The sequence below is a fragment of the Phycodurus eques genome, chromosome 3 (genome assembly GCF_024500275.1).
Source record: "Phycodurus eques isolate BA_2022a chromosome 3, UOR_Pequ_1.1, whole genome shotgun sequence".
NCBI lineage: Eukaryota > Metazoa > Chordata > Actinopteri > Syngnathiformes > Syngnathidae > Phycodurus > Phycodurus eques.
In genome coordinates this window covers 29821805-29928197 of record NC_084527.1, presented here as the reverse complement: position 1 = coordinate 29928197, position 106393 = coordinate 29821805, and the positions used below count along the sequence as shown (strand labels likewise).

At 41.7% G+C, this 106393-nt stretch overlaps 4 protein-coding genes across 5 annotated transcripts in view; 2 read left to right on the top strand and 2 right to left on the bottom strand.

Moving 5' to 3' along the window:
* klhl22 (kelch-like family member 22) overlaps positions 1–3592 on the top strand; it is an 18410-nt gene extending 14818 nt beyond the window's left edge. Inside the window, 1 exon segment of the mRNA XM_061673061.1 lies at positions 1617–3592. Within this exon segment, the coding sequence (XP_061529045.1) occupies positions 1617–1958 (342 nt within the window). The 3' untranslated portion in view covers positions 1959–3592.
* Positions 3593–15054: 11462 nt separating this feature from the next.
* On the bottom strand, positions 15055–18603 carry tbx16 (T-box transcription factor 16). Its single transcript, XM_061671068.1, has 9 exons — positions 18588–18603; positions 18341–18494; positions 18155–18257; positions 17376–17540; positions 17159–17305; positions 17007–17077; positions 16852–16937; positions 16222–16435; positions 15055–15774 (listed from the first exon to the last, which is right to left on the bottom strand). Exons 1-9 carry the CDS (start codon positions 18601–18603, stop codon positions 15339–15341), a joined length of 1392 nt encoding a protein of 463 aa, XP_061527052.1. The 3' UTR covers positions 15055–15338.
* A 6824-nt stretch (positions 18604–25427) lies between these two features.
* On the bottom strand, positions 25428–87539 carry cabin1 (calcineurin binding protein 1). Of its 2 annotated transcripts, XM_061673059.1 has the most exons (39): positions 87375–87539; positions 86877–86958; positions 86629–86721; positions 86436–86549; positions 82850–82984; positions 82563–82743; positions 82355–82484; positions 82114–82263; positions 79998–80293; positions 79733–79910; positions 78553–78686; positions 78262–78479; positions 77880–77952; positions 77132–77316; positions 76896–77033; positions 76617–76805; positions 76261–76503; positions 76004–76157; positions 75809–75924; positions 75512–75679; positions 74203–74409; positions 73873–74018; positions 73459–73720; positions 73127–73297; positions 72393–72482; positions 72103–72263; positions 71145–71356; positions 67356–67421; positions 64276–64455; positions 63296–63690; positions 62452–62565; positions 42945–43108; positions 42743–42839; positions 42003–42677; positions 40194–40268; positions 35570–35834; positions 32283–32450; positions 28664–28866; positions 25428–28600 (listed from the first exon to the last, which is right to left on the bottom strand). In XM_061673059.1, exons 2-39 carry the CDS (start codon positions 86877–86879, stop codon positions 28457–28459), a joined length of 6693 nt encoding a protein of 2230 aa, XP_061529043.1. In that variant the 5' UTR covers positions 86880–86958; positions 87375–87539; the 3' UTR covers positions 25428–28456. The 2 variants fall into 2 exon arrangements, with proteins under 2 accessions (XP_061529043.1, XP_061529044.1); XM_061673060.1 differs by lacking the exon at positions 67356–67421.
* Positions 87540–90042: 2503 nt separating this feature from the next.
* On the top strand, positions 90043–92384 carry neflb (neurofilament light chain b). Its single transcript, XM_061671067.1, has 4 exons — positions 90043–91140; positions 91323–91447; positions 91544–91920; positions 91980–92384. Exons 1-4 carry the CDS (start codon positions 90076–90078, stop codon positions 92129–92131), a joined length of 1719 nt encoding a protein of 572 aa, XP_061527051.1. The 5' UTR covers positions 90043–90075; the 3' UTR covers positions 92132–92384.
* The last annotated feature ends 14009 nt before the right edge of the window (positions 92385–106393 follow it).

Here is a 106393-nt window from a genome sequence, read left to right as displayed (position 1 = left end):
CAACCTGGTCACTCCGAGAGTGAACCTCAACATCTTCATTTCCGCCACCCCCAGCTCTGCTTCCTACTGTCTCTTCAGTGCCATTGTCTCTAATCCGTATATCGTGGCTGGCCTCACCACTATTTTATAAACTTTGCCCTTCATCCTAGCAGAGACTCTTCTGTCACATAACACACCTGACACCTTCTTCCACTCGTTCCAACGTGCTTGGACCCGTTTCTTCACTTCCTGACCGCACTCACCATTGCTCTGGACGGTTGACCCCAAGTATTTAAAGTCCTCCACCCTTGCTATCTCTTCTCCCTGTAGCCTCACTCTTCCCCCACCACCCCTCTCAGTCATGCACATATATTCTGTCTTACTTCGGCTAATCTTTCTTCCTCTGCTTTCCAGTGCATGCCTCCATCTTTCTAACTGTTCCTCCACCTGCTCCCTGCTTTCACTGCAGATCACAATGTCATCTGAAAACATCATGGTCCAGAGGGATTCCAGTCTAACCTCATCTGTCAGCCTATCCATCACCACTGCAAACAGGAAGGGGCTCAAAGCTGATCCCTGATGCAGTCCCACCTCCACCTTAAATTCGTCTGTATCACCTACAGCACACCTCACCACTGTTTTGCTCGTACATGTCCTGTATTATTCTAACATACTTCTGCCACTCCAGACTTCTGCATGCAGTACCACAGTTTCTCTCTTGGTCCTCTGTCATTGACTTTCTCTAGCTTTACAAAGACACAATGTAGCTCCTACTGACCTTCTCTGTACTTTTCCATCAACATCCTCAAGGCAAATAATGCATCTGTGGTACTCCTTCTAGGCATGAAACCATACTGTTGCTAGCAAATACTCACTTCTGTCATGAGTCTAGCCTCCACTACTCTTTCCCATAACTTCATTGTGTGGCTCTGTAATTGCCAAATTTACTTCAAATATTTGGTGATAAACCTCCTCATCGTTGTTCCATAGCTTGTCTCCACAAATGCTATGGTCATGTGCAAAATACTGACATTTGAACGATACCATGTTTTTTTTTTTTTTAAATATCGTAATTTCCACATTTACACCTATGCAGGTGTGATTTGGGGGGGAAAAAACAACAAAATAAGTTATATATATACTCACTGGTATATATATATATATATATATATATATATATATATATATATATATATATATATATATATATATACATTTTTTAAAAATTATTTATTTATATATACATTTTTTATAAAGATCACTGGTGATCTATTTTTAGAGGGCTATTGATGTGGTCCTTGGGGGCTACCTAGTGCATTGTTGACCCCGGTCTAGAACGTCTACTTTTATAGGTAGACTTAGATCTATTCTTGTCATTCAAAGGATTTTATTACATTTGTTAATTTCTAATGTAATTCCGTGGGATACAGGCCTGTGTTTAAAACATAAAATACTAACATGAAAAATATGTAAACAGAACAATGTTACAGATCCAAAGCAATACACATTTCACACTATTAACAATATCAAATTGTCAAAAATTGAGATTAAGAATTTTCATGAGGTAAAAAGTAATTGTTTTTAATGAATTTGACTGATTTTTATAGATTTTACCACAAATATACTGTGTTTTTCAGACAGCATGCTTTGAGCCCTCAGACAACTCCTGGACTTTACTAAGCCCACTCCCTGCTGGCCATGGGGAACCCGGCATCGCAGTATTGGACGGTCGTATCCACGTGCTGGGAGGGCGCTCTCATAACAAAGGCAACCGGGTGAAATATGTTCACGTGTTCAACACTGACACTGACGAGTGGGAGAGCGAGACGCCGTTCACAGAGCGCATCTCTGGCCTGGCCGCCTGCGTGGTCCTCATGCCACCAGCTATGTTGGCTCTCGCCAAGAGCTCAGAGCCACAACTGAAGGCATCATGGGAAGATGTCTTTTTCAGCTCACACACAAGCACGGATGAAGACTAATGAGTATGTGACTGAGCACTAGAGACTTTAAGGCACAGGTGTCAAACTCAAGGCCCGAGGGTCAAATCTGCCACATTATTTTATGTGGCCCACGAAAGCAAATTATGTGTCATCTTGCGTGATTCTTGCTAACATTTCAAATTGTCATATATAATAAATAATAACGTTGCGATATATTGCAAGCATTTTTTGTTAACAGTTCTTGAACAGAAAAATTATCCTTGACTTCGATTTAAAAACAACTTATCCATCCGTTTGTTGTATATATGAGTCACAGTCGTAACAGCCCTCTGACAGACACCGGAACTACAGTATTTGACACCCCTGCTTTAAGGTATCTTTCATCATGTTGCTTTAGTTAAGCATTTATGGCAACATTATGTCATGCTTATGGCCCTTTTTTAGTGCCTCTGAAAACACCACTTAATACATTCGCACACTAAACATTGCTTCTCCGATTAGCGATGGTCATAATGGTGATGTCTGTGGAACAGATTGTTTTTGAGCCCATTTTCTCAAGCTGATTTTGGCCAAGTTACTGTATACCTACTACCACTATCACCCGAGTTAATGCACCTGCTATTTATACCACTTTATCACGTTGCAATAGTTGAAAGTAGAAACCATCAATACTACCACACTGACACATTCATCATCTGGAGCAGTTCAGAATCAATAGTTATTCAATACATGACAAAACATGATGTAATACATCATGCTCACTAGAGCTACTGATTAATAAACGTATATAATAATATATTGGCAATAAATTATACTATAATAATAATATATACGGCTTCCTCCCACATCCCAAAACATGCATATTAGGTTCATTGAACTCTCTAAAGTGTCCTTATGTCTGAATGTAATTGTGACTGGTTGTTTGTTAATATGGTTGTTAATATGTGCCCTGTGTTTGTTAATATGTGCCCTGTGAATATGTGCCCGGCTGTCTCTTAAAGTCAGAACCTGCAACCCTACTGAGAACAAGTGAGATACAAAATGGATGGATGGATGTTTCTTCTGATAGTGTTGGGCCCGCAGAGGAGGCCACTACGCCACACCTGTGGACAGTTTAGAGTCTTCAATAAACCTGACGTGGATGTCTTTGGAATGTGAGAGGAAGGAGGAGAGCTCAGAGGAAAAAGAAAAAGCAGATATTGTCCCATCCCTTTTGAAAACAACAAAACAAATATTGTTCTCCTATAGTTGATCAAGGAAACTGAGTCACACGCCCATCCCTATCTCCATCCTATTTCAAGAGCAAGAGCCATAATCAAAGCTAAGGTATGACTTTTTATTTATGGCCTGCCAGGGTGTCCTCAAGAATCCTCTCGTCTTTATGCAATTATCTGTGATTTCTCCTGACTATGCAATATGTAGAGGAACCAGCTAAACACTATGTAAATCATAAGCTATTACAAAAATGTGTTCCAAACATTTAGTTTTGTTGCTGTTAATCCCAATGTATTTGTCAGCTGCACTATCCGTTTCAAAGAATGTTCTTTGTTCTTCATGCCATTTCAACTGGGTAGCTAACCCAAAAGCATAATCAGGTGCACTTTAACATAGTGCCTTTTTGTCCTGCACTTGTGAAAGCTTATACAATACAGTGGAGATTTAAAAAAAAAAAAAAAAAAAAAAAAAAAAAAAAAAGGTCTACACACCCCTGTTCAAATGCCAGGTTTTGTGATGTATACATACATACAGTGGGCACGGAAAGTGTTCAGACCTCCTTAAATTTTTCACTCTTTGTTATATTGCAGCCATTTGCTAAAATATTTTTTTTAATATATATATGTATATGTATATATATGTGTGTGTGTGTATATATATATATATATATATATATATATATATATACCAAGATATATCAGTTCAACACTTTTTCCACCATTAATGTGACCTATAACCTAAACAATTGAGAGGGGAAATAAAAATAGACAACTAAGATTTTGTTGTTGCTCAAGTGTGCACACCTGCTGCGTATGACTGGGGATGTGGCTATGTTCAGAATTAACCAATCACATTCAAAGTCATGGTAAATGGGGAGATAGCACATACCTGCCACAATTTACAATGCGTCTGATTAACCCCATATGAAACTGTTCTAGTAGGCTTTTCCTGAGATTTGTCTGGGTTCTTGTAGAAGCCTGAAGAATTTGTGCTCGTTCTCTCCCAATTGTGTAATTGGTTAATTTTGAACACAGCCACAGCCCCACTTCTAAGCCCCACATGTACAACCACAAAGTCTCGGTTATTTATTTTCCACTTCGCATCGCAAAGAGATTTTTTTATTTCCCCCCCCCCCCCCCAATTGAGTTGTACAGGTCATAGATCTGGAGAAACGTTTAAACTGATTTGCTTGGTCTCATTTTTTATATCATGAAAACCTGCCATTTGATTAGAGGTGCATAGACTTTTTATATTCACTGTATATTTATGTAGACGTGGACAAAAGGTTTGATACCCTTCTGTCGATGAAAGAAAAACCCACAGTGTTCACAGAAATAACTTGAATCTGACAAAAGAAATAATACATGAAAAAAAATTACCAATGAAAATCAGACATTGCTTTTGGTTTGGTTCAAGAGAATTATTTTTTAAAAAAACATACATGAAACAGGCACAGGCAAAATGATGGTACCCTTAACTTAATATTTTGTTCCACAACCTTTTGAGGCAGTCACTGCAATGAAGCGATTTTTGTAACTTTCAATGAGACTTCTGCACCTCTCAGTAGGTTTTTTGGCCCACTCTTCATGAGCAAACTGCTCCAGTTGTCTCAGGTTTGAAGGGTGCTTTCTCCAGACAGCATGTTTCAGCTCATTTCACAGATGTTCAAAAGAATTTAGGGCAGAGCTCATAGAAGGTCACTTAAGAGTAGTGCAGTGTTTTGCTCTTAGCCAGTCTTGGGTGTTTTTAGCTGTGTGTTTGGGTCATTATCCTGTTACAAGACCAATGACCTGCGACTGAGACCAAGCTTTCTGACACTGGGCAGCATATTTCTCTCTAGAATACTTTGACAGTCTTGAGATTTCATTGTACCCTGCGCAGATTCAAGACACCCTGTGCCAGATGCAGCAAAGTAGCTCCCTGAACATAACAGAGCGTCCTCCATGTTTCACAGTAGGGACACTTCTTGGTATGCTTCATTTTTGCATCTGTGAACATAGAGCTGATGTGCCTTGCCAAAAATTTCTTTTGCAAAATTCCAATCTAGCTTTTTTTTACGATTCATTTTCAACAGTGGTGTCTTCCTTGGTGATCTCCCAGGAATTCCACTTTGGCTCAAACGACGACGGATAGTGCGATCTGACACTGATGGAGTTAACCTTTAATTTATTTGGAGGTTGTGCTGGGCTCTTTTGATACCATTTGTATAATCCTTCTATTCAATTTGTTATAGATTTTCCTCCTGCGGCCACGTCCATTTTCCTCCTGCGGCCACGTCCAGGGAAGTTGGTCCTGTGGATCTTAAATTTCTGAATAATATGTGCAACTGTAGTCACAGGAAGATCAAGCTACTCGGTCTTATGGCCTTTACCTTTACTTTTACCTCTAATCTCCTGACAGAACTCTCTCCTTCGCTTCCTTGGTCCATGTTCAGTTCAGCCGACTGACTGATTACAAGTTTAGACACCTGTGATGCTAATTAGGCGACACACCTTGTCCAACACATGTCCAATATACATACAAATTATTTATTACATTTTCTTTTCTAGGGGTACCATCATTTTTGTCCAGGCCTGTTTCATTTAAAAGTATCCTGTTGAACCACAATTCAAAAGCAATGTCAGATTTTCATTGGTTAATTTTCATTATACAGTATTTACCTTTGTTAGATTCAAGTTATTTTTGTGACCACTGTGGGTTTTTCTTGCATTAACAGAGGGCTACCAACAATTTTTATCCACGAGTGTTATGTATTTAAGTTAAGCCTTTAGTGACTGTGCCTCGAGTATCACAATACAGTTGCACTGATTCGTAATGGAGGCAGCAGTGCTGTAAGAAAAGATCTCAACCTAAAATATTTATGTTCCAGTTGTTTTAGTGTGATGAAAACTTGACTTTACACCGATTTTATTGGCCTGATCGGTATCGGCTGATAATTAGCATTTTAGGCTGATCGGCTTTGTCATAATTCGCCGATCCGATCAATGACGTTATTGATCGGCTCCGCAAAAGACATTTACTCCGCGTCGCCATCGTGCACAGCATATTTTAATCCAAAATGTGTTTATTTTTAGCCTTGTCGCGTGTCTTTTGACATAGTACTGTAAATATCTGACGGCCAATAAAGTTATGAGAAAAAAAGAAACATGTCGGTAATGTGGGACAGACAACATGTCTGAGACAACACGTAATGTCAGACCACTGCGATAAAATATTGTATACCACCGCATCCCATTTTTTTACGATCACTGGGCTCAAATGCGACCGGATACGCTCGTTACCGTGGCGAAGACATCAAGAGTGGATCGCGCCGACTGTATTGTAAGAACAGAATGGGGGAAAAACACGCGTTGCTGGTCACCGGTGCTCAGGACAGGGGAGGACGTTCGTTTAAGGCTTGCTTGAGGTATGTTCACGTACTTTTAGTATGCTACGGCTCGCAAGCAGGCGGCAAAAATGTTATGTATCCGAGCAAGTTACTGCTATCACAAACGGTTGTACCTGGCGTTCTGTCGAATCATACTCGAAAGTTTCGGTGTGGGTGAAGTAATTTCATTACAATAAAGTAATTTATTACAGTAAGTATGCACCCATTATTTCTGTCATGTTGTAATGTTGGTTTGACCTGACTAGAGCAGTGATTTCCAACCTTTATGGAGCCAAGGAACATATTTTACAAATGAAAAATCTCACGGCCCACCAACAAACAAAAATGTCACAAAAAGTGGATACATTAATTACTGTATGTACTTCCTGCCATCTAATAGAAGACCATTCATTTGTTCTGTCTGTCACTATGCCTCGCTGGCATAAATAGATTAACAAAAATACATTATTTATTGTAAATATATATATATATATATTTGGAGCAATTAAGTACACATGTATATACAGTAAATGAACGGGTCATTTAAATAGAGACATTGCTCCATCTTGTGATCGGCCCCAAAAATCCTGATTGTGTAAAGCCTAATGAAAACCCAATCACTACTGTCACTACTATCGCTTAGGTGTTCCTTCACTCAATTATGGCTTTCTGTGCACATTGTGTAATGACAGAAGCCACAGAGAGTACTAGAATCATCTGTTATCAAGATGATCACACAATCCTGAGCCCATTTTGTTCTGTCAATTACTTTGCTTTTGTTTGTTACCTAACTTTAATGATTAAGATAAGCTCAAAGTTTTTTGGGGGTTTTTTTTTGTACTGCTTCACATTCTTTTTTTTTTTTTGTAATTTTCTCTCCCATTTAACAGGTTAAGCCTGTTACCCAAGCTATGCAAATGTATTCCTGAGGTAAAGAAGAATACAAAATGTAATATATACCTTCTACTATGTTTCGGTCTAATCATGCAGCAACAGGGGTTTATGATACATTTAATTCAATTTAAAAATTAAATGAAACATTACATGTATTTCACAATTACAATTATTTCGAGCAATATTTCCTCACCAATTAAGGTTGTTCGTTTATTGATAAAATATTGAAGCTCATTAAAATACTTATAAATTAAAAATTTTATCCACCAGGCAATATGTATACTGTGTGTATATACGATACGCTAACGATACTGTATCGAAACCGAAAATCCCAGTCTTCAAATACATGAACCTGTGTCGTCTTGAAATTGCAAAACCGCGACACGCCCTTTCAACTGTGTTCCTTCGTTCTACATACATCCTCATGAGCTCACTGTAGTGCTACCAAACTTAATATAATTAATATTTTTTTAAAGTTAATTTAATAAAAGGTAAGTCTAGGTTGAAGATGCATTTCTTCATCAAGCATCCTCCAACTGCTTGTCATGGGACTACTTTTTCCAGTTTGCCCGTGTTACCGTCACTGCCTGAAAGTCCATCCATCCATCCATTTTCCTCCGCTTATCCGAGGTCGGGTCGCGGGGCAACTGCCTCAGTAGGGAAGCCCAGACTTCACTCTCCCAGCCACTTCCTCCAGCTCTTCCGAGGGGATCCCGAGGCTCCCAGGCCAGCCGAGAGACATAGTCTCTCCAGCGTGTCCTGGGTCGTCCCCGGGGTCTCCTCCCGGTGGGAACGTGCCCGGAACACCTCACCAGGGAGGCGTCCGGGAGGCATCCGAATCAGATGCCCCAGCCACCTCATCTTTACTCTGCCACCTCATCTTTACTCTGAGCCCCTCCCAGATGACAGAGCTCCTTACCCTATCTCTAAGGGAGAGCCCGGACACCCTGCGGAGGAAACTGATTTTGGCCGCTTTTATCCGGGATCTGGTTCTTTCGGTCACGACCCACAGCTCGTGATCATAGGTGAGGGTAGGAACGTAGATCGACCGGTAAATTGAGAGCTTCCCTTTTTGGCTTAGATCGTTCTTCAACACAACGGACCGATACAAAGTCCGCATGACTGCAGACGCTGCACTGATCCACCTGTCGATCTCCCCTTCCATTCTTTCCTCACTCATTGAACAAGACCCCGAAATATTTGAACTCCTCCACTTGGGGCAGGAGCTCATCCATGACCAGGAGAGGGCACGCCACCCTTTTCCGACTGAGGACCATGGTCTTAGATTTGGAAGTGCGGATTCTCATCCCAGCCGCTTCACACTCGGCTGCGAACCGCTCCAAAGAGAGTTGGAGATCACGGCTTGATGAAGCCAACAGAACCACATCATCTGCAAAAAGCAGAGATGCAATACTGGGGCCACCAAACCAGATCCCCTCTACGCCTCGGCTGCGCCTAGAAATTATGTCCATAAAGGTTAGGAAGAGAATCGGTGACAAAGGGCAGCCTTGGCGGAGTCCAACCCTCACCGGAAATGAATCTGACTTACTGTCGGCAGTGCGGACAAAACTCTCAAACTGGTCGTACAGGGACCGAAAGCCCGTATTAGGGGGTTCAGCACCCCATAGTCCCGAAGCACAGAACTCCCCGAGGGACACGGTCGAACGCCTTCTTCAAGTCCAGAAAACACATCTAGACTGGTTGGGCGAACTCCCATGCACCCTCGAGGACCCTGCCGAGGGTGTAGATCTGGTCCACTGCTCCACGGCCACCACGAAAACCACACTGCTCCTCTTTAATCTGAGATTCAACTTCACGAAAGACCCTCCTCTCCAGCACCCCTGAATAGGCCTTACCAGGAAGGCTGTGAAGTGTGATCCCCCTGGAGTTGGAACACACCCTCCGGTCCCCCTTTTTCAAAAACACCCCAGTCTGCCAATCCAGAGGCACTGTCCCCGATGTCCATGCAATGTTGCAGAGACCTGTCAACCAGGACAGCCCCACAACATCCAGAGCCTTTAGTAACTCCAGGCGAATCTCATCCACCCCCGGGGCCTTGCCACCGAGGAGCTTTTTAACCACCTCGGTGACCTCAACAGGTCCTCAACAGGTCACCGAGGTGGTTAAGGAGAGGAGAGCCCGCCTCAGAGAACCCAGACTCTGCTCCCTCATGGGAAGGCGTGTCTGTGGAATTGAGGAGGTCTTCGAAGTATTCTCCCCACCGACTCACAACGTCCCGAGTCGAGGTCAGCAGTGCCCCATCCCCACTATACACAGTGTTGATGGTGCACTGCTTCCCCCTCCTGAGACGCCAGATGGTGGACCAGAATTTCCTCAAAGCCGTTCGGAAATCGTTCTCCATGGCCTCACCGAACTCCTCCCACGTTCAAGTTTTTGCCTCAACAACCACCAAAGCTGCATTCCGCTTGCCCAGCCGTTACCTATCAGCTGCCTCAGGATTCCCGCAGGCCAAAAAGGCCTGATTGGACTCCTGCCTCAGCTTGACGGCATTCCTCACCGCTGGTGTCCACCAACGGGTTCGGGGATTGCTGCCACAACAGGCACCTTACGTCCACAGTTCCGGTCGGCCGCCTCAGCAATGGAGGCACGGAACATGGTCCACTCGGACTCAATGTCCCCCGCATCCCCTGAGGCGTGGGTGAAGTTCTGCCAGAGGTGGGAGTTGAAACTCCTTCTGACGGGATTCTGCCAGACGTTCCCAGGAGACCCTCACAATACGTTTGGGCCTGCCAGGTCGGACTGGCATCTTCCCCTACCATCTGAGCCAACTCACCACTCTGTGGTGATCAGTTGACTGTTCCGCCCCTATTTTCACCCGAGTGTCCAATACATGCGGCCGCAAGTCCGATGACTCGACCACAAAGTCGATCATCGAACTGCGATCTAGGCTGTCCTGGTGCCAAGTGCGTCTGTGGACACCCTTATGCTTGAACATAGTCTTCGTTATGGACAATCCGTGGTGAGCACAGAAGTCCAATAACAGGACACCACTTCGGTTCTGATCGGGGGTTCGTTCCTCCCAATCATGCCCCTCCAGGTCTCACTGTCATTGCCCACATGAGCATTGAAGTCCCCCAGCAGAACGATGGAGTCCCCAATGGGAGCGCTCTCTAGCACCCCCTCCAAGGACTCCAGAAAGGGTGGGTACTCTGTACTGCTATTTGGTGCATAGGCACAAACAACAGTCAGGACCCGTCCCCTCAACCGAAGGCGTAGGGAGGCTACCCTCTCACACACAATCATCTGATGGCGTCTATACATGACGAGTGTCAGCTTCCAACAGCCACGCCCCGTGAACGTGTACATTTAATTCGGGTTGCTGCTTATATTGACGTGTTTCTCCAGTGATTTTAGAGGAATGAAACAAGCAGACAATTGGCCAGCTAGCTGTTTCATGCTCTGTAGGCTTACATGAAATCTAACGTGAAGGACGATGGGGAATTATCCTTCGCGTTTTGCCCTTATGTCTCTAAACTGTTGGCATACTGATGTTTGTTTAAAAGCTTCAAAACTGACACCGCTACAGTGTCAAAAGTGTTTTTTTTTTCCCTCTTCTGTGAGACATCTTATTTCATGCATAATGTATTTCGCAACAGGCTAGCTAAAAACACTTTTAAAAGACAAAACTAGTGGAGTGCTTTCAAAGAAAACTTCAGGAGTTGAGGGCGTCACAAAAGTGCTGTTAATGAGCTTCACAAGTGTAACTCGTTTAAAAAGCATAAATTCAAGTTAATTCTGCCTTTATATTTTAGAGTTTGATTTCTGAAATTTCACCAGTATCACCAATTTACCTTGTTTAAAATTCAAGTGAATTCTGCCTTCTTATTTAAGTATTTTGTCTGTTTTATTTTGTTATTTGATTCAATAAGTCTGCCTTTTTCAACTACAAACAAAAGAAGATCAGCCCGTGTCGTATTTGTCGCACTGGTATTTTGTATTTTTGCGTTGAGGTGCTGCGGGTCGTGGCCCTGGTTGCGGTCCCAGCAGAACCACGAAGATACGTAACATCGGCGAGAAGAGTTGATCCGCTGCTACATCTTGTATTCATGAGGAAACGCGCCTACAAATATCTAATTAGTTTATGGCTGTTAATGTTAAATGTATTCAGCGATGGAGCAATGTTAGGGATTATGTCACAAGACAGAATGAAGATTTGAATGACTTCAAAATTCAGAAATGGCCAATAAAACCAGAAAAATATTGTCCTTAATATTTTTCCGGAGAACGCGTTTGGGATTAGCCTTTGAAGTTGGTAATAGTGAAAAATGAAATGAAACAGACAATGATTGAGAGTGCTTAAAGGGGAGGGTGGCACAGCTTGAAGCGGGCATCAGGTGCAGGTGGAGATGGCCAGAACAAAAAAAATCTTAAGAAATGAGGCAAATTAAATTTGAATCTTAAATTTATACATCAACATGTTCTTGAGCGCTGTCAATATATGTTTTTCTTCCCGAAGAAAATGTGTTGATTTTTGCCTTATTGTACTATTCAGTCTTCCAGCTTGCTTAATGTATGTTAAAATACATTTAAAAAATCTCTGCAGGGGGCCCATGGGATCTTCCAGACACCCCCTACAATGTTTTTATCTGTATTTATTTTTCGGTCACTTTTTTCTTTTTCATGCCTTTGGTGTTTGTATGTCTGCTTATTGAACAGCCTTTTACATTTTACAGCATAGTGTATTTTGTCTGAACGCAGTCCATTCATGGTGAATCTCACAATCACCTCTGGTGCCCAGTCTGGTGTCGCGACCTCTATGAGTCTTTTTTTTGTGTGTGTCCCAGTTCCTTGACCGGAAGGGGTAATTTCCTGTGAAAACTTCTATAAATAAAACAGACCCATAGGTGTGTCTAATAAACTCCAATGTTGTTACTAAACCTCAGAAGCTTCCAAACAAATGACTCCATCTGTGTTTTGCCAAGTTGTATCCAGGCATAGTAATCTTATGTAAACGTCAGACTATTGGGACTTTAATAGTTGTTTGGAGTCTTACTGCCTTTATTCCAGCCAGCCAGTCAGTCTCTCGTAGTTCCTCTCCATTTGGCCCTGTACTCCATCAGCTTTATGAAGGTTGAGTGCTGCTTTCCTCTCAAGGGTGTTTCCTCTACATCTGTTACCCCCTCCAACAGCCCCCACTTGCTATCTTTCACACTATTGTGCTGCTCGTCTGGAGGGTCCTGCTGACACTAGTCGAGGACATCCACCATCGACATACGTCAATCTTTCTTTTCTGAAGCTCTAGTACCACCGGGGGATACTTAAAACATATGTCTCGCACTTAACCACACCGGTGGACTTTATAGACATCTTAGTGCAAGTCGATGTGCTGCTCTTTGACCGTTATCGGAGCAATTAAAAGGCCCCAATTACCCCTTAATGTAAAACTATGCAGCGTAGACCCAGTGGAATTATATATATATATATATATATATATATAAAAAGTACTTTTGTTTTTCATAGTTGTTCTGTAGTTAAACTTTCCCCCATATTTGTCATGACTCCTTTGCAACTATTCAATAGACTGCCTCTCAAACAAAACAAAACAAAAAAGAGATGCATCTTCAACATACGAATTCAAGCTTTTAATATACGGTACATTCCGCTACGCAAGCTTGCATTCAAAGAGCCGCTCGGTTTAGCAAAAATATGCCATTTGAGAATTTTACCATTGGCCTCAGCAAGTCACCAAAAAACCAGGCTACAGTGGAAAAGACCCACCAACACCATGGCTAACAGTTTTACAAGAAATATATTTGTACAAATCAGAATTGTTCCAAAGCAAATTTAAAAATAGAAGCCTTGCAATTTGGAAAAATTAACTGAAATCCAATATCCTCAGAGGAAAATGATTTACCCCAGACCTAAATCCAAGTAAGAATTTTTTGTTGTTGGTTTTAATAATGGTCTATTTTTAGATTTTTCTTTCATACTGGTTAAGTTTTCATATCAACTGTTTATTCTCAGGCAAATTTCAATTCTACCTGTAATTTATTTTCCGTCTTCCTAATAATATAGCATGAGATATAAATCCCATGCAGTAAGTGGGATGATTTTTCTCTTAGTTCAGTTGACCTTGAAAATAGTTTCTCTTTCTAAGCCAGAAATGATGGAATTGGCGGTTTGCATTGCACACAGGAGAAGACTGAATATTGTGGCTCCAGCAGCCCCCAAGATAATGAATCGTATGCTAGATGTGTTCCTGGAGGGTGCCCAACCCCCCCCCCCCCGTCCCCGTCCCCGTCCCACCTCCCATTTACAACAGTCATTAGTGGCTCATATCCATCCAGGGTAAAGGCGCGGTGCTCAGCCTGTTTTCCAGTTGTGAAAGGATGGCCAACAACCCCCCCCCCCCCCCCCCACCTCATTGTCATGCTTTTTAGAGCCATTCACATGAAGAACAAGAGTCATGCTTTGCTTTATGATGCTAGTGGGTAAACCTCAGCAGGTGAGCTGCAGTTGCAGTTAGACGGCGTCTTTAATGCATGCTGGGCCTGTCGAAACTACAGAGTGGCGCTCATTAGAGCGACAATGGAGAAATACAAATAAACACCGTTGAAAGATGTGCTGCGTATTAAACATTGCACAAAACAGGCAGATGTTCACCGGCGGACATGCGTAGCTTACACTCGCTGCGCACATCAGTCGATCACAAATAATGCATTTTCAAAGAAAATAATGGAATGTTTTGATTGACACTGCGAGTGAGCTATTCATATAACAGTAAATTCATTATTGTGGTTTTAGTTTGCGGTCGTGTAGAGTTGCACCATATCGTTGAGAGGGTTTTTTTTTCCCCCTCATTGTAGATAGCTAACGTACTATATTATTAAATCATATTTATAGGCTGTCCATACCTATTGATATAGGACATTTATTAACATGTCATGGCGCTGGGTGTCAAACTCATTTTCGTCATGGGCCACGTCATAGTCAGAGTGCTGTTATGACTGAAAACTCGATACTGTAAATGTATGTCATATTATTACGCCTATGCTATTGCCCCCACATTTACTTATTAAATATACTGTGAACAACCAAGTGAATTTGAAATCAGAGCTCATGGAAAATTGGGTCAAGCAAATATTTAGATATACAGTACAACTATTAATGTTAAGAGGGTATTTGGTGAACAAAATGCTTGTAATATCAATTAAAAGTGACCACCAAAAAAAAATGCAATTTTGACACAGGTTTGCTGCCAAAATGAAAACACATTTTTTTTTTTTTTTTTTCGCAAAAAACAGGAAGCAGGCACTTTATTTGCTTTAGTCGGCCACATAAAATGATGTGGCAGGTCAGGTCTGCCCCCCTGTGCCTTATACATTGTATAATACTGTAAATTCCATTGAATTAGTGCCTGTTCACTTCTGGTTGGATGCAATCTTCATTTAGTTTTTTTTTTTTTTTTTGTACTCGTAATGTATAATGACGCTAAAATTGGATCTAATCTCATCTAAAATACAATTGAACCTAATGTTGTGGCAAAATGTATCTGATACGACTAACCTTGACTTTTGATTGAAGACACCAAACAGACCCTTTTAGTCTTTATTATTAGATCACATCACAACTGGGACACAGAAATTAATTGCACACTCTTTTCTGGTTACTTCCATTTCCTTTCATCTTTTTTTGGGGGGTTACTTTTTACAAAAATAATGTTTTCACTAGAAAATGGAATGAAATCCAAAATAAATAGACAACTCAACGATAAAACAATTCTTCAGTATGGCATTGCACACTTTAGTAGGCGTAGCAAGTCTCAGTCCAGCCAGTCGGACGGCTCATTGCTTGAGCATCACCTATTTATTTATTTTTTGTATCGTCATTGCAGGGCCGCGTGTCAACGGGCACTCGCGACACCGTGCCAGCAACATTGTGTCAGCATCGAGAAAGTCACAGAGTCTCCAGCTGAGACGCGCTCACCAGCAAGAATACGAGAACAGCGGGTACTGGCTCCACTCCGTCACGTTGCCATGGGGATAGCCGTGATGCACAGCTTGCGTGGTGTAATCGGCGGTCAGGTGGTGAGGCGGTGGGTACTGGGCCGGACCCGAGCCGCTCCACTGGCCCACGGGCTGCTCGGCGCCGTAGGGGCTGTAGATGTGGTGGCCGAGGACGCCCGGCTTGCCTGCTTGGGCCACAGTCATGTTGAGCACCCCGGGGTAGTCTTGGGAGCTCGGGAGATGCTGGGGGGCGCAGGGGGAGGGGGCCACCTCCTGCGCGCGAGGCTTTGACGAGTCGTGGTCAGGGACGGCGACATCGGGCACGCGCGACTCGAAGCTGCTGCGCCCCGAACCACTCGCGCTGCTGCCGACGCTGGAGGACGGGGAGGGAGACTTTCCGTACTCATGGAACCTGAGGAGCCCAAGCGAGGAGATCAGTATTGTGCTTTCAGTGAGAAGATGCGAGTGGTGGGAAGTAAGGATGGGAGAATGCTTCAGCATACTTAAGTATCGGAAAGAAGTAGAAATACTTCATTGCCAGTGGCGTGCGAAGGTGTGCGTTTCTTTTTTCCCTTACATTTGAATACAGACGTCTGTACTCCCTCCACCTTATTTTGTCCCAAATTTTTTATCAACCTCAGATAGCGACACAATGTGAAAAAACACAAACGGAGAGGAGATCTTGATTGGCTGACTGATTGCGATCTTGGGGACTTTTAAGGCAGAAAAACAGGGACAGCAGCGACTTGGAGTTACGTGAACCAGGGAGCATTAACGGATTTGGAGAAGCAAAATATCGCCCGACCGTTGCCTTATTTAAGAGAACTGTTTGACGTGTGAGTACTTTGCCCGTAGTCACCTGTAAGGCTGGTAGGATGCTGGAGCAGGAACCTGCTGCTCTGTGTTGTAAATGTCCCGTGATTCAGCAGCAGGAGGAGACCCGTTCCTGGCGCTGTGCTCTCTCTCCGCAGACCAAGGGGAGTAGCGCTCCTCCTTGATCTCCTCCGCCTCCTTCCTCTTCCGCAGCTCCGCTTCGTCCCCCTCGTAACCCTCAAAAGACGACCTGCAGACATCTTGTGGCGGAAGAAAAAAAAACTAAACATACTTAACTTCTCACGAGGAAAACATCTAAAAAGAACCAACTTTTTGGAAATGTATTATGAAGTTGCCAATGGAAATCTATGATTTTTTTTTAGGGGCACTATTACAACATTGAGGAAATCCAGTTAATGGGCCTGATTCACCAATATGTCCATAAGAACGTTTTAAAGTGTGTTGTTCAGAAAAAAAAAAAAAAGAAGGTTCTTGAACAACGTAATTATAATGATGTACGGAAGATAGGGTATTATTTTAAATCCATTAAATGTCTTTTATGATTAAGACTTGTCTTTGCTCACACTTAAAATTTGTGATTAGGATTCAGTGAGGTCCACCCCCCCCCCCCAAATAACGAGACATAGGCGAGTCAAGCATCTAAATGATCCAATACCCGATGGACTGTCCTCCTCAGAGTCCCTGTTCATTTGGGAGAGTTTGGCTTTTTTGTCAACGTCGCCCATGTTCTTGTTTGCACGCCTGCGGAGGAGAACCGGTGTCAAAACTGTTTCAACCTATCAAATCCATTTTTATCCATCATATCAGTACCTTTTCTTCGTTGTGCCTTCGTCGCGAAAACCTTTGGCAAACGGATTGTGGTCGATCTTCAGCTTGGTGATCTGTAGGTGAAGGCGTCAAAAGAAGGTTAGAAACTGTTGGGGTCGTCGCACCCGTAAAAGCCCGCGGAGACAGAAAGTGACCTTTGTGTTCTGGTAGGCGGTGACTGCTGTGAAGGACGTCTCCGGGAAGGTGAAAGTTTGGAACACGCTCCAGCGAACACTGAACAGGTCGTCGGCTTGAACGATGTGGAAGCGCGGATGGTAGCGGTGCATCGAGTGCAAGATAATCTACAGGTGGGCAGAAAGCATCTTCAATTCTGGACTTTTATTGGCCGGAATGAATCTGTTTTTGACGAACATGTCCGTGTTGGTCGAGCGTATTGTTGGTGAGCTTGAGCTTGAGGAAGGAGATGGACTGCTTCATCCAGTGGCTCCCCGGGGCGGGCGAGTCGGGGTGCAGGTACGTCCTGCAGGGGGGCTGAGGCTCCGCTTTTCCCGCCACCTCCCATTTCTCTTTATTCCACTGGAGGACGGAGACGGAATGTCATTAAAGGCTAATCTGTCATACAGAGCGAGGTGAGTGACAGAGAGGGAAGTTCATCTCTCCTTCCCACAGTAGGAAGAGAAAGATAGAGGGGAGAGTGACGGCTCGGTGTACCACCCACTGAGATAGGGGGGGTAGTACAGTGGGCTCCAAGCAGGGGATAGAAAAACAGGAAGAGATAGCACCCTTTGATGTTCAATGTTAGCAAAGGGGGGTAAAGGGTGGGGGGGGGGGGGGGGGGGTGACAAACGTGTCTGGGGAGACTGAGAGAAATCAACAGGCGACGCCATACAAATAAGTGAAGAAATCAACTCTTAACACTGCCGGTCAAATCATTCAAAGGTTAAAATGAGCTTCTCGTATGAAAGTTGCGCTTGGCTTAATAGCTGTAATCAAATATACATTGGGAACGGATCATTTCACAAATTTGCAAATCGGGCTCAACAATAAGACAAAACACGATGTTTCTTGGAATTGTTTTGGTTTCGGATAATTGCACAGGAACACAGGAACTCATGTGCAACACAAGCAAGTGAAGGATTGTATTTTTTTATTACTTAAAAAAAAAAAAAAAAAAATTTTTTTTTTTTTACCTTGTATCTGAAGCCATCCTCTGGCACCATATCAACCAGTAAAATGTACTTGGCGCAAGGAATAAGACCGGACAGATTGACTTTGCAGTGTGGAAACATTCTCCTGGAAAACAAGTAAGCATGTGAGGATGCAAGAAGACACGAAGCGATTTGGAACATCATCGCTCATATTTCCGCCCGTCTCACCGTCCCGGCTTTGTGATGATCATCTCTGTTCCGATCCCATGAAAGGTCCTCCACAGTTCGGGGTCCTCCAGAGTCATGCGGATGTTGCCCTGGAGATAAGCATCACCCGAAGCCATGGCGGAGGGAGGAGGGCCGTTGAAGTTGGCCTTCAAGTCTAAGAGACAAGTACGATGCAGCAACTCTTTTTAAAAACAATCCTGATTATCGTGCAAAAAAAAAAAAAAAAAAAAAAGTCAACTTACTGTACCTCTGATGGACTGCATTCTCAAGATTCAGTCACGTATATATATATATATATATATATATATATATATATATATATATATATATAAAGGAAAAGAAATCCTGCGCAGTGGGCCAATAAGGAATCCAAGTAATGATATCCACTCTTCTTTTAGTCTTGTGTTTAAAAAAAAAAAAAAAAAAAAAAAAAAAAAAAGAAATCCAGTCATTCATCCAAGTTGCATCAGTGATGTGTGCATCCTTCGGTCCTTCGCTTTGGGACGACCGTGACTTTTAAGGGGGCTCCTGCAGTGGGTGGGGTCAGCGCGGCCATTCCCAGGCTTTGAAGTGGCACAATGATGAGTCAGTGTCCCGCTGTGATTGGAGGTGCCAAAAATCAAAGAAACTTAACAGAGCCTTGATACCATCCCCACAGGAAGAGGGTCAGAGGAAATGCATCTTTATTAACTGCTAAGAGACTTTTAAACAAATATGGACGTACTTCCCTGCCAGTCGATCGGGGATGCAGGGGCAGCGGCACCAATACCCGTGTGACGATCATTCACACAGACACGACCGCGCACAAACAAAAGTGTGTGTGAAATGTGAAAAGTGATTTTAAAATGAGAACAAGTCAAGTGGAGTCGAGTATGTTCCAAGTACCTGGATATCATATCATTGGCGAGAGGAGTGACACACAAACCAAATGAGCCCTAGTTTGCAGGAATCGGTGTGATTTTCGACGCTAAAACCGAGGAGCGTTTTCATCTTCGTCAGGAGCACCCCAAAATCTCAACTGAATTGAACATTTCAAAAGCAAAGGTAGTCGAGGGATTTCCCAACAACGGAATCTGTCAAGGACAAGGATTACCTTGGGCGAAACTATGAGAAAATGCGATTTCGGTGGACCCAAAAAAATGGAACAAACACGGCGGCCGTTTTTCTGGTTTAACAACATAAATACATTCACAATCAGTTTTTTTTTTTTTTTTCATATTATTGTGCTAAAATAGTGTCTGTATTCTCTATTACTCCCCCCCCCCCCCACCCCCCCCACCCCGACTAAACACATAATCCAAGTAAGGTTTAGATCATGTTTAACCAGCTATCGGTGAGCTAAACTGTGGCGCTAACCGAGCTGACCTGCATCTGTAGGTTTCATCGTGACAGACGAGTTTCGATGTCGTAGTTGTGTGGCTATTATTTTTGAAATTGAAAATCATGCGTGTTGGCATTGTCTTTTTCCCAGCTTTTATCAAAAGCAAATCTCGAATCCAAATGTAATAATTTTACGGATGCCCCTTTATAATACCTGCTTCGTGACTTCCTATCATAGGCGTGCTGATGGTTTTGCTCCGTTCGCACGCATTACGCCCCAGAAAAAAAAAAGTCCTTCCAAAGGCACATTTTTCACGTTAACTGCCATGACTTGTCAAGTCATGTAGTCAACGCGCGGAAATACCACGTCAAAGTCAAGTTGAGTTCCGAATCGGAAAGATTGGCTTCTTAAGTCCGACTCGCAGATAGTCACGTGACTGGAGTCGCGCACCTCTGCTATTTGCTTTTATTAAAACACACGCGCTCGCAAGAGAAAGAACACTGGGAGGGCCGGTCAGTGTAAACCCATAATGGCGTGATGATGACATTGGTATGTTTTACCCGAGGGCGTCCTCTCATGCCTGCAGTGGCTGCGTGTGTATTGGGGGCTGTCTAGACAGGCCCACGCTCTTGACAGATAATCTCATTAGGCTAGTTCCCCTGCGAGGGGCTAGTTTCTTGCATGTGGTGAAAGCCTGTGTATAGGCTGCCAATTAACAACCAGTTAGCACCACGAGCCCAAAGTCAACCCTGAACGGGACAGGAGGCACAGACAATAAAGACCTGCCGCAACTCACCGGACCGTCGTCCATTCCGTCCGCATGCGACCGAATCCATGGGTCTGCTAGTGTCATAGCATGTTAACATAGGCCAGACGATGAAAGACCCTGCAGATATTAGCATATTGTCTTCCTACTGACATCCAAATTTGAATTGAAGTGATTTTTACATCTCAGTCAAGCTTTTTTTTTTTTTTTTTTTTTGAACACTCACACCATTTCCTCTTACCTTTCCCCATTGTTTTCCTATGCTGCATGCATACAGAGGCTTTCCCTAACACCTTTGACACAAAAGCCGCTTCCGTAACTGTATGGAGAATGGTACATTTAATGCACTTAAAACGGGTGCACTTTAGAGGACACTCCGGCGCTGTGCAATCGGCAGTGTCAGGGCGCATAAAGACTCCCCGTGAAAATATTGACGGCTTTGTTTCACACCGCCGCGCCGGGTCGATATGGAATGAAAAGGTAAAAATACCACGCAGCTTGTAATGATGCACTTAAAGGTGCAGAGAGCTTCCGCGCAATCATTTTGCAAGCGTGTGATTTTAAATGCAGGCCTCTCGCAGAACAACACCCCCCCCCCCCCCCCAACTAACCCTCTTCCTCGCCACTGCGGCGCACAGCATTGGCCTTGAAGACGTGCGATGCGTTTTTATCCTCCTTATGTCAAACCAGTTGTTGCCGGGGAGTTATTAATCACAGGTTCCGCGTGGCTCTCCTCACTTAGCATTTAGCACTTAGCGCATTGGCTTGAACCAAGTCAGAGGTCAGCGGTCAATGCCAGTGTTTAAGGGTTAAGATCTTAAATAGACTTTCATTCATCTACACACCTCTTTATATATTGTTTCAAAAGGTAAGGTAATACTTTTTTTTTTACAAAATGATTTTGTTTTTCCTCACTTTTTCATGGTGTTCTTTCCAGCCAGAAGATACTCGTTCAAAAATTTGAAATGAATTTAAACTCTGGTCAAGGTGTGAATCATTTTGGGATGGAATGTACATTCTTTATTTTCACGATTGCATATTATATATACACATTACATATAAGCGGTACAGAAAATGGATGGATTGGAATGCAAATTGATGAACTTAAAAGCTTATTTTACTTTCTCTACTGTTTGACATCGCTACCTATATGTGATGTGCCGTACAGGCCAAAAATAACATTTTGCTCTAGCATCTACCCGGAAAAAAACCCAAAAAACAAAACAAAACCCCTCAAACTCACAGAAAAGCCTCTCACTCTCATGATCTGCGGACTTTTGCAGTTTTGAATGTATTTAGTTTAGTTTCATGTGATGTCTTCCCCCCCCCCTGCGTCTCTAATTCATCGTCTTGTCAAGCCGTGAGGTTTTCGTCCCCACCTGCCCTCGTCAGCCGTGAGCCTTGTGCTAACCAATCAGCTCCCTCCGGCCACTCCTGTCTTGCCCGTCTCTGCGTGTCTTGTGTGTGTGTCTCGTCAGTTTCTTTGCATTTAATTCCCAGCTTTCTTTCAGTCTGTGTCGGATCATTGTTGCTCTAAATCACAGTTCCCTTGTCATGTTTTCTGTTGTGGAGAGTTTATCCTCAGTGCTCCTTTGAACGTCATTTTGTGGGACTTTGTTTTTTTTTAGTATTTCGATTTTTCCTTGTGCCTTGTTCACCTGTATTTTTGAAAATGAATACCTTTGTTGAGATTCATCCTGAGATGGGGTCACCACAAAACCCCTCCAAATTGACCCCAAAAACCCCCCAAAAACTGTCACTCACAACAAAAGCTATGACACTCAGCAAACAACCTTTCATTCACAAGCAAAACAACTCTCCCATGCAACAAATATAATTGCAGCAGCGCCAGTGTCAATTCCATTCCCAACTCGCGTTTACAGATGGGACCGGCGAGGCCTTGGTGTGGCCTTGCAACAAACTGGGCGATTGGACCCGAGTGAAAAGGTCACCTGGAGAAGGCCCGATGTTAAAGACCAAGATGAACTGAACGGGTATCTCCTTGCTTATCTCCCCGTTACCCGTCGCTCCCGCCGAGTGGGACATCCAGGGCACGGATCACCTTCCGCCTCCCCGGTGTCAGTCTTTTGGCCATTTGCTTTAACTGCACGGATCCCCCTGTGCTCCACCGTTAACAGCTGCCAATATACAGCCCGGGCCCAGGATCAGACGGCTCTCTAGCGGCCCAATAAAGAGCCCCTGGAGTGGACTGACGAGAAATCTCACACCTTTCGCTCACATTAGCCATGCAGCATGCCCTTTTGATGCCTAAGTGGCCACTTTGAGGGGTTTGTAGCGATAGGAGCCTCATGGCTGGACGCAACGCTACGATGGCTCAAGCTTAAGTGTGTCTGCATTGGCGCACCTTTTAAATCAAAATATCACGTGTAATTTACGACACCGTTTGAGGATTCCGCACAACTGCAGGCTTAGATGCAGTGCATTTCTAATTAACAGGAAGTCAGTTCATTTCCTCTACAGCTCTCTGCAGTTAAAAGCGCCATCCTCTAAAAACGGAGTTGCAGCGAGCGCTCCGATTTAGCAAGCAGGGGCCGGCTACGTTCACATTTGGTCCCCCACATAAGAAAACAAAACCCACTTCTCACTCGGGCAAAGGGGCAAATGACAAGTCGATGACACTTCATAAGAAACTGCTGGAAGTTGCTAATGAAGACTAATGACTTCCCTCATGACGCATACTTCACACGGGGGTGTACAAGCCCTTTGAGCACCAAAATGGTACGTGGGGGTGGTCTGCTGGCTACAGGACAGGAAAAAAAATGGCATTTCACTGCCAATGTGCGGAATATTTGGTTTTCCTAAAGACGTCACACCTTGAGGAATAAGACAATTCCTTCAGAGAGTGCACCTGAATGCTACAACAAAAAGAAATTAAGTGCTAGGACACTGGAATGTCACATTGCAGCATATCATCGCAACCTTACCTTGCAAATACGCCCCCTAGTGGCTGCGGGCAGCACAGGAGGCTATCGGACCGATATGATCGGATGCTTCATAATTGTTGCTTAGTGGCAATCAATTCCACATTATTGCTCTTCTGCCTTTTATCTTCATGCAGAGAGGTTCCATATTTTCCTATTTATGAAGAAAAGATATGTGATTTGCTGCATGTTCAGGCCTTCCTTCACTAACAAAATGGCTCGACGTTCATTGGTTTTTATATTTGCGTGTCAGTTTCTTCCAAGGATCCGTTAAATTTTGGTGTTACTCTACATCATGGGGTGTCAAACTCAAGCACAAAGTGTAACTTCCTCATGCAGGCACTTGACACAGCTATTCTGCAAATAAAGCCAATGCAGCTCAGGTCGTCATGGCAAGCAATACATGATGTCAAACGTTGTACATGTTATAGCATAATCTTTCAGACTGTTCAAGCTGTTACTGTTGCACTTGTCTGCATCATTCATCTACAAAAAAAAAATAATGTCGCACTTTGCTTAAAAAAGAAAAAAGCTGTTAATGTTTAATTCCAGTAAATGTGTTCCTTTTTATTTAAAAATAGGCAGGATTTTTCATTGTACTGATGTGAACTGAACTGAAACCAAGGTACTGTATGTACCAAACTGATTTTGTTTGTGTATTCAGTTAAATATAGGTTGCACTTATGTGCAACCTATATTTAACACGTGCAACCTATATTTAACTGAATACACTACAAACACAAGTTATTTAATGTTTAAACTGATAAACTTGATTGTTTAATCATTAACTTAGAATTTTATGGCTGCAACACGTTCCAAAAAAGCTGGGACAGGTGGCAAAAAAGTCTGAAAAAGCTGAGGAATGCTCATCAAACACCTGTTTGGAACATCCCACAGGTGAACAGGCTAATTGGGAACAGGTGGGTGCCATGATTGGGTATAAAAGGAGCTTCCCTGAATTGCTCAGTCATTCACAAGCAAAGATGGGGCGAGGTTCACCTCTTCGTGAACAAGTGCGTGAGAAAATAGTTGAACAGTTAAAGGACAATGTTCGTCAATATGCAATTGCAAGGAATTTAGGGATTTCATCATCTATGGTCCGTAATATCATCAAAAGGTTCAGAGAATCTGGAGAAATCACTGCATGTAAGCGGCAAGGCCGAAAACCAACATTGAATGCCCGTGACCTTTGATCCCTCAAGCGGCACTGCATCAAAAACCGACAATGTGTAAAGGATATCACCAAATGGGCTCAGGAACACTTCAGAAAACCAATGTCAGTAAATACAGTTCGGCGCTACATCCGTAAGTGCAACTTGAAACTCTACTATGCAAAGCACAAGCCATTTATCAACAACACCCAGAAATGCCGCTCACTTCTCTGGGCCCGAGCTCATCTAAGATGGACTGATGCAAAGGGGAAAAGTGATCTGTGGTCCGACGAGTCATTTCAAATTGTTTTTGGAAGTTGTGGACGTCGTGTCCTCCGGACCAAAGAGGAAAAGAACCATCCGGATTGTTATGGACGCAAAGTTCAAAAGCCAGCATCTGTGGTGGTATGGGGCTGTGTTAGTGCCAATGGCATGGGTAACTTACACATGTGCGTAGGCACCATTAATGCTGAAAGGTACATACAGGTTTTGGAGAAATATATGCTGCCATCCAAGCAACGTCTTTTTCACGGACATCACTGCTTATTTCAGCAAGATAATGCCAAACCAAAGAGTGCGGGTACTAGACTGGCCTGCCTGCAGTCCAGACCTGTCTCCCATCAAAAATGTGTGGCGCATTATGAAGCGTAAAGTACGACAACGGAGACCCCGGACTGTTGGAACAGCTGAATCTGTACATCAAGCAAGAATGGGAAAGAATTCCACCTAAAAAGCTTCAACAATTAGTGTCCTCAGTTCCCAAACGTTTATTGAATGTTGTTAAAAGAAAAGGTGATGTAACACAGCGGTAAACATGAGCCTGTCCCATCTTTTTTGGAACGTGATGCAGCCATAAAATTCTACGTTAATGATTATTTGCTAAAAACAATAAATATTAAAATTAAATATCTTGTCTTTGTAGTGTATTCAATTAAATATAGGTTGAACATGATTTGCAAATCGTTGTATTCTGTTTTTATTGATGTTTAACACAACGTCCCAACTTCATTGGAATTGGGGTTGTTTCTTATGTTTCTGGTGCACAATATGACCACTGCTATTTTTGTATTGATGCAAGGAGAAAAACTGCTGTAAACTATTTGTCGTTGAGGCTTTATCTTTTATTGAACATGCATTAGAAAAGTTAATGCTTGATTCATAATTTCAGGTTTGAACAATGTAATTCATTCAAGTGTTTGAGTGTAAACATGTCCCAAGGAAGATTTGGCCAAAATCCATAAATCATGAGTTAAGAGCTACCTTAGGCTAAACAGTAGCAATACTTTAATACTGTTGAATGGAAGATATGTTTTTACAAGTGAGCATGTTGAAAATACAAGATCAGAAAAAAAGGAAGTGCTTAGACATGCAGCAAGATGCCTTTTTCGTAGATGTCGATGTCACGTCAGCATGCGTGGCTGTGTGACTGGCGCTCACGATCGGCCTCAAACACACCACAGATAGAAGCATCTGCTGCTGCGTTGATCCATGTACTGTGACAAATCAATGCATTATAAGTATAGCAGGATAAAGTGTAAAAATTTCCAAATATATTTTTGGTTAGACATCCGTAGTAGACTGAGGCTATAGCAGTCACCTCTCAACTGTGGTACATTTCCAAAAGCACAGCATGAGGGTGGGGTGGGGGATGGGGACGGACGGACGTCACACCTCAACGCAACAACCATGTTACGAAATAAAAATACAAAAAGGTTTTTTATATCAAGACATCATTTACAGTTTCACTCACCTTTCAAAAAACTCAGCAGATGCCATTATTTTGATAGAAAACAATCAGTAAAAAAAAAAAAAAAAAACAACAACAAAAAAAAAACATTCTGTTGTCTTCCACTGAGTAACGCGTGGGTTACAACAAATTGACCAATGAAAAGGCGTTGGAATTTTGAGACACCACTTCAGCATGCATGTTGAATTGTAGTGAATTAAGGAAAGTTTGGAATTAAAGCCAGCCTCACATTTCTCACTAACGCACACACGCACACACCTCATTGCTGCTGCCAAAGATATTTGGATTTTGATATGTACAAAATGTCTTCTTTCAACATCATTCACTTGAGTGCTGGTGACGGGCATCTCATTTGTGAGAACCTCACAGCTACAGCTGCACTCCCGAGAAAGAACAAATCTAGTCTCGCAGGAAAGCGGGAAGTACAAAAGCAGCACACCTGAGTGCTCTACTGACCCAAAATGTTGAGTGTAAACATTTCCGATGTGCTACAGGTTACGGCGTTGCGCGGTGACTGTCCTTTTGTCGCCCGTGTGTCCATTGAAATGTATCACAACCCTACCGGCATCGGCCCTCATCTGGAAAAGAAGGACGACGGTGCAGCTGGGAGGGCCATCCTCCCATCCTGTACCGCGGGCGTGCTGGAGCCCATCCCAGCTATCTTTGGGCGAGAGGCGGGGTGCACCCTGAAGCGGTCGCCATCCAATCGCAGGGCACATAGAAACAAACAACCACTCTCTCTCACATTCACACCTACGGGCAATTAAGAGTGTTCAATTAACCTCCCGTGCATGTTTTTGGGATGGGGGAGGAGAAAACCCATGCAGGCACAAGGGGGCGGGGGGTGGGGTATATATGCATAAATGGCACGTTACACACATGCTGAGACGAAAGCTGCGGCGCACAAGCTGGGCAACACGATCGCATTGCCACAGCCAATGAGAATACTGCTTTCTCTCGTTTTGTTTGAGGGGAGGGGAAGAAATTGAACAATTGCATCGATAAAAGACTGAAACTGCAGTGATTATGTACTGCAGCACCAACACCACCCAGTAGAGTGCGGTTTGCTAGCACAGGAGTATGGAAAGCCGTTCGAGGACTTCTTCATTATCCTTGATATTCACCTTAACGTCCTGACACAAGCACACTCTTCGTCCTCACTTGTGAAACAATTCAGAATGACTGTCTTTCTAGAAATGTTTTTTCCACTACTCGTGCCACTTTTTGGCTTGGTGGTATGCAATTAAAAGAGAGGGGCAACAATTAATCGATTAGTCAACAACTACTTGGTTATCAACTTAATCGACAACTTTTTTTTTTTTTTTTTCAGCCATTTTTTTAAATTAAAATGCTGCGAATCCTCTGATTTCAGCCTCTCAACAGAAAAAAATTGTCTGATTTCTGTAGCCCTTCATGAAAGCACACAAATGATCTTTTATGTTTAATCAATATAAGACATTTGCTTTTACGTTGGGGTGGGGGTGAGATTAACATTTTTGCCTGTTTTTTGACATGTTATGGACCAAACCAGGAACTGAATCTTAATGGATTTGTGGAAAAATAATAGTCAGTTAAATCTATTATAAAAATAATCATTATTTTCAGAACATAGTATGAAGAATCTGTAAATGCTGTAGTTGAACCTGAAGAGGCCTCAGAAGTCAAACTAGTAGCCGTTCGCATGAATCAGTACCCAAGATGTCAGTTTCAATGATGTTGGGGCAAACATTGAGAATTGCTCATTTGGTTTTGTTTAATCATTAAACAGTACCAAATAAACAAGAAAAGTCAGTAAACAGTAGTCAGAAAAAAAATATTTCGCGATAAACTTTAAAGCAAAAATAATTTCGTATCCAATTAATCAATGGAATATTCGATAGTATAATAATAATAATAATAATAATAATTGGGACCAAATGGCCAAAACTCAATGCCGTTTTGAGTTTTAACACGTGGAAATTTTAACTGCCTTTACTGATGTTTTTCCCGAGCTAAATTCAGCCATCGACTTTGCACGCCGCTGTTCACTGAACTATAATTGCTTACTGATGGGCCAGAAGTGGCACTAGTAGTGGGGGGGGAAAAAAACAAGTAGACAGTCATTTTACTAGTGCACTTAAGTTGTTCCACGAGGGCGCCCTAATGGATCAATGCTCAAACGGCTTTCCATACAGGAGGCCTTGAGAAGCTCAGATGTCCATGTAATCGTCCTCCTCGTCTGACTCGCTCTCCAGAGACGACTCCTGGCTGGACGTCTCCTGCACCTCCAGCGAGGGCTGGCTCAGGGTGTCCTTCTTGACCGTGGCGGCGGACTGCGACGACAGGATGACATTCTGCGCGGGGAGCAGACAGTTGGGGTCACAGACGTGCACCGAAGCGGCGTTCGCAAATCTTACCTTGAGCCTTTGTTTGGTTTCCTCTGAGATGCTGCCTTTGGGCGAGAGAAGCGTGGGCGTGGGGGGAGTCACTGTGATTTCTGGGGGGAACTTGGTGACGGTGGAGGGGATGAAGAGCTTTGGCATGTTAGGTGGGACGCGTGAGCGCATTCGACTGGAGTCTGGAAGATTTGACAGATCACTGCTGGCATAGTGCTGCTGGTCTGAGGAGAAACATGCACACAAACCATGTCATTATTATACTCTGATAGCCTCCTGTACATTCTTTCCAGTACAGTGGAGCTTCTCAAGTCAAATGAGGGCTGTCAAGTTGTACACAGTTGGATTAAAAAAAAAAAAAAAAAAAATTTTGGAACGTTTCATAAAACGTCGGCGGCAAGGAGACCTCGGCATATATCATGTGACTTCAGCTCATTTAGCATCTAAAGCAGGGTTGTCAAACTCATTTTCGCCACGGGCCACATCGTACTTATGGTTTCCCTCAAAAGGGCCGTTATCAAAACACAAAAATGTATTCAGTGGACCCCTGCTCTTCATGGTGGATAGGGACGGGGCCGGACTAATAGCTAATAGCCAAAATCTGCAGATAATTGACACACACAAGAATGAATAAGCGGGGATAAACCGTCAATAAGTGTTTTTGGGGTTGGTTCCCTCCAAAAAAACAAGAAAAAAAATGTGAAAGAAATTGGAAAAACAGAATCTGAAAATAGGTGAATCTATGGGTGCCAAACCGCAAGAATGCGGGGGTCCACAGTAATCCCCCCCCATTGTATTCCATACCACAGTGGCGACCATATGCCGCATATAGCAGGAATAACGCAAGACAAAAAACATACAAGCACATGAAACAACTGCAAAAGAAAAGCGTTTGCAAGATAAAAACCTGCAATCACAGAAAACAACAGGAAAAGAAAAATGGTTGTAAACACAACAAAACAAACAAAACCCAAAAGAACTGCAAGAGAGAAATGCCGGAAATTCACGCCACACAACGGAAGTCCGCCAAGCCACTAGGGGGTGCGACCAAAGGGTATGTACAGGTAGGTACAACACGTGCGTTATGAGCTCCATGCCGATGGTGACACTAAACTAGGGAGGTCAAAGTCGTCAGGGCATTCCACCATTGGGGACGAGGGGAAAACCAAAAGACCAAGGATGCCGGCACATTGTGCTGCAGACGGTTGAACGCCATAAAATTACGACAAGGGAACTGCGAGTCCGTTTCACATATATTTTCTTGTGTGCTTTTTATCAAATGTTGCATACTGATAGCATACGCTTTGGCGTTGACAAAACAGTAAGCGCTCATGAAAATCGGCTGAGAAATGAGCAAGTTCCGACTAATTTCAGTGTCCATACATTGCCTTCTATGGGAACGACGGCCTCCCCAACATGGCCGCCACTTAGGCACGTTGGTTATACGAGCTGCTACTGGGCGCTGGCGTATCTATGAAATAAAATTTTAATTACAATTTTTTCACAGATTAGGAAGAATATATGCCCATGAGTACTGTTATATTACCCATCTGTATGCGTTACTGCAGCATTTGTATGAGGACATTTGTTATTTGAAGGAAAATCCCTCCTGTGATGTCATGCTAATTTTAGCGAGCTTTTCAATAAGGTTTTCCATTGAGTGTTAGCATTAAGATGGTGATCACTAAAACAATGTGTGTTGTGTGTTTAGTTTTACAGTAAACTCAAACTGGGGTTTATTAAGCTTATTTATCAACTATTTCGTGCCCGAGACTACGACTTGGACATCCGCATTGGGCGCTGTTCGCGCCCATCCAATTTAAGTGCTAGTGACGTTTAAGTCTAGTTCACCAATCAAACGACACAAGAAAGTTACATGACCTCACACAACGTCTTCCATTGTGCTTCCCGGGCATAGGTATTAACACTAGATAAGTCAGCCTGGCTGGATGTGGTGCCTACGTGGCCACCATGTTGGGAAGGTCGTCGTTACCATGAAGGCAAGGGCGCGGGACTCGTGTTTACGTTTAGACGAACAAAAACAACATCTTTCATGTGTTGTAGTATTAAACGTGGATATTCCAGCTGACTTATAACTTGAGAAAACACCGTGCAGCAAATTGCAGATATTTCTTTGTAGTTTGTCAGTGCATACACACAGACACACACATGCGCGCACACACGCAGCAAAATCAGAATTTGCACATTCACATTTTATTTTATATCTTTTTTTATTGCTGTTCATGCTGTGGTTAAAAAAATCTGAAGTTACTACTACTTGAGTAATTATTTCACTGTTGACATTTTACTCTTAAGTCATTTTATGGCGGACTACTTTTTACTTTTACTTGAGTCACATTATTGTCAACTAACAGTACTCTTACTTGAGTACAATATTTGGCTACTCGACCCACCTCTGGAGCGGACATCCTCGATTGCTACCGTTTAAGCAACACGTTTTCCCATCAGATCAGCCCATGTCGTATTTGTTGCACTGGTCTTTTGTATTTTCGCCTTGAGGTGCTGCGGGTCGTGACCCTGGTTGCGGCCCCAGCGGAATCGCGAAGCACATGTAACATCGGGGACAAGAGTTGCTTCGCTAGTACATTTTGTATTAATTAGGAAACGCGCCTACAGTTACCTAATTAGTTTACGAATGTTACTGTTAAATGTATTAAGTGACAGAGCGATGTGAGGGATTATGTCACAACGCAGAATGAAATAGCTTCAAATTCAGCAATGGACAATAAAAACAGAAAAGGTTTGTACTTAATATTTTCCTGGAGGATACATTTGGGATTAGCAGTTGTAATTAGCGGAAATTGATAGTAGTGAAAAATCAAGTGAAACAGACAATGATTTGAGTCAATTCTTTTCCAGAATGAGAGTGCTTAAAGAGCAGGATGCTATTCATGTGGCACAGCTTGAAGCAGGCATCAGGTGCAGGTGGAGATGGGCCTGGTTCAAGTTGGAGGCCAGAACAGAAAAGCAAAGAAACGAGGCAAATTTAATTTTAATCTTAAATTTGTACGTCAACATGTACTTGAACGGTGTGAATAGTTTTTTGTTTGTTTGTTTGTTTGCCTTATTGTACTCTTCAGTGTCTTCCAGATTGCTGAATTTATATTAAAATAAAAAAATCTCTAATTTGGTCTTTCACGATTGCACTATGTCAGACTACTGCCATAAAATCTTGGCATATCTCGGTCAGACACCGGCAACACTACATGACAGTATTCTGATACCACCGTATCCTGTCTTTTATGATCACTGGACTTTATCTACACTGTCGGAGAAGTGGAAGCAGAAAACGTCTGCTTCCACCAAAAATTTTGTCGTTCCCTACAAAATATGTCGGACCCGATCTGGGAAATCGCCCGTGATAGCTAATCGGGCCAATATCGGGGCTAAAATCCTGTAGTCTGATCTAGACATTAGCGACTTCCTCTATGGGGGTCTAAATAGCCAAATACAGGACCTTTAACTTCTTTTCACACTATAACAGTTGCTAAAAAGCATGTCGCATGAAGTTGGATAACATTAATCAGTCTTCGTCCACCTTGCCTAAGCAGCCATCACAAGTAATCGTGAAGGGTAAGTACACTTGCGCTTGTTTTAACCCTGCTGCTATGTTTCCCACCTGGACACTGCTGCGTGCTGCTGCTACATGTGGCCGTTTCCTCCCGGAACCATCCAGCTGCTGCTGCTGCTTCCCGTGCTTGGGACACAGAGGCTAGTTTCATCTGTTGACAGAGGTGTGATTCCTGCTGTCTGTACAAGAGTCCCTCTGTGGGCTCCTCATGCTCCTCTGGAGTGGGGGGTGAGCAACAACAAAAACATGTTATAAATCCACAATCGGATCATCTCTGTTGATTTGTAATAAATGAGAAGATATCATCATAAAAAAACACAATTATATTAAAATGTCACAGCTTTGTCTTCAGCTTTGTCAATATAAGCGACACGCTTTGTTTTTGGTCAAACATTTCCGCCGTCAAGATGGAGTTGACCATTTTATTGATTAGACACAACAAACAAATGTTTCTTGGTCATAGCAAGCACTGACGTCAGTATTCTGAGAATCTTAAAATGCAATTTTACTCTTATCCCCAGCAGCTCGGACGGACCTACAACCCTAATTCCAATGAAGTTGGGACGTTGTGTTAAACATAAATAACACACTACAAAGACATGATATTTAATGTTCAAACTGAAAAACTTTATTGTTTTTAGCAAATAATCATGAACTTAGAATTGTATGGCTGCAACACGTTCCAAAAAAGCTGGGACAGGTGGCAAAAAAGACTGAGAAAGTTGAGGAATGCTCATCAAACATCTGTTTGGAACATCCCACAGGTGAACAGGCTAATTGGGAACAGGTTGGTGTCATGATTGGGTATAAAAGGAACTTCCCTGAATTCCTCAGTCATTCACAACCAAAGATGGGGCGAGGTTCACCTCTTCGTGAACAAGAGCGCGAGAAAATAGTCGAACAGTTTAAGGACATTGTTCCTCAACGTACAATTGCAAGGAATTCCGGGATTTCATCATCTGCGGTCCATATCAGCCAACATTGAATGCCCGTGACCTTCGATCCCTCAGGTGGCACTGCCTCAAAAACTGACATCAATGTGGAAAGGATATCACCACGTGGGCTCAGGAACACTTCAGAAAACCAATGTCAGTAAATAGAGTTCGGCGCTACATCCGTAAGTGCAATTTGAAACTCTACTATGCAAAGCGAAAACCATTTATCAACAACACCCATAAACGCCGCCGGCTTCTCTGGGCCCGAGCTCATCTAAGATGGACTGATGCAAAGTGGAAAAGTGCTCTGTGGTCCGATGAGTCAAAGGGGAACCATCTGGACTGTTATGGACGCAAAGTTCAAAAGCCAACATCTGTGATGGTATGGGGCTGTGTTAGTGCCAATGGCATGGGTAACTTACACATCTGTGAAGGCACCATTATTGCTGAAAGGTACATACAGGTTTTGGAGAAACAAATGCTGCCATCCAAGCAAGGTCTTTTTCATGGACGCCCATGCTTATTTCAGCAAAACAATGCCAAACCACATTCTGCACGTGTTACAACAGTGTGGCTTCGTAGTAAAAGAGTGCGGGTACTAGACTGGCCTGCCTGCAGTTCAGACCTGTATCCCATTGAAAATGTGTGGCGCATTATGGAGCGTAAAATACCCCGGACTGTTGAACAGCTGAAGCTGTACATCAAGCAAGAATGGGAAAGAATTCCACCTACGAAGCTTCAACAATTAGTGTTCTCAGTTCCCAAACGTTTATTGAATGTTGTTAAACGTAAAGGTGATGTAACGCAGTGGTAAACATGACCCTGTCCCAGCTTTTTTGGAACGTGATGCAGCCATAAAATTCTACATTAATGATTATTTGCTAAAAACAATAAATATTAAAATTAAATATCTTGTCTTTGTAGTGTATTCAATTAAATATAGGTTGAACATGATTTGAAAATCATTGTTTTCTGTTTAACACAATGTCCCAACTTCATTGGAATTGGGGTTGTAAATAGAAATGATAGAATACATTTTCAAGCTTCTTTAATCATGGTGTCTGAATGGAGAAAAAAGTACAAAATATATTTTGATGTTTGTGTATGTGCATGCAAAGACTGCATCGCCTGTACAACTTTTGAAGGTCAATTTATGCAAATATGAATGAACTCAGACTCAACTCCATTTCTTGATGACTATAGATAGAAACACTGCTAATAATCGCCCAAATAGGTAAAAATGCATCTGTTACGTCAACGGTTTAATATTAAAGTTGAAGAACAATTTAATTAGTAAAAAAAAAAATTATAATGAATTTTGTAGTCATGCAAGATTTAAAGCCATGACTTGTGCACACCCATTGTCAAATTTCTTAGAGGTTGAAAAGTGTAAAATCATGATAATTGGAAGCTCTATGCAGATACGACAGTAATGAACTTACTGCATAGTACTGTACAGTATCAACTAGCACTATGGTGAAGCGCTTCACTGCCATCTAGTGGAATTTCTGTACTGTAAGTTGACTTTTTCCTAAAAACTAAATGTATTTTTTTGGTTTTATTACAGTTTTTTTTTTTTAATTCCGCAGCACAGTGCTTCAGTGGTTAGCATGACTGCTTTAAAATTCTGAGGTTTGGGGTTTAAATCTCTATTCCGTCCTCCCTGTGTGGTGTTTGCATGTTCCCCTTGTGCTTTCGTAAGTTTCCTCCGGGTACTCCAGCTTTGTCCCAAATTCCAAAAACATGCATAATTGGAGACTCTAAATTGTCCATCGGTGTGAATGCGCATGTGAGTGGTTGTTTGTCTTCTGTATATGTGCCCAGTGATTGACTAGGATGTACCACGCCTCCTCTCACCCAGTCTGCTGGAATAGCCACCACCTCACCCGCCATCCTAATGAGGACGTGCGGGATAGAAAAAATCTGGATGAATTTTGGTAAATATTTTCCACAAAACCATTCTCAAATAAAGATGGATAAAACCTCTGTCCAACTGGCCCCTCATTTACATGTCAACTGTGAGTGAGAATGCAAAACTCTCCAATGAAAAGTAAATTTACTGTGACCATTGGAGACATGACTGACATAAATGAAATTCTGAGCACGAATATAGGGCAAGTGCACTAGAAACTATTATACCAACCTTACTTACGTCTATATATGCTTTGATGAAAATATAAGGAAAAGTGAAATAATTAAGTCAAACGCCTGTGTCACAGTCGAAAATGAATTGTTGGTGTAATGTAGTCTGTCAGGCTATTATGCAACAGAACTGGAGAAGTCGACAGGCGCCCTCTGCTGGTAAACCCAAGCTCCATCGTAGAGTTCCGACTTAAAGACTCCAACCTTTCGAGGATAATTTCAAATGTAGCTGACGAAGTGGATGTCACTATAATGTACCTGTATGTTGAATGAAGGCCAAAGCTGCTGCTGCCGTTGGGTGGCAAGCCATTCTCCTCTGTGGTTGCTGATCATGGAAGCCTGACGTTTGTGGTCTGGGTAACTTGCTCAGGGGCTCAAACCCCACTTTGCCTTGGCCCTCTTGGTTGGACAATGGATGGCACGCGGCGTGGCTGAGTAGGACCGGCGCTGGCAGGGAGGCGGGGAAGAAGAGATCTCTGTGCTCCTTGGTGAATTTAGGTGTGGTAGGTGTGTCGCACATGGGCTACAGGAAACACAGGAAGAGGGGTTGTTATGAGCACCCCTCACTGATTCGGGGTGCACCAGCAAAACTCCGCTAAGGTAGGGTTTTGAGAAATGTGCATACGCTGAACGTGAGGGAGAACTGGACTTAAAAAAAAAAAAAATTTTTTAATTAAAAAGAAATACCTCTCAGAGAAAGAACCCACATGAGTCAAGGTTCTGGGTCTATCTCCAGCTAGACTTTTTCCCGACGCTGCTGTCCAGCTCTGAATCCCTCCCTGCTATGTTCCCAAATGTCTTTTAGAGGACCACTAACAAGACACAAGAGCTGCACAAACAACCTGTGACAACAGTGGGCCTGCTCCCACAGCCGCTGCCATGGCAACAGAGGAGCACAGTTAGCAGGAATAAATACTTTCTCTCATTCTCCTGTTTCAAATGGATAGGAATTTTAAGGATAGTTATCCTTCTTCCGGGATGTCTTTTGTTCTAATTAAAAAATATTGAAGGCCACACCACCATCCTGAAAACGTGTTTTTACATTACATTACATTTACAATTGTAAAAGCACAAAACATGGAGCAATGGGTAAAGCTCTTGTGCCAAGTCTTTCAAATCTCTCGCACGTAAAGTTAAATCTTCAAACCTATTGCAGAGATCAGGCAAATTGAATAGAGAACAGCAACCTTCCCAAACCATGGACAACAACTACACAGAGCTTCAAGCACGCACCAGCTTTGATGATTCACTCATTAATTAAACATCGGCACAATTGACACCAAGGAGATAGCTCATCTTGTATTACAAAATCTCTACCTGAAAAAATTGCAGCACATCACACAGTCTGGGTTCTGCCAGACCAGAGATGGTTAGGGTTGGGTGTGAATAATCAATTCATCCTTTTCTGAACGTAGAATTTGACTTGAATTAAGGCATATGAGATTTCACTATGTGGTGACAGTGGGAAGTTTCAATTGGTGCAGTGTTTCACTATGTTTTGCTCACTATGTGGAATTTAATTATTATAATTATTAATATTGCATAGGTTCATAACAAAATCAACAGGCTAGTGTCACATTGGTTGTCCTGTAGGTATGATTTCTGCACTGAGATTGGCTGGCAACCAGTCGAGGGTGACCTGCCTCTTGCCCAAAGTCATCTGATATACTGTAGTCCCTGACCCTAATGAAGGCCAAGCAGTATATTAAATTGATGGATGAATAGTTTAATTTAGCATTTCAATGTGAAGGTGTTTTGCTTCTACTGTATGTTGTTATAAGGCGACAATTAGAGAATTGGTCAAAAACTTTATTCTTGCTTTATGAATTTTTAACTCAAGCTTTAAAAATTAACCTAATGATTGATCAGTTTTTCCAATCATAGGTGCAGTGCCATGAAAAAGTATTGGCCCCCTTCTCAATTCTTATATTTTTGCATAGTTTCCCCACTTTAAAGTTTAAGATCATCAAAAAATTTAAATATCAGACAAATATAACCCAAGTGAATTTAAAATACTCTTTTTAAATGGTGATTTTATTTTTTTAGAGGAAAAAAAACCCCTGTATGAATAAGTAATGACTCCCTTGTTAAATCACTAATTAATTGTGGCTAATCACAATTTCTGGTTAATTTTCCCTGATCACACCCAAGCGTGACTCCCTCCAGACCTGTTCAATCAAGAAATCACTTAAACAGATTCTGTTCCGACAAAATCAAGTATGACAAAAGAGCTAAAAAAACCTGCAACAAAATGACACGATCCAAAGAAATTCCTCAACAGTCGATAAATAAAGTAACTGACATCAATTAGTCTGGAAAGGGTTTAAAAATCCATTTCTAAAGCTTTAGGATTTCAGCGAACCATAGGGAGAGCCATTATCCTGACATGGAGAAAACATGCAACAGTGGTGAACCTTCCCAGGAGTGGCCAGCCTACAAAGATTACCCCAAAAGAATAGCAATGACTCATCCAGGAGGGCACAAAGGAACTCAGGACAACTTCTAAAGAACTGCAGTCCTCCCTTACCTCAGTTAAGGTCAGTTGTCCATGACACAACAATAAAAGAGACAAGGCAAAAATGGCATCCATGGCAGAGTTCCAAGGCGAAAACCACTGCTAACAAAACAAGAACATAAAGGATTGTCTTACTTTTGCAAAAAAGAACATCTGAATGAGTCTCAAGACTTTTTGGAGAATATTATATGGACTGACAAGATGACAGTTGAGCTTATTGGAAGATGTGTCTCGTTACATCTGGCGTAAATGTAGCACAGCATTCCAGAAAAAGAACATCATACCAAAAGTCAAACGTGGTGATGACAGTGTGACGGTTTTGGGCTGCTTTTCTCCTTCAGGACCTGGGAAACTTGCTGTGATGGATGGCTAAACGAGAATGTTCAGCAATCAGTTTGTGACATCAAGCTGAAGCACACTTGGGTTCTGCAGCAGGATAACGAGCCAAAACACACTCGAAACTCAACTTCCGAATGGATTAAAAAAACAAAATGAAGGTTTTGGAGTGGCCTAGTCAAAGTCCAGACTTGAATCCGATTGAAATGCAGTGCCATGACCTTAAAAAGGCCATTCATGCTCAAAAACCATATTTGCTGCATTCAAACTATTCTGCAAAGAAGAATGAGCCATAATAGCTCCACAGAGATGTGAAAGACTCATTGCCAGTTATATAAAAGGGTTGATTTCAGTTCTTACTGCTGAGGCTGGCCCAACCAGTTATTAGGCTTAAGGGGCCATTACTTCTTCACACAGGGCCTGGTAACTGAAAGTTTTTTTTTTCTTTAATAAATGAAATAACCATTTAAAAACAGCATTTCAAGTTCACTTGGGTTATATTTGTCTGATATTTACATTTGTTTGATGATCTTTAAGATTAAAGTGGGGAAACTATGCAAAAATATAAGAATTTGAGAAGGGGGGGGGGGGCGCAATACTTTTTCATAGCACTGTACAGTGGAGTTTATCCCTGGCTCGAACTGAAAAGAAGTTATTTGCAGATATCGAGAATGGCCTGAATCAAATTGGAGCAGCTGTGGATGCTGTTCTGACGAGGAAATAAAAACCCAGCACAGCCAATGTTCATCCTCAGTGCTACACTGGCACCTTTGCGCACTGTACTTGTGTGGGCTTGAAAAAAATGTGCGGACGTGAAAGAGAAGCAGGGACAGAATTTTCACATTCGGGCCTGGAGCGCAGTGGTGTCTCCTAATATTTTCTACTGCGCGACGTGAGTAAGCGGCACAGTGATTCCACATAGCTAGCTGTTAGGTTAGGCTGCAGAAATAGGAGGCTACCAGATATATACTCTACTCTTTTATTTGGATGTGATGAAAAGAGAGTCCCGGGCAATGGGCAGAACAAATAAGGTACTGAATATAGATGTTATCTTTTTTTTTTTTTTTTTTCCTCATCTAGACTTTAAAAGTGTCTCCTTGAGTAAAGCAATTCCTTTTTTACTTTAAGACATTCATGTAGTGGTGTCTTATTTTCGATTTTGACCAGATTATTTGCATAGTGACAGTGCTTATGTGCAGCCCAGTGACAGGCAAACTGCTGCGATCAATGACATAAAGGGAACTAGCAAGTAAGGAAGAAGTGCCAATGGGGAGGTTCACTGGGTTATATTTAGCGCTGGCATCTACTTAAATAAGTCTGGGAATAACCAAATTATTAATTAGTTTGTCACATTTTACCTCATGATGCACAAAACGAAATACTGATGAATACAGGGAAATATTTTTCGTCTAAACAAGACATTTTGCCATTACACCAAAACTTAAAATAGAAGAAAAATTGTGTTCTCTTGGCACCTAATACAATATTCACAATTCTGGGAAAACCTTTGACAAAATTTTGGAGTGTGTCTGTGGGAATTAGTCAATTGTTAGACCTGGGCCCTTGGCTCACAACCTCCATTCTAGATGTTTGGTGCAGTTCTTCCGCATCGCCTTGATCCAAATCTGCCTTCATGGACCTAGCGGTGAAAGGGTATTTTCTGCTGGCCTTCAACAAATTATTGCTAAAACCATTGTCAAAGTACATGATTATGGTACATGATTTTGGGGGGGAGGCGAAACACTGCACCAATTGAAACCTCCCACTGATATTTCACACTTCTCAGTCATAGATGTGGTAATAGCGTCAGCTCTTAAGAAGATTGTTGTTAGAAATCAGTGTTCATTCACTAAGTAAAATAATGTTGCTGTAACTGCAACTAACAAAAACTTCACGTCACTGGTCATCACAGGGTATGATAACTTTTGGGTGTGAACTCAAGTAGGACTAAAATGACTGTGTGACTGTACGTCTCCGAATAAATGTGGGAGTGCGAAGACATAGTGAGTAAGAGAGATGAGCTGGCTGTACCTGTCGTTGGGCAGAAGTGGCCAACTGTATCTGGCAAAACTTCACAGCGTGGTCCAGAGCCACATCCTCATCAACCTGAAGCAAGAAGAGGAACAACAGCCATATTAGGGCAGCGAGATTCATTTAGGTTCCCTCTTCGGTAATCTCTTCCACTTTACTCTTTGTTGCACGTGTCAAATGGACAAAACACAAAACCACTACGGATTTTCAGTTCTGTATGACAGTCACAATAGTAGCTGGACCGGAGCACCAGTGCAGTGAGGCACCATTTGCAGCGGTTGCCATGAGTGGCCGCTTAGCATGTGGGCGTTATCGAGTTTGGCTACAGCAAAACATGGAGCAATTAGCAGTAATGGTGATCAAACACTATTATGTTACTTTCAGCAGGCTGTTGGATGAAGCAGATGAGCGATCAGCCAAAAAGGTGGGATTTTGTAGGCTTTCTTTTTTTTCAGGCTGCTTGATGATGCCAATTGTTTCCATGTCTTACGGAGGACATTTCAATCATTTCAAACTTGTTCGTTCGTTATGTCATAATTACAGCAATATACTAGCTTACATATAATTAAAAAAAAATTAAATAGCTTGAAAGAAGCCACATTTTATTGTGTATTCAATCACATCAAAAATCATTTGTACTATAATAAAAAAAAAAATGCTTGCAGCAACAACTACTATATACCAACTAATTGTGCTTTTTCAAATATGCAGCAAAGGTCTGACAACTTTGCAGGTTGTATAGAAAATAGACCCCACAAAATGAACACATTAAAAAAAAGCCATACAAGGGAGAACCCTGAAGAAGTCTGTTTTGTAATTATTGTGATTGTGGGGCAATATTACCGTAATTTCTCGTGTATAATGCACATTTCCCCCCCCCGCAAATTTTTTTTAATCAAAAGTCAATAGGGCGTATTATACATTGGTATAAAGAAAATTGTTACATTGTATATATGTATACCAGTACTGAGGGGTTGTGAAAAGGTGTACTTTTGATTCCAATATATGTAATGTCTAATGTTAAAAATTTACAAATACAAATGCCAATGAAGTTGGGTTGTCGTGTAAAAATGTAAATAAAGTGAGTGAGAGGGAGAGTAGCTTGCTGAAGTTAGTTGTTATCGTCCTGTCTCTACTGCCTTACCACTCCAGAGCTACACACACACACAGTAATTTCTGCGGGGCCAACATTGATCTGCAGCTCAATTGGATGGATTCATTTGTGATTAGGGGTAATTTATATTTGTTTTTGTTCATGAAATACGCCATTGCAGTTTCTGTCAATGACTACAACATGCATTTTGACATTCCCACTTCCATCCATCCATTTTCTATCTTGTCCTGAGAGTTGAAGCCGATCCCAATCACCGATCGGAAGGGCACAAACAGTATAGACAATCAACCATACATTCACATTCACAGTCTACAATTAACTCAACATGTACATTTTTGGGATGTGGAAAGAAGCTAGAGTACCCAGAGGAAATCCATTCAGCAACTAGTTGACTAGAACAAACAACAATATTATAGCTATACATTAGTTGCTTGCTTCAACAACAAATCCAAGAGATTTAAATTGGGTAAGAGACAACCATCAGAAATTTTATCTAAATCTGTTACAAATTACAATGTTTAAAAACTGTAGATTGGAAAGTTTTACAGGGGTTCTCTTACTGGAATTTAATCTAAGAGGAGGCCATAAAAGCTTATATGAGTTTGCAGAATCAGAAAGAATTATAGCAGAGGCCATACACTATGAATGTTTGCGCAGTGGGAATGTGTTGTGAGGCCCGACTGAAGGACATTTACCTGTTTTATGAGCATGTATGTCTCTGACATGATCTTTTCAATGCGACCGAGGTCATAGGTCATAACTTTCTGGCCTTGTTGCCACACTCTGTAGGCGTCAAGCAATAGGGTTTTTCCAGACTCTACATCCTCTAAAAGTTTCCTTTTTCTGCTGGGTCTTCGTAGTAAACCTTGATCAGTGCTGCTGGCTGCCAAAGTGACCTTGCCTGCTGAGGACTGGAGTTGCTGCTGTCTGGAACTGATACTTAGCTCCTCGAGAGACAGCTCTGATGTCCGGCTGTTGTCAGTCACTTTCTGCTGTGGCTCTATTACCCCCAGGGAGAGCTGTGTCTCTGTTTCCCTGCCTTGAGTATCTGTGGTTGTTGACGGTCTCCTCCAATGGCTGGATTCCAAATCCATTGGCTCCTCTGGCCCTGTTCTGTGCCCCTCACTTCTAGCAGGTTCTACCTTTCCAGGCTGATTCTCTACCTTGCCCCCTTTATCTGCAAATGGTGTGAGTGGAGGAATTTGTGGTTGGGAGCCATCCTTGCGTCCTGCGTCGGTGGTACAAGTCCCCTCTGTGGGCACTGGTTTCTTGGGAAACCCATGTTTGCTGTCCTCTGAACTTGGCCTGTTGGATGCAGCTGTCGTGGTCATCTCCCCCATGGAGGGGGTCACTGCTTTGGGAAGCTGCACCTGAAAGAGAACTACAGTCACAACCACATGGTTTTAAGGTTATGCAGTAAGGTGTGCTTTCTTACCCCAGTGAGACTGTTCAGATTATCCTCAAGGACTTTAACATTTAGGAAAAATGCTCTCTTGGCCAAAACCTGGCGATCAACATCACGTAGATATTTTCTTGATGGATTAAAGGAAAAGAGAAGTAAGTAAGTTAGAAAGAGATAAGACATGACAAATAGGTCTACAACAAACACAGCATTGCTTCAGGAAATTGGCCCTTACTTTCCCTGGTCAGGGGTTCTCTGCAGCATGAAAGAGACTTTCAGCAAGGTGTCGTGATCTTTAAGCTGTGATAGCACCTCCAGCAAAAGAACAATGGATCGGTTCATATGAGATGCAAAACTTCCTGGGCGATCAATCTCATCTACTGGAATACGCCAGATGCCCTGGGGGTGGAAAGGAAATTAAAAACAAGAAGCAGAAAGAGCAGTAATTTGTGACTGCACTACAAATAACTGTTTTGTATGAAAAACTGCAGCTTTATTTGAAAATAGTGGGCATAAACAAGGAACAAATTATGTTTCCTCTATTCAACTAGTGGCTTTACTAGATGTAAGAAAACCAACAACAACGGTATAGAGTGTAAGGAAACAGCATGGAGAATATTTGAAAAGAAAGATGCAACAGAGCAGAAAGTAACAGAATTAAGTGTGAGTGAAAAACATGGCATTCAAAGAAGAACTAATGAGGGACGGAAAGGCTGCAGGGGAGATCTTGCAGACTGCATGGGTATGTAGGAGGTGGGGAGAGAGGCACAGAGAGCATTCTCTCTGAGCACACATGATAGGAAGCCTCATTAGTTCTCAGTTGTGGTCAAGCAGTGCACCAGCCACAGAATGGCAGCCATTAAACATTGGCCTTTCTCTGCAGAAGGCGGGACGCGTCCCTTGATGGACGAATATACCTTTTCAGCAAGCACATGTCTGTTTGGCAGGTAAAATGGGCCAACTTCTGTCTAATCTACCCTACAATTTATTTATCGATGCAAGTGCAGATGGTGGCCTGGGCTACAGTCAGGAAGCACGCTGGGCAGAGTGCAGCTTCTGGCAGTCGAAAATGTGTGCTAGACAAAACAAAGATGATCTTATCAGGATGGAACACAACAAAGAGATGGCTCTATCAGCTTGTGAAGCATTTGGGAGCCTGGTGGTCCTCTGAACAGACAGCTCCAGATGGTCAGACGGCATTTTCCAAGACTCTGAAGGGAAATGAATCGTGAAAGCACTGAGAGGGAAACCTATCAAACGATAATACGTATCTAAAGAGAAACTTCCCACAAACGGACAAAGCCACCACCAAAAATGCACAATGTATTATTGTATTTTAAACCTTTATCAGATGAAGCAGCCGCCCAGCGGGAGTGAATTTCCTGCTTAATTTAGTCTTCACACATTCCTTGGTGCATCAACTAATAATATAGGACTTAATCTGTGGTGCCAAGAAGGTTTCCAATGGAAAAGAACCCACTCTATATGGCCTTATATAAGGAAGTATGATGGGCATAGTAAGGTTTTCCCTGCTTAGATTACAAGTACACTGAAGAAGAAGCAAGCACGATAAGTATGCTAAGGATACTTTGAAAAGCATCTCTAATGGATGAGAGTTGATCAGACAGCGAGCCATCAAACCACTATCAACGCAAATCTGTTTTGGGGAACGCAAAGCCATGGCTTTACACAGATTATTCTGTCGCACAACAGCTAAAGCAGATTTGTAAAACTGAAATTATTTTAACATATTCACTGCCATTGACGGCTTTAAAAGTCAAATATTCATGTTAACTGGGAAGGCTGGCAGTGAATGAGTTTTAAGCATCTTTTTCCTGAGAAAATATAACCAGTGCCAGTGGAGGGATAGCTCTGATGTAGTCAATATACAGTGGGAGGAAAAAATATATAAACCCTTTGGAATTTCTTAAATTGCCTAAATTGGTAGTAAAATATGGTCTGAGCTTAATATTAAATCACAAAAATAAACAGATAAACTAATACCCAACAAACAATTATGTTTTCATATTTTTATTGAAAATAACATGGAAACAGTCACAGGATATAGAGGAAAAGCAAGTGAACCTCTCAGCTACAGAATCTCCAAAATTTAATCAGAGTGAGGTGTGAGGCAACCCAGAGTCCAATCAATGAGCAAAGTTTTGAGGTGTGGCTGAAAGCTGCTCTGGCTACTAGAAAACACACACCTGTTTTGTATTGTCTCTTTTAAAAAAAAACATTGCCTGATGTGTATCATGCCTCACTCAAAAGCGCTCTCAGGAGACCAACGATTAAGAATTGTTGACTCCTTTAAAGCTGGAAAACTTTACAAAAGTATCTCTTAAAGTCCACGGTTAGACACATTGTCTATAAATTGAGAAAGTTCAGCGCTGTTGTTTTTCTTCCAAGGAGTGGCCACCATGTAAAGAGGACTGCAAGATCACAGTGCAGAATGCTCAATGAGGTATAAAAAAAAAAAAAAGAACCCTGGAGTGTCAGCTGAAGCCTTACAGAAACCACTGGCACATGCCATCATCTGATGACAAATCTTAAGCAGTTGCTATCTGAAAAAAAAAAAAACACATAGCAAGTACTAGCAAAAAAATCTGTGGACAGATGAAACCAAAGTTGAATTGTTTGGGAGGAACACACAATTTCATGTGTGGAAGAAAAACGGAACCACCACACCAACACCAAAACATTTCTTTTATCTCAACTGTGAAGCATGGTGGCGGGAGCATCATGTTATGGGCGTGCTTTTCAACTTCAGGGCCCGGACAGCTTGCTATCATCAATGGAAAAATGAATTCACAAGTTTATCAAGATATTTTACAGAAGAACTTGATGACATCTGTCCAACAGTTGAAGCTCAAAAGAGGAGGTGCTCTAACTGGACAATTATCCAAAACACAGAAGCAAATCAACAACAGAATCGCTTCAGAAGAAGAAAATATGTGTTCTGGAGTGGCTCAGTCAAAGTCCCTAACCCTAACCTCAACCCTCTTGAGATGCTGTGGCATGACCTCGAGAGCTATTCACACCAGACATCCCAGCAATGTTGCTAAACTGCAACAGTTTTGAGACTAGAAATGGTCCAAAAGTCATCTTGATTGTTCTGCACGTCTGATCTGCAACTACAGGAAACGTTTGGTAGAGTTTATTGCTACCAAAGTACGGTCAACCAGTTATTAAATCCATGGGTTCACTTACTTTTTACTCTCTGTCCTGTGAATGTTTACATGATATGCTCTGTAAAAATATGAAAACATAATTGTTTGTGTGGTATTAGTTTAAGCAGACTGTTTATTCTTGTGATTTAAATGAAGATCAGCCTTCATTTTCTGAACAGTTGATGCAGAAATTTAAGAAATTCAAAAGGATTCACATACTGTTTCTTCCCAATGTATCACACAACAATGAGACAGGTAGTCTGAAGAAAATGTAAAATGTCTAAAATTGTTAAGAAAAGTAATTAAGACCAAAACAGTGATAGCTCACTGGCTGAGTGCAAATAAATTGAGATGTAGAGCAAGCAGGCCTTAAGCATTAAACAAAAAACAAACAAACAAAAAAAAAATATATATATATATAATTATACTTTCACAAAGAAACTTTTCACGTGTTGTCATATCTTCTTGGAATGATACATGTCTCATCTCAATGTTAATAACAATAGGAGACTCAAAATATCTAGTACAACAAGAGAAAAGTTGGGTGGTCGTGACTATTAGCAACTATTGGAAATTGCTGCAGTTTAGCAATCACGACATCAGCATTCTGCCAGCCAGCTATGTGCAACTTGAGGAAGGAAATATATTTTTCAACCAAGATGGCTGTTACCTGCGAATTCTACAAACAACTGACAGGTGTATAATACCATTTATCATCTTGAGCCTTACAAGAAGGAAGTAAGATATTCAGACGTATTTGCTCTACATCTACACATTAATCACAACTTGAAAGTCGCACAAAACACCACAACTACTGAGCGTTTCGAAAAGTCTGACAGAAAGCAACTCACCATCACCAAAGAAGGCTATTCCTCGTTTCCTACGGAAGTATTTTTTTGGAAGGATTCTTGCAGGCGGTAGCAGCGACAGCATCCCTGGCAGCGCCTCCACCCTAATAGAAGCTCATGCTCAGAGAGCAAGGGGTGGGCTGCATTTGGGTGTGAGGGCAACAAGAGCTGCAGAGGAGGAAAAGCGGGAAGCTCAGCTGCACACGGCAGAATCGGAACAGAGGAAGGAAGGGAGAATGGTAGCTGCCTCGGCAAGAGGAGAAGCAGCACTGAAGTCTGGGCCTATGAGCGCAGGACACAGCTGACAGACCAGGAGACTCGTTCCTCCCCTGACATGTCAAAACAAAAACACCCACGCACTCCATCTACACTCTCCCCTGACCCCAGCCTGCTGGAGTTCTTACCCCCTCCTCCTCCTGTGCTTTCACTTGCACTATACACAGTGCATAGCCAGCCCTAGTAGGTCTGTGCCAGCCAATCACATATGAGCAGCATAAAGTCCCCGCCTATTAATGCACACCCACACAAACAGAGGAGTGAGAGAGTAATGAGGAAGCTGAACAAGAGCAACACAGAGAGCAGATGAGTGGGGCGAATAACAGCCAGGGGGAGGGGTAGAGCATGATCACGCTGAAGCCAAAGCAACAGGAAAAGAACATGAGAACATAAACTGGCTGAAAAAGGAATTGAATGCTACAACAGCAATGTGCAAGCATACACTGCAAAGCTGGCACACCATGAAAGGCGAAGAACAGGTTTGTATAAACAAACTCCCTATTAACCATGTGAAACAAAGCATAAGGAACTGTTTTGCCAGAAGAGGCAATAATTCATTGCATACATATTTCCTCAGCTAAAAGCCCTCACCTGCTTCCTTTGAACACTGGCTCTCTCTCTCCAGATGGTCACCATAAACATACTACACATGCAGAACCTTGTTTATCCTGTTTCCTGTGTGAGCTGAGTGGGAAAAGTGCTGGAAAAAGTCAAACAGAAACAAACAAAGCCAAGAGAGGCAGCGGAATCCCTGCTGACAGCCAGGGTTAGCCCTCTAACATGCAAATCCAAACATTAGAAAAATGTTTTCACTGTCGAATACCGCTCCCTGAAGGAAAAAACAAAACAAACCATAGTTCTCCTGAGTCGAGCTCCACCTACAAACACCACTGCGCAGCTGAACACAACACAAATGTTTGAGTCATACGTCAAACCGAGGGAAGTAATTCAAGAGTTACTGCTGCGTGGAACACTATCATAATATTTTTTTACAATAAGGACCTCCTATTAGGAAAGTTTAAGTGAAGCTGTCACAATCAAAAACCTGCTCAAAAGGGATGCCATCAGATTGACATTTGTGCTAGAAATGGGGGAGGGCAGGCACATTTTACAGGTATTTGGAGTTTCACAGAGGGCAAAAGCTTACGTGGGTGGAGCATATAAACTGCGCGTCTGTGAGCGTATTGGGTTAGTGGAGATGGGTAAAGACTTGTTACAATTGAATCAAATGTGAGCAGGCAGGGCCGATCGGTCAATGTCACCACACAGCAGTATGATTGTGTGAGTACAACAAACATATTTCAACAATGCTATGAATAACTTACAATACCACACTGATGGTATCATAGAGCCAGTTAAGAGAAGTTAGAGGGCTCACCATCAGGTGATGCACTGTATTTCAAACCACACACATTTTGTCACATTTTGGACAACTATGGGAAGGATCTCGTTTGATGTGCGCCTCGCCTTTGAGACGCACAAAAATTAGCAGGGATGCATAAAGTACTTAGTACTGTGTAGTGGTGTTGGAAATGCGATTTTCTTCCCTTCCTTTGGACGAGACAGGACTATTTGGTCGCATAGGCACCCTAATCTCTGAATGGTGCAGCAGCAGCAAAAAAAAAAAAAAAAAAAAAAGAGGGTGAATACAGATGCCCAGGCATTTGAGGAAGAAATAAAAATTTCCGCGACTTGAACACACACACACAACCAAAAACCAATCCGAGATAGATCTTGAGCTGCACAGTTAATGGAATTAATGGAATTAGTTCCAAAGCCTAACGCCACCGCAACAAAGTGGGGACATTTTGAATGCAAGCCAGATAAATGCAGCCATGTCGCTAACATCAACGAGCTGGTATGTCAAATTTGTATGAAGTCGCAAAAAAATAAAAATAAATAATAACATAAAATAAAACAACAGAACTTAAAACCACCCCATTTCTTCAGCTGGGAACAAAAAACAGTGGGACATTTCCCATTTCCTGTCAGTTTGCAGTTATGGAACACTGCCCAAACAATGCAAATACAAAGTGACAATGTATATGGTGCACATATCCTCACATTATATACAGTATAGCCTTACTCACTATTGTAAGAGATGTAGCCAGTAGTAGTACTATGTACTACTGTATATAGCTTGACTCTACTTGTGTTATTTATGTTGCTACTTGGCACTCTTTCGAAACCAATTGGAAACTTGATTGGCAGCGTATTGCCTGTTAAGGCATTAATGACTGTTTATACCTCTGTGCCTAATGTTTAATATTTGTTTAAGTGCATTTTTTTGTGAACAGAGCATTAGTCTGTTTTACTTATATTATTTCATTCATACATTCATTTTCCGTACCACTTACCCTCACTTAGGTCGCGGGTGTGCTGGAGCCTATCCCAGCTATCTTTGGGCAAGAGGCGGGGTACACCCTGAACTGGTCGCCAGCCAATTGCAGGGCACATCGTAACAAACAACCATTCACACTCATATACACACCTACGGGCAATTTAGAGTCTTCAATTAACCTTCTATGCATGTTTTGGGGATGTGGGAGGAAACCCACGCAGGCAAAGGGAGAACATGCAAACTCCACACAGCCGAGGCCGGATTTGAACCCGGGTCCTCAGAACTGCGAGGCATATGTATATATTTTTGTCCTAGATATTTTATTTATTATTCTACATTACAATGTCAATGTTCATTATTATTATTATTAGAATTGGAATTACAACTGAATTGTTCTTAAAAAATATGTACTTGCATTATTATGCTCTAATATCATTATGTCAGTGGCATATAAAACATCAACGATACTATCGTTTGTTTTGATAGTTTTTGGGAAAATATATCATCCTGATAAATTTGCTATCGTTACAGGCCTAAACACATAATACAGTGGGGCAAAAAAGTATTTAGTCAGCCACCAATTGTGCAAGTTCTCCCACTTAAAAAGATGAGAGGCCTGTAATTTTCATCATAGGTATACCTCACCTACGAGACAAAATTAGGAAAAAAATAAATTAAAAAAATCCAGAAGATCTCATTGTAGGATTTTTTAAAGAATTCATTGGTAAATTCCTCGGTAAAATAAGTATTTGGTCACCTACAAACAAGCGAGATTTCTGGCTCTCACAGACCTGTAACCTCTTCTTTAAGAGGCTCCTCTGTGCTCCACTCATTGCCTGTATGAATGGCACCCGTTTGAACTCGTTATCAGTATAAAACACACCTGTCCACAACCTGAAACAGTCAAACTCCAAACTCCACTATGACCAAGACCAAAGAGCTGTCAAAGGACACCAGAAACGAAATTGTAGACCTGCACCGGGCTGGGAAGACTGAATCTGCAATAGGTGAGCAGCTTGGTGTGATGAAATCAACTGTGGGAGCAATTATTAGAAAATGGAAGACATACAAGACCACTGATAATCTCCCTCAATATGGGGCTCCATGAAAGATCTCACCCCGTGGGGTCAAAATGATTACAAGAATGGTGAGCAAAAATCCCAGAACCACACGGGGGGACCTAGTGAAAGACCTGCAGAGAGATGGGACCAAAGTAGCAAAGGCTACCTACCGTCAGTAACACACTACGCCGCCAGGGACTGAAATGCTGCAGTGCCAGACGTGTCCCCTTGCTTAAGACAGTACATGTCCAGGCCGGTGTGACATTTGCTAGAGAGCATTTGAATGATTCAGAAGAGGATTGGGAGAATGTATATACAGAAGCGTAATATAGCAACCCGGCTAACCAATGAGCCTGTATGGTGGCCATGTTGGAGAGGTTGACGTTCCTATAGAAGGCAATGTATGGACACTGAAATTAAGTTGTAACTTGCTTATTCCTCAACCGATTTTTAAGAGGGTAACTGTTTTGTCAATGATAAAGCGTATGGTATCAATACCAAACTTGCATGAAAAAGGTGACCAAAAAACAACAACATTGTAGAGGCATCTGGGGGGATCCCCCGGGCTCCCGCAGAGAATGATTTTGATTTGAACATCAATGATTTTGATTTGAACATAAATTAAGCAATCTGGAAGACTCTGAAGAGTACAATAAGGCAAAATAATCAAATTTTCTTCACGCAGAAAAACATTTATTTACACCGCTCAAGTACATGCTGATGTACAATTTTAGGATTAAAACAAAATTTTCATCATTTCTTTGATTTTTTTTGTTTTGGCTTCCAACTTGAGCCAGGCCCATCTCCACCTGCACCTGATGCCAGCTTCAAGCTGTGCCACATGAATAGCATCCTCCTCTTTAAGTGCTCTCATTCTAGAAAATAATTGACTACAATCATTGTCTGTTTCACTTCATTTTTCACTATTACCAACTTCAAAGGCTAATCCCAAATGTATCTTCCAGGAAAATATCAAGTAAAATATTTTTCAGTTTTTATTGGCTATTGCTAAATTCGAAATTAGTTCATTCTGTTGTGACATAATCCCTAACATCGCTCCATTGCTTAATACATTTAACCTTAACATCCGTAAACTAATTGGAAAAATGTAGGCGCGTTTCCTAATTAATAAAAGATGCACTAGCGTATCGCTGTTCCGCTGGGACCACAACCAGGGCCACGACCCGCAGCACTTCAACGCAAAATACAAAAGAGCAGTGTAACAAATACGACACTGGCTGATCTGATGAGAAAAAGTGTTGCTTAAACGTTAGAGTAGCAATAGAGGATGTCCGCTCCAGAGGTGGGTAGAGTAGCCAAACATTGTCCACAAGTAAGAGTACTGTTACCTGACAATAATGTGACTCAAGTAAAAGTAGTCCTCCAAAAAATTACTTAAGAGTAAAAAGTACACAGTGAAATAATTACTCAAGTACTGAGTGAATAGTGAATAACTTCTGATTTTCTAAAAAAAAACTTAAAAATAAAAAAAATAAAATGCAAATTCTTATGTTGCTGTGTGTGTGTGGGGGGGGGGGGGGGGGGCGGGGGGGTGTATGCACTGTCAAAACTACAACAAAACATTTTAAATTTACTGCACGGTGTTTTCTCAAGTTATAAGTGAGCTGAAATATTCACATTTGGGCAGACAGTGCCAGACAAATACTACAACACATGAAAGCTGTTGTTTTTGATCGTCTCAATGTAAACACGACGAGTTGCGAGCCGTTGCCTTCATGGTAACGATGACCTTCCCAACATGCCCGCCACGTTGGCACGATGATCAGCTGGGCTGGATTATCTAGTTTTAATACCTATGTCCGGGAAGCCCAATTGAAGACATTGTGTGAGGTCATGTAACTTTCTTGTGTTGTTTGATTGGTGAACTAGACTTAAACGTCACTAGCGCTTAAACTGGATTGGAGAAAACAGCGCCAATGCGGAAGGCGAAGTCGTCGTCTAGCCCACGAAATAGTTGATAAATAAGCAATAATTGATAAATAAAAGTAGCGATCATTGTAATGTCACCACAAAGTACACAGCATGGTTTCTTCAGAAATTTTTTTGCTAAATTGAGTTTGAAATACAGCTGTAGCAATTTAGTGTAATAAATTAAATCAATCATAATCTCAGTTGTTGTTCATTTAACTTTTATAAAGTGGAAACACTTATAGTGTTATGATTTATGGGGGGGGAGTTTTTTTTAATTACCACTCCAATATACAGCGGCTGAAATAAGCATTTAACACATCACAATTTTTCTTAAATATATTTCCAAAGGTGCTATTGACATGGAAATTTCACCAGATATTGGGAACAACAAGTAATCCATACATACAAAGAAAGTAGAACAAATAAGATAAAAAATTAAGTTGTGTGTAATAATGTGAAATGACACAGGGAAAAAGTATTGAACACACCAACTGGTATTTATTTAATACTTTGTACAAAAGCCTTTGTTTGCAATGACAGATGCCTCCTGTATGGATAAACTAGTCACATGCATTGCTCTGGTGTGATTCTGACCCATTCGTCCACACAAGCAGTCTTCAAGTCTTGAAGGTTTTGTGGGCTTCTTTTATGGACCTTGAGTTTCAATAATGTGAAGTTTACCAGTACCATTTGCTGAAAAGCAGCCACACACCATCATGTTTCCTCCGCCAAACTTCACTGCTGGTATGGTGTTTTTAGGGTGATGTGCAGTGCCATTTCTCCTCCAAACCTGGTGTGCATTATGGCATCCAAAGAGTAAAATTTTGCTCTTATCCGACCAGACTATATTCCCCTAGTATTTAACTGGGTTGTCCAAATGTTGTTCAGCAAACTTTAAACGAGCTTTGACATGCTTTTTTTCCCAGCAATAGGGTCTTGCGTAGTGGGCGTGCATACAGGCCATGGTGGCGGAGTGTATTATTCACAGTTTTCCTTGCGACAACAATACCAGCAAATTCCAGGTCTTTTTGAAGCTCTCCACAGGTGGTCCTTGGCTCTTGGACAACTCTTCTGATTATTCTTTGCACTCCTCTGTCACAAATCTTGCGACGAAAACCTGACCGAGGCAAATTTATGGTGCTATTATTGGCTTTCCACTTACGTATTATGGCCCCAACTGTGCTCACTGGAACATTCAGAAGCTTAGATATGCGCCTGTAACCAATGCCATCGTTATATTTTGCAACAATTAGTTTGTGATGGTCTTGAGACAGCTTTCTACACTTACCCATCACGAGATGTGTCTGGACTCATACCTTGACAATGAGACTTTTTTTGTAGACCATCAATTAGGACTGAACCAGCTGATATTAATTTGTATTGATAAGGGGCTGGATTGCTGTTTGATTATTGATAGATCTTAGGTGTTGTCTTGGCTTTCGTGCCTTTTTGCACCTCCCTTTCTTCATGTGTTCAATACTTTTCCCCTCTGTCATTTCACATTTTGACACAATTTCAGAGCTTATTTGTTCTAAGGGTCAGTTCTTGGACCCCTCGTGGTCAACCTGTATATGCTATCCTTGTGTCAAATTCTTCATAACTTTAATTTTGACTATAATAGCTATGCAGATGACACACAGTTACGGTATATCAAGCAGTGTCTCCAGATGACTACGGTTCAATTGAGGTGTGTCACTATCTAGAACAGATCAATAACTGGATGAGCCAAACTTTTCTTCAATTAAACCAGAACAAAACTGAGATAATTGTTTTTGGCAATAAAGAAAATCGGATTGCTGTTCGTAAATTCCTGGAGTCGCTCTCTTTAAAAACCAAAGACCAAGTCCGAAACCTTGGTCTTCTGATAGATTTGGACCTGACTTTCAGCAGTCATATCAAATCAATTACAAAAACTGCTTTCTACCATCTGAAGAACATATCCAGAGTGAAGGCTTGCATGTCCCAAGCAGACCAGGAGAAGCTCACCCATGCTTTTTTTGACTATTGTAATGGTCTTCTGACTGGACTCCCCAATAAGAGCATTAAAAAGCTGCAGCTCATTCAAAATGCTGCAGCTTGGGCTCTGACCTGAACAAAGAGATCAGAGCATATTACTCCAATTCTAAAGTCTTTATACTGGCTCTCAGTCAGCTTTAGAATAGATTTTAAAGTTCTGCTACTGGTGTATAAATTACGAAATCGTTTAGGTCCTGAATACATGAAAGAAATGCTAATGGCATATAAACTCAGTAGGGCTCTGAGATCGACAGACTCAAGTCAAACAGTGGAGCACAGAGTCCAAAGTAAAAATGGTGAAGCAGCATTTAGCTATTATGCTGCACACAAATTGAATAAGTTGCCAACAGAAGTGACCTCAACCCCAAGAGTGAATGTTTTTAAGTCCAGGTAAAAAACTCTTCTTTTCTTTTAGAGCATTTCCACTTTAAAATATTTCTTGCACTGTATGCTGTTTTAATTGCACTTTTATTTTTTTTCCTATTTCTTTAAAATGTTTATATGCTGTTTTTTTTTTTTTTTTTTTTTTTAAATGCTTTTAATCTTGTAAAGCACATTTGGTATGAAATGCGCTATATAAATAAATTTGCTTTGCTTTGCTTACTTTCTTTGTATATATGGATTACTTAGGTTGCTCCCAACATCTGGTGAAATTTTCAGGTCAACAGCATCTTTGGAAGTATATTTAGTGAGAAAAATGGTGACTTGGGACTTGCTTGACACTGACTTGAAGGCTATGATTTGAGACTTGCAAATATGTGACTTGTGGGAGTAAGTCACATTACTCCCACCTCTGATAGCTACCATTACATATCTGTGGTGCTAACTGAAAGATCACGTGAAGTAAAAGGAATTACAAGCGTTTTTCAAATAAAACACAAACACACCTCCATATAAAGCCTGCCGTGCTTAAATCTAATGCGTTATCTCCTAGTATCGATACAATCGATTGACTACCTATGACTACCTATTAAAATGATTTAAATCGATATATTTACATCCGGAAGGCCAACTTGCCGAGCACAGATAGATCCAGTTGGATCGTAGGAACAGAAATCGATACATTGATATAATGTAGGAATCATTACACCACTAGTCCATGTGCTTTTAGTTTTAATACCAAAATCCAGGGACAATTACAACCACACCTATATTTTTCCACGAACATACTTGCTAAACAGAAATACATTTGTTTTTTAGAGTCACATTAATGCAGCCGAGTCAGAGCAAGTGGGAAAAGTGGGGCATTTTGACCTAAATTGGGAACTCTACAAACCATCATGTAACCTGACATTTACAGCGGTATGGAAAGTACTCACTCTTTGTTATATAGCAGCCATTCGTTAAAATCATTTAAGTCCCCCCCCCCCCCTCCCTCATGAATGAACACACAACACCCCATATTTACACAAAAAAACAGAAGTGTTGACATTTTTGCAGATTTATTAAAAAAGAAAAACTATCACACAGCCACAAGTATTCAGACCCTTTGTTGTGAGGCTCATATATTTAACTCGGGTGCTGTCCATTTCTTCTGATCATCCTTGAGACTCCTTCATTGGAGTCCAGCTGTGTTTGATTATACTGATTATACTTGATAAGGAAAGCCACACACCTGTCGATATAAGACCTTACAGCTCACAGTGCATGTCAGAGCAAATGAGAATCATGAGGTAATCTCCTTGGGCTGTCACCTTATTCCGGTGGAGGGGTTTGTGTGTCCCAGTGATCCAAGGAGCTAAGTTGTCGGGGGGTTTATGCCCCTGGCAGGCCTAGAAGTGGGCTCGAAGGCGAGCACCTGGTGGCCGGGCCTGCACCAGTGGGGCCCGGCCGGGCACAGCCCGAAAGGGTAACGTTGGTCCCCCTTCCCATGGCCTCACCACCTGTGGAAGGGGCCATAGGGGCCGGGTAAAATGTGAGCTAGGCGGTGGCTGAATGCAGGGACCTTGGCGAACCGATCCCCGGCTACAGAAGCTGGTTCTAGGGACGTGGAATGTCACCTCTCTGGCAGGGAAGGAGCCCGAGCTGGTGGGTGAGGTTGAGAAGTTTCAACTAGATATAGTCGGGCTCACCTTCACACACGGCTTGGGCTCTGGTACCAGTCCTCTTGAGTGGGGATGGACTCTCTTCTACTCTGGAGTTGCCCACGGTGAGAGGCGCCGAGCCGGGGGGCAATAAGTATTCCCACCCCTGCTCGGCGCCTGTACATTGGGGTTCACCCTGGTGGACGAGAGGGTAGCCTCCCTCCGCCTTCGGGTGGGGGGACGGGTCCTGAGTGTTGTTTGTGCCTATGCAGTAGTTCAGAGTACACACCCTTTTTGGAGTCCTTGGAGGGGTGCTTGAGAGCACTCCCGCTAGGGACTCCATCGTTCTGCTGGGGGACTTCAATGCTCACATGGGCAAAGACAGTGAGACCTGGAAGGGTGTGATTGGGAGGAACGGCCCCCAGGATCAGAACTCGAGTGGTGTTCTGTTATTGGAATTCTGTGCTCAACACGGATTATCCATAACAAACACATTATTCAAGTATAACCGACCGGATATGTGGCCATAAGGTGGTCGGTGCCTGTCATGGCGGCAATCCCCGAATCCGTTGGTGGTCACCAATGGTGAGGGATGCCGTCAAGTTGAAGGAGTCCTATAGACCCTTTTTTGGCCTGTTGGACTCCTGAGACAGTTGATGGGTACCGGGTGGCCAAGCGGAAGGCAGCTTTGGTGGTCACTGAGGCAAAAACGCGTTGGAAGAGTTTGGTGAGGCCAGGGAGAACGACTTCCAGACGGCTGTGAGGAAATTCTGGTCCACCATCCGGCGTCTCAGGTGGGGGAAGCAGTGCACCATCAACACTGTGTATGGTGGGGATGGGGCACTACTAACCTAGACTCCGAATGTTGTCGGTCGGGAGAATACTTTGAAGACCTCCTCGATTCCACCGACACGCTTTCCCATGAGGAAGCAGAATCTGGGGTCTCTGAGGCGGGCTCTCCTATTTCTTGAGTTGAGGTCATCGAGGTGGTTAAAAGGCTCCTTGGTGGCAAGGCCCCGGGGGTGGATGAGATTCGTCCGGAGTTCCTAAAGGCTCTGGATGTTGTGGGGGTGTCCTGATTGACACGTCTCTGCAACATCGCGTGGACATCAGGGACACTGCCTCTGGATTGGCAGACTGGGGTGGTAGTCCCCCTTATTAAGAAGGGGGAGCGGAGGGTGTGTTCTAACTACAGGGGAATCACAGTCCCCAGCCCCCCTCGTCAGGTCTATTCAAGGGTGCTGGAGAGGAGGGTCCGTCGGGAAGTCGAATCTCAGATTCAGGAGGAGCAGTGTGATTTTCGTCCTGGCCGTGGAACAGTGGACCAACTCTACACCCTCAGCAGGGTCCTTGAGGGTACATGGGAGTTCGCCCAACCAGTCTACATTTGTTTTGTGGACTTGGAGAAGACGCTCGACCATGTCCCTCGGGGAGTCCTGTGGGGGGTTCTTTGGGAGTATGGGTTACCGAACCCACTGATACGGGCTGTTTGGTCCCTGTACGCCCAGAGTTTGGCCCGCATTGCTGGCATTATTAAGTAAGACTCGTTTCCAGTGAAGGTTGGACTCAGCCAAGGCTGCCGTTTGTTACCGATTCTGTTCATAACTTTTATGGACACTATTTCTCGCCGCAGCCGAGGCATAGAGGGAGTCCAGTTTGGTGACTTCAGTATTGTATCTGTGCTTTTCACAGATGATGTGATTCTGTTGGCTTCATCAAGCCGTGATCTCCAGCTCTCACTGAAGCGGTTCGCAGCAGAGTGTGAAGCGGCTGGGATGAAAATCAGCACCTCCAAATCTGAGACCATGGTCCTCAGTCGGAAAAGGGTGGATTGCCCTCTCCAGGTTGGGGATGAGATCCTGCCCCAAGTGCAGAAGTTCAAGTATCTTGGGGTCTTGTTCACGAGTGAGGGAATAATGGAACGGGAGATCGACAGGTGGATCGATGCAGCGTCTGCAGTGATGTGGACTTTGTATCAGTTCATTGGATAGGAGCTAAGCCAAACGGCGAAGCTCTCAATTTACCGGTTGATCTATGTTCCTACTGTCACCTATGGTGGAGTTGCGGGTCGTGACTGAAGGAACAAGTTCCCGGATACAAGTGGCCGAAATGAGTTTCCTCCGCATGGTGTCCGGGCTCTCCCTTAGAGATAGGGTAAGAAGCTTGGTCATCTGTGAGGGGCTCAGAGTAGAGCCACTGCTCCTCCATATTGAGAGAAGCCAGATGAGGTGGCTCGGGCATCTGATCAGGATGCCTCTTGGACGAGGGAAGTCTGGGCTTGCTAAAGCTTGCTAAAATGGATGGATGGATGGATGGATGGAAGGTCAAAGCAACTGCCTGAAGAGCTCAGAGACAGAATTGTGGCAAGGCACTGATCTGACTAAGTTAAAAAAAAAAAAAAAATTATGCACCACTTAAGGTTCCTAAGAGCACACTGGCCTCCATAATCCTTATATGGAAGAGGTTTGGGACGACCAGAGCCCTTTCTAGAGCTGGCCATACGACCAAACTGAGCAATCGGGGGAGAAGAGCCTTGGTGAGAGAGGTAAAGAAGAACCCAAAGGTCACTGTGGCTGAGCTCAAGAGATTCAGTCGGGAGGTGGGAGAACGTTTGAGAAAGTCAACCATCACTGCAGCCCTCCAGCAGTCGGGGCTTTATGGCAGAGTGGCCTGACGGAAGCCTCTCCTCAGTGCAAGACACATGAAAGCCCGCATGGAGTTTGCGTAAAAAAAATAAAAATTAAAAAAAAAACACCTGAAGGACTCCAAAGTGGTGAGAAATAAGATTCTCTGGTCTGATGAGACCAAGATAGAACTTTTTGCCCTTAAGACTAAGCGGTATGTGTGCCGAAAACTAGGCGCTGCTCATCACCTGTCCAATACAGTCCCAACAGTGAAGCATGGTGCTGGCAGCATCATGCTGTGGGAGTGTTTTTCAGCTGCAGGGACAGGAAAACTGCTTGCAATCGAAGGAAAGATGAATGTGGCGTAGTACAGGGATATCCAGGATGAAAACCTTCTCCAGAGTGCTCAGGACGTCAGACTGGGCCAAAGGTTCACCTGCCAACAAGACAATGACCCTAAGCACACAGCTAAAATAACAAAGGAGTGGCTTCAGAACAACTCCGTGACTGTTCTTCAATGGCCCAGCCAGAGCCCTGACTTAAACGCAATTTAGCACTTTCAGAGAGACCTGAAAATGGCTGTCCACCAACATTCACCATACAACCTGACAGAACTGGAGGGGATCTGTAAGGAGGAATGGCAGAGGATCCCCAAATCCAGATGTGAAAAACTTGTTGCATCATTCCCAAAAAGACTCATGGCTAAACCTGTCAGGCAATACTGCTCGCTGCTCCACAATTTTGACACTCATATCAACAAAGCAAAAAGTCAGTGCTGGAGAATGGCTTTTATTCCTACTTTTGCACAGATTTCACATCCCTCATGTCAGTGAGGAAACTAAATGCTTTAGAGATAAAGGTTGAGGTTGCTCATACCCAATCAATTCAGGGACTCAAGAAAACACATTTTACATAATTGAGGAAAGGTTATCTCATGATAGTGCTTGCTTTGAAACAAACACTAAAGGTTCGACAATTGGCATACTAGGATCACAGGTTAACTTCCAAAAGGGGCTCTGTGAGAACCCAATGGGAGCTAGCTCATTGCAGGGCTCCTGTTCAGCCGTGGCCCATCTCACCTCTCCAATCTGTTACCAGAAAAGATTTGAGATTGAGATCTGAAGAGCACACAACTATGTCCAGGATAATATAAACCGCTGAAAAAACAGTTGGGTATGAGACGCAGACTCATGAGCTTGCATCATCGGTTCTATGAGAAAAGTAAGCAGGAACAAATCAAAAGTTTTTCTTCTTCAATTTAGTGGAGAAGCTATAAGAACAGATGATAGATGCAAACTCCATGGGAAGCCAACACAAGCCTTGTGAAGACACATCATTCACCAATCACCTAGTGAAAAATTCCATTTACAGCTTATTTATGATCTGTTTTCAGGCCAAAGTTCTGAGCAGCCAATTGAATTTTGTGAGCCACTGGTTTAAAAAAAGGGTAAACCTAATGATATGCCAACACTGTACTCCACTCACAGGAAATACACCGGTACATCATTAGCAACAAATCGTGACGACACACATCAGTGCTTCCCAAGCAAATCCCTTGAGATTGCACCTTCACTATAAACATGAGCGTTACATTACACTCAGCTGATGCTGCATTAGACACCTGGACAACCTAATGAGATCCAATACAAGAGCTGCACGAAGAGAATCTGTCTTAATCTGAACATAACTAGAGTACTCATTCCGCCTGCCTTGTTTGGGGGGGAAGACTGTCTGCTGGGTAGACTACCATAGCTATCTCCATCTGTTCAATCTGCAGGGTCACTGGCCCCACTTGGCAAGTGGGCTGTAATGGTGAAATGTCAGTCAATTAATTGATTCAACGACCATCCAGAATACTCTTTTTCAAAGTTTTACATAAATCAGTTGTGTAGTTTTTTTTGTCACATCTGCTCATTAACATGACAACAAGTAAACCAACAAACAGCAATCAAAAGATAACCTTAAGTGGATATAAAAAGTGTCCATACACCTGTTCAAATGTTTTTGTGTTTTAAAAAAGTAAGCCCAAGATAAATCATTTAACATTTTCCACCAGTAATGTGACCAATGACTTGTACAAATTAAAGGGCGGGATCGGCGGGAACAAACAACTTGTTGTTCAAAGGTACAGTATCAAGACAGGAGAAAGCTAAAAAATTATTTCCATTGCATTAAATATATTTTGGAACACAAAGACAGTAATAATCAAGTGGAGAAAACTTTGCACAGTAATAACATTACGAAGAACTGGACATCTCTTAAAAATCAAATAAAAGACAAGAAGAAAACTGTTCAGGGAGACTGCCAAGAAGCAGACAGCAACACTGAAGGAGCTGGAGGAATTTCTTGTCAGTACAACATGTGACAACAACATCCCGTCTTATTCATACAACTATGTCTGGGGTATGGGTTAGGCAGGATGGAAACTTTAACGTACAAAGAAAAACATCCAAACCCGGCGGCAATTTGAAAAAACACACTTGAAATCTTCCAAAACACATGTACAAATGAGATATGGTCTGAGGACACCAGGGTTGGACTTTTTCGCCGTAACTCCAAAAGCTGTTTGGTGCAAACACAACTCTGCTCATCACCAAAAGAACACCATATCCTAAGTGAAGCATATTGCTGGCAGTATCATGCTTTGCTTTAGGGCTGATTATCTTTAGCTGGAACTGGGGCCAAAGTTAAAGTCTGCTAGAAAGCAAAATATATCAGAAAAAGCATACTAAAACATCTGAACTTTATTTGGGGTTAATTAGAGACATTGTAAACAGTGGCAGGTGTGTGCTGACTCCCATTTAACATGAGTTTGAATGTGATCGCTTAACGCTGAACACAACCACATCCCCAGTTATAAGGGGGGCACATTTGTGCAACAGCAGTATATCAGTTGTTTATTTTTACTTCCCCTCTTAAAAAGATCCCCCCAATTGTGTTGTACAGGTTATAGGCCACAATGTTGGAAAATGTTTAGAAATCGTTTTACTTGGTTTCATTTTTTTCATATCACAAAAACTTGGCATTTGAACAGGGGGGTGACGAATTTATATCCAATGTAGCAATTTCAAACTTGGTAAGTTTGGTAAAGGTAATAACCACTTCTGATTCACCCTGTCAGAGAGGTATTTATTTACTCATACATTTTAAATTTTGGCTGTTACTTGCATCAGATTGACAGGTGTTTGTAATATTTTAAAGTAACCGAAATATTAAAAACATGTCTCATGAAGATTCACTTCAGTTAAATGACTCTCTCTCTGTATCAGTTTAAAGTGAACATGATTATTATTGTCCTGATTGTTTATGACCATATATTAGGCCTGCCATTTATAAAAATGAAGGTTAAATGATACAATTATAATTGGTGTCTTCAAAAAGCTGAAAAGAAATGTGCACTGACTAAGTGACGGGAAAAACAACATCAAAGGAACTGTGAACTGAACTTACATTAAACAGGTTTGTCTTGTTTCTTTCACAGAAGAGTCCTTGTGCAGGCATGTGCTTCTGTTGTTGCCATGGGACACTGCTTCCTAGCAACACATCTCGGGCCCACTGTAGGTTCTGTGGTAATAAATAAATCAAAAACATACACGTCCACATTTAATATACACAACATTAAACTATCATGACGGCCTTCCATGACAATATATTGACAATACATTGACATTATGAAATAAACAGTACATGTACTTGCATGTTTTGTAAACATCTGCTAAAATCCAGACCCTGCTCATTTGCAATCAGGAAAGCCCAGACAACCTTTCACAACTTGAAACCTATGATGCAGAGAGCTAGAATAAGGTAAGACAAAAGGTATATTTCAAAACAAAATAACACTGAAAAAAAAAGCATTAGTTTTAGTGAAGACATAGCCTCCATTACAATGGATCAGAATGCTGACAGAAGGATGTCCCTACAGTATGCACAGTGTCTCTATGCCAAACTGGCTGAGAAAGCATGGTTCTCAACCCACGCATACCTCTACCCACAGAGCCTTGGAGCTCACATGGCATCTTTTAGCAACTAGTATGCAATGAATGGAATCTAAGGCAAACAAGAAAAGCTGAAGGGAAAATGAAGCACCCATTGCAGCAGACATTTTTAGTCATTCTGAGTATACCACTGTAATTGTTAGTAGGACTCACCTGCCAAATCAAACGGTAAAAGTAATGATTAAAAGTTCAACGTAATGATTAGATGGTTGAGGCTTAAGTTTAATGGTTTACTATGCTGGTAGCACACACTGAGTAGCATGTCATTAATTGACATTAGTTAACAGAGGTGGACTGACCTGGTGGGTTTTGCTGTTGCTGTAAAAGAAAGCCAGGCGGTAGAGGCTCTTGTAGTGTTGAGGGAAACGTCCGAGGCAAAGGAAAAGAGAGCGGATGCACATCTCCACCAGCATTTTTCTCTGGTCAGCAGGTTCTGCAGGCAGGGCCTTGGGTACCTCGATCACTTCGGTGGGAGGCTCTGGCTTCTTTTTGCCTTCGCTGGCTGGGGTTTGAGAACCAGCCTGTTGAGAGGAGGGTGCTTTCGGAGGGGTGGCTGGTACAAGCACAGGAGGAAAGCAGAGTTCTGCAGAGATTTTGGGAGTTGAAGCCTCAGGGAGCGTCATCACCACCATTTCCACAATTTCCTCAACCAGATTTTCCTCTGTCCGGGGGACAGTCTGATCTCCATGTGACTCTAAAGAAGAACGCAGCAAAGACATGACTGAGGACTGCCCATAACACCCAAATTCAGGATACCTCCTGTGGTGAAATGGAATGATAACTATTTTGAAAAAAAGATGAGTGCACAAAATGAGTACTCAGATGAATAGTGATACTGTACTGAGAATAAAAATATATTTTTTTATTATATTCTGACATTTCTTCTAGTCTATCGATCCATCCCTTTTCTGAGCCCCTTCTCCTCACTAGGGTCGCGGGCGTGCTGGAGCCTATCCCAGCTATCATCGGGCAGGAGGCGGGGTACACCCTGAACAGGTTGCCAGCCAATCGCATGGCACATACAGACAACCAGTCGCACTCACATTCACACCTACGGGCAATTTAGAGTTGTCAATTAACCTACCATGCATGTTTTGGGGATGTGGGAGGAAACCGGAGTGCCCGGAGAAAACCCACGCAGGGACGGGGAGAACATGCAAACTCCACACAGGCAAACTCCTCAGAACTGTGAGGCAGACTCTAACGAAATCAGCCACCGTGCTGCCTCTTCTAGTCTATGAATAGTGTAATCACTGTCAGTATTTGAGTCCTGGTATACCTATGTCCTCAGACGCAGGCTGTCCTTCCTTCACAGGTGTTGTGCTCTCTGATGATGAAGAACTGACTTTCCCACAGGCAGGTTTGTGGCTACTGTCTTGTGAGCTGGTGGGATCTGTGAAAGCATCCTGGGTGGAGTTGGAGTCAGAAAGCATCACCACCTCACTGTCCTGACTGCGTTCTGTAAAAACAAGAAACAACACATTTCCACAGTTGAATGACTATGGATCTATGGAAAATCGTGAAAATGAATTTCAAGTTAATTTTTAATGCAATGATTTGCAAATCATTTTCAACCTATATTTAATGGAATAAACTACAAAGAGAAGATATTTAATGTTCAAACTGATAAACTTAACTTAATAAACAAACAATCATTAACTTGGAATTTTATGGCTGCAACACATTCCAAAAAAGCTGGGACAAGTGGCAAAAAAGACACAGAAAGTTGAGGAATGCTCATCAAACACCTGTTTGGAACATCCCACAGGCGAACAGGCTAATTGGGAACAGGTGGGTGCCATGATTGGGTATAAATGGAGCTTCCCTAAATTGCTCAGTCATTCACAAGCAAAGATGGGCGAGGTTCAACTCTTTGTGAACAAGTGCATGAGACCATAGTCGAACAGTTTAAGGACAACGTTCCTCAACGTACGAATTCAGGAATTCCATCATCTACGGTCCATAATATCATCAAAAGGTTCAGAGAATCTGGAGAAATCACTGCATGTAAGGGGCAAGGCCGAAAACAAACACTGAATGCCCGTGACCTTCGATCCCTCAGGCGGCACTGCATCAAAAACCGACATCAATGTGGAAAGGATATCACCACATGGGGTCAGGAACACTTCAGAAAAACAATGTCAGTAAATACAGTTCGGCGCCGTAAGTGCAACTATGCAAAGCAAAAGCCATTTATCAACAACACCCAGAAACGCTGCCGGCTTCTCTGGGCCCGAGCTCGTCTAAGATGTGGACTGATGCAAAGTGGAAAAGTGTTCTGTGGTCCGACGAGTCCACATTTCAAATTGTTTTTGGAAATTGTGGACGTCGTGTCCTCCGGGCCAAAGAGGAAACGGACCATCCGGACTGTTATGGACGCAAAGTGTTAGAATAAAAGTACATTGTTATCCCATATTTACTCTTATAGTATTTTCAAAGCATGCATTTAGCAGTATGTTGATTGTATCATAAAAGTTGATGTCTGTGAAGAGGAGTTTACTCTTTCTTGATAAATAGGCTATAACTCTTCTTCTATCTGGACCACAACAAAGAGTGTTATGTGCTGAACACATGAGTTACAACAATCATGTGTGCCCTCATTCCAAAGATGGCGGCTGGAGCATTTTGCAGTCAGAGGTCAAAGGTTGGAGCAATCACACACATCTCCACAAAGAGTCATATATGTGATTGTTTACGATGCTGCTATGTGCTCCCCCAACTTAATAGCAACAACAGCTGTGTAACTAGGATCTGCCCAAAGGAAATAAAAAGAGAGGGGACGGACAGAGTGAATTCAGAGCGGTATAGAGACTGTAACTAAACACACTCTCGTCCGTTTCTCCTTGCAAGTCTGAAAACTGAACTACCTCGGTGTCTGTCTTGTTTTTTTTTTTTTTTTTTTTAACAAGTGTTTTAGGTGTCTTGAACCTGACACAAAGTTCAAAGGCCAGCATCTGTGATGGTATGGGGCTGTATTAGTGCCAATGGCATGGGTAACTTGCACATCTGTGAACGCAGCATTATTGCTGAAAGGTACATACAGGTTTTGGAGAAACATATGCTGCCATCCAAGCAACGTCTTTTTCATGGACGCTGCTTTTTTCAGCAAGACAATGCCAAACCACATTCTGCACGTCTTACAACAGCGTGGCTTCATAGTAAAAGAGTGCGGGTACTAGACTGGCCTGCCTGCAGTCCAGACGTGTCTCCCATTGAAAATGTGTGGCTCATTATGAAGCGTAAAATCGGACAATGGAGACACCGGACTGTTGAACAGCTGAAGCTGTACATCAAGCAAGAATGGGAAAGAATTCCACCTACAAAGCTTCAACAAATAGTGTCCACAGTTCCCAAACGTTTGATGTAACACAGCAGTTAACATGACTCTGTCCCAGCTTTTTTGGAATGTGTTGCAGCCATAAAATACCAAGTTAATGATTATTTGCTAAAAGCAATAACGTTTATCTGTTTGAACATTAAATATCTTGTCTTTGTAGTGCATTAAATTAAATATAGGTTGAACATGACGACACAACACAACGTATATATATACATATATACACACAACGTATATATACATATATATACATATATATATATATACATATATACATGTATACACATATATATACATATACATATATATACATATATATATATATATATATACATATATACATATATATATATATACATATATACATATATATATATATATACATATATATATATATATATATATATATATATATATACATACATATATATATATAGATATATATATATATACATATATACATATATACATATATATACATATAGATATATATATATATGTATATATACATATAGATATATATATATATATACATATATATATAGATATATATATATGTATATATATATACACATATATATATATAGTTCTTAAGTTTAAATGTATTATATTGTACATTTTTCAAGATATTGATGACCTAAAGTTCAAAGTGAGACACATAAACTTTAAGTAATCACAAGACAAAGAGGTTGTTACACAAGGAGAATGGAGGTAGGGTGGGCAGGGTTGGACAGTTTGGAAAAGAGACCAAAACTATGTTCCCTTTAATTGCTTTGATGAGAGATACCGAGAATCATTGGCAGAGAACTGTGGATAACCAAATGAGGAGTGGAGGATAACATACATGGGAATTTTAAAAAGGTTCACAGTCATGAGTAAACAGCAAATACAGCACTAAGTGAGTAATTGAAGTTAAAACTGTACAAATGGGTGCCTCTGTTAAGAATGCACTTCATTACAAAGCTGTTTTCTGACTGAAGACATAGCCTCTGAGAGAGTTTGGTGGGTTTGGAGAGCAGTACCATTCAGGGAAGCCAGCCACATTGAAGACCTGGGCAAGCAGTAATCATGGTCAAACTCTGGTGAGGCTGTTGAAGATATGGGGAGCTGGTTTTACAACAATATCAAAACAGAACTGTACCTCTAAATGCATTTTATACATTACATTTAAAATGCAGGTTGATTACAAAAAAAAGAAAATGAAATCATACATTTTTGACAAATGAGGAGATAAAGAAAATCCCCTCGTAGAACCCAATTCAGACAATTCCTTCAATTTCGTCATACCTGTAACACTGACAATAAAGACATTGTCTATCATTGTGTTAAGACAGATTCAAGAGAGAATAGCTGTGGAAAGAGAAAATACTATCTTCATGATGACTGGATGTCTGAATCAGGCCCTACAGTTTTCTCACCAGAATGCGCTTTAAGATTGGTTAACACGTGCATAGTGCCACATTTCCATAACTTGGGTTTCAGTTCTTTGCCAATAAAAGACCACCCACTGGTTTCTGAGTTTGCTCACCTGCACTAATTGGATAGAATTTCAAAATGTCCCATTAGTGCGATGAACACATGACTCACACAGGACGGGACAGCTCCAGGGAGTCAAGATTTTTAGTCAAGTTAAGCCCACACCAAAATCCAACAAAACATAACCATGTGAAGCACCAGACGATTAAGTGAATTGTGTTAAGGATCTGAGTTTACTCAGTACTGAAGACAGTAACTCCATTGGAACTACATGCATATAAATGGCAAAGCAGGTGGTAAAAGCAAGCAGGCAAAAGAGGTAGCAGGCAGGTAGGTAGGGAGGAAGGAAAAATTCTGGAGAAGGGGGACAAAACTGGCAACATGGGCAATATGGCTGCAATATAAGCACATTCATGCTTAACGTGGAACATGGGATGCGTGGAAAGAGTTTTTGTTGTTAAGTAAAATAGTCATGGTCTTATTTCCCCGCCCCCTCAAAGTTTTCCTCGTGGACAAGATCCTTGCATATTGAAACACTGAGACAACATTTCTTGCTTACCTGTTTAATCTATGTATATATAAGTATAAAATGTGTACAGTGTCGTGAAAAAGTAATGGCCCCCTTCTCAAATTCTAATATTTTTACATAGTTTCCCCACTGTAATGTTTAAGATCAAACAAATGTAAATATCAGACAGATAGAACCCAAGTGAACTTAAAATGCTGTTTTTAAACGATTTCGTCAATTAAGGGGGGGAAAAAACTATTAAAAGTTACCTGGCCCTGTGTAAAAAAGTAATTCCCCCCTCCCGTTAAATCATGAATTAATTGTGGCTAATCACAACTTTTGTTTAATCTTCACTGATCACACCCAAGCCTGATTACCTCCAGATCTGTTCAATAAAAAATTCACTCATACAGAATCTGTCCCAACAACATCAAGTCAGACAAAAGATCTAAAAAAATAAATAAACCATAGGGAGAGCCGTTATCCCCATAGAGAGAAAACATTGAACAGTGGTGAACCTTCCCAAGAGTGGCCGGTTAACAAAGATTACACCAAGAGAAAAGCAATGACAGGAGGTACGAATTGCAAGGAATTTAGGGATTTAATCATCTGCGGTCCATAATATCATCAAAAGGTTCAGAGAATCTGGAGAAATCACTGCATGTAAGCGTCAAGGCCGAAAAACAACATTGAATGCCCATGACCTTCGATCCCTCAAGCGGCACTGCATCAAAAACCGACATCAATGTGTAAAGGATATCACCACATGGGCTCAGGAACACTTCAGAAAATCAATGTCAGTAAATACAGTTTGGCGCTACATCCGTAAGTGCAACTTGAAACTACTATGCAAAGCAAAAGCCATTTATCAACAACACCCAGAAATGCCGCCGGCTTCTCTGGGCCTGAGCTCATCTAAGATGGACTGATGCAAAGTTGAAAGGTGTTCTGTGGGCCGACGAGTCCATATTTCAAATTGTTTTTGGAAATTGTGGACGTCGTGTCCTCCGGGCTAAAGAGGAAAAGAACCATCCGGACTGTAAAAAGCCAGCATCTGTGATGGTATGGGGCTGTGTTAGTGCCAATGGCATGGGTAACTTACACATCTGTGTAGGCACCAGTCATGCTGAAAGGTACATACAGGTTTTGGAGAAACATATGCTCCCATCCAAGCAACATCTTTTTCACGGACACCCCTGCTTATCTCAGCAAGACAATGCCAAACCACATTCTGCACGTGTTACAACAGTGTGGCTTCGTAGTAAAAGAGTGCGGGTACTAGACTGGCCTGCCTGCAGTCCAGACCTGTCACCCATTGAAAGTGTGTGGCGCATTATGAAGCGTAAAATACGACAACGGAGACCCCGGACTGTTGAACAGCTGAAGCTGTACATCAAGTAAGAATGGGAAAGAATTCCACCTACAAAGCTTCAACAATTAGTGTCCTCAGTTCCCAAACGTTTATTGAATGTTGTTAAAAGAAAAGGTGATGTAACACAGTGGTAAACATGAGCCTGTCCCAGCTTTTTTGGAACGTTGCAGCCATAAAATTCTAAATGAATGACTATTTGCTAAAAACAATAACGTTTATCAGTTTGAACATTAAATGTCTTGTCTTTGTAGTGTATTCAATTAAATATAGGTTGAACATGATTTGCAAATCATTGTATTCTGTTTTTATTTATGTTTAACACAACGTCCCAACTTTATTGGAATTGGGGTTGTTTCTTATGTTTCTGGTGCACAATATGACCACTGCTATTTTTGTATTGATGCAAGGAGAAAAACTGCTGTAAACTATTTGTAGTTGAGGCTTTAACTTTCAACTTTTTCAGACTTTTTTGCCACTTGTGCCAGTTTTTTTGGAACGTGTTGCAGCCATAACATTCTAAGTTCATGATTATTTGCTAAAAACAATCAAGTTTATCAGTTTGAACATTAAATATCTTGTCTTTGTAGTGTACTCAATTAAAAATAGGTCGAACATGATTTGCAAATCTGTTTTTATTTATGTTTAACACAACGTCCCAACTTCATTGGAACTGGGGTTGTAGTAATTCTCTCAAAATAACTACTATATAATATCTCTTGATGGATTGGTTTTAGCTTGTATAATAAAGTCAAAGAATGTCAAAGTGGCACTTGCATTCTCAAGATTTTTTCTATGTAGCCCTTGAAGGAAAAGGTTTGGACACCCCAGGTCTAATGAATTGGTGATAAACGTTAAGTAACAATTTATTTCAAATTGTTTTTCATATTTCATTTATTCGAATTATTTATGAATGATCTCCCGAATATCTTTACCAGATTTTGATTTACTAATCTAAGTCGATCGGATTCTCTTTGTTTTGACCATTCACTTAATTTATAGTTATTTTTTTGAACCATATATTTCTGTATTTTTCTGTTTATCTATGGGCTGCTTTAAATCTATTGCCTCTAGGACCGCCAATAATGTTGTTTAAATAAAAATTTTAGTCATAATCATTGATGGGCTACCTGTATTAGGAGAAGCAAACTGACAAACTGGCAAGGAAAGCAAAAAGGGTAAAGCTGTGAAAAGCCACACACACGCATGCACATTCCAGCCTGTGTGCCCTCTGCATAGCTCAATCTGCTGCTGTTTTGATGTTGCACAGTAGTCTAGTAGAACGTAGCCATATTGCCCATTTCACCACATCCCAATCATCCAGTGCAGGGGGAGCATTGTAACTCAAAGCAAGACCACACAACAAGGTGATTATCAATCTGAGCACTCCTCAGTGGACTTCCTGCCCCAGTGCAAAAAAGGCAAGCCCAGAGACAGTGTCTAGGACTGCGACTGTACCATCAGCCTGCTGTTCCTCATGCCGCTGCTGCTGCCACTGCTGCCGTCGGAGAGTTTTGCGTTTGGCGTAATCGTGGTCAAATGGCGTGGCAACGTAGAGAGGGGATGTCACACCTGGAGTGGCAACTGATAGAAGGGAAGAGCTGAGGATGTTGCCTATGCCTACTGAAGAACTATTAAGGTCTTCATCTGTCACAGAGGTAGATTTCTCCCTGAAATAAATAAAGAAACATTATTTTTACAATGAAAGATTATTTTTACTCATTACTGCAGGGTGACCATCTATAGCACTGGTCAGATCTGGCTTGCCACATCGTTTAATGTGTCCCGGGAAAGCAAATCATGTGCATCGACTTCATGTTTCTTGCTAATTTAACAAAATTGCAAATTATCTTCACTTAATAATGTTGAGATATTGCAAGCCTTTTATATATATATGGAGGCAATAATTAATTTACAACTTCAAGTACAACCCCAATTCTAATGAAGTTGGGATGTTGTGTTAAACATAAATAAAAACAGAATACAATGATTTGCATCTATTATACCCAAACATGACACCCACCTGTTCCCAATTAGCCTGTTCACCTGTGGGATGTTCCAAACAGGTGTTTGATGAGCATTCCTCAACTTTCTCAGTCTTTTTTTGCCACCTGTCCCAGCTTTTTTGGAACGTGTTGCAGCCATAAAATTCTAGGTTAATGATTATTTGCTAAAAACAATCAAGTTTATCACTTTGAACATGAAATATCTTGTCCTTGTAGTGTATTCAATTAAATATAGGTTGAACATGATTTGCAAATCATTGTATTCTGTTTTTATTTATGTTTAACACAATGTCCCAACTTCAATGGAATTGAGGTTGTATATGGGTTAACAGTCATAACCCCCTCCGAGTGAAGCCATGTGGCCAGTGACCAAAATGAGTTTGACACCCCTGGTCTATCGGGTTACTTACTTTTCATTAGATCTGGGTATGCTGGGCATACTCTTCTCTTCCCCTATGGCAAAGGGCCCTGTAGCAGCCTCAACCAGCAAACTGAACAAGGCTTCATGGTCCAGATTGGGCTCATTAGCCTGCAGCAGCTTTAGGATGGTGGCGCTGAGACGGAAGTGCAACTGGAAGAAATAAAGTTAACAATGCCTTTAAATGGGAGTGCTTTCACAAAATAAAATAAAAAATGAGTACCTCATAATTTAGACCTAAAGGCACCCAGGTTGAAATATCAGTATATAGGAGTGATTTACCTCCAGGGCCTCCATAGCCAGGTCAGGTGGATTGTGATAATGGATTTTACGAGGGTACCTGGCAGCCTCTTCATGCAGAAAGTGTGCTGCCTTCAAATTCAAACAGATGACACTCAACAAACCAGTAGACAGGCATATGACAATAGACATTAAATGAAATGACAAGAAGGGCTTTCGTATAGAAGAGGAAAGTTATGAGTGCTACAAAAAGAATTCACTGTGCTTGCATAGCCAGCCACCCGGTCCCTCCCCAATCTGCTCATGACCTCCATGACATTGTGTTTGAAATTTCAAAGTTCACCTGCCTCCAACGATTTCATCATAACAGTGCTATGACTAATGCTGTATGTTTTTATCTCTTGGGAAAACACACACGTGCGCGCGCACGCACACACGCACACACACACACACACACACACACACACACAGAGAGAACATCTTGTGAGGGGAGCAAAACAGTAATCTTTGTTTCTATAGGTGGATTATGAAACAATCTCAAGATTACAGCCTAGTTTCAAAGAATAATTTTAACACTTTGATCACACTTTTTTTTTTGTTTTTCCCTTAATAAATTCTCAGAAGTTATACATCTACATATAGGTGCATATCAGACTGGCATATGTTAGTTTTTGGAAATTCATAACCCTGTTGTTATATTATATTCAGAAGTCATTGGATATAAACAGCCAATGTCAAACTCAACAAGTGAGGTTTCCACTTCCAGAGCGGTTTACCTTTTTGTAAAGCTGCAGGTATTCCACAGGTGTCTGTTTGCGTTTCTCTGCTATCTTCCCTAGCATATAGTGAATGAGCCACTCTTCTTCATCACTGTCCCCCTCACACTGGGATGCCCCCTGGAAACACCGAGATGCAGTCTCTAACATGGATTCTCTCCTTTCCTCCATCTGAAAATAAAGACAGAGCAGAGCTTTATTTAATAAGTAAATTAGCTTATTACCACAGATCTCTACAAGGCCTTCACATGAAGAAGCAGAACATACTGTACTTGTGTCACCTCTGTTGTAAAACTAAAAATGACATAAGACCTTGTTAAAATGTGCTTCACCTGTTTTACCACCTCTGGTGGAAGCTCTTCGTGCCACTGCTTTAGCTGTCGCGAAGCAAAGGAGTGCAAAGCATATGATATGGTTCCATACTCAATCCAAAGCGATAGGTTGGAGCTATCTATCTCCAGGGCCCGCTTAAAGCAGTTGAGCACAGCCTGAGAGTGTTTCCATATGGGTACATCACTTTTTAGCTCATTGGAGTTGAGTTTCTCCTGAATGCGACTGGCCCTAGCTAAGGCCATTCCTGCCCAGGAATCAAACCTATCCACAAACACACACTGAACATCAGTGCAAGCAAAATGGAACAAAGGAGCAACTATAAAAGACATCACATTCCGCCTATAAAATTTACAACAAAAGTTCAAATCAATTACAATTAAAAGTTAAAAATTGACATTAGCTACATTACCTACCTGTTCGGACAAACACAGATGTCATGCATGTAAAACTTGATGGCTTTGGACTGCTCCTTGTTCTTGAAGTGATAATCAGCCAGCAAGTAGTAGACCTCATTAATAATTGGAGGGGCTGGAGGACTTCCCTCAGGAAGGCTTGGGGTCTTGGAAAATAACAAATTGAAAATATAATATATAAGAATTAAAAACCTTTTTTCAAAGACATTCTTAGATATGGATTATATTTAGCCAACTGCTTTGCAATTTTAATGAATCAAATTTGACAATAAAACTGTCATAATTGATCGTTTTATTCGCCATAAATTCAGTGACGGCTCATAAACTGACCTTTTTTGTCATGCCTTCAATGTAGGCTGCAACCTCGTCCATAGTGAGGGTGGGAGTTTCACTTGGGGGGGCAATTCCTGTAAACCTTCTCAACAGATTAGCTAAATCTGCAGATACGGTGCTTGTTTTGTAGCTGTCAAACTCAGGGAGGGATTTTGGTTTAAAATACTGGAACATGAAAAGGGCATCATTCCACAGCAACTCAACCTGCAACACATTTACAGGTGCATCTCAATAAATTCAAACTAGAAAACTATGTATTTCTGTAGTTCAATTACAAAATCGTACTACATACTTTAACTACACAAATGTAAACTTATGATTTTGTTGTTTAGCTTACAGCTAACAAGAACCCAAAGTTTACAATCTCCAAGAAATTACAATGTTACATAAGAAACAGTCAAAACGATTTTATGCAAATGAGGTTGGAATTAGCCTTTTGAAAAGTATTTTCTCATGTTGAGTCAAACTGTACAATTTATGACTTTCTCTCTTGGAATTGCAATGGTGAAATACAATGAACTCTCCTACAGAATTCTAATTTATTGAGATGCACCTGTATTAGTTCCAAGGATCACATTAGTGTATGCATTGTTATTAGATTTATTTGATTACAATTGACACTTGCAAAGCCTATTCAATGTACTGCAATGGGAATTCCAAGGAAAACTTGCACATGGGAATAGCATATTACGCACAGTACATGCAAGGATTTCAATGAACACATCGCTAACCGATGGCACCTCCTGATGCCTAAGCATACAAATTACAAAACCAAAACACTCGAAGGACTGCATGATTATAAGCGTCATTGTGATACATATAAATACTATTCAAGCAAGTTTGTTTTGGTTCCATTTATCACAGAATAATTTTATATTTCGATGATGATTTCACTTCACTGTCACAAAAAAAAGCACTTTGTTTTGGTGAAATTGCTCTGGTCATGCAGGTTTACTGATTGGAATACAAAGATTGTTCGATTCTTTTATATATTAATTTTTTTCAGTATTATTTTTTTTTATAAACCCGTCTGTTCAGCTGCATGGCCATGCCAAATGGTGGATCTGTATGCCTTTTTTGCTGGAACAGTTTTGCTGTGCAACGGGAGTTTAGATTATATTAGATTCTAATCTATTTAATATCCATCTGTGTTTTCAGTCAGATGGTGTTCTACTTCACAGAAGTTAAAAAGTTAAGTTTTACAGATGGTATGTAACTGAACTGCGCAATTCACAAATAAATCTGTATGCATTTTGATGTCACACCATACATTTGCATGTCTAGGGTTAGGATTGGAGAATCTGACCTGTGGAGAGGAGTGGTCTTCAAGGAAGCGGGCCTTGCTCTTCTTACTCGGGTAGGCATATAGACAGAAAAAGCACTGTTCCAAAGCCATCTCCAACTCCTCTTTGTAGGGATGACAGATATTGCTGGCAGTGCCAGTGGTTGCAAACTCTTTTTCCAAAACTCGAACCTATGGCAATCATAATATCAAATTGCTTGCAAACCTGTTCAGGTTATACATTCAAATTTATTCACACAGACAATTACGTTAGGTGAAGTCTAGAGGAGTTGTTTGTGGGTACTGTATGGCCAAACTTACGAAAAACTTGAGTAGTGAACCATCTGAACAGCAGCACATGGAGCGACGTCCAAGATACTCATGTGCGATGTTCAAAAGCATAAGGGAGGATGGCAGCATTGGAGAACCAGAGTCATCTAAAAGTCATTGTCATTGTCTTTCAGAGCAACAGCAATGTTAACAAGGCACAAGCATTAAATCAATGAGTCCACAAACCTTCATCATCCCCTACAGACATATGTTGTTGGAGCATAGCGCTGAAAGCAGCTTCTTCGTGTTTGATTATGTGATATAAAATAATCCACGGCAGCACAGAGAAGAAATAAGGCTCTTTGGGGTCTTCAGAAATTGTCATGCTAAGGTCGATCAGCTGAAAAGACAACCACAAAAAACATTAACATCCCATACAAACTAATGCCTCTTTCCATAAGTGGGTCTATAATGGAATAATGAGAGGTCAGCGCTCTTCTAACCTGAATAAGATTGTTTGCCAGTCGAGCCATACTGGAGAAGTGGGTGGTGTTGCTAAGGAGCTCCAAGTCCTTGGTAAAGCAGACATTGATGCCCTCCAACAGCTTTGTAATGGCGCTGACCCATTCTTCCTTTCCAGGTGGAGAGCTGGTTGTAGAAGAGTTGAGCTGCTGCAGAGCTTCATTCAGAGCCAACTCACTTGTCTCCAGACATTGCTGGTAGTCTTGCAGCCTCAACAATGAATTCTGTGGCAAAATTACATACACCAGAATGAGAGGCACAATCATCACTCATCCTATCTCAGCATCCCATGAACACTGGCATTTATGGTGACTCATTAGTTGCAGCATCCTCTGACCTGCAGCAGCAGAAGCTGAGCAGGATGTTCTGGTGCTGACCTAACAAATTCCAAATGTTTATTCCTGCTGCCGTAATTAAGAGTAGGCTGCAACAACCGCACAACTGATTCGAAGTCTGCAGACTCAAAGAGACGCTGGATTTCCTCCAATGACTGACAGCGCTCGAGAGACTTCAGTCTTTTATCAATCTGACCATGGAAATAGAAAAACAAATTTGGAATGAAAGAAACAGGTACTTTATTGATAAATAAAACATATCTCGTGAGTAATACACTGACCTCTTCAACAGAGATTGCTGCATCTACCCTCAAATTGGGCAGTTTGATGGTATAATATCTCCCTTCAGGGGGCTTGGGTTTGCTCTGCAACAGCCCTGTACAGACATCATAGCTCTCTAGAGCCAATTCCATGTCGCCCTGGAAAGGCAGACAAACTTCCTTGTCATATTTAGTTAAGGGTGAGTTGAACTGATTCATACAGTCTAGACGACAACAATAACAACATGTGTACTTACATGAAGCGCAAGGTATCTAGCCTTCAGCCAGTAGACGCGCACTGTTACATCTAACCACTTGTCCTCAAACAGATCTTTTTGGGATGAACCTAAAGCCAGGAGCAAAACATCAGCCTGGAAATGTTGCCCGGGGAATTCATTATCAGCTGTGTCATTGCAGGAACCAGTGCTTCTTCTAGGAGTCACTAAAGGAGAAATAAAACAGCAGTTGAAAACATGAAGTTCCCCTACAACTTTCCATCATGAAATCAATGAGCTATAATACCATCTGGACTCTAAATACAGACATACTCTATATGCCAGAACAATTTTGAGAAATCAGAACAGTGAATATAAAATATATAAAAAATATAAAAATAAGGCGTTACATAATACGGTGGACCTCACTATTTGCATGGGGACATGCATCGAGCCGGATCGCAAAGAGCAAATATCTGTGGATAATTGACACAAATTATAATTCCATTGCGGAAAAAAAAAAAAAAAAAACATTCTTGAATAAGCGGGGATAAACCGCCAATAAGTGTTTTTGGGGTTGGTTTCACCGCAAAAAAATAAATGAAATAAATATATATATATATATTGAGATATATATATGTATTTTTCTTTGATTAAAAAAAAGGAAACATTAAAAAATAAAAATCAGCGAATAGGTTGAACTGCTGTACTGTAAAAAAAAAAAAAAAAATTAAACCGAAAATATTTAAAATGTTACAATGCTTCATTAGAGGGTGCTCACAGTACCCACCAGCCTTGCCTTTGTTATGCAACCATTGCTCCAGTTGCAATTCCATACATGCCAAGCTCATTTCCAACATTTCCTGCACATAAAGCAGCAAAATACTCAATGATTACAATGTATTCATCAGAGTTGAAAGATTCCATGCTCAACCATGTCTACAGGTCATACTAAAGAAATTCTATCAGTGCCTTGGGTCAAATTAGCCTCACTGTGAACACAAATTCAAATTAAATGAAACTATTCCTCAACTACATTTAACAGTGAGGAGAAAGGAAAGAAATATAAGACCAAAACAAAGGAAAACAATGGGAAGTCATAGCTGTGTGTAACAGAGCCTACGTATTGTCTTATTTATTTTGTAGCAAACATTTCCTGTCTTGTCATTTACCCGGATGTGCTGGTTACTGCAGTCTCGAAACAAAGGGTTAGGAAGCCCACAGCTGTGCTTTCTCCAACTCTGGTAGACCTCCAGCACCACAGCAGTCATACCTGGAGGCCACTCCTCCATGAACTTCAGACCCACTGCTTTCAGATAGCCCAACATCAGGTCCAGTATTCCTCCATTGGTCATATTTTTAAGAAGGAAGTGATGAACATCCTGTTGCTCTACAAAAAAAATAAACTGTTAATAGGAAAGATGATGTCATGAACATAAAGACAGATGAAGGACTAGGTGTACCAGACTCCATGTAATCAACTGTGTCAACTTCAGCGCAGCTCCCAAGTAGAGGCTGCATGTCATCCTTTCCATCACACTGTGTCTCAAGATTACTCAGACTTTCATCTTCATTATCAGGATCAAACTTCCTTAGCCTACAAGAAGTTAAATGATTTGATGCATCTACATAACAAAAGTAAACCATCCATCTACCGTAATTTCTTGTGTATAATGCGCACTCATGCATAAAACCAAAGTTGACCTCAAAATTCTGGAAAACCCTTCTACCTATGTATAATGCATTTTTACAAATGAATGATTTTTCTTCCACCCATATGATCAAAAAATGCACTATTATCTGTATTTTGTTAGTTTTTTTCAAATAATTATTCTGAAGTCAAGCACTTTATTTTAACACGTAATTTACTTGCTCTTATTTTGAAATTAACAGCCCTACTTTTATTTAGTAAATGAGAAAACACACAGTTGTGCTCATATGTTTGATTACCCAGGCAGAATTTGTAAGATGGGTAGAATTCTTTAAAGAAAACATCAAGGGCCAGGCGAAACATTTTATTTCAATGGGATTCAAATTAAACAGTCAAGCATTTCAGAAAAGCATTATCATTAAACAAAACATAACCATAAAGAAATGAATGATGGTTGTTGTTCAGTCGTCAGTTGTATTTCAAAGAAAAAAAAATCACTATTGCACAAATTCTGCCAGAGTATGTAAACTTATGAGCACAAGTGTACGTATATGCAGTCATACGTACCCCCGTCATATTGGAATGAAAGTGTAGGCTCCACCTTTTTCATAAACTCTCGGTGGCGGTGGCATATTGGAATGAATTTGTACAGCTTTTTCATACAATTATAAAATGTGAACTTTTTTTTCCATTTTCCCTATACCTATGTATACATACACTATTGACTTGAAATTTTTTTTGGGGGGGAAATGAGCATTATACGAGGATTTACAGTACCAAGCTATCAATTATATCGCTTATTCCCACGAGGGTCACGGGTGTAACTGGAGTCCATCCCAGCTGACTTTGGGCGTGAGGCGGATACACCCTGGACTGGTCGCCATCCAATTGTAGGACACATATAGACAAAAAGCTGCATCAATAAAATGACATGAAATACAACAACAGCACACACAAGTGGTATGAACAGTAACAACACAAATGGAGGTTACCTTGAAGGAAGGTACTTAAACAGCAATTCCTGAAAATCAACCTTCTCTTCTTTTTTGCATTTGGTGTTCCTAACCCGTGCTGAACGCCTCTTGGCGGTCTCAATGTTATCTTCTACTACACGTTTCCTTTTAGGTGCTTTCTTTGCCTTGTCTGTCAGAGAAATGTCCATAGCTGTAACTGTGGATGGGGTGAAAACAATGTTATAAAATAACATTTTACATCATTAAATAGTTGTTTAAAAATGTGTAACTTATTAAAACTGACCGACAGAAGGAGAAGATGTGGGGATTTCCACAATGGTAATTTGGGTTTGGATGGCAGGTTGTGAGAGCGTTGATGTCTCAGGAAGGACAGTCGGCGGTAGAGATGAGCTGGGGCTGCTGCTCAGCACCGTCGCTTGAACTGTGCTGATCGGACTGCTGGGTTCAGGCAAGGTTTGGAGGAAGCTTCGTTCGCAGTATACTGACAAGTCAATTCTGCGTCCAAGACTCAGTCGTGGCGGCCCACATGTAGTTTGATATCTATACATTGCAATAAGGCTTTCACCCACATGCTTCCACCTGTGTTCGGAAAATACACCCATGTCAAATCAATTTGTTCAACAACAAAAATAATAATAATTATGGTATTGTTGACAGTTTCTATATATACGTTGGGTATGAAAAGTATTCAGACCCCCTTAAATTTTTCACTCGTGATAGTGCAGCCATTTGCGAGAATAATTTTTCTTTTCTTTTTTTCCCTCATTAACATTCCCACAGACATCACCCCATATTGACAGAAAAAAACAACAGAATTGTTGAGTTTTTTGCAGATTTATTTAAAAAGAAAAACTGAAATATCACACAGCCATAAGTATTCAGACCCTTTGCTCAGTATTTAGTAGAAGTGCCCTTTTGAGCTAATACGTCCATGAATCTTTTTGGGATTGATGCAACAATTTTTTCACATCTGGATTTGGCATCCTCTGCCATTCCTCCTTGCAGATCCTCTCCAGTTCTGTCAGGTTGGATGGTGAACATTGGTGGACAGACATTTTCAGGTATCTCCAGAGATGCTCAATTGGGTTTAAGTCAGGGCTCTGGCTGAGCCATTCTAGAACAGTCACGGAGTTGTTCTGAAGCCACTCCGTTATTTTAGCCGTGTGCTGAGGGTCGTTGTCTTGTTGGAATTTGAACCTTCGACCCAGTCTGAGGTCCTGAGCACTCTGGACAAGGTTTTCGTCCAGGATATCCCTGTACCTGGCCACAGTCATCTTCCCTTCGATTGCAACCAGTCGTCCTGTCCTTGCAGCTGAAAAACACCCCCACAGCATAATGCTGCCACCACCATGCTTCACTGTTGGGACTGTATTGGACAGGTGATGAGCAGTGCCTGGTTTTCTCCACGCATACCGCTTAGAATTAAAGCCAAAAAGTTTCATTTTGGTCTCATCAGACCAGATAATCTTATTTCTCACCATCTTAGAGTCTTTCAGGTGTTTTTTTTAAAGCAAACTTTCATGTGTCTTGCAATGAGGAGAGGCTTCCGTTGGGCCTCTCTGCCATAAAGCCCCGACTGGTGGAGGGCTGCAGTGATGGTTGACTTTCTCGAACTTTCTCCCACCTCCCGACTGAATCTCTTGAGCTCAGCCACAGTGACCTTTGGGTTCTTCTTTACCTCTCTCGCCAAGGCTCTTCTCCCCCGATTGCTTAGTTTGATCGGACGGCCAGCTCTAGGAAGGGTTCTGGTCGTCCCAAACATCTTCCATTTAAGGATTTTGGAGCCCAGTGTGCTCTTAGCAACCTTAAGGCAGAATTTTTTTTGGTAACCTTGGCCAGATCTGTGCCTTGTCACAATTGTCTCTGAGCTCTTCAGGCAGTCAGTTTGACCTCATGATTCTCCTTTGCTCTGACATGCACTGTGAGCTGTAAGGTCTTATATACACAGGTGTGTGGCTTTGCTAATCAGGTCCAATCAGTATTATGAAACACAGCTGGACTCCAATGAAGGTGTAGAACCATCTCAAGGATGATCAGAAGAAATGGAGAGCACCCGGGTTAAATATATGAGTGTCACAGCAAAGGGTCTAAATATTTATGGCTGTTTGATATTTCAGTTTTTCTTTTTTAATAAATCTGCAAAAAATTAAACAATTCTGTTTTTTTCCTGTCAATATGGGGTGCTGTGTGTACATTAATGAGGAATAAAAATGAACAATGATTTTAGCAAATGGCTGCAATATAACAAAGAGTGAACATTTTAAGACAGACTGAATACTTTCTGTACCCACTGTATGATTGTTGCAAGCGCTTAGTAAACTTTCTGTGTGTGACATATTATAATGAGCCCTTGAAAGGATTTTCAAACAGTTTTCAGAAACACTGTTCAGAGTACCCACGAAAGACACCGGATAGGCTTAATCAAGAGAAGATCAGGGGTTGGTTCCGTGTAAGAGAGAGTCTGTCTACGCTTCCTTAAATCCAGCGCCTCTTCCACAATGGATTTGCATTCCTCTTCCTCCACATCCACATAGTGGACAGACATGTCACTGCAAAGAACCCACAGCACAAAAAAAAGTCAAAAAGTGACATGTTGATGGGGGCTCTTCCTAAAGATTCTATAGAAATAAGTTCAGTCACCATCTCTTGAACATCTCCATTGTCTCTCTTTTAAGACTGGCCTGTTCCTCAAAGATTTTCTCCTTCAGCACCAGGCCTTTGGTGTAACAATGATCCTTTTCAAGAGCTTTACTGATGAAGTACAAACACCCTGGAAATTTGATTTAATTTTAAGGTTTGTATTGTGAAATGATAAATAGCAAACTGATAACGGCTATGTTAAACATACAGGTATAGTCACAGAGCGTGTAGAGAATAGTGATCAGATTGTCCAGGCAGGGCCAGTGGTCTGGGTTACACTGCAACCCCTCCTCAAAAGCATGCCGGGCCAGGGGAATGCGCAGTAGTCGTACAGCCACTTGTCCAATTTTGAACCACATGTTCACATCAGTGGAATCCAACATAACAGCCTACAAAAAAAATGGAGAGGACTATAAAAATGGTTTTTATCCTTTTTCCATAAAGACAACATTTTAGATGTAAAAAGCATTATGTGGTACGGTTTTATTGTTTGACCTCTAAGTAAAACTCCATCGCTGTCTCCAGGTCATCTCGTGAAGCAGCCATACTAGCCAGGTTTTTAAACGTGGAATACTTCAACATCAGTCCGGGATGCTTGAGACCCATGCTCTGATCCTCTGAGGGCATGGCCTTAAATAATAAACAATGAATTAAGGTATGTCAAACTGAGGATTTCATTTTAAATCAATTAAATTGGGATATTTTTTTCTGATCAAAAGCTTACATTTGACCATCAGATAAAAATTTATTGTTTACATAGCTTCTCACATTAGAGCAGTAATATCTGTAATTATATGATGAAAAATTATGGCAGTACCAAAACAACTGCTTAGGTGTAAGCAGACTATCAATCCATCCATCCATTCTCTTTACCACTTATCCTCACTGGTTTCACAGGTGTGCCGGTGCCTATCTCAGCTAACTTCGGACGAGAGGCGGGCTACACCCTGAACTAGTTGCCAGCCAATCGCAGAGCACATACAGACAAACAACCATTTGCACTCACATTCACACCTTAGGGCAATTTAGAGTTCTCAATTAAACTACCAGGCATGTTTTTGGAATATGGGAGGAAACCGGAGAACCCAGAGAAAACCCACGCAGGCACCGTTAGAACATGCAAACTCCACAAAACAGACAAGCAAACACCAAAGGCAGGAAAAAGGTGACCAAAAAAAAAATAATAATAACATTTTAGAGGGGAAGGGGGGGGGGGGGGGAATCCCCCGAGCCCCCACACAAAATTATTTTGATTTTAACATAAATTAAGGAATCTGGAAGATTCCTTAATTAAAAATAAATAAATAAATAAAATAAAAAATAAAGTACAATAAGGCAAAAAAATAATAAATTATTCACGCAGAAAAACGTATTTACACCGCTCAAGTACATGTTGATGTACAAATTTAAGATTAAAATAAAATTTGCCTCATTTCTGTGCTTTATTTTGTTTTGGCCTCCAACTTGAGCCAGGCCCATCTCCACCCGCACATAAGGCCAGCTTCAAGCTGTGCCACATGAATAGAATCCTCCTCTTTAAGCACTCTCATTCTGGAAAGGAATTGACTAAAATCATTGTCTGTTTCACTTCATTTTTCACTATTACCAACTTCAAAGGCTAATCCCAAATGCATCCTACAGGAAAATATGAAGTACAATATTTTTCTGTTTTTATTGGCCATTTCTGAATTTGAAGTTCGTTCATTCTTTGTTGTCACATAATCCTTAACAGCGCTCTGTCGCTTAATACATTTAACATTAACATCCGTAAACTAATTAGATAATTGTAGCGGCGTTTCCTAATTAATACAAAATGTAATAGCGGATCAGATCTTGTCGCCGATGTTATGTGTGCTTCGAAAATACAAAAGACCAGCGCAACAAATACCACACTGGCTGATCTGATGAGCAAAAATGTTGCTTAAACGCAAGAGTAGCAATAGAGGTTGTCCGCTCCAGAGGTGGGTAGAGTCGCCAAACATTGTCCTCAAGTAAGTCAAGTACTGTTACTTGACAATAATGTGACTCAAGTAAACGTAAACAGTAATCCTCCAAAACATTACACAGTGAAATTATTACTCAAGTACTGAGTAAATAGTGAGTAGCTTCTGAGTTCTTTTACCACAGCAGGAACAATAATAAAACATAAAAATTACAAAATAAAATGTGCTTGAACAAATTCTGAAGTTGCTGTGTGTATGCAAGCACAGTCAAAACTACAAAAACAAAAACCTGCAATTTACTGCACGGTGGTTTCTCAAGTTATAAGTGTGCTGAAAATATCCACGTTTGGGCAGACAGTGCCAGACAAATACTAGAATACATGAAAGCTGTTGTTATTGTTGATCTAAATGTAAACAAGAGTAGCGCGCCGTTGCCTTCATAGTAACGACGACCTTCCCAACATGGCCGCCACGGCTTATCTTGTGTGAATGAATACCTATGCCCGGGAAGCCCAATGTGAAGACATCGTGTGAGGTCATGTGACATTTTTGTGTCGTTTGATTGGTAAACTAGACTTAAACGTCAGTAGCGCTTAAATTGGATGACGCAAACAGCGGCCGATGCGGAAATCGAAGACTCGCGCACAAAATAGTTGATAAATAAGCAATAATTGATCAATAAAAGTAGCGAGCGACATTTAGATCATTGTAACGGAGTAAACTGTGACTTATTAAAACACATTCACTGCCATTGACGGCTTTAGAAGTAAAATATCCATGTTAACTGTGAAGGTTGGCAGTGAATGAGTTAACACCAGAAGCGGCGGAAGTTTTTTTCTGGTCTCGTCAACTCCTGTGACTCCGAGTGTACAGGCGGAACCTCAGGCCGCATATTAGTCCACCGCAGAGTAATATTCACAATTACCGTAATTTCTCATGTATAATGCGAATTTGCCCCCTCAAAAAAAATTTCAAAAATCAGTGGTGCGCATGATATATAGGTATAGGGGAAAATGAAAAAGACTTTCCCACTTTATAAATGTATGCCACCATCTAGAGGTTATGAAAAAGCGGTCCACGTTCATTTAAATATGCCACAGCCACCTAGAGGTTATGAGAAAGGTGTACACTTTTATTCTAATATGCCAGCGCCACCGAGAGGCTATGAAAAAGGTGTAGCCTACATTTTCATTCCAATATGACAGGGCTACTACGTATGACTGCATAATATGTACAGGTTACATACCTGGAAGAATTTGTGAAATATTTTTTTTTTTTGTTTTTTTTTTAAATATGACCAATGACTGAACAACAACCATCATTAATTTCTTTATGGTTATGTTTTGTTTGATGATAATGCTTTTCTGAAATGCATGACAGTTTAATTTCAATAACATTAAAACTAAATGTGTTTCGCCTGGTCCTTCATGTTTTCTTTAAATAATTGTATTGTACAAATTCTGCCTGGGTAATCAAACATATGAGCACAACTGTGTGTTGTCTTATTCACTAAATAAAAGTAGGGCTGTAAAATTAAAAATAAGAGCAAGTAAATTACGTGTTCAAATAAAGTGCTTAACTTCAGAATAATTATCTGAAAAAAATTAACAAAGCATAGATAATACGTCATGTTTTGCAAAATCATATATTGTAAAAATGCATTATACACAGGTAGAAGGGTTTTCCAAAATTTGGAGGTCAACTTCGGGGGTGCGTATTATACATGGGTGCACATTATACACGAGACATTTCATTACATCTGTGTGTTGATGATGAATGTGTGGAATGGATCTCGCTGCCAGCGTTCAAGGAGTACGAAACAGCCTATGAAGTCAGTGACAGCGACCCTCCTCCGCAGGAAAAACTCATTTCATTTCATTTCAAATCTACGATTTATGTAAATGGCCTATTTTGAGTTCAAAATGGTGAATTTCGCCGAAAGGTAACTGATTTGGATGTATGACACAAGGAGGCCGGATTTGAACGTGGGACCTCAGAACGGTGATGCAGATGTGCGAACCAGTCGGTCACCGTGCCGCCTGTAGACTAAATTGGAAATATTACTACGGTTATGTGAAAGACCACATTATGGCTACGGACTGTAATAAGTGAAGACAATACGTTGTATACTAGTTTACCTCTTTGAGGAGTGGTGTTTTAAGCAGCTCATGATATGCTTCGGCAGACTCCTCAAACTTGTCATGTTTCTGCAGATCTAAAGCTTTATGATACAAAGCAAAAGCCTCTGCTTCCTAGATAGAGTAAAAACAATAAAGTGTCATCTCGGAAATGTTGGCAGTAGAGAATACACATCGCACAGATTCACTGTACCTGAGCTTCTTTTGTTCTACTTTTTTTACTTTTCAAGGGGTCTTGAGACTCATCTGCAGCTGTCGATGCTGCGTTTAATGCCGCAATTCGAATCTGTAAAAAAATAATAATAATTTAAAAAAAAAACAGAAAAACATACAAGTAAACAGGAGAAGCTCACACATAGGTAAAGCTGTAAATCCAACAACCACTTGATTGCTTGACAAAACATGTTAATAGAGTGCCGCAGCGCAGTTTGACGAGGTTACCATTTTTCTATCACGGATGATGTGCTATTTGATTGCAGGCCATCCACCTTTGGGTTCAGCAGCTCCTGATCGGATCTGTTTACTAGTACAAAATAGAGTAGGGGTGAGAGAGAAAACTTGCAAGGTCAAGTGATGGGTGAGTATATAAATAATAAATAATGTGCGCTGGCAGTAGTGTGATAGCGTCTTTGGGGCTTGGTTTGGTCAAATATGATCGCTCAGCGCGCTGCCGATATGGTTAGCTTAACCTTACTCAGAATGTCAATGAAAGTATAGCATAGTTAGCTTAGCTCAGCCACGGGACTAAGTCGAATGAAGGAAATAACCAGTAAAAATATTAGTGGATCAATAACCTAATGGGCTGTCAATTTTCCGACGTTATAAAGGAGACAAACCTAAAATCTCACTAAGGTGCCTGAGCTAATGGGAGTTGGATGTGCTACTGTTTCATTCACCAGGGGAGCCGATCGATGCAAAGCGACTGAGAATAGGACTTACCATTCAATTCCGTCTCGACAGGAACTGTAACATTAATGTGATTAAATCAAGGCAGTATACTGTGAAAACTCTACAAGAGAGCTACCATACGGAGGACTGTTTCAGTTTGAAACTTCATCAATTCATCAGCCTTTGTTGTTGTTCGTGTAAGAAGCGCCCTCTCAGCCTGACGTAGGCTACTCACTAGTAAACTCGTCGCCCATTGGCCAATGCTGTATTCGCCTGCCCAATCACATTTTTGCATATTAAACACCTGCGTTTTCCTAAATTCTCACGTATGTTACGATCGGTCAAGTAATTTGTGTCAAGGCTTCTTAACATTTAAAAGCTAGGGTTGACAATCTGGAATTAACGTAATTGATATCAACAACGAGTCGGAATTCCATTTTGAGTAGTCATAGTCATAAATCATAATTCCAGTTACAGATATCTACATTTTGATTTCGCCTCATCAAAACTTGATTTCGGATATCCGACAAAGGGACAGATAGCTCTCTTGAATTGAGCTGAATTAGAGATCTCTTGAACTGGAATTATAACCAGTCAGATTCAAATTGTAGATATTTCAAACTGGAGTTGCATATATATCTACAGTTCAATTCCAGATAGCTGTCATTCACATAGCAAATATCTGTAACTGAATTGGAAACATCTGTAATGACGAACTCCGTACACAATGAACGGTAAAAGTGACGTTAATTGTCCTCGATACGTGTTCAAGATATGTGTAATGAGAAGAACATTAGTGATATCCGTAACTTGATTCCTCCTATCCACAATGAGCATTTCAGATATCTGCAACGTCATTTCGCCGAGGGCAAATCAAGTTTTGACGAGGCAAAATCAAAATGTACAGTGGGTACGGAAAGTATTCAGCCCCCCTTAAATTTTTCACTCTTTGTTATATTGTAGCCATTTGTTAAAATCGTTTGTGTTCATTTTTTTCCTCATTAATGTACACACAGCACCTCGTATTGACAGAAAAAAAAACGTAATTGTTGAATTTTTTTTATTTTTTTTTGCTGATTTATTAAAAAAAGAAAAACTGAAATATCACACAGCCATAAATATTCAGACCCTCTGCTGTGACACTCATATATTTAACTCGGGTGCTGTCCATTTCTTCTGATCATCCTTGAGGTGGTTCTACACCTTCATTGGAGTCCAGCTGTGTTTGATTCTACTGATTGGACTATTATCAAACACAGCTGGACTGTACCCACTGTAGATATCTGTAACTGGAATTATGACTAGTCAAAATCAAATTGTAGATTTCTCAAATTGGAGTCATGGACAGTCATAATCTAATTGTAGATATCTGTAATGCACAAGCGGATATCCGGAATTGAATTATAGATATCTGTAATGACGAACCCCATCCACATTAATGGCGAAAGTGACATCATTTGTCCTAGGTGAAATGACGTTGCAGACATCTGAAATGCTCTTTGTGGATAGGAGGAATCAAATTGTAGATATCTCAAAATGGATTTATGGATAGTCATAATCTAATTGTAGATATCTGTAATGCATAAGTGGATATGTGGAATTGAATTGTAGGTATCTGTCATGACGAACATCGTAAACAATGAATGGCAAACTTGACGTCATTTGTCCAAGGCGAAATTTCATTGCAGATATTTGTAATTCAGTTTTGATTCGGTGAAATTAAATTACAGATATCTCTATCTGCTGTTTCGACTAATCACAATTCGGTTTCAGATATCTTAAAAGAAAAGTTCAACAATTCAAAATGTAATTACGATTAGTCAGAATGTCATTGTTGATACCTACAATGTTAATTACGGATAGTCAAATTTTGATTTGGCTTGGCACATCAATGTGGATAGGAGGAATCAAGTTACAGATATCACTAATGTACTTTTTGACTTGGCAAAATTTAATTACAGATATCTTCAACACATATCCAGTCAAGCTATTAAATGTTAAGAAGGCTTGACGTGAAAGATGTCTTTTTACATTGAGAAATGCTGTTTTGCATTTGTTAACGCCTCTTAATTATTTGATTTGAGCTCTTGCCCAAGAGCTATCAATATTCTAAACTGCTGGTTTCGGCTCTATTAAGAAATGTATTCGGTAAAATGTAGTTAAATAAAGATCTAATAAAAACTAATAGTGAATTATGTCTGTCCTTAAAAGGATCCCACCTGCATAGCAATCAATCATCCACTAGAGGGCAAACATTTACTATATTTCAAAGGGGCTTTTAGTGTATACAATACAGCAGTGTACCGATTTGGGATGTACAGGAATGTGGTTTCACTGCAATATGTTGAAGCTTCACCCGCCTCCATTACCAGTGCATTTAGTCACATTTAAGCAGACATACGATGTAAATTATAACTAAGTTTTACTTTCATCTGAACACTCTTTTGTTTGATAACATAACAGACACTGAGATAAAAACCTGCAGGTTTAGAATTGGGGTGGGGTGGTGCACTCAGTCACCCTGCTTGTTGCAGTGCCTCTCCCACTCAACATATTGAACATCCTCACCCCACCTCTCCCGCTTGGCTGAGACTGGCTTGCTGGCTCCATTATCAATTCCTTTTGTCAGCATGTCTGCAAAAAGCAGCTTACGTCATGGTCATTACAGGCTCTATAAAAGCCAGTGTAATGCAGAATCATTGCGCAGTTGACACAGCTACATCCCAAGACACAGAGCAGATTGCCTTAAATCATGAGTTCCACCGGCTTTGACTTTTACTTTCCTTCTACTTACAAGAGGAGAACGGTTATGCGTAGTGCAGGATATGGATCTAGTGGAAGTATTGAACCAAAGGCTGCATATTTGAGCCACTCCGCCGCCACACCTTATGCGTCGTCATACAGAAGTTTTCCTACCCACAGTCGAGCTACCGCCAGCTCTTTCCTGCTTTCCGCTCCAGGGTATACAGCTGCCACCGAGCTACGCCTTGACCAAGCAGCACAGGTCACCTCTGAATTCAAACGATTAAGGACCCAGGAGAAGGCGGAACTACAAGATCTCAATGACCGCTTTGCAAGCTTCATTGATAGGGTCCATGAACTGGAGCAACAAAACAAGTTGCTGGAGACTGAACGCCTGTTGCTCAGGCAGCGCCAAACAGAACCATCAAACCTCCGGGCCCAATATGAGCACGAGATCCGTCAGCTCAATGCTGCAGTGGAGGAGGCCCGTTATGAGAGACAAGCTGCCCACCACCACAGGGCTGAGATTGAGGGCGTGTTGAAGAACCTGCAAAAATGCTATGAGGATGAAGTTCTTGGTAGGGAGGGGGCAGAAGGCAGGCTTATGGATGCCAGAAAGCAGGCAGATGTCGCAGCAATGGAGAGACGTGAGCTTGAGAAAAGAGTTGAAATTCTGTTGGATGAGCTAGCCTTCCTGAAGCGTCTCTGTGAGAGCGAAATTGCAGAACTCCAGGCCCAAATACAATATAGCACGGAGGTGTCCGTGGAGATGAATGTAGTTAAACCTGACCTATCAGTTGCTCTACGTGACATTCGAGTCCAGTATGAGACAATGGCACGATGCAATCGCCAGTCAGCTGAGGAGTGGTTCTGCAACAAGATGAATATGATGTCGGTTGGCACTGCTCGCAATACAGAGAGTGCACGTAATGTCAAAGACGAGGTTGGTGAATACCGCAGGCAGCTCAAAACTAGGACATTGGAGATTGATGCCTGCAGAGAGATAAACCAAGCACTGGAGAACCAATTGCAGGAAGTGGAGGAGAAACAGAGTGCTGAGATTTCTGCTCTGCAGGTGAGCAACTGCATGATATTGTGTGTCTTCATTGTAGGACAAAAATGTCTTCAAATCACTGTAAAATGAGAAAAACAGTTTCTAAATCTGCTGCAAAGTATCTTTCCCAAGATGTTGCTTTGGCACACAAAAATATTATAAGGTGATTTCTGCAAATAATGTCTTTTTATTTTTCTCCACAGGATGCCATAAATCATCTGGAAGAAGAATTAAGGGCAAACAAAAATGAAATGGCGCGCTACCTGAAAGATTATCAAGATCTCTTGAATGTGAAGATGGCCTTGGATATTGAAATTGCAGCCTACAGGTTGTGATCATACACATAGTTCATGTATGTTGCATTGTAATTATGAAACATGCCACAAATGTTTTTCCTTGCTCTCCATGTTTAATACAATCTTAGAAAGCTGCTTGAAGGAGAAGAGAACCGCTTAGACCGGTGTGGCCAGATGTCTTCTGTTGTTCACTCCCAAGCTGTGTTTGCTGGACCTCCTCATGGAAGAACTCTAGTCTCCATGCAATCTCAACTGCATTCGGCTGCTCCGTACCGACTGACCCCTCGATTGTACAGATCAACAGTATCCACTGAGGAGGCAATATCTGCAAGTGAAGCACAGCAAGCTGAGGCAAGGCCTCCTCAGGAAGAGGAGGACAAGGAGGAGGAGGAAGAAGAGGAGGGGGAGGAGAAGGAGGAAGAAGAGGAGGTGGAACTAGATGACAGGGAGAAGGGAGAGGAAGATGAGGAAGAAGAGCATGGCGAAGATGAAGCTGATGGAGAAGGTGAGTGTGTGTGTGTATACTCATTTTCATTTCCTAATTACTCTTGTTTCTCCCTAAAGAGGCCAAGGTAGAAGATCCATTGAAGGAGGATGAAAAGGAAGAAGTTGATGAATCTGAGCAGAAAGAAGAAGGAGAGGACAGGGATGATGAGAAGGAAGAAAGACAAAAAGAAGTGGAAACAGAGGCTGATGAGAAAAATGGAAAAGCTTAGTACGGTTTGTCCTCCACCGTGAGGCTCGGATACGTCTTCAAATTGTAATGGTGAATGTCTCACCTTGTTGCATGGACAGTACAATTTCAATATTATCAAAATTAGGAGAATTTCACAAGCACCAAAACCAATTATACTTTGTGTAAATTTGTTTGCAACGCTTTGTGCTTAAGTGTCACCACAATATAAGAAAGTCTATACTGAATTAGCTAATGTCCTTCCAGTGATTGCTATCCATAATGTGCTGCAATAATTAAAGCCCTAAAGCCTTATAAACCTAGAATCTTGGAGTGGTTTTCATTTGTAGTTCTACACACAGTTGTTGCATCAAATAAAAGGCATTTTTAATGAACACTTATTGCACGCAAATTAAACGGTTACATGGCATGGTAATAGAAGGTAATAGAATAAAGTAAACTTCTCCTGTATCACTAATGCATTATTCATTCATTAATTTTCTGTACTGCTTATCCTCACTGGGGTCGCAGGTGTGCTGGAGCCTATCCCAGTTATCTTCGGGTGAGAGGCGGGGTACACCCTGAACTAGTCGCCAGCCAATCTCAGGGCACATAGAAACAAACAACCATTCACATTCACACCTACGGGCAATTTAGAGTCTTCAATTAACCTACCATACATGGTATGGGACGTGGGAGGAAACCGTAGTATACCCAGAGAAAACCCACACAGGCATGGGGAGAACATGCGAACTCCACACAGGCGGGTTTTGAACCCGGGTCCTCAGAACTGTGAGGTGGATATGCTAACCAGTCGCCCACCGTGCCACCACTGATGCATTAATTAGAATCATTTAAAGGTTCATAGTACTGTATTCCATCAGAGCATTTTCTTAATTGGCAGCTATGCATTTTTTAGATTTTGCATGACTAACTTATATTGCTTTACACTGCTTAGCTGCTAAGGCTAAGCAGTGTAAAGCAATAAAGTTACAGTGGTGCATTTGTGTTTATTTTGAGTGAACATGTCATTGTCCTAATGAAATCTATATTCATTGTGTGATCAGTTCAGCTGATGCCAGTATTTTTCCTGTATGCCTCACCCTCATCCACGTCCCTGTCGATCCACGTCGAAGCCTTTATGACTCAGCTTGTGTGCCGTGACAACGAAATCTGGCCAAGTGTCAGCTCTTGCAAGACAGCCAGGGAAGGGGAATTTCATTATTTCATTAGAGAGGGGGACAGAGATAGAGAGGCTGGGATAGAGGAGGAATGACTAAGGGAGGAGCGCAGAGACATATCTCATTGCATTAAACCTTGACAGAGGACAGACTGTTTTATATCCAGTAAAGAGCTCCCAAGTCTTCCTTTCGGCATCCTCAGAAGCCCAGTCCACATTATATCAGGTAAATGAGTTACACACTCAATATCTTCTCTTATTACACTCAGACACTCCCTGAGGAATGGATACATCGAGAGCTCTATCTGATTAGGTGTAGCACACACTATCAACATGTATAACAGGACATTTTGCTCATACAATAATTATTGAAGAAGCGAGCATACAACAAGGCAATGCGCTCAACTATATGTCTCCTCATTGGCTCCATCCTCCTTGTCCTTGGCTTACTGCCACCTTGAGCGAGACCACATTATCAGCCTCCTTCTGTGCTACAATGCAGCTTGTGTCGCACTCTAAATGCACTCTATTTAATGATCAGAAATACCACACTCAGGGAGTTTGGCTGCACCCACATTTTTGCTACTCAAAGCAATAGCAATATGGTAAATGTTTTCTTATTGATTCAAACAGTCAAGCAGACGAATGGTGATCTTTTGGCTGGATCAAAATACATACGCCACCCAACAGACAGTGCTGGGACAGGGGGCTGAGCTCTTGGCACAGACAAATATACTAATCATATAAAGCCATCACACACTAAACAAAAGTGTTGAGACACACCTATGCATATAGTAAGAATTCAATTCAATCAAATTAATTAATCAGGGGCTGGGCTACATCTCGTATTACAGTTGTCTAAACTATGTTTCTTTATCCTTATAATAGGGTGGTTCTATGATACAATCTTTGTCTGAACAATTTGAGAAAGGCTGTTTTCTGTTCCTGCATGACTGTACCCCATTGCACAAAGCAAGGCCGATAAAGGCATGTTGGGATGAGTTTGGTGGAGAAGAACTTGAGAGTCCTAACCTGAAAACAATTAAGCATTAGGAGCTTTCAGAAATCCGACTGGATATATGGTGAGAAAAGAAACCTATAACACAATATTTACTGTACATTAATTTTCAGCTCCTGTAAGTGTAGTATTCAGCTATGGCAAATCTGCAGCGCATGATGATGTGACATATGGGCAGTGATACACAGATCACTGTAAAACCTGCATATAAGAAAGGTTGTATCAACTTTATCATATTTTTTTTCTTAATACTTCTTCTTTCTTCACACATATGTTCTGTGCAGACTAGTTTAAACATTTTATAACAATTTATCGCTTGTGTGGACAAGCATAATGTCATAAGGTGTACTTGATAGCGAACAAGGAAGTGAAGGTGCTGCACAAAACATTAAACTTAAGTTCATCAGTTTGAACATTAAATATCGTGTCTTTGTAGTGTATTCAATTGAATGTAGTGTTAAATGGATTTGCAAATCATTGTATTATTTGTATTTACATTTTACACAACATTCCAACTTCATTGGAATTGGAGTTCGTAGATGGCAGATGATGTTCATGGACTTCTAATATTATCTTCATCAGCTTTAAATGGAATTATGCAAATTACGAGAAGATTCAGAAGACAGAAATACAATGCATTGAAATGAAGATTGGTAATACAATCTCTATAAACTTGAGTACAACACTGAATCGTATGTTGCCTTGCAGTCTGATGCACCCAATAACATTTGAATTATTAATTAAGGTGATACTGAGCTGAAATTGTATGACTTTTGTATCCAGGAACTGCAGGTCAACCAGCAATGACAGTGGTGGAAAAACAATTACATTGCATTGCTCAATACAACAACAACAGCAACAACACAATAATTTACATCAGCTTTCATTTTCTAGAGAAGCACATTTAGCGTTTTTTCTGCTGCTGTTCGGTGTATCCAGCCTTAAAAGTGACACACTGCTCCAGACAAAGTCAAGACAGTGATGGTGGCAATGCTGCCTGGTTTCACACAGCATGTATTTGAGAAGCGTTTTGGCTCCCTCTGTTGAGTTCAGAGAATCCATCCATTTGCTTTACGGCTTATCCTCACTAGGGTCGCGGCCTGCTGGAGCCCATCCCAGATATCGTCGGGCGGGAGGCGGGGTACAGCCTGCACTGGTCGCCAGCCAATCGCAGGGCACATACAAACAAACAACCATCCCCGAAGAAAGTCACAGCCCTGGATGGCCGAATCATCTCCCCCGTTACCCACCAAACAGTGCCATTCACCTTGCTCATTTTGGGTAATCACAGTGTGAACATCTCACTTTTTGTTATCCCTTCCCCTGGTACCCCATTAGTCCTCGGAATTCCCTGGCTCAAAAAACACAACCCCACCATTGACTGGACCCACTTAGCCATCACTGGATGGAGCCCTCACTGCCACTCACACTGCCTGCTCTCAGCTATACCGCCCTCTGATAAATCGCCACCCTCTTCCACGCTCGTTGACCTCTCCCGAATCCCTGAAGAATACCATGATCTCTCTCCGGTGTTCAGCAAAGATCTAGCCATTTCTCTATCCCCCCACCGCCCATATGACTGCACAATTAATCTGCTGCCGGGGGCCTCTCTTCCTTCCAGCCGTCTCTACAACTTTTCGCGACCTGAGAAAAAGGCAAATGGAGGACTATATACATGATTCTCTGCCTTCCGGAATCATACGACCTTCCTCTTCAAATAAATCTCTGCTTCCCCTCATCGACCCCTCGTTGGAAGCCCTCTGCGATGCCCACATATTCACCAAGTTGGATATACGGAACGCCTACCACCTCATCTGTCTCTGAGAGGGGGATGAATGGGAAACCGCTTTCAACACCCCTCTCGGACACGTCGAATACCTGGTCATGCCGTTTGGATTGACTAATGCCCCCGCTGTCTTCCAGACCTTCATTCACGACGTCCTCCGTGATATGCTGAACCGGTTTGTTTTTGCCTATTTGGATGACATTCTCATTTTCTCCTGCTCCCTTGAAGAACATCACTGTCATGTACGCCAAGTCCTCCAACGCCTCATTGAAAACCGCCTGTATGTTAAACCCGAAAAATGAGAATTCCACCTCTCCTCTGTACACTTCCTGGGCTACGTTATCTCTAAAGGACAACTACAACCCGACCCTGCGAATATCCAAGTCGTCGTTAACTGGCCCACTCCCACCACCCGCAAAGAACGGCAACCTTTCCTTGGATTCGCCAATTTCTACTGTCGATTCATCCGTAATTACAGCAAGGTCGCAATTCCCCTCACTAGCCTCACATCCAACAGCTCCCCCTTTCAGTGGACCCCAGCAGCATCCCAAGACTTTAGTCAACTCAAGACCCTGTTCAACAGTGCGCCCATTCTTTGCCTCCCTCCAGTTCGTGGTCGAGGTTGATGCCTCGGACATGGGGGCAGGGGCTGTCCTCTCGCAGCGGGACCCCATGATCCAGAAAATTCACCCCTGTGCCTTTTTTTTCGTCCTTTGTCCCCTGCCGAGAGGAACTACGACTTCGGCAACTGAGAGCTGCTGGGCATTTTATGGGCCTTGGGAGAGTGGAGACACTGGCTGGAGGGGACTGAATTAGCATTTATCACTTGGGCAGACAACAAGAATCTCTCTTACCTCCGCTCCGCCAAACGCGTTAACCCTCGACAAGCCCACTCTCTTCTTGAGCAGGTTTAATTTCAGTCTCTCCTTCTGTCCTGGCTCCAAAAACAGCAAACCAGATGCCCTGTCTCAAATTTACTCACCCCAACTCCAGCCCTGACAAACCGGAACCCATCCTTCCTTCCTCGTGCTTTGTTGGAGCAGCCACTTGGCAGACCAAACAGGTGGTTAAGGAGGCCCAGAAGGCTCACCCCGATCCCATGACCAGGCCTCCAAACCCCCTGTTCGTATCCGATTCTGCACGCTCTGACTTCCTTCAGTGGGCCCACAACTCCAAACTCACCTGTCATCCTGGCATCACCCGCACCATTCACTTCATCCGGCAACACTTCTGGCGGCCCAGCCTTGTTAAAGACGCCAAGGAGTTCGTCCAAGCCTGCTCTGTCTGTGCCCGAGGGAAGTCTTCACACTTGCCCCCAGCTGGGCTTCTGCGGCCATTGCCTATCCCAAGCCGCCCTTGGTCCCATATCACTCTGGGCTACCCCCCTCTGAACGTAACCCTATCATTCTCACTATTGTTGATCGCTTTTCTAAATATGTCCATTACGTTCCCCTCCTCAAACTACCATCTGCCTTCGAAACTGCTAACCTCCTTGACCAGCATGTCTTCAGATTCCACGGTATCCCCATCGACATAGTCTCTGACAGAGGTCCTCAGTTCTGCTCCTGGGTTTGGAAGGAATTCTGTAAAGAAGTGGGCGCAGCAGCCAGCTTGTCCTCAGGGTATCATCCGCAGACCAACGGCCAGACAGAGTGGGCCAATCAATCCCTAGAATCAGCCCTCCGTTGTGTTGCAAACCCTTATCCTGGAGCTAATTCCTCCCATGGATTGAATACGCCCACAACTCTCTCCCCAGCTCCGCTACCGGTATGTCCCCATTCATGGCTTGCTACGGTTTCCAACCGCCATTGTTAAAAATATAGGAGCAGGCGGTGGCAGTTCCCTCCGTACAGGGTCACCTCCAGAGAGTCCAGGCGGTGTGGGAGAACGTCCGGGCGGCGTTGAACCGGTCTGCGGCTCGCAACAAACTACTCGCTTACCGTCATCGCTCCCCAACAGTTGAATACAAGGTGGGTCAATCCGTCTGGCTCTCTTCCCACGACCTTCCACTTCAGATGGAGTCCCGGAAACACAACGCTTCATTGGTCCCTTCCCCATTACCAAGATCATCAATCCCACTTCCGTCCAATTGAAGCTTCCACAGTCCCTGAAAACTCATCCCACATTCCACGTCTCTGTCCTGAAGCCTGTCTCCACCTGCGCCCTGAGCCCTCCGGCCGAACCCCCTCCAACCCCCCCGGATTATTGACAACCATCCGGCCTTCACGGTGTCCCGCATCCTCGAGATGAGGCCAAGAGGGAGTTACAGTACCTGGTCGACTGGGAAGGGTATGGGCCTGAGGAGCGGCCTTGGATATCCCGGAAGCTCATTCTCAATCGCACCCTTTTGGACGACTTCTACGCGGCTCACCCGGGAAAGTCCTCCCTCTCCCTCCTCCCCTCTCTGTTTTCAGTACCTGTCTTCAAGCAGCCTCATCACCACCGGTGTATATAAGCCTACCTGTTCCCGGAAATCCTCACCAAAGTATTGCAGCCTCTCCTAGCGGTACCACGGCCCACCTTACTCAAGTAAGCCACTTAACTCCTCGTTCCCTTGTTAACTCTTGTGTCTCCTCATTCTCAGTGCTCCCCTGTGTGCCTGGCCCACATCATTCCTGCCACCAAGCTAGCCGCCGCTTCTGTCCACTGCCTGCCACCTGTCCACGCCGCCGCCTGCCAACACATCCAGGACCACCTCCATAACCTTTCCTCAATAAACTGTTCATCATTTTACATCTGCCTACGCCTGCTCTTGGGTCCAGCTACTCCTCACACGTGACAGTTTCATTATTAAAGATGGTGTTGTGCTTTGTATGTTGTTCATAATGTACCAGATTTTTTGTGGCCTGATGTGCCAGATTAAACATGATGTAAGATTCCTCGTGGATTCAGATGGAGCTGTGGAGACAAAGGGAGAGCCTCTTGAAACATGATATCTGTGAAGATAGAGAAGCGTAGAAGGATTGATGGCAGTTGGCCATTATTTAATAACATTAAGTAACCTATGACCAAAGGTAAGAAAAAGCACAAAAAAAAGAAAGAAAGTTAAATGCCGTCTCCATCTAAATATGGAGCATTGACTGAACAGTATTGCCACATAAGACTATTACCTAATTATCAGTGACAATTGTATATACAAATAGTAGGGCACTGGCAGCCAGTTGGCTAAATAATGGTAGAAAATAAACTGTTCTATCTTATGTGCATCAAATGCATCTTATAAAATGCAATTGAAATTATTACACACAAAATATTGTCGACTTGATTCATGCTAAAACTTCACAATTAAAAAAAAAATCAAGCTTGCAGCAAGTGCAGCAATGTAGATTTGTTGCTAGGCAGATTTAAAAAACGGCAGACAACTGCATTGTGTTGCTATGGTAGAGAGCGAGAGCTTCACTGCCCCACATAGCAGGAAAAAAAACAAAGGGAGATACATTCTAAACCTAGCAACCCTATCCATCCATCCATTTTCTGAGCCGCTTCTCCTCACTAGGGTCGCGGGCGTGCTGAAGCCAATCCCAGCTGTCATCGGGCAGGAGGCGGGGTACACCCTGAACTGGTTGCCAGCCAATCGCAGGGCACATACAAACGAACAACCATTCGCACTCACATTCACACCTACGGGCAATTTAGAGTCGTCAATTAACCTACGACGCATGTTTTTGGGATGTGGGAGGAAACCGGAGTGCCCAGAGAAAACCCACGCAGGCACGGGGAGAACATGCAAACTCCACACAGGCGGGGCCGGGGATTGAACCCCACTCCTCCGAACTGTGAGGCAGACGCACTAACCAGTCTTCCACCGTGCCGCCAAATTTAAAAGTACATTAATGTAATAAATATTTATAATATAACCTTGATTAGTGCCACAATGGGAAAATTTGCCCTGTTTCAGAAGCAACAGTGGATAGAGGGAATAAAAAAATATCATGCAAGACATTTGTGTGCAACTCCTCCGCCATTATGAGGTTGATGCAATAAATACATTGAAATAGCAAATATTGAAGCCATAATGTATTAACGATTACGATTATAGTAATTATTATGTTGTGCAATTGAAGAGTATGCAGAATTATTTTTATCCTATTACTTAACATACAGAACTGCAATAACTGGAGAACATGCAAACTCCACACAGGCGGGCCCGGGGATTGAACCCCGGTCCTCAGAACTGTGAGGCAGACGCTGTGATAGGTTCCAGCACGCCCGCGACCCTAATGAGGAGAAGCGGCTCAGAAAATGGATGGATGGATGTTAAAACATAAATGCGGTTTATCATACCTAAGTTTAATTTCTCTAGCCATACCCAGGCCTCATACTGCCACACCTGTTCTCAATCAAGAATCACTTGCCTGACAAAATGAAGTAGACCAAAAAAAAAAAATCCTCTAAATCTAGACATAAAGAAATTCAGGAAAAATTAGAAAAAAAGAAATTGGGATCAATCAGTGTGGACAAGGTCGTAAATATATTTCTAAAGCTTTGGGACTCCAGCGAACAACAGTTAGAGCCATTATCCACAAATGGCAAAAATATAGAACAGTGGTGAACCTTCCCAGGAGTGGCCGGCCGACCAAAATTACCCCAAGAGCCCAGCGACGACTCATCCAAGAGTTCACAAAAGACCCAAGAACAACATCCAAAGAACTGCAGGCCTCACTTGCCTCAGTTAAGGTCAGTGTTCATGACTCCATCATAAGAAAGAGACTGCGCAAAATTGGCCTGCATGGCAGAATTCCAAGATGAAGACCACTGCTGAGCAAAAAGAACATTAAGGCTTGTCTCAATTTTACCAGAAGACATCTTGATGATCCCCAAGCATTTTGGGAAAACACTCTGTGGTCGGATGAGACAAAAGCGGAACTTTTTACAAGGTGCGTGCCTGGAAGACTCGCTGTGATAAATGGAACCATGAATTCTGGTGTCTACCAAACAATCCTGAAGGAGAATATCCGGCCATCTGTTTGTGACCTCAAACTGAAACGAAGTCGGGTTCTGCAGCAGGACAATGATCCAAAACACACCAGCAAGTCCACGTCTCAATGGCTTAAGAAAAACAAAATGAAAACTTTGGAGTGGCCTAGTCAAAGTCCTGACCTGAATCCTATTGAGATGTTGTGGCATGACCTTAAAAAGACGGCTCATGCTCGAAAACCCGCCAATGTGGCCAAATTACAACAATTCCTGTAAAGATGAGTGGGCCAAAATTCCTCCACAGCGCTGGAAGAGACTCTTTGCAAGTTATCGCAAACGCTTGATTGCAGTTGTTGCTGCTAAGGGTGGCCCAACCAGTTATTAGGTTTAGGGGGCAATCACTTTTTCACACAGGGCCATGGTAGGTTTGGATTTGTTTTCTCCCTTAATAATAATAAAAAAAAAACATTTAAAAACTTTATTTGCTGTTTACTTGTGTTGTCTTTGACTAGTATTTCAATTTGTTTGATGATGGGAAACATTTAAATGTGACAACATGCAAAAAAATAAGAAATCAGGAAGGGGGCAAACACTTTCACACCTCAAATATTCTGTCAAATATTGTTCACGCCTGTCTAAATCTTTGTTACTGGGCACTCCTTTGTCGAATCCTCTTCACAGGTCAAGATGCTGATTAGACATGTTTATTGGCACAGGTGTGCGATAGGCTGCCCACAATAAAAGGCCACTCTAAAATGTTCTGATTTACTTGTGTCTTTGGTTCCGCAAACAGATTGTTGCAACCACTGTCCAAAAACCTTACAGGTGATGATTCTGGATGTGGAAGTCGTGGGCTGGTGTGGTTACACATGGTCTGCGGTTTTTAGACTGGTTGCATGTACTACCAATTTATCTGAAACGCCTTTGGAGATGCTTCATGGTAAAGAAAACAATCGATTCACAGGCAACAGCTCTGGTAGAAATTCCCACACTCAGCATGCCAATTGCATGTTCCCAAAACATCAGTGAGATTATGATGTGTGATAAAATCACAATGACAGACTAAGGCACACCTGTGCAATAATCATACTGTCTCATTAGCATCTCGATGACACCTGTGAGGTGTATTGACTATCACCAGAACAGATAAGTGCCCCTCTAACACAGATTTAGACAGACATTTGTGAAAAATATTTGAGAGGAATAGGCCTTTTGTGTACATAGAAAATCTAAATCTTTGAGTTTAGCTCATGAAAAATGGGAGGAAAAAAAAGTGCTGCATTTATTTTTTTGTTCACTGTATAACAACATTTTCTTTTTCACTTGAATCCTACTCTGGAAAACAACTGCACCATCTGCTGAGGCACAGCCAATGATTCAAAATTGGGACAAATGTATTTGAACACACACTTGCATATGCTTGCACAAAAGATATCAATTATAGTTCATTTGTGTTGTTTCATCTGATTTATCTGCAAGATAACCTTGTTTTTAATAAGCTTTTTTTGTCCTCGTGATCTTACATTGCTCTTTTACATTTTGTTTTTCCCTCAAGCAGAATTTTGAGATATATTTTAAATGAAAATTTTGTTAATTTAGGGGCAGCGCAGTAGACAGATCACACAAACCTAAAACATGCTTGTTATAATAATTGAAGACTCTATATTGGACATAAATGTGAATATGAGTATGAATGCTTGTTTGTTTGTGTGCCCTGTGATTGGCTGGCGATCAGTATAGGTAGGGTTTACTACTTCATGGTCACCCACCGTCAGCTGGGATAGGCTCCTGCCCACCAACTACCCTAATAAGGATGCTATAGAAAATGGATGGGAAGTTATTTTATTTCATGATATTTCATACAGCACTCCATGTGACATGAGTGAGCTTGGCTTGCAAGTTATTTTGACTTTTGTCAGTTTGTCCACCATTATTGCTAACAGAGCCATCATAAACACGTATGCATTATGTCATAATATGAATGCCATGTAAGCACCAGCATCTGAATGACACCATGCGTTTTTTTTTTTTTTTTTTCCTTTGCAGCAAATACGGCAGTAAGTAGTGGTACCGGTAAGGGTCATTGACCATCTACTTCTGCAATAGCACAAATGAGTCAGGTGATGGCAATATTGTATCCTTTTTGCCGATTTCTTTCCTACCCACTCTTGAATGAACGCACATCTTTACATTTTGGGTTCAGTGTGGGAAAAAGAAGAGTTTGGAAGTGAAAAATGTAAGAGCAGTTTTATATACCGTCACAATAAATTATCATCGTCTGCAAGCACCTTCGGATCAGTCAGAAATAGGTCACAGAAATTGTTTATATTGCAGTGGCCCTTAAACAAAGTACTCAAAAATAATACTCAAAGAAATGCAGTTCTGCTAAAATTGTGGTCTGGTAAGTTCATTCAATGTAGTTGAATCTTTTTGCTGTGTAAGAATGTTGACAGCAACAATAACAATATTTTGCTTCCGTCTTATGGTATTTAATAGTGAAATTGTACAGATTAAAAACATATTATTGTTTAGATACATTGTCAAGGTATGTTCTTTTAACTTACGTAATTGCTTAATTGCTTATGCTTTCTTGGCAATATTTTCCCACCATGTGTCCATTGGCTCAAGACTATTCAATAACAGCATCCTGGCACTTTATCTTTTAAACATGCAGAAGCTTCCTAATTGCATTGGCTGTATTTTAAAGCAGACAGATCACTCAACAGATGTAAAAAAGAACTCTGACCTGTCAGGGAGAACAACAAAGCATCGGATGACTAAGCATTACTGACGGCACCATTTGGCGGCAGGGGAAAAAAAATGCACACATGACGGGCAAACAAAAGGCTAAGTGGTCAACCAGCACTCTGCCTACATCTGTAAATTACTTCAATGAGCACAGAAAATACTGTTGAATATGTCTTGTAATATCCAGGCAATGGTGAGGCGGTGTTTCGTAAATAGCCTCATAATAGACAAGTTCAACACAACTGTTTTGCCCACAATTCCATTACTTCTTTCACGAATTAAGAGTTGCAGTGGAAACGTCTTTCCAGTTATATCAGGGAGCCTAACTGTTTCCCGTAGACCCTTGCATGTCTGCATGCATGTGTTTGTCATTATGAGGGATATTTTGAAATAAAAAAACAATAACCTTTTTACACAGCTCCAATAGACTCTCCTTAGCTAAATAGTGTGGCACTAAAATTACACCAATGCCATCAGGGAAGCATAAAGGGCAACAGTTTGGCCTCAACGTAATTTCCATTATCTTAAAAGTCTTCAACATTATAATTTGCTGTGTGGGGTGATATCTATGAGGAGTAATTGTGAGGGTACTTAGTGAATTTCACGGTTCATGCACAATATGGAGTTGCATTCAAACAACGTGCTTCATTTTCCTCTCTTGATCCATTTATTCATTTTAAATGTTAAATGGTTAAATGTTAAGAATCCCAAATGACATTATGGTTGGCTCAATGGTGGGTAGAACAAGTTCTCAATTTATGATGTCTATCTATCGATCTAATGTCTAGCCTCCTGATCACTGTCAAGCAGAGGTGGGTAGAGTAGCCAAATATTGTACTGAGGGAGGTAAGAGTACTGTTACTTTAGAATAATATGACTCCAAAGTCAGAGTCCTCCAAATATTTATTTGAGTTAGAGTAAGAAAGTACTCAGTGAAAAAACTTCTCAAGTAAAGAGTAACTGGGGAGTAACTTCTGGTAAGTGCATGAACAACAAATAAAATAAAAATGAAAAAATATATGGGAGTTCACTCACACCTGCCACCATTTCAACCATTTTAAGTGTCCAAAAACCACCAACACATGCATTGGGCCCTACAGAAAAACGATTTGCTTTATTCAGTTAAATGACTTCATGAAGAAACTGTTTGCTGAATAGACTTATTGATTGTGTGTGCGTGTGTGTGTCACGTTGGCTTGGTGCAATGGTGCCCTATGTGGAAGTCGAAGATGAAGCGTAAAGATCGAGCGCGCACGCAATAATGAATAAAAGTAGCAAGCGGCATGTCGATCATTGTGAAGGAATAAAAGTATTGATTCTTCTTAACATAAATACTCTGGTAAAAGTAAAAAGTGTGGGGCATTCAAACTGCTCTGACAAGTACATTTTATCCAAAATGTAACTTGAGTAAATGTAACAAAGTTACTGCCCACCTCTGCTGTCAAGGTGCTGCTGAGCAAGGCACTGAGACCTGAAATTGCTCCGGATAATCGTACCATTGCGCTCTGCTCGTCCTGCACCCTCAAGGCCAATCTCTGCAACTGCCTGTTCATTTGATAATCTTCAATTGGGACCGACCCCTTTGCTCTAACCAAAGAATCAGATGACGGGAAAATGCAGACATCATTGAGGACCAGCTCACTGGCTCCATAGACATCAGGTTGATCCAGTGAGGGCCAATTTGAAATCAAATTGGTTAAAGAAACAGTCTCATTGCTAATCTAAGTTAACTCTCAGAAACCAGCACTGCTGAATCTGAAGGCCCTGGGCAGATTAGATTAACATGGCAGCACATAGAGGCTGAAATCTGAATGCGTAAATTCAGAAATAACATCCAGACATGATGGAAGGAGTGCATTCAAGAAAACGCCCATGAAATGAAGTGAGAAGACTGATGGGGGAAAATGAATATGAATTCATGGAACAAATATTACAATTTTGGTTGTAAATGTAGGTCAGTGCTCCTGATGAGTATTTAGGTCTACTGAGAAGCCCTTGCAGGCCCTGACCGCTCACCACTGCATCGAACTACTGGTAACCCTTTACATTGACAGGTTAGAAGATTTTCCATCCCTCCATCCATTCTCAACACTGCTTATCTTGTTCAGGGTCACGGGGCGCTGCAGCCTATCCAAGCTGACTTCGGGCGAAAGGCAGACTACACTCTGAACTGGTCGGCAGTCAGTCGCAGGGCACATATGCATAGACACGGACAACCATTCGCACTCACATTCACTCCGCCACTAAGTGGGAACTGGACCCACACAGCCCGCACCAAAGTCAGACGAATGTACCACTACACCAGAGGTGTCAAACTCATCTTTGTCACGGGCCACATCGTAGTTATGACTTCCCCCGGAGGGCCGCTACGACTGTGAACCCATATAAACGAAAGATTACCTCATATAATTGCATACAGTAGACACAACGCATTGGCGAATAACCACTTTTGAAATCAGAAGCCTATAAGAACATGTTTTTCAACTATTACATATCTTTTCAAAGGGGGATCGCTAACAAAAAAATGCTCGCAAATATCTCAATGCTATTGCACCAGAACACAATTAGCAATTTCGATTTGCTTTCGCGGGCCACATAAAATGATGTGGTGGGCCGGATCTGGCCCCCGGGCCACCAGTTTGACACCTGTGACTTT

Excerpts from the sequence above, each read along its gene's own strand:
- tbx16 (XM_061671068.1), bottom strand. Across the intron at positions 17,306-17,375 it reads CGCTCGACCAACACGGACAT|ATTATCTTGCACTCGATGCA; the intron begins GTTCGTCAAAAA and ends GCCCACCTGTAG. Across the intron at positions 17,078-17,158 it reads CCGCCTACCAGAACACAAAG|ATCACCAAGCTGAAGATCGA; the intron begins GTCACTTTCTGT and ends CTTCACCTACAG.
- cabin1 (XM_061673059.1), bottom strand. Across the intron at positions 76,504-76,616 it reads CTCAGCTTCTGCTGCTGCAG|AATTCATTGTTGAGGCTGCA; the intron begins GTCAGAGGATGC and ends ATTTTGCCACAG. Across the intron at positions 40,269-42,002 it reads CATACATGCTCATAAAACAG|GTTGATGAGGATGTGGCTCT; the intron begins GTAAATGTCCTT and ends TTCTTGCTTCAG.
- neflb (XM_061671067.1), top strand. The coding sequence starts at position 90,076 with ATGAGTTCCACCGGCTTTGACTTTTACTTTCCTTCTACTTACAAGAGG. Across the intron at positions 91,141-91,322 it reads CTGAGATTTCTGCTCTGCAG|GATGCCATAAATCATCTGGA; the intron begins GTGAGCAACTGC and ends TTTTCTCCACAG. Across the intron at positions 91,921-91,979 it reads AGATGAAGCTGATGGAGAAG|AGGCCAAGGTAGAAGATCCA; the intron begins GTGAGTGTGTGT and ends TTCTCCCTAAAG.